General features: G+C 41.2%; 5 protein-coding genes across 8 annotated transcripts; 2 read left to right on the forward strand and 3 right to left on the reverse strand.

Moving 5' to 3' along the window:
- Positions 1 to 12010: 12010 nt before the first annotated feature.
- On the reverse strand, positions 12011 to 47724 carry zzef1 (zinc finger, ZZ-type with EF hand domain 1). The gene is made up of 54 exons (XM_073479117.1): positions 47222 to 47724; positions 46406 to 46550; positions 46083 to 46277; positions 45750 to 45933; positions 45409 to 45608; positions 43142 to 43352; positions 42932 to 43048; positions 41097 to 41275; positions 40755 to 40853; positions 40564 to 40655; positions 40314 to 40459; positions 39966 to 40071; positions 39637 to 39858; positions 38910 to 39001; positions 38596 to 38798; positions 38338 to 38471; positions 38185 to 38255; positions 37987 to 38101; positions 37661 to 37826; positions 37298 to 37419; positions 37087 to 37209; positions 36052 to 36221; positions 35877 to 35958; positions 35579 to 35780; positions 35197 to 35330; positions 34842 to 35082; positions 34640 to 34719; positions 34442 to 34532; positions 33866 to 34352; positions 33611 to 33775; positions 32521 to 32640; positions 32216 to 32377; positions 31848 to 31980; positions 29705 to 29843; positions 29434 to 29599; positions 29083 to 29345; positions 28796 to 28968; positions 28447 to 28642; positions 28174 to 28337; positions 27237 to 27517; positions 26881 to 27055; positions 26659 to 26791; positions 26342 to 26568; positions 25913 to 26221; positions 25731 to 25831; positions 25008 to 25143; positions 24478 to 24837; positions 24237 to 24380; positions 23614 to 23782; positions 23390 to 23488; positions 23066 to 23231; positions 21405 to 21555; positions 18059 to 18130; positions 12011 to 15021 (listed from the first exon to the last, which is right to left on the reverse strand). Exons 1-54 carry the CDS (start codon positions 47627 to 47629, stop codon positions 14941 to 14943), a joined length of 9102 nt encoding a protein of 3033 aa, XP_073335218.1. The 5' UTR covers positions 47630 to 47724; the 3' UTR covers positions 12011 to 14940.
- Positions 47725 to 47880: 156 nt separating this feature from the next.
- On the forward strand, positions 47881 to 50692 carry cyb5d2 (cytochrome b5 domain containing 2). 2 transcript variants are annotated; one of them, XM_073478985.1, is made up of 5 exons: positions 47881 to 48213; positions 48474 to 48614; positions 50053 to 50239; positions 50363 to 50485; positions 50578 to 50692. In XM_073478985.1, the coding sequence occupies exons 1-5, from the start codon at positions 47961 to 47963 to the stop codon at positions 50642 to 50644; spliced, it is 771 nt and encodes a 256-aa protein (XP_073335086.1). In that variant the 5' UTR covers positions 47881 to 47960; the 3' UTR covers positions 50645 to 50692. The 2 variants fall into 2 exon arrangements, with proteins under 2 accessions (XP_073335086.1, XP_073335087.1); XM_073478986.1 differs by having other exon boundaries at positions 50363 to 50692.
- On the reverse strand, positions 50672 to 64473 carry ankfy1 (ankyrin repeat and FYVE domain containing 1). Its single transcript, XM_073478984.1, has 25 exons — positions 64410 to 64473; positions 62253 to 62460; positions 61850 to 61968; positions 61146 to 61281; positions 60878 to 61001; positions 59849 to 59998; positions 59584 to 59749; positions 59190 to 59394; positions 59040 to 59108; positions 58578 to 58780; positions 58385 to 58482; positions 57378 to 57579; positions 57123 to 57221; positions 56860 to 57013; positions 56248 to 56416; positions 55723 to 55841; positions 55307 to 55463; positions 54971 to 55171; positions 54687 to 54863; positions 54432 to 54579; positions 53671 to 53761; positions 53343 to 53467; positions 53101 to 53247; positions 52910 to 53000; positions 50672 to 52405 (listed from the first exon to the last, which is right to left on the reverse strand). Exons 1-25 carry the CDS (start codon positions 64417 to 64419, stop codon positions 52273 to 52275), a joined length of 3501 nt encoding a protein of 1166 aa, XP_073335085.1. The 5' UTR covers positions 64420 to 64473; the 3' UTR covers positions 50672 to 52272.
- A 1726-nt stretch (positions 64474 to 66199) lies between these two features.
- Positions 66200 to 74150, reverse strand: ube2g1a (ubiquitin-conjugating enzyme E2G 1a (UBC7 homolog, yeast)). Its single transcript, XM_073479916.1, has 6 exons — positions 73951 to 74150; positions 71463 to 71565; positions 71210 to 71307; positions 69623 to 69801; positions 69132 to 69251; positions 66200 to 67468 (listed from the first exon to the last, which is right to left on the reverse strand). Exons 1-5 carry the CDS (start codon positions 73994 to 73996, stop codon positions 69165 to 69167), a joined length of 513 nt encoding a protein of 170 aa, XP_073336017.1. The 5' UTR covers positions 73997 to 74150; the 3' UTR covers positions 66200 to 67468; positions 69132 to 69164.
- A 3432-nt stretch (positions 74151 to 77582) lies between these two features.
- On the forward strand, positions 77583 to 85620 carry spns3 (SPNS lysolipid transporter 3, sphingosine-1-phosphate (putative)). Of its 3 annotated transcripts, none has more exons than XM_073479439.1 (13): positions 77583 to 77695; positions 78507 to 78753; positions 78842 to 78907; positions 79162 to 79298; positions 79714 to 79865; positions 81985 to 82051; positions 82146 to 82288; positions 82715 to 82867; positions 82966 to 83155; positions 83616 to 83681; positions 83773 to 83871; positions 83991 to 84159; positions 85062 to 85620. In XM_073479439.1, exons 2-13 carry the CDS (start codon positions 78528 to 78530, stop codon positions 85139 to 85141), a joined length of 1548 nt encoding a protein of 515 aa, XP_073335540.1. In that variant the 5' UTR covers positions 77583 to 77695; positions 78507 to 78527; the 3' UTR covers positions 85142 to 85620. The 3 variants fall into 3 exon arrangements, with proteins under 3 accessions (XP_073335540.1, XP_073335541.1, XP_073335542.1); XM_073479440.1 differs by having other exon boundaries at positions 77613 to 77695; positions 85065 to 85229; XM_073479441.1 differs by lacking the exon at positions 85062 to 85620 and having other exon boundaries at positions 77613 to 77695; positions 83988 to 84075.
- Positions 85621 to 113912: the final 28292 nt, after the last annotated feature.

Here is a 113912-nt window from a genome sequence, read left to right on the forward strand (position 1 = left end):
CATCACAAGGAATCCTCAGCCTGCATTATGTCTTCTGAGGATCTGCTTTGACAAGTCTGAGGAAATGCCCCGTTATGATGTCATCAGGGTTATCTCAGTCTGGGCTTGAAATGAAAAAAAAAGAAAAAGCCCTCATCACAAACTTGGAGGTTGAGAAACATGATGCCCTTCTCACTCTGAGTTCTTGTCTGCACTTGCGCTCCCGGCTTCTTGAGAAATCTTATCGTCAGTGCTGATCTAACCAGAGACCATACTGGGAAGGGATCACAGCAGCCACGACAAGATAGGGTGTTTTTCCGACATTTTCATTAATTACTCAAGGAAAAAGCAGTTGTTGGTATCCATGAGTGAGTATAACAGGGGACTGTTGGGTCTCTGTGGAGGTATGCACTCTACTGACTGCGATTCTAGTTACATTCATTCAGTACTTATGGGTCTGTCCACAACCATCTTCAAACTCAGCCTTCATTTTGATCTCAGCTGCGCACCTGTAGATTTACCAGACTGAATGTGACGCTATCATGTTGAAAAAGTATGCTCAGGACCACAACTGTCGGCCAGAGGTATAAAGTATGGAGGATTATAGTTCAAATGACCGGATGTATAGTTAAAATGAGTTTTTGCTCTGTCCATTTTATTAAAGCCCCCTCGGAGCTGAGTTGGGTTAAGCATTCATTGCACATTAAACTTGGCAATGGAGGAGAATTTGATCCAGGCTCATAACTGTTATAAACTTTCATCCCACAAATGTTATTGTGTCACCATACTTAAACGTTTTTGATATTTTCCTTATAGCAAAGTGACCAGTTTGATTTATTGGAATATGTGGTTTAACAAAACAAAACACATATTTAAATATTTGCATATTTGAAAATCTGATCTGATCGTTTACGTGAGGATCAGTCATGTCAGCAGCCAGCAGACCGGCTCCCAGAGATGACCAGCTGGTCAGCATCCATTATCAACCTGAGGAGAATAGTCATACCATTGAAAGCCCTTTAGTAAATTGCCACTGGCACCGATGTCTCTGCATCACTTTGATGGGTCTCACTCTTGAAATCTAATATTTTATGTTGCCAAATTTATTTGTCAGAAGCTGAGAACAAGGTCCATGCTTTTATTGGGTCCTTATGTACAGATCATGGCACTTTTCAGTAAAAAACAATATATTAAATATATATATATAAACTGACTGAGGCAGTGTGGTATTTAATGCATGCTAATGAAAGCTTTTCTCTCGTTTCTCTTGTCTGAAGAAGCCTTCAGATTATTTTGGACAGTTGTGCAGTTTTGTTAAAATATAATCACTACAGCTCAGCTGAGCTGCTGATGTCAGTAAGACTGCTGATGTCCCATTTGCAAATTGAGCGTACGGTGTCCTCATGTCCTCTGGAGCTGGACTCCTGGGCTGAACTTGCCAAGCTCAAACTCCAGAGGATGCAGTCCGATGTTGGCTTACTCTGTAGAGAGTAAGAGAAGCCAGGCAGAGGGGTCAGCACTGGTGCAATACTACTGCATCAGTGTTGACCAACTTTCTGGGAGTGTCATAACACTGAAGATTACTTATCTTTTCAAACATTTTAAGATGTGCATTTTTGTAACAAAGATAGAAACTGTTAAACATGTTATTCAGTGCACCAATGAGAAGAATGATTATTGACTGTTGTAGAACCTGTGAGAGTCTGTAGGACATTAGGTGAAGGTTGGTCGACCTGAAGCATGTATGTTATTTGCCTAACAAATGATGGCGAGCAGGACTGGACACTGGATGCAAACGAGGATGAGATAATAGAGACTGGGGCTGGTTTCCGTGTGTCACACACACTGCTAGTGTGTGCATTATGGCTGTTATCTAAGAAGATTTTTATAAGAGGGCTGTCATCATTTAGAATAGATATATTCTGTTAGAATCTAAACAGTATTTCAGATGATAAAACAAATCTAAAGGCTCTTTTTCTCTTAGAGGATTTGATGACACCTGTGGGTGACAGTTTCTGGGTCTCTGTTGTGCTTTTGTGCTTCTTCAACCAGCTCTTGAAGATGAGATAAGGGTCTTGTACAGAGAGGTATAGAAACATATTAGGCTCTAACTTATCTTCAGAGTTCTAAGACCCTAATTTAGATGGTAATGAGCAAGTGCAGTGGTTTCATTATATGATCAGTCCTCAGATGAGGCACAGCTATTGATGTGAAGTTGTCTCAGAAGCAGAATTCTTGGCACAAAGCCACCTTTGCAGTCAGGCATAAATTCTCCATCCCTAAACAGGCTGGGGCCCATTGGATTTGACAGTGGTACATTACGTCTAGTGGGAAAAGATCATTTGAAAGATGTGTCAAAGGAAGTTCAGTGTAAAGATGCATCCATGAAAGGAAGTTCCCCATCTGCACTACTTATATCTGGACCCCATTACAGCATGTGTAATGGAAAATTTTTCGGTTTATGTGCCGGCTCACACACACACAGGTGGCTGAGACACCCGACTCTCAAATGCAGTGACAAACCAGCTGCTTCTGACAGATAGCCAGAAAGCTGCTTGTTACAGTGAGAGTAAATTTACTCCATTACTCTCTCTCTCTCTCGCTCTGTCTTCCTTGCGCTCTCAGCGGCAAAAAGCGACGATTTGGAGAAGGGAAATCCCAAGGAAAGCATTATTTTTCCTCTCAGCTTTTTAATGATTTGTTTTCCAGAGTCATTCCCTCTAAAAATGTAATTTCCAATAATTTCCAGCTATTAAAGTAACATTAATTTTCAACCTTTTCCTGTTGTCATCTCCTTCCTAGCAAAAAAGCAAACCATGTTTTTTTTTCACAGGCACATAACCAAGCAGAAATAAACACGCTGGCATATCTGCTCTGCTGCTCCAAGTTCAAGTAATAATGGAGATGGCCATTAACTATTAACCAGCTCCTATTCATGTATGCTGAGGCTTCTTTGTCTGTCAAGGTCATTTGGAGAGAAAGGATACCAAGCCAGGAGAGCTCTATAAAAATGAGCAAATTAAAATATCATCTTTCGCAGCCATGACTCCACTGGAGCGTCGACATGGGACCTGAGTGAGTTCTAGTACAGTGAACACTTAAGAAGATCACATTGTGCAGCAGGGCTGCGAGTTAATGATAGAGTTACAAGTAGACTGCTGCAGCACATTGCTGTGCATCAGCGTGTGACCTGAATCTGGGGTGAGTGGATGTGGAACAAGTGAGGCACGAGTTGCAGCACGCTGGTACATTTTGTCAGGATCCATGGGTTTAAGCTCCATATCAGAGTACAAGTCTGATACATGTATGAGCTGGATATGTACACAGACTGTAGGTTCTGTCTGTATAAACCTGCACACGTGTCTGACCTTTCCATTTAGACCACGAGCAGCTAAAATAAGTCGATGCAGGCAGTGAGTGACACACTTTTCACTCTGGCATGGGCTCTGACTTGTGCACGTGTGGGGCATTTCTATAAAACCTACACTTAAGAGACCAAGGCAAGGTCATGATGATGTGCACAGCTTATTAACGTCTAATCAGGGCTTGCACTTTATCTACTGTGCAATGATAATCACATGGCTCGGGCCATATATCTGAGTTCTGCTGCTCCCATCACCATGAGAGGCTTTAACATCATTGTGTCCCCCCTAGAAGAGGTGGGTCTGAATCCCAATGCAGTAACAGCTATGACCTTACAGAGCAGAGGGTTCCTCTACTGCATAATGTCTTCTCTGTTTCTTAATACCCACCATCCCTTCCTCTCCCTGTCTCTCTGTCTTATCTATCATCTTAATAAACCCCATAGTGTGTTGTGGGGTAGGGTCTACCCTGCCTTTCCCCCTGGGCTCAGTTGAACAAGCTTTATCCCCACAGGATGCAAATCTCTAACAGAACACCCAATATTTTCCCAAAAGCATCTGTTTTGGATTCACAGTGTGCATGTGTGCAGCGTCTGTGTGAACACACTGTAAAAGTTGCCGTATAAGCAGTGGAGGAGAAAGTATTCCGTTATTTGAGTAGTAAAACAAAGACAAAATATTTTTTTTTACGAGGAAAAGACCAGTGGTCACAGTACAGGAGTTTTATTAGCAAGCTGTACTTAAAGTATGAAATGTAACGATTCACTATGACTGCAGATGATAATAATAAAGGTCCCATATTATGCTCATTTTCAGGTTCATGCTCTCCTAGATTTTTCATTTTTACAAGCTTTAATGTTCAAAAAGACATTATGTTCCTCACATGTCCATCGCTGCAGCACCTCTATTCACCCTCTGTCTGAACATTCTTTTTTAGCTCCTCTTGAAGGCCCTCCCTCCTGAAAAGCCTAGTCTGCTCTGATTGGTCAGCTCTCACAGGCCTGAGCAAGCATTACCCACCATGTTTATACATCAGCTCTGTTGGTGTTTTTGCGACCAAGGCTGTGCTGGGGGCGTGGCGTGGCTCAGTGACATCACAACGTTACAGAAGTCCTGACAGTCGTTTAAAGGCACAGTTTCTGACTACAGGGTGTGTGCATTTCTTCTTGAATTGAGCATTTTGATATTTTAACAATATTAAAAAGCACCTACACCTGCCCGATAGTCATTAAAGACAATCTAGCTCACTAAAATATAGCACCATTAATGTGCAGCTGCAGTGTTAAATCTGCAAAAAACCTTGATCATATAAAGACAATACTGTCTGTAGTTGAGTCCTAAAAACCCTCTCTTGCAGTACAGTGAGAATATTTCAACTGAGACAGAACAAGGCAGGTCAGCACTAGAGAAGCTTATTTTAGAAAGTCTAAAAAAAGTTGATTTGCACTGAAAACAGGTTGAAAAATAAAACTTGAAGGAATCATTTCTAGTCTAAAATGACCTGAAAGGGGGGAGACCTTTTCACAGACTGTCAGATAAATGCAGTGGAGTAAAATGTACAATATTCCGCTGGAATAAGTAAAAAAAAAGCACAAAACAGAAATACTAAGCTCCTGACTTAAGTACTTAAGTACAGTACTCCAGTAGACATACTTAGTTACTTTCCATCTGTGTTAGTATGTGTAATGTCACAGATGCAATCCCCATTTCTTACCAGTTAAAGGGGCACTATGTAGGTTTGGAGAAGAAACTCAGAATTTTAATATTTACAATATTAATGAGGTAATAATACAAATATTTATATTTTCCATAAATGAATAAGCGAGCTGTTCTCAGAGAAAAATAAGGTCCCAGAACACTGTTTGAAGCTAGAAAGGTGGCAGGGTCCGCCAAATGTAAACAAAGTAAAACAGTATGAAATTGTGTTGTCCTTTAATGTCAGTTTGTTTATTCAGTTTATCAGTCATGATAATGGGAATAGTCGGTTTATTTAGTTTGTTTAGGCAAAAAACAATCAATCAGTGCACCTTTAAGAATGTATTTAACCTGATAAGGTTAAGAAGCTAAGTAATAGGATCATAGCAGTGATGTTACAGGATCAATGAGTTGACTGTTTTCTCAGGACTTACTGTATAACACCTTCATGTTTGTAGTCGGACTTTTTTGTCGCAGAAGAGCCGATGAGAACGACAGAAAACAAACAAGGGATGAAAGAAGAGGAGAGGAGGACAAAGAGAGAGGGCAGCATGAAGAGAGAACAGAGGAGTGGAGATGATGGAGAGACAGTGCTGTCCTCCAGGCGTGCAGGTGGGTAGGTTCACCTGGCGTGGGCAGGCGGTTCTGCAGCGCCGAGTCACACAACAGGGATTAATGGAGGGTTTATGATTCTCTACCAAAGTTTCAGCTGTCTCTCAGCACCTGACAGCCTCCTACAAGATATGGCATCATAACAAGCCGGCCTCCTGTGTCACAGATGAGCAGCGAAGAGAGGAGCTGGGAGAGGCTGTGCGTCTGATGGCACCGTATCCCGAGGATATCTCTCACTTGATCTCTGCTACGCTCGTTACAAGCCTTGAGATGTTTTTCCACCAGAAAGGAGGAAGCATAATACACAAACTGACATTTGTTTGGAAAACAAAAGGCGAAGCCAGTGACGGCCCACTTGAGGTTTTAAGAGTCACCGATTTCTTCTGGAGCCGTGTTTATGCTGTAGCTGGAGAAAGAATCAGCATGCTGTAGGAGTGAAGCTGGTTAAATAACATTTGGCTGGACTGTGAAAAATGTGAATAAAGCACACACTTATCTCTTGAAATGGGAAAAGAATAGGAAAAAAAATTGGAAAATATGCAAATTTTCTGTCTTGCTGAGAGTTAGATGAGAAGATTGATACCACAAACATGTCCAGGCTTCAACCAGGAGATTAGCACAAACACCGGAAACTGCGTCCAAAGGTAACAAAACCTACCAGCATCCCTAGAGGTCGTCAGGTAACATGATATATCTTGTTTGTTTAAAGATATTTATCTAACATTTCTGCAATAAAACACCTCTGTAACATGTTTTGGTTAGTCGTGTACAGACATTATCCTAAACGTTTCCAGTAATGCTCACACCCAGAGAAATTCCTCCTTTTGTTAAAGGTGAGGAAGTCGTCGAGTCACGTCTGAAAGACTTTCATTGGCAGCTGTGGTCGCTTAAAAATGAAGAAAACAACTCCCACAGTCCCACACTACTCACGTCTTCTGTTTTGTTTTGATTGAGAGTCCCCTAGTGGCAGAAATTACATACTGTGCATTTAATTGTAGGCAATGGGCAAAACTAATTCTGGCTGGGCTGTGGGTGTAAAATAAGAAAGTCACTTAATACATCTGTGGGCTTGGTGCAATAACTTCCTGGAGTCTCTTCTGGTTGCCTGAGAATCTTACGGTGACGACAAGCTTCCAGGAAGTCGCTGCTCCCTGCCAAGAACAGTCTGGCACTAAACCACGTTAAAAAAATTGTTTTTTCATTTTGGTTAGTGTACAGATTTATAACAAGATATGATGTTTTAATTAGTGATTTGTAAGTGCTGGTTGGTGGATTTTTTTCCCCATCTTTGGACAGAGTCCTGCTAGCTGTTCCCCTCTGTTTCCAGACTTTGTGCTAAGCTATGCAAAAAAAAGCAATTATCTCCGAAAAGGTTCTAAAATTTAGAGGTAAAATTGTTTCAATTACTTTTTGCCGGTGTGTAGGATATGAGAGGATTTAGGGACAGAAATTGAATAAACCTGAATATATATATATATGTGTGTATATATATATATATATACATATATATATATATATATATATATATATATATATATATATATATATATATATATATATATATATATATATATATATATATACATATATATAAAACCTGAAACTAAGAATCAGAGCTTTTTTGTTACCCTAGAATGAGTCTCCACCTCCACCGAGTCCGCCATGCTGCGCTGCCTTGTTTCTACAGTGGCCCAGAATAGACAAACCAAACACTCACGCTAGAGAGAGCCTTTAACATTTGTCATGTTTTTAGTGGCCATCGTAGGGGAGAGTGAGACGAGGGGTGTTCAGTTGGTTGCAACCTGCAACCGACATAATGAATATAAGATTCTTGGTACATAAACAGAAAAAGAACAAGCAACAGCAGACATTTTAAGAACTGAACTCACAGCTTGTGTTTGTGTGTGTGTGTGTGTGTGTGTGTGTGTGTGTGTGTTTGAACCTCTCACTCACACCAGCTGCTCTGCAGAGGTATCAGCAATCAAATTCCTCCTCCGGCGATAAAATGCCAAAAGGATTCCAGGACATTTGTGTGACTCTTGAAAGGCCTCGTCATGTTTACCTGTGACAGCCACACCTACAAGACAGAGCTTATTCAGAGGAGAACTCCTGGCCCACAAACACAAAGTGTATGTTGATGGTTTTCCTTTGTCATTCTGACCACAACCATGCAGGTTATCTGTGCACTATTTGTTGCAAGACGTCAGTACATGTACTTAATCATCTAACTAGCTCCCTCCCTGGTGACTGAGAGACCATTATTAGCTCAGCCTCGATAAATGGTACTTCCTGTTTGAAAGCTTATTGAGAGACTATGAAAGCCATCAGCTGTTTCATTCATGCTTCACAATCACTGGCTCCCAGTCATATTCATAACAGCCATTACAACTATTTTCATTTGTGTTGCTTTAACTGAGATTAATGTTCATGTGTGTTTATTAAGAGGGGAATAAATCTCACACAACAGAGCCAAATCTAACTGTTTAACCATTTAAAAGTAAATGCCATGACATACTATAAGTGCCAGACTGACAGCTGGCTCACAAGAATGAATGGGTAAAGATGAAGCAACTAAAGTCTGTTTAGGTACTCTGGTTTCCAAAATAGTGAAGAGTTAAGCTATAAATCATAAGGAGGCAAAACTATTGAAAATCTGAACTTTTCTGTCTCTTACACGCTGGCCCCAACCCAGAGTCAGTCAGTCTGTCTGTCCTTAAGCTAATTTGGCTGTTAGCGTCCAGACCTTGGACATGGCAGGGCAGTCCATCTCCTCTCATCTCCATCGCATTAGAGCCACTACCTCCTTTTAGTCATGCACAGCCCTCGTCCTAATGATCCAGATTAGTTAACAGCCTTGGCACCACGGCTGTCATGTTGGAACCCCCAGCTATCCATTATAGTCCACCTTCTCCTGGTGCCACAGGTGGCCGTTCCAATAACAGCCTGCCTCTAACCCAGATAGGAGACAGGCGAGAAATTAGATCAAAAACAGCAAGCTTCTCTCTCCCAGTGCAATCACACAATAGCATGTGCGGAGATGCTAAATATGGCTGTAGGCCTTCGGTGTGTCTTATTCTCACTGGATTGTTTGAACTACCCAATTATCCCCGAGCCTCAGGAGAGGTGACCCACACTGGCCCCCTGTCCCAGGAGGGTGACAGGAAGTAGGTCTCATTATGACAAGGTGGAGGTGGAGTTTCCTCCAGCGCGGCAGCCGTTTCATCAGCAGGGTTGTGGGTTCAGATGGAGTCAAAGGAGAAGGGTGAGAAATTACTCGTGAGGAGGGGATGGCACAGGCCGAGAACATGACCGGTGAACACAAACACTCTAACACATCGAAAGCCTATTGGGATGAGTTATTTCCTGAGAGAAAATGATGGTGGGGATTTCAGTCTCAGTTCAGTGTACAGCCGTGTTCACTCAAAGGCTACCATATCCAGCTGAGCTGAGCCCCATCGCCTGTGGTGACTCCCCCTGTGATCCAAGGTCTTGGTCCAGGCAAACTCCGGGGCCACTGGCTAACTGAGCAATGAGCTGATGAGCTTACAGTAGCTAGGAAGGGAAACTAGCAAAAAGCAGCACTTGTTGTACTCACTTATACAAACAAATATTTTATATGAGTATGTTTTTTTTTCATTTTGTAATTAATTTATCTCTTTGTACAGATCTGTTTTCACTTTGGCATTAAAGGGCCATTTTCTGGTGATCAGTGTAAAAAAAGGCAGATTAAATCTACTTTGACTCAATGTTGTAACGTGATAAAACACGGAAGCTTCCAAGAGGAGACAAATACTTTTAATGGGCGTGGTATTTTTCATGCCTGACCTGTTGTAATGCTCGCATTATTAGAAAAATGTGAAAGTGACAGTAGGGGCAAACACAGACAAACCCAGACAAAACAATCATTATTACAAAATAATTTTAAAAAGAGATAAACTCCCAGAAAACAGAGTACTGCCAGCCGAGTGGAGCTTTAGCCATGAGTCTCTTCACTGGTGGCTGCATCACGACAGACACAATTTGCAATCAAAACAAGTGACCACAGATGAGGAGGCATTTGATTGCGTGCCTCCGAAATGACGCAAATGACACACTTAGCATATGTCTGGTGACAGCAGAGATCCCTCGACGGGAGGAAGGAGGGGCGCTCCACAGCAGGGGACGGATAAAGGATGCAGATAATTCAAATGGGCAACATGTCCCTCAGCTGACCTTAATAATTAGTGTCACACTGTACTTTCCTAATTCATCTGAGTGGTCTCACAGGAAAATATAATGGATGGAAATGGACAGGAGGGTGCTGTGTTTCTGCTAAAAGCACCATTTTGGAAAAACATTCAGAATCTGATTCATTTGATGCTCACGGTGGTTCGTGATTCATACGCGCAAACAGCTGAAGGAGACGATCATGAAAGGCAAATGAGGGCTGAGACATAATGTTGCTGTCATGCTCAGTGCATATGGGCCCATGAATCAGGCTCTCTGTGAAGTGCTAGTGTCAGCTAGCGCCTGTTAGCTGAAGCTACCACAGAAAGACTGTCTTGATTTTTGCTCTTTACAGGCCTGAGTCTTCTCTGTGGAAGCAAAATGTGGACCCGTGACTCTGAATTAAGCTGCTGTTGTTAACAGCGTCTCTTCACATTGATGCTTTATGACAAACCAAGCTCACAATCCCACCTGAGACAATCAGGTACTGTAGGAAGAATTACAACGTTGCTAAAAGAGCAATATGTAATGTCAGAATTTTAGTTTACACCTTTTTAAAAAAAATGACCTAACATTATCAACAGAGTGTGAAGAAACAGCAGTGTTGACTTTATGTCAAAGATGTCCATGTACTGTGTTGCTGAGATATATACTGAAGTTAGCATGCTAACCAGCTAGCCCCGGCTCGTCCTGTCTCATAGAACCACTTTTCACCCACAGCTGATGCCAACTCTCTGTCTTCTGCCGCTGCAGTGTTTTCTTGTCCCGGGGTCATAGTCCTGGTTTGAGCCGCTGTAAATCACCTCTGTATTGTATCCCTGGTCTTCAAACTGGCCTCTGTCAGTCTCAGAAGCTGTGTCCACTAAAAGCATTGGTGGAATTATAACATTAATGATGGCTGCATCCTATTTAGGAGAAGTGTTGTCAGGGCTCTAGTATTCTGCATGGTCGCTCACTGACATGGCTTGCTGGGGCACTTGACAGCATGGAGCCATGGTGAACTATCAGTCACACCAGTGCTTTCCCGGCTTTGACAAGTCAACGTCTGATTTGAGAAGGGTCAATAGGGCCACTTAGCTACAGCCACAGATAGCTCCAGCAAAGAGTAGCAAGTCCAGCATAGTGAGCAGCAGTAGGCGGTTATGCTGTCCCCTGTAGTTTTGGAGCTAACTTCAAATTCTGGCCCGTTGTTACCTGTGTGTATTTACAGCAGCAGCTAGGGTAGTTGATTCACGAATGACTTTGACATTGCTGCTCTAGCTAACTGGCTAAATGTGGTAGCATTGTGGATTAACAGGCAAATTCATTAAAGAATTGGCTGAAAGATGGGAGGGTGATGACAACACCGCCTTTTTCATTAGCATTTGTCTCAAGCATTAGCATTTGCTGGAACTACTTTATTGTAATGGAAAAGATGCTACGTGGCCAAAATCATGAATTTTTAATCTCAACAAAGCATCTCCCACGTTCACATGGGCATCCCCATATCATGACGCTACAGTTACTGTAGGCCTTTCTGTTTTCTCTCTGCCTTCATGGCAGCTTCTTCTCACTGTGGGTATATTAGAGCTCTTGTGGGATCCTGGCTGAAAAAGAAGCTGGAGACAGAGCGGGGGGAGAGAGGAGCAGGAGGGGGGGAGGAAGGCTGAGTCACTCCGGTGTGGGGGCTTTGGTGGCGCAGAGGGGCACTGAATCATCTGGTGCCTTATTGAATATTTCCTCCATTTGATGTCATTATCGCCCCAGTGATCATCTCTCCCATCATCAGCACTGTCCCTGAGTCTCCAGATTACAGATAGAGGAAGCAAAAAGGCAGACCGGGGGGGCGGGGGCTTTGAGGTAAAACCAAGTGTGTAAGAAGAAACTAATAAACAGAAGGAATACCAACGTTCTGCTTGGACAAATGGCAGAAAAAATGGACTTGCAGAAGGGATTGTAATAAAGAGTAAGAGATGTACTTGTTTTCTTGGAGGTAAAAGGAATAGAAGCAGTGTGAAAGAGAACTATTGATGGTGTTGGATCACTGAGTACAGTATCTGCTGGGAGCAAGTGCGTGGGCTCTAATCGATGCCGACTAAGTGATCAATATATTGTTTGTTGCTGCACAGAAATTCTCCGTTGAGCCCACACAAAGAAAGATGACAAGAGGTCTCGTATTTAAGTCATTTCTATTTTTATTAGAAATGGATCACATTTCAACCCAAGCAGTATTTTCTTTTACCTTCAATGTGCCATGCATACAAAATCAGAATCAAAGTGTCCATCTGTTAGTGCCCGATAAAGTTTATATTTGTAAGGGGTTGATATCAAAGTCTTTCTCCTGTGCAATTAATATTCACAGATATATGTACATTCAAATTAGTCAGCCTCAAATATCAAGCATCCTCGCAAAAGAAACCAACATTAAAAGTAAAAAGTTACAAAAAACTTCAAATTAAACAATATATTTCTCTTTTAAAATATAATTAATAACTATTCGGCTAACATGAGTTAAATTATGATTGCTTCATTTTTAACCATAGGCACGTCGTAGATAGGTGAGGCGTCGTAGAAGCCAAACTGAGGCCGTGTATCTCTTCCTCTCTCCTCACTGCAGCTGATGTTTGTGTAAACAAAACCACCGAGCTAGTCTGCGGTCCTCGTAGGGACCGCTTTGAAAATAAAAAGTAAAAATAATACTAAAACAAAAAACTGAACAATGTCTAAAGGTTTCCTCTGCTCCAGCTTCTCACACGGCATCTATCTGATATGTGATTAACAGAGAAGGAACTCTACCTGGAGCTCTTTCAGAGATGTTTCATGGCTCACAATGATTGGTTTCTTTGGTATAAACCACCATGACTTCCTCCAACTAAAAGATTCTTCTTCATCTGAAATGAACACAGTAATGATTGGAAACCAACCCCCATCTCCTTGCTCTCTTTGAAACTCGTGTTTAGATTTGTCAACACACAAAACTCGACGCCTTCTCTGACATGACTGAACTCTGTGGATGTGGCTTTAAAGGGACAGTTCACTCCCCCAAACAAAAACACTTATTTTTCCTCTTACCTGAAGTGCTTTTTATCCATTTAGATCGTTTCGGTGGGAGCTGCCGAGTTTTGGAGATATCTGCCTTCTGTTGCATATAATGGAAGTAGATGGCACTCGGCATGTGGTCCTCAAAGTGAGGGGAAAAATTGAAAAATCCACAGACCATGTTGTGAGCAGTTTTGTGTAGGAAATATTTTCTTTTTGTCTCAGAAGGAAGCATGCATCTACATGCTAGCTTACTAAGGTAGTTAAGCTACAGTTACAGCTCAGCGAAGAAAGAAAATAGTTCCTTTGCAAAACTGCTCATAATAAGGTCTGTGGATTATCTTGAGTAACAAGGTTTCAAATTGTTTTTCAAATGGTTTTTTTTTTTGGCGCTTTGGCTTTCCTCTTCAGCTGACATCTCCAAAACTCTGAAACTCCCACCAAAACACTACAGATAAGAGGAAAAATGTGTATTTCCATATATATATATTTTTGTTTTTGGAGTGAACTGTCCCTTTAATAAAATGTGGGGTTAGTGTGATGTGATTAAAAGTCACATGAAACAACTAAGTGTCACATCAATGATCTGTGTAATTACAAAAGATGAGGTAATTCAGTATTAAAGAATCCATTCCTTGTGGTACTAGTGAATAAGTGGGATAATGTGTCTATTTTACAGTCACCTTTATGTTTATCATGTTTATCACAATGACAGTAAATTAATTCTTTATAAGTGATGTGAGGGACTCACAGTCCATCTGTGTATCAGTGGGAAACAGCAGCTTTGCTCTGTTTTAGATATTTATGTTACAACACCAGCATTTCTTGCACTTGTTATGGTACACAAGGTATGGGCTCACGACAGTGGGATACACCATCGCCTATGATTCACTGCTTTGACAAGTAAATCAGGACCCTCATGAAGTGTTGAACTTAATTAAACATTAAAATATTGAGTTAATAAATAAATCGTGGCTAAAACTGAAGGCCTTTAAGAGATTCATTGTTTCTCTGATTTTTTTTTTGTTTTGTTTTTTTGCTGTTATTCATTTTCATGAACATCATTTGACATCATAATGGTCTTTCATTCATTCACTAGTGATGGAGTGAAAACACTTCAACATATTGATAGAATAACAAAGAGGAATGCATTGCAATAGTAAAGTATCACAGTTTTCCCTCAGCTGTAATATTAATTCTCATCCTATGCAGACTATGGCTATTGTGAGTATCGTCTTCACCCTGTTCAGTACGATCATCAGTTGTGAAGTGGGTCTTAGTGTGTGTTGCACTTGTCATCGTGTCAACCTGCAGATCAGATATACGTTGAGGATATCTATGATGATATACTGATCCTTCCCTTCAATAAAGAGTCCTAAAAAATACCACGTACTTCTTTTGTCTGAAAAGGTAAGTAAGTAAATAGGAAGAAGGAGATAAGGTGAGTAGGAAGAAAGGAAGTGTGGATTAAATAAAACGAGGAGAAAAGGAAGGAAGAAGGGAGTGGAATGAGCTAGTAGGTCAGTACTTTCTCCCCATGGTGACTAATGAGACTCCACTGTCCTGGACAGTATTTTTAGGATGCTCTACATGTCCACCGAGACACGCGAGTCGCCAAGGTGACCTGTTTTCACCATGATCAACTATGTAACCCAGAGTGGCTGCTGTTTAGGAGGAAGAAAGGCAGGACAAAAAGGAATATACTTCCCCTTGAAAGTCGTGAATTTGGCACACTTCATGTCCTTTAGCACGGCATCTTCAAGTAAAAACTTTATTTAAAAAAACAAACCAAAAAAAAAACAAAAAAACAAAAAAAACGACCCCCGCAATTGTTCCTGTTCGAGTGAATGCACATGCTGATATACTGGATTCACCTAAGGCAAAAAGGATTGTGAGTAAGTGTGGAAAGTGCTCTTTGAGTAGCCCTCCACAGCCCGTGTCCAGAGTACTGCAGAGTTACCGGAGTGGAGGGGGTCCCGGCTCTCCCTCACCTCTCCACTCCTCATTCAAAGTGAACCAGCTGAGTCAGGATGTGTCCCCCCCTTTACGTAGTTCTCCTCCCTTTCTCTCAAGGGGACATGTTGAGTAGCTTGGTAGATTTATTGGGGTAATTGATGGCCAGGCTGATGGCAGCGATGTTCTTCAGAGCCTGCACAATAATAAAAAAAAAAAAAGTATGTGAATGAAATACAGAAGGATAGCTGCAGGGAGAGAAAATCAGCAGAGTGAAAAGAGCGAATGAGACGTGAGAAACCTTGTTTTTCACCTGGGCTGTGCACTGCATGTTTAGTGGTGATAAATAGGAGAATTGGGGGTGACTAAACTGATGATGCAAGGACTTCTGTGCAGTTTAAATCACCTTACTTAATAACCAAAGTGCTAAATTGATTAAAGTGCTTTTTGTCCTCTTCCAGAACAGTCCAGTTACCAGAGGAAACTTCTTGGACTTTAATTTTGTTTTGTTTTTTGCTGTTCATTAATCATAAAAAACAAAAATGGTAAATATGATGGAATTCGGGGATAGATTGACATTTAATTAATTCAATTATATTTAGCATTTTCTTACTAAACCAATCTCTGCATGTGGTGCATATTTGTATTTTACCCAATAAAACTACAGCATTACAGTTAGACTTAATTACACTTTTGTTCATAACATCCTAATAACATAGTAAACCTCATCTCGACAGCACCATACGACAGGTCAGCCAACAATAAGACCGTATAAAAACAGAATAGTTGAGAAGAAATCAATGTAGAGCACAGCGTTGTCACTTATGACAAAACCACACATTTTTTAAAGTGCTGTTGTTGGTTAAAAGCCGCATTTGAACAATATTTTGTTCATGCCAGAGACGCTGTCTGAATCAGACCCAAACCTTCCCGTCACAACAGATCAATAGGCCTGCAGAGGCTTGCTGCAGCACCTTCAGCACCTCTCCATGTGACGGTGACGTGTCTGTGTCGAGTCTCCTCAGGATCAACTGTTGACTCAGTTTTTTTTCTTCTTGTTACTTGAAAATACTTTTTTGAAGGTGGAGGGTACGAGGCCCACCCCACACGGTAAATGTCTTTCTTGACCCTCCAACCTGTCCACTAGTATCACTGTCAGACCTAAAGTACAGACTTGTACACAATTTTAAAATGTGATATTTTAGGAACATACAATAGCCATCAAATCGGCATATTATATGTGTAATGCTACCTCTTTATCGTGGGGTGGGACGTATCACTAAAGCAACAAATATTTCTTTAGGCTATTTGGGAGCAGCAGAACAAGCGTTTCACCATAGTATTGACATATGATCACTTTTCAGAGCAAATATTTGTCTTCTTACACATTCAGCAGACGTGGAGCAAAATTTGCATTCAAGTCACGTTTCTGGCCACCTGATGGATGTTGGTCTGATTCTCACTCTTTTTTTTTGTTAGCTAGTTGCTAACATTGCTGTTTGGTGCAAGTAGCTTACAGTTAGTTAGCTGTATTGATATGAGACTATAAATTGTCTTAGATTTTGGATATCATGATATGTCATTAGTGTTGACTTTCCCTGGTTTTAAACGCTGCATTAAAGTTAAGTGATGTCATTTTTTTCTGAACCTGTTCTACTTGTTCTAATACTTGCCTTTACCAACTTAGTCATCACATCCACAGCACTGATGATTATTTATCAAAAATCTCAGTGTTAATATTTCATGAAAGCACCAGTAGTTCTCCCAACAATATTGTTGCAATGTTGTTGCATTTATGAAGTGAGCCTGAACCAAAACAGTTAAGTTGTGAGCTATAATACTAAAACAAGCAGAAAGATACTAAAAAAAACTCAGTATAGCTGAGCTCAGGTGAGAATTCTCTATGGTATTTTTACTCCATGTGACCCCTTTCACAATACACAGTCATTTGATCCTTCTTCACATTAAAATATTGATTAGTTATTAATTATTGACAGCAGCTGTCTCCTGGTTTCATTGGCACTTAAAATAAAAGATCATCAAGATAAAAGATTCCCTCAGAAAAGAAATTATTTATTTTTAGGTCTTTATGATCTCTTCTGCACCCTAACTCTTTTGGCTTTTCAATGATTTCTAATTTGAATGCTATAAAATTCTTTCTCCTTAAAAATTACCCTTCACCCAGTGATTTCCTCGGAGCTGAGAAGTCCAATACAGCTCCAGGTAGTCAACATGCTCAGATGGTTTAAAGGGCAATTCCTTTGCAAATGTCGCACCGAAAAACAGGCATCTTACACAGTTCTTAGTGTTTAATTGAGTGAACAACAGGATGAATTAAAGCCAGGGAGGGGTGGAGTGAACATGATCGTCTGAACACTGTCCAACCTGTGTAGTGGTATAATAAATCCATCAGAAGATAACAGGCCACAGAAGAGATAAAGACTTGGGGAAAATATAGACCCTGGTGAGTGGAACTTTGGAACATTTTTCCAGCCCTTTGAAAGTGAACCTCCGCCAATTTACTCTTGAACTCTGCATCATTGTTATCATAATAGTTATGACTACTGCCAAGTCACCTATGGTTTTGTTTTCAAGCTGACAGGTATTAGGTAACTGCTCAACAGAACCACCCACAATGTTTTTTTTTCACCACCCCACATCCTCTGCTCCTCTTAACTGCCTTCAGGCTCCTCTGATGTGTTACAAGGTCCACAGAACAGAGAACGCTGTGGCTCGCGCTGCCACAAATGCTAATGGACTGTAATTACCAAATACATTAGTCCCGAGTGTGGCCCACACATATTCAAAACAAGGGGAGGGGGGTGCTGAGGGATCTGCTGGGTGTCAACAGCTCGCTGATTCACTAGCAAAAGAGACTCTGGCCCTGAGCTGACTCACAGTGGCTGAAGACTGTTCAATCAACGGGACTGCGTGTTCAAAAACACACTGGTACATGATAATACAATGCTTAAGGGTGCACGGACAACTTCTTCGGGCTACTATCATCCATGTGAGCCAGAACCCCTGACTATAACATCAAAGATGACCTGAGAGAGCCTGGCAGAAGGCAAGACTTTGAATTCAGAGAAGCAGAGATGTAATTCACAAGTGAGAACATCAAAGGTGACCTGAGAGAGCCGTGCTGACGGCAAGGCTTTCAATTTGAAAAGGCAGAGGTGTCAGAAGTCATCAGTGATTATTATGCAAAAACAAAAAAGGAGTTTAAGTCTTACCATGGCGGTGTGGTTGAGGAGCTGCTCGTCAGTGGTCATGGCTAACAGGTACTCCTGGAGGATGCCCTGTGCCTGGAAAACACATCAAAGGCTGGTGAGAAGGGTGTCTTCTGCCATGTTTCCAAAAGCAGCAGATAACCTCACAGGCCAGATAACTGTCATGAATAAAAGGAAGCTGCCCGAGACAGACTACTCTAAGAGGTTACATAAGGGATGAATTGAGTTATAAATGAGGCCTGGTTCCCTGTTCGCTCTTCATCTCCATCTTAGCATCAAATTGGACTGAGGAATGTTGGACGAGCCATTCAAAATTATAAACAAACTGAGGAGCGCTTCCACTAAAGCTCTACGGGAGAGAAATACCTCGGGTTACATAAGCACACAGAGTTGGGGAACACAGATAAGACTACACAGCGGCTAAATGGGCTGAAACTGGCCAAATGGAGTTTTGTTTTTTACAGCGCTGGAGACACAGTCCAGAGCCACTCGCTGTCATTCATCTCACAGCACCCCGACTGTTTATGCTGGGGAACATCCTAGGACCATTTGTACAGTCAGTGGTGCGTGACATACCCTTTTGATTCCTAAATATAACTTTCACTTCCTGCAGTGGAGAGTTCAGTGAATCTCAGTGGAACTGACTGTGAGCGGCACCGGCCACTGAAGCTCTAAAAATGAGCCGGTTCAAGGCTCAGACCTAATATGGCCACAGAGGACTCCATGATATGGCCAGCCACACTTTAGCTTCCCATGATTTTACACAAGAGTCAACATGTAGCTGTTGAAGTTGTATGTCATCACTGCTGTTAAGCTCAAGTGTCAACACGACACGCGGGCCACCGACCCCAGTCCGCACTAATCCTTACTTTTTAGGAGGGTGGTGCCAGATGGCGAGGTGTGTTGGATGTAGAGCACTGATCCTTACAGCTGATGAAGGTTTTCTAATATTTATGTGACCTTTCCCAGTGTTAAAGTCTAGGCCACGTAAACTGAGACGACCAAATCCAGAGTGTATCGACACCATGACAAGACCAAAACTTTGAGGGGTTGAGACTCAGTCAAGACAAAGACTAAGGCAGGCCAAGACAAGACCAAGACCAGTGCGATCCCACACTCACATGACACACTTAGGATAAAATGTGAAACATGCAAACCACAGACTCGCCTCAAATTAATCTGAAAGATCCACAACCCATAAAAACACCCACAGAAAACTTGATTCTCCTAATTCACCTCTTTTATTGCCATATATGAAGTTTTCTGGGTGACTCTTCTCTTTCAAATCAAACTATCATGATGCGCTGAATGTATCAAACAATTATTCAATACAGAGATATTTAGGGACGGGTCAATGTCAGATTTTATCCTGGATCGCGATGGCAAACACTCAGGATAAGTTGATCAAGGTAAATTTCCATTATTGGGATAATCATGAATCAGAATAATCGTTAATATCCTTATATGAGTGACTTGAAAAATCTGTCAACTAAAACGCCAAAAGATTTGTCTTATTTTTTATACAATAAAAATATTTGTTTCAACAAAATAAAGTCATTCCAGTATGTTTGAGTGGCATATTGCAATGATTATTGAGATAATATCTATTATCGTAAACCGCAATTATTTTGGCCAGGATAATCGTGACATGAAATTTTCATATTGTCCCATGCCTAGTGTTATCTCTGCAGCTGTGGTCTTGACTGTTCTAGAAATAAAATCTAGAGTCCTCTCTTTCTGAGACCGAGACAAGTCCGAGTAAAAATGTGTTCAAATTCCAAGACAAGATCTTTAATAAGTTGTCTTGAGACCAGTCTCAAGTACAAGATCAGACTTGAGTACAACAACACTAACTTTTCCCCTTTGTATTAGCCTCAGAACAGTCGTGCCTTGTTATAAAATCCTCTGTGAGCAAATGCAGATGTGAAATTGTCCAGGAACAGTGAAACAGCAACATATCCAGTTTCACTTAAATCTAATCTAGATGGTGCACAGTCGAGTTGTCGCCTGTGTACAATCACACTCACTGGTTTATTCAGGGTCAAGTGACAGCCACTTTTTGAAATTTCTTGTAATACAACATCCTGAACCAACACCTACAACCACTCACTGTCAAGGCTTCCACAAGAGGTAGCAGGTGCATGTTTTTTTAATGACCGGTGAGGTATCTCATTCTTTTATCTGGAGAACGCTGAAAAAACATAGATGAGGGAACTGAATGGGTCAACAGATCTTTTTCGAAACCTTCCCAGTGAGTGCATGCTTTACCATCAACAAATGCATCCATGCACTTCTTATTTAGCTCCGTTAAAGCCTTCATCTCATACTACTTTAAGCTGTGGATGAGGAGCTGGATGTTAAGAACCACTGCAGCACACATTTGTGTTGTGTCGATAAAAGAGTGGCCATGCTCTGTGATGATGCTCAGCTGGATGGAGGTGCCACACACTAACATGTGTCTATCATTGCTAACACAACATTGGAGAACCCAGAAGGGCATCCCAGGCAAAACTGCTAAGTACTACTACTGCCCCCTGGTGTTTGTCGACAGGCACTGCCCCACCTGGGCGTCTCACATGAAGTAACATTCAGTCGGTGCAGATGGGAGCACAGAATCCATCGTGAATGACATGTCGACTGATGTAATGTTATTGTCAGATCAGCAGCCTTCGGCCTTACCGACCAGAGCTGAAGGGAACAGGAGAGGTGGTGCTTTTCTGGGACTGTCTGGTTCAATTGCATCTACAGATGGGAAACTCCTGGCTGACGGCATGCTCATAATCCTTGAGGCTTCTCTTAATCAATAATTCAAGACAACTGAGAGAGAGAGGAAGAGAGAGGGAGCCCATACGCATCACAAAATGGATAGCATCTCTTCCTCTCCCCAGCAGTCTGCAGGGAGCCAGTGTGGCACTGTGCTGTCTGGCAGATGGCAGGGCCGGGCTTTGGCCCTGAGCCCGGCGGAGAACAGGTGGGTGGAGGAAAAACACGCTCATCATCTCACAGAGGGACCAATATAGACAGAGGGAGGCGAGGAAAGACCGAGGTAAAGAATAAAATGTTAATTTAGTTAATTCTAATCATCATTTCATTCAAATGGCCTCAAACTGAATATGTTATGAAACCAAAGAAGAAGGTTAACTAACTGGTTTCCACACAATCAGCCTTGTTGAATCTATTCTCTAGTTAACCTGCAAAGTCAATAACACTGTAATCACAGCAAAAACAACCAACACAATTAAACAAACACCTCAAACGCCACACCTCCAGCTTTAACAACAACACCTATACAATCCTAGATGTGGCATATGAATGTGTGTGTGTGTGCGTGCGTGCGTGCATCACTCACAATGGCGCGGGCCTCTGCGATGAAGAACAGTTCAGTCAGGGCTCTGTGAAGAGGCAGCAGCACAGTGATACTGGTGGGATCCTGGCTCAGGCTGTTTTCCATGGACATAAAGAGCTGCCACAGAGGTCGCAGCAGAGTCAGCTCACAGGCTCTGGAGTGCAAACAAATCAATAGTTAGACGAACACACACACAACCACAACTACACACACAGAGGCAGAACAGGACCATAAAGAGTTAGATTCGGAGGAAAACAAAGCTGTGGCTGAAAAACAACCAGTGAGAGCCACTTCAGCTTCATGCATTTATCATGACTCAATAATGCATTTTGTAACCTCCAACAGCCATAAATGGATTGTTCAAAATGATGTGGGGATAGATAGAGCTTTCATGTGACTAGATGGGCCCAAACAAAGAGAAGATGATTGTTTGTTGGATGTTCTTAATGCTGAATATTTTATTGACAACAAATCACTACATCTATATGAATGAAGTAGTTTTCTAACTGGAGGTCCCCAGCAAAAGGAGGAATAGAGTATTTTAACTTTTATCACATTTTTGGAAAGATGGCACAACAAGGAAAAAATAAGGGTTGGCCTTTATTGATTGATTGTCATTTATAGCTATCAAAGTTTGATCTTTGAGTGACTGATTTTTGTCTTCAAACCTAAAACTAAAGTACTTAGACGGGATTCCTCAAGACAAAATCCTCACTTACTGAAGGTCTGTGGTCTAATGTGAATCTCACATTAAACAGTGCTCAAAAACTACCAACAATTTTTCCCATAGACAACATTCCATGGCTCACAGCTGAAGCACTTCTACAGCTTAGATCAGCATGAAACTCACCCGGTTAAAGCATCACCATAAAAGATTAGGAACTGCCTGAGAAAATATCTGGTTCTTTGATAAAAAGTGAAAGGTACAAGCTTGTGTACCTAAAAACTTTGAGGTGAAATCCCAAGGAGCATTTTGGCAAGAAATAACTGAGTTTCAAATTATGTGTTACATACTGCTAACGGCAGGTGGAAGGTAAAGATAACAGTGTTGAAAAAACCAAAAGCAAAATCTGCAGCTTAAATAATTCATTTTTAAATCCTGGTTCAACTGTAGGTGAAGTCTGCAACTCTTGTGCTGTCTTTAGCTCTCATCCGACTGCTCTGATTTTGCCGGGGCTCACGGCTATCATAGTGTTTGGATGCTGTGAAACATCTAAGTGAAGTAACAGTAAGCAAAACACATTTTTGAGTGGAGGGGAACTATAGGAAACCTTAATGCCAAGAAATCAGCTTAACAATGTATTACCTGCCTGTGTGAGCACTACCTTGCCATAAAATGTGTGACGTTGTCGCTGCTCGAGTCAGTCTGCACATATGCAAATACATAAACACATCCTTTGCCTCATTTCCGTGGTAGTGACATGAGGGATTCATGAAGGCTTTTATGCAAACTGTGTGTGGTACTATACTGCACCTCAAGGGGAAATACACCGAGGTAAAAATGTGCTCTGGGGCCACTTACTCAAATTAGCATTCCTTAGGCCTTTAAGCCCAAGTTATGTTTGTGCATCTTACTGTGGATGTCAATACATGACAGCAGAAGCCTCTAGTGCCAGGAGAAATTAGTTTTTAGATAGAAATGTTAAAGAAGGCTGAACTCTTACGTCTGAGACGGACACTGAAGCAGGCGGAGCAACAAGTGAATGGCTTTGAGTCGCTGGTTCCCAGTCTGTCGACAGGCCACGCCCACCTGCCACTCCCAGATGTCAGCCAATGGCAGGTGACCGAGCACTTGGTCATCTGCTAACATTTGCTTCAGTATCTCGAAACCTGATGAGAGAGCAAAGGGGAGAAAAGGTGACAACCTGACCAACCTGAGGATTTATTTTGAGGTTAATATACATGTTACTGAGTAGCCTGCAGAGTTGCTCTCTACCAAAGGAAGCAGAAATGTAAAATGAGTGTCTATTTGTTCTAATGTGAAGTACCTGTCTGGAATCGTCCTCTGTGGCCTCCTGTGACTGTGAACTTGTAGCCCCACTCTGTGTTGCTCATGTCTGACATAAATCTGTAGTACAGGGTATCACCTGAAAGAAACCCACAAACAAGACATGTCGATAATCATGATTCAAACATAATAGTGCATAGAAATGCACACATGTAGATAAACAGAGCAGAAAAGGAGTGAATGACTTTTTAAAATATTTCTCACCTGGAATCTCAAAATCGGACCATCTCTGAGGAGAGCCACTAAAGTTGTGGACGTCTTGGAGGAAATCACTGCTGCTGGACATGATGAGCTCATCACAGCCTTCCTCTGTGTAGCAGCGCGAGTCGAATTTTACTGACAGGTAGATGGCCCCTGGAATGTGCACCTTGTCCTGACGAGAGGAAAAGATGGACAAAATAGAGTCTTGTTGTCTCAAACAGGATTGAAAAAGCATACATTGTGTATAGGCTACTTTTCAAATAAGGATCTGTACTAATAGTTACTAATTCTGCAACTAACGATTATTTTAATTGTAATTTAATCTGACAATTATTGTATTATATAATTTATCAGTTTTTTGGCCTATAAATGGCAATCAGTGTTTCCCAAGATTATGTCCTCAAATGTCCTGTTTTGTCCCCAACCCAAAGATATTCAGTTAACTGCCACAGAAGCCAACCAATCAATCGATTATTAGAATAGTTGGTAATTTAACTTAATAGTTGGCCAGTTCAAAGGTTAAAACAGAGAAGTTGGCAGAGAGTGCAACAAGTGAGAAATTAATTAACTTCTTAAAAACAGTTATTGATGCCAAAAAGAGAAGGCAGAAAAGAAAGTTGACCCACCTCAAAGTTGGTGTTGTTGTCATATGGGTGTTTGGACTCTCTGACCTGAACGGCCATACCTGGCTCCTCCATGAACTGACAAGCAGTGAGAGACAGACTGCACAGCATACTCTGGCTGCAGCCCTTCAGCACCCTCTGGAGAATCTGATCAGTAATGGATTGAAGACAGTCACATTAATCCATGAAACACCCATAATGTATCATATGCAAACTCCATCTCCTCCACCTCCCTTCTGCCCACCTTCTCCCAGAGCGGCTTCTCCTCCAGCTGCATTAACATGTCCAGGATGTAGGCCATGTGCGAGGCACCGTTCAGCTCCAGCGCCTCCTCGCTCAGCGCCGCCTCTGCGGGCCAGTCGGCCAGCAGTGAGGCCAGCACGTGGCGGGCGTACAGCGTTGCGATGGCCTGGTTGACCTTCACCAGGTATTGACGAACGGCCCGATTGCTGCGCACATCCAGCTCCTTGTGCAGGAGAGCTGAACTTTTGGTGCGCCTCTGTTTGGCATAACTGAGCTGCAAGTCGCTCTCTGAATTTGTGATGAGCTTCTGCGCCACTACGTTGATCTCCTCAGTGGCCTTTTCACAGTGACTGGGTTTAGACTGGGGGAGGACGGGGATGACAGTGACATATCAGATTATTGACATTTGAAAAACACCAATTCAAACTTTTTCTCAAAGCATCTTATCTCTTCTTGTGATAGTTTGCAATGTTTATACTGCTAATGTGCCAAAAAGCCATTTCTAAGTGCTTGTTGACATCTCAAACTCACCACGCATGACACTACAATCATATCAGTGTCCACAGCCTTGGTGTTCCTCTCCTCAGAGCGAGGCCGCCTGGTAGGCTGCCACTTCTGAGCCAGCGTACGGATTGTCTCATCTGTTTTGATCTCCTCTCCATCAAATCTGAAAATAACACAGAGGAGAGAGGCACTGTTAAATTGTAAATAAGTCCTTCTCCATGGTGGATAACAGAAGTGGGAGCCAGTCACTGTCTTACAAGTCACAAGTAAGTATGAAGTCTTTGCACTCAAGCCCTAAGTCAAGTAACAAGTCAAGACTGACAAGTCCCAATTTCCTTAACTTTGACTTTTGAGTCCTAAACAAGTCATGATGCTCTCTTCACAAAACAAAATGCCATTTCAACAACAGAGCCTCGACTTACTGTTCTTTGTACAACTTCAAATATCAAACAAAGATGGAAGCTGTTGCGTCTCTCTCTGTAATTTCATCCTGCATGTGTTGCATATTGCAATTCTCTCTTTTTTTTTAAACACCATGTTTTTTGTGGTGGCTCAAGTCATGAGTCATTGGTGTTAAAGTCCATGTTGAATTGCATGTCTTTTGTGACTTTGTCAAGTCTGAAGTTGTTAAATACGTTGTGACTCAAGTTCGACTCGAGTCTAAGTCATGTGACTCCAGTCTACACCTCTGGTGATAATATAAAGAAAGCAAAGTGTAAAGAAGTTCTCTGTATGGAAGTTGATGCTGACCTCTTCTGCACCTCCAGGAAGAAAGAGTCTGTTCTCTTCATCTGCAGCTCATACATTGCTCGCAGGATGGGCAGAGGGGCGTTTAAGGCATCGTGGGTGATCTGCATTGAGAAAAAGGCACTTTAGACTTTAACATCACAATATATTTTGCTGCATGTATTATAAATAGATTCCCTGATCACCTGGAAGCAAATCTTTGTCTCCTCGTCGAGACCCTCCAAGGGGTCCGCCTTGTTGACGTCGATGTCGTCAGTGCAACAGCTGGAGTGGTCAGAGTCGTGCTCCTTGTCCTGCTCTCTTTGGTCACGCTCTGGGTCCTGGGCCATGGAATGGATCTCCCTCTTGGAGGAGTACAGCATGATGGAGAGAATCTCGAGATCGCGCAGCAGCCACAGTTTGCTGAAGCCTGTCCCTTTGCTGCACTTCCTCACCAGCAGCTGGGTCAGTCCTGACTGCTGGATGTCCTGCTGAGCTTGCGCTACTCCATGTTTCTGCATGAGAGGGAAAAACAGAATGAGAAACTACTATACCCTCTAAGCCAGTTATTTCTGGCCTATTTCCAGATATCCTAACCGCCTCTCAAATGGACATTCCGAGGTTATGGCAGGTACCTTCAGTGTGTTGTAAAGGCCTTTAAGTGCCAAGGAGAGAACCCAGGATGCCTCCACAGCGTCAGGAGAGCCATTGTCCTGGCAGGTCTGCAGCAGGTGGCTGATGATGGAGGTGAAATTGCTCAGGTAGCGGCTGAGCAGGGTCTTTGGGTGGCCCTGGCTCTCTGACTGCCCCGGGAGACCGGCTGTAGTGGAATCCTGAGACTGGATGAGTTGGTAGTCCTTCACTGGAAAGAAGAGAAAGCACATAGAGGGTTAACTCCATGTTTGTATCTCGACAGAGGCAAAGCCGTTAGGGGCGCTGCGACTGCACTAACCTGTTTTCCTCTTGCGTGTTTTGACATCCACCACCGCAGCATGGTTCTTTTCTGTGAAGTGTTTGAGCAAGATCATGTTGTGCTGTTCGTTGGCGTTGTCGATAAACACTGTCTGGGTGCCCACACACAGCACCTGACAGACAAGCAGAGGAGTCACGACTCAGCTTATAGAGTCAGGGAGCACAGTGTACAGTCCTATACAGCGGGAGGTGTTCTACCTACCTCAGGGAATCCCACCAGCACCAGCAGTGTGAAGAGGTTGGTGCGTTTGAGGGTTTGTGGCAGCTGCTGAATACAATGGTCAGTGAAGGCAGCGATGACTGTGCTCCACTCGGGGCAGGCATTCAGACTGTGTAGGATGTCCGCCACTGTGCACGCCCAATCCAGACCAATACGACTGGGAAATAAGTAAAAGAAAAGACAATTCACATCTCAAATAATATATAACAGCTAATGGATGATAAGGATTCAATTTTAAGTATAGTATACTTTGTCTCCTATTTTTGGCTAAAATTAATGTTAGAATATAGATCTATAAACTACAACAATAATACATTTCTCAGGTATCATCACTTTACCTGTCTAAACAGACGGCCCCCAGGCTGAAAAGCAGCTGGGTGGTCTTCCAGCCCTGGGTGTCTGTACCGACTGCCTCTCCTTGTGACAGCAACTCAAATTTGTCTGCCAGGGCCTCCGTGACGGCAGTGTCGGCCTCCATTGGAGGGATTCGGAGCAGCAGCTGACCCAGCAGACCCAGGGTGAGGTGGAAGGTCTCGTTGAGAGAGCCAGCATTGGAAATGACTGCCCTGAAAAGCTGGGGCAGGATGGAGCTCAGACTGGGCAGAGACAGGGTGTTGCCCTGAGGATACAAGAAAGACGATTACAATGTTATGAGTGGATATTTGAAAAACATGTCAATATTGAGCTTATTAAACATTTCAAGAACAGGAGTGCACATTGGTTATAAAATAATTTATTGTTTTAACTTAGATTTTGGTATATTGTCAAATGTGTACACTGAAGATTGAAACTACTTTCACATCAGTCCATGAAATATAAATCTACAGCTAACAGCCGGACAGCTTAGTTTATTATAGAGACCAGAAACGGCTATCATGGCTCTGACAAAAGGTTTAAAAGTGTAAAAGGGACATGTGATGGTTTATTTGGTGGTTATGTGTGGGTCTTTTTGCTGGCCAGGAGCAGTTATTTCTGTGAGTCTCTGCTGGTTACCCAACAACCTCAAGGCAACGGTAAGACTATAAAAAAAGAAAAAAGAACTATTCTGGTGCTTAACCCCCAATAAAACATTTTTCTATGGATCAAACAAAGGAGACTTAAGTCTGAGCTATGCTAAGTTGCTGCTAGCCGTCCTTAATATTTAATACACAAACATTACCAAACAGCTCCCAAAAAGAAAGCAAATAAGCATAATAAGCATTTCCAAAATGTCAAACAATTCCATCAACAATAAATAGAATCTCAACCCTTAAACTGGTCTTTTGTTTTACGTACTGGTTTGACTGGTGGCAGCATGGCTGCCAGTAGACCCAGGATCCTCTCTCTGGAGCACTCTGAAAACACATGCTCCTGAAGAGGGACCTGGGGCAGCCTCTCATCCGTCTCCTTGACGACGTCAGGTTCTGGAGAGTTGACTGCTCCTGGTCCAGACTCGGAAGCTGAGAATGGTAACAAACATAAAAGGTTGACAGCTAAGGGATAGACTTAACCACAAGTGAACAAAATCAGAGCTGTCATCAGATTAGTGGAGGTCATGTTAGTGCTTACGTCGGGCCACAGGAGAGAGGGGGTCCTCACTGGACACAGAAGGCGTCTGGCTGAGGCTGGGCGAGTCCAGGGTGTCTTGGGAGACCAGCTTCCTTTTCTCCCCCTCGCCAGTGCTTGGGGGGGATGACACCTCTGGAGGAGCAGAGGGAGGAGAGCCCACCTCCTTTACCTTTTTCTCCTTACCTGATGGTTTATTCTGGAGGTGAGAGGATAACAACAATTCAGTAGGTTCACAGAGGTATTTTATAAATAGTCTATTACCTATATAACAGACATAATGGACACATGTATGCATCTCTAGCTATTTCTGTATATCAGGTAACCCACTCCCAGGACTTCTGTTCCTCACCTTGTCCTTGGGAGAGGACGGAGAGCAGATTGCTGCAGTGCTGCCGGGGATGGAGGAGGTGTCAGTGGCTGTGCTGAGCTCCTGAGAGGACTCTGGAGAGACTGGACACAGCTCACTATCAGAACCCGAGTCATTGGACGACAGCAGAGCGAGCAGGGCTGAGGAGCGTAGACCTAAGTGGATGATGGCATCGCAAAGGTTTGTGACCAAAGGACAAAACATAAAAATACAACTTAGGAGAATCTGAGATACCAAGTGACACATGGATGAACAATGACGCAACCTACCTTTGCCCGTCTGCCCCTTGAGCAAGCAGTCAGTGATGAGCTGGGAGCAGCACGTCTGCAGGGCGGAGGCCTGGTTCAATGTGTTACTGCTCAAAGCCTCTCCATCCATCTGCTTCTCACTGCTCAGCTCTGACGTGTGGAGGGCCAAAGCAGCAAACAACAGCCAGGAGTAGTTGTGGATGTAGGGCTGGATCAAGCGGTGACGGTCGCTTATTCGTATGGTCACCATGGGGTACACTGTGATCCGATGGGTGGGCAGGTGACTAGAGATGGGAACGTTAAAAAATCATTTAAAAATACAAAAAAGTAAGTGGGTTTCAAAAGCATAAGATTACACTCAAAATATGTCACCTGTCGGGATACTTCTTTGCATGGTAACAACCGAAGCACAGGTCAAAGTCTTCACACACGTTGCAGTTGATCCTGCTGCCCACAATGAGCCCCTGGCAGTGGTCACAGGCGTATTCCATGTTCACCATCTCATGGTCGTCCTCATGGCCCTCAGGCTTTGCACCACCTGGTTAAAAACAAACACATTCACATTTAGGTTTGCTCTGATCAGACATACGATGTGTCAACAGGTGCGACTGTGTGAGTAGTGTAGTGGAGTCTATGAGCTCACTGAGGAAGCAGGTCTTGCAGAGGTCCATATCCATGCACTGTAGACATCTGTAGCGGTGCCAAGGTGCCATCCTCTCACAGCCATCACAGGAGATCACAACATTGAGCAGGTCACAGTAACGTGCGATGAACATGTGCATCTGTGGATTAAACCAGGTCACGTAAACTAAACAGTATTAATATTGATCATTTGCTGACTCCTCTAAATTAGCACTCGATCATCTACGTCAAAAAACATTTATTTACCTACAGCTTGTTAAACTTCATCAGACACAAACACTTCAAATCAGAGGAGCTTTTGGGGGGGTGATACTTTTGTGTGATGTGTCGCTTACACACTTCACTACGATAGCTAATACCATACACGGTCTCACAGAGCCCCTAGTGTGGCTGTAGACTCTCTTGTTATTACCTTATTGACAGATGTTAGACATCGCTGTTGATATTACACCAACACCACCTTCCACAACGAAACTGCTCTTTTCAGACACGATTGTCGCCATCCAAATCACATAGGATCTTGTCTTTTTACCATGAACATTGAACTTAGGCTGTGCTCTGCCGAGGCATTCAGTGAATGAAGGTATGAGAGCCAGAATGCTCCCTCTCTTTCACTATCAGTATCTGCTCCTGCATCTAATATTCCTATTTTGATCTCAAATGGTCACCGCAAACATCACATGTCTAATTCCTGTACAGATTATAGAGCTAAAAATGTCATTATTGTTAAGTTAAGTTGCATTCTGCCATTAAGCCCTATGGTGACTCAGAGCAAAATATTTTCAACTCACATGATTTTAAATGCAGAAAGGGCTTAGGTTTGATACATTCAAATATCAGAAGTCTGTGTAATCAATCTAAATTAGATTAATTGAAAATTCTCATATCACAGACTGATCCCGATATCTTGGCTCTGACAGAAACCTAGATCAAGCAGAGCCTTCATGATTCAGGTTTCTCTGCTTAACTATAACCTGTACAGAATAGGCAGAGTTGGAAGAGGGGACGGTGTGGCTGTTTATATGAAATCAGGTTTATCTGTCATTGTTTTAAATGCTGTCACTATACCTCATTCCTTTGAATTTATTATTTAAATTTGAAATTAATATATTGTTATGAAAATGAACTTGCTCAGTACCGTAACTCAGAAATGCTGGTTCTAGGTGATTTTAACCTAAACTGGTTAACAAACGATTCAAACCGTCTAAAAGAGATATGTGACAATCTCAATCTGGCACAGGTGATCGATCAGTCGACCAGACCTAAAGGACCTGAAGGATCCCTCAAAGTCAGCATGGATAGATCTGATTCTGTGTAATAGGAGGGAGAAAATGACTGCCTCTGCAGTTTTTGCACTTGGTCTAAGTGACCACTGTCCTGTAGCCTGCATTAGAAGTGCTGGATGGGCAAAATCAACATCATTTTATCAAAAGTAATTTAAAACATTTTAATGAACAGGCTTTTTTAATCGACATTGCTAACAGTAATATCTTCAGGCATAGTTTATTTAAACTTGATAAAGTTATACCTATAGGTCAGTTTAAGACTTCAAACTACTCAGCATTTGAATGTAACCGTTTTTAACTACGTGCTGTCCTGTATGTTTGTCTGCCATTTATCTTTCATGCACCTCAGTTTTATGTGTTTTGTCATGTTCGTTTGCAGTTTCTTATCATTTTCAAGCACTTTTTTCCATTTTATTTGTATTCTGTCATATTGCTTCTCATCTGTTATCATTTTTATGTACCCGTTCTGTTTATTTGCTCTGTTATTATGTTCGTTGTTTCTGTTTCTTATCACATTTTTGCACCTATTCTGTTTTTTATTTGTGCTCTCGACATCATTGAAAATGAGGGCTTGCCCTCAGTGATTTTTCAAGGTTTAAATGAGGAATTTAATCAAGGTTGAATGAATGAATCTTTTCTAAATGGCAGATTTCAACTTGTCTTTTGATGCATTACCAGCAGGACTATATCTGCTCTATTCTTGGGATGCACAGGAAAGTAACAGAGAGCAGAAAAGCACTTGGGGCAGTAGGGTCAAGCTCTAAGTGCTATTTCTTTCCCCAGACAGCTCAGACACCAGACAATTTTCCTCGTTTGCTAATGATTGTTCTTTTATGTCCTTTATGCACTGCAGTGTACCTTTCTCCTGTCCTCCATGGAGTCTTCTTCATCGATTTTGTCGTACCACTTCTCAAACATCCCGTCCATACACTCATCCATCCATTCCTGGTTCTTCTTATAGTCTGCGATTTCATCCTCCTCTGTCCATTGACTGAAGATAAATTAAACCACAAAACTAATCATTACTGCAAATTTAATATGCTGGGACACTGTTTAAATTATGTAAGATTTGAAATAGACTAATTAAGCACAGAGCAGTTTGGACCCTTGCTTTGTAAAAAAAGTTAATAAAAGCTGTGTCTTTTGCTAGCCTTAGGTTATCAATAGGAAATGAATTTTATTTCTACTGAGCTCGGCCTTTATTTCAGGGATGAGTCTGATCCTACCTGATGGCAATGTCATGAACGCTGATGTTCTCCTGGGCCATACTGAGCAGGAGGTCAGGGAGCTTGATATTCAGGAAGAGCGGAAGGTCATGTACCTCCCAGTTCATGTCCAGAAGGTGCAACAGGCAGGTCTGCACACATGACAGGGCTGGTAGCAGGGCTCTGGAGAGCAGATATAAGGTTCAGATTATTACACCACTGCACACACACACTTTAAATTACACTAATCACTGCTGCAAGCACTTCTTAATTTCAGTGAGTCTAGTTATGTGTGAACATGGTGTGTTACATTAATAAGAACTTACTTCTCATTGAGGTTGCTGAAGCCTTGTACTGCTTCCACCAGCATGAGCACCAGCTGATGGTAGGAACGCCTCACCTCCTCTCCTAGCTTCTGCCCACTGTCTGACAACTGAGAGAAATAACTGAAAAAGACAAAGACAAAGAGAATTCTGAGTGAGTCTTTCACGAGCCACGAATTGATGAGGTTAACCACTTTGTGAAACACATGATTGTGTCAAAGATAATATTACTACATAGGCTCAGGAACACTTCCTAAATTGGTAAGCACAGACCTTTTGCAAATGATTGCAGTTTGTTCTGGTTTCTGTTTTACAGTGTCCGTGTTTTTGATATAGTGCGTCTCCACGACCCACAGGTGGTCACTGGAGTGGGTCCCCAATAATTTTTTTTTTTTTTATTTATGGCAAAATATTAAACCAGTGTTTGATGTTATATGGTTCTAATCATGGTTATTTGTTTGATGAAAATGTATCTGAAAATTAAACAAACAAAATCCCAAATCTGAAAACAAAACACTGGCACATCCACAGCTGCTCCCTGAAAGTTGATGAGCCAGTCAGTCAGAGACTGATTGTGTCAGTCAGAGTACATTACAAAAACTGGGTAAAACATAGAACCTTAAAAAATTGCTCAGGAGTAACATCTCAATGAGGAATTATATATAAAGGGAGAAATAAATATACTTTTATATTAGCTGCCGGACACATAAAAAAAAAAAAAAATCCAACTGGCTGAAATCTGTGTGTCAGGCATTGGTCTTGTTGCAGCAGAAAGCATGTCGCCATGATTTAGACAATGCACACATCACGCTGATGGTGGGAAACAGTGACCAGCAGATGTGTTCTGTGTTGACAGTGAGTTTCCTTTTAAAATCATTACAATACAGATTTTTTTGTTCACAACGTAGCATTATTAGGGAAAATATGGTGCAACACATGGACAGTGAGTTCACTGTGTTTCAATATGTCCGAGACACAGGACAAGCACCTGGCAACATCAGTGCAGTGTCCCAACTTTTTGGGAATCTGGGTTGTACGACAGATAAAATTCACTGCTGTTAGACTTGAATGAAAACATTTTCTCCAGTTGTACCTGGTGAAGTCTTTCTGGCACGCGAGCAGCTCTTGTAGAAACAGGATGCAGGGAGCTTGGAAGAGGTGTGGCTTTCCCAAGGAACGTAAACATTGCTGAACCATCTCCAGGACCTTACACACACTCACAGCCTGGGCTTTGCTCAGGGAAAGGGTCTGCAGAATGCTACAGGAGGGGGGATAATTGGATTATTTTACATTGTGTGATAAAATAAACAAATTAAAAATGCAAAATAGAAGACTGTGGGTCAGTCACCTTGCTGTTGTGAGAGCCTGGTCCCTTATAAAATTCAGGATGTGTTTGAGTATTGGGTAGCGATCCTTGACAGAGGGAGTCATGCGGGGCTCTTCTATAGATCGACAGGACAGGAGGCGTAAGCGTGCCCGACTGAACGGTGCTTTGCGGGGGAAGGCGGAGGGCGAGGCTGGTTCCCCTGACTGGGAGGAGAGGCTCTCTGTGGAGCCTCTGTGGCCTGGCCTGCTGTGCACACATGAAGAGGAGTTTTGAGCTTGAGCACTAGAGGGCTGGTTCTGTCCTGCTTTGGCGTCACCTCCCTCCTCAGCCCCCGCAGACTGAGGTACCGGAGATGAGCTGGGCTGGAAGTCCCCTTCAGAGATCGAACTTGAGCGGAGGAGTGGAGCACTACTGCCCTCTGCAGCTTTTGAAGAATCATTGTCCTGACAGGGTACTCCACAAGGGGTAAATCTGAAGAGCAAGAGGCTCTTCTCAATGCACATATCAGCTGGAAAGACAGAAACAAAGTCAGCAATAAATAGAAAGAGATAAAGACCTGATGATGGGATTACATTTTACATTAGCTTGAGTCCTTACCTAATGTATCCATGGTAACCTCATCCTGTCCCCCATCCTTCTCGCCAGGAACGTTCATTTTGCCAACAAGGTATCTCTGCTTCATCTCCAGCTGACAGGAATAAAGACAGCATCAGCATAATAGTTATATAACATGATCATATATAAACACTGCAGCAGACAATCAAAAAAGACATGAATCCTGACAGCAACACTCACCATCCATGTTCTGATGTTGTCTGCCAGAGAATACACCTGCACAAATTCTTCACTTAGACAAGACTTGCAGTCCTGATTCACTACTCGCACAAAGAGAAAACAGAGAGGACCGAGTGAATAAATCATGCAGAATTAACTTGATAAAACACATCAAGAAGAAACATAGTAAATAGAACATCTTTTAATTATAGCCAAACCTTACCGTAGGTCTTCAGGGCATTGTTGAGGGCTGGTGTGTGGTATACCATGGCTGCCCAAATGGCATTCACAGCTTGATCGGTCTTTGGCCCAGCGGCAATCTCGTTCCTCATTGGCTGTTTCCTGCAGGACTGCATGAGGGTCCTCATCAGCTCTGTTCTACTGTCCGCCGGCTCCTGAGAAGGGTTCCAACGGGCGAAGTCCTCCAGGAAGCTCGTTAACTCGTCAACAGTCCATGCATTTGTCTACAACATGGGGAAACACCATAGTATTAAAACAGTACCAAGCTCCTGAGGTCAATCAACACTGGAATAATATAAAGCTGAGAATGGAACTGGATGAAACGGATTCAACCATACCTGGTCAGATGGTCTTTTAGGCCGATTTGTCTCCTTTGTTTCACACAACCCGTGTCGCAGAATGGGTTTCCATAAAGGAGAGGACTGAACATGGGACATTTTCCCTTGTGGAAGCTCCTTGACAGTGCGTATCTCTGGAATAGAAGGTAAAACACAAATATCAGCATTTCAATCTCTCATCAAAGGTCTGAAAAATGTTCCATTATGATAAAATTCTGAAGAAAATTTTTCTTAACCCCAATTAAATTTGACCTACAAGATCTATCCATGTATGCCTCAAACGTACAAGCTCAGAAAGATTTTAACTATCGCCCAACACAGTCACAAAGAATCACTTTAGATCACAGCTTCATTTGATAAAGGTTTCATAAATCAGTCTCACCATGGGGGGATTTCAAGGCGAGGGTTCTGGAAGCAAGACGACCCATCAGGCGAGCCACCAGCAGCTGCAGGTCTGACATCCAAGAAATAGTGATATCTGGGAGGCCCAGAGCTGTCACAGTGAACTTATAACCCCACTCATTATTACTGCTGTCAGAGTGGAAGAGGAACTGGAGCTGAGGGCCAGCGTCAAATGTCACCTTCTGTAGGAGCCAAGAGAAGCAACAGAGATGTGTCAAGGAATTCAGAAACAACAGTGTTGCATATGTAGACTGCTTGAATGGGTTCTCATATCTTACCTTTGGCCACTTCTCAGTTCCAACCTTCATATCATAGCGGACCTTCCCGCCTCTAGAATCTGTGAATTCTAGGTAGTCGTATCTGTGAATATCAAGACCACAGAGAACTGGTTCAAAAAATTCTCACAAGGGATAAAAAAAACCATCTGAATATTTAGTATTTTACAACAGTCACCTCTTCTCTGTCTCACAGCGTTCGTCAAACTCCACCTCAAACGAGGTAGCACCCGGGCAGGCATAGATGGTGGTCTCATGGCGGCTGTTCTCATAGTTGTGAGGAGACTCCATGTTCCAGGTCCTCAGCACCACTGGCTGCTGGGGCTGGTGCCAGCTCTCCTGATCCACCTAACAGCCGCATGGTATACAATCAATCTTTGTTACACTCATGGTGGAATTTATCTACGTACATGTATTCAAGTACTGTTCCCTGAGCACAAATTCAAGCTATTTAATTTTTACTCAAGGATTTCCATTTTATGCTGCTTTTTACTTCTACTCCACCAGGGCTACATTTACCTGACTGCTGTAGTTACTGGTTACTTTACATGTATTAGCATATATTTTTTAGTTAAGCACTGTTTTTGAGTTAACTACACAACAGTGGATAAGATAGTTCATTTTCAATAGTTCATAGCACCGAGTCAATAACATAACATGTATTAGTATAAAACTCACATTGGCCATTTGTACAAGTACTTTTACTTTCAATACATTTAGCTAATATTTCCATAGTTTTACTTCAGTGACATTTTCAAGGAAGACTATTTTTATATTTAAGTTTATAGTAAGTACTTTAGTGTTCCTCAGTGCTGTCTCTCCATATACATTTTCTTCGTTTTCCTCTCGGTTGTTGCCATGATTCACTATAAAGGACCGTTGATCAGCAGGTTCATTTCCATGCATTAACATTCATAAGGCATTTTGCATTGAGTAGTTATGTTGAATGTGGGTGTGTAGATGGTGGCTGTGAGGCTGATCTACATGCAGACAATTCCAAGTTAATTTGGGATTTATACATGTAAACTGCGCACTGGCAGGCATCTGCAAGGTTTTATAATTAGAATATGTTTTGGCAAATGTTAATTTCCTCATTTGTACATGTACAAACAATTAGTGTGGATTCCCCACAGAGTTTTATCAGACTCATACAGTGGATTCAGAGGCTGTATACATTCTGGAATGATAGGCTATGTGATCAGAGTGGACTGACCTTGGAAAAGATGTCTCCAGTATCACTGGACAGGCTTTTGAGAAGCTCGACCAGAGAGGAGAAGCTCTTCAGCAGCACACTGTGAGGGATGTCCAGTGAGCACAGCTCCAGGAGCAAAATCATCTGCCAGGAACATGAAAAACATCACAGTCATTCAACTGTAGAAGTGTGCAAGAAGGCAGCTCAAAATCAGGAGATAAGAGTGTATTACCATTTGTCTGAAGACTGTGGCCAGGATAGAGCTGCCTAGTTTTTCTGTAATTTCAGCACCTGTGTGCCTCTCCAGCAGGGAACCGAGAGTAGCTTTGATACTTCCCAGGAACTGATCCACATCTGTTGAAATAAACCATTACGTCATCCTGAAATCACATCCTCTTGACCACTCTAGGATCAATTCTCCACACTGTCGGTGTCAAGATACAACTAATTAACTTTTTTCCTTTTGATTGGTTGGACTATCACATTTAACTGACCAGTACCAGCTGCGTGCTCTAATACACACAGAATCTAACCCTGAAAATAGGAAGCTGTAATAAGTTAATTTGCGTCATGCAAGTTTGTCACTGTATCTCACATTTCAGCAGGATGTCTCGGGCCAGGTCCATAGCGACACTGGTGGAGGCTCCGCCTTTGAGCTGCAGGTAGCACCAGGAGATCAGACTACCCTGCAGAGCCCAGAACAGGGACAGCAATACTGTCCTACTGGCTCCACCACTTCCATCCACCATCATAACCTCACACTGAGAGAAGGGATACAGTTGAACAGAGAGGAACATCAGAAAAGCTGATAGATTCATGTGATTTTATGTCAAGACATGAGGATGAGGAGGGCTGTTGAGAAATTTTAAATAACATGAACATGAATCAGTTGAGACATTGAGTGTGTGACAGGGGTCTCACCTCTCTTGTTGCCACCAGCAGCAGCGTCTCCATGACTGACAGTATGGGGCTGATGTCAAAGTCTGAGGGCGCTCCTTTAGGTGGGAGCAGGAGAAGGCCACTTGGATCCTGGTCACTGTGTGGAGCAAACACAGCTGTTGCTGATCCACTTGGATCTGAATGTATATCAGTATATGTGTTTGTTTATCTAATGCTTACCTGAAGTAGTTGCAAAGTGACTCAAACGTCACCTTCACTGACTCTGGCTGATCCTCTTCTGTAATATTCTTCTGCAAAAAGTCGTATTGTTATATTATATATCATCATTATTTTTATTCATTTGTTATTATTTTTTAATTTTTTTAAACTCACCATCATGTGGAAGAGTTTGTCCCGCCTGACGTGTTTATCAGGGAAGAAAACAGCTGCTCCGTTAAGAATGGCTCTGACTGCTTCTTTATGCAAAACTTTTTCCACTACTGTCTCACCCTCTGGACTGTCCACAACTGAAACACAAACGTCACAAATATTACTGCTATATATATTTTCACACATTCTTCTGAATCAATCATGACAAGGAATCTCTGATCTTCACTACTCTCAGCTGTATGAGAGCTGACAGAGTCTTACTGTGGCAGAGGTGAGTGTAGAGCTCCAAGACAGCCGTAACAGAGGCAGACGGAGGCTCAGCACTGCTGGATGTGGACGGACAAGGCGCTGCAGTGGCCCCGTCATCTGAGCCCCGGGGCTCCAGTGGGTTGGGCAGCATGGGGAAACAGTTCTGCATCAACTGGAGCAGCAAAACTCTGCTCTTCAACACCTCCTCTCCCTCACTGAGACAAAGACATGTACCAAAGAGCCACATCAAGCCAAATGGTAATTATTGCTATAATGACTGTGGTGAGCATGTAGATACAAAAAACAGCAACAGTGCAACTACTCACATCTGCCTGAGTTTATTGTAGAAGGTCCAGAAGAGGTTCAGGTTGAGACCACTGAAGTCCAGAAGATATTTCTGCTTGAAGTGAGAGGCATCCTGCAGAGATGGAGAGAAAATTAACCGTCTAACAGTCTTCAACAACAACAACAAAAACACAGGAGATATAAATATATAAATATGAAGCACCCCTTCACCCTCAACAGTTGACAATTAAAGGAGATGTTGTAATGTCACCTAATGGCCACAAGTGGGCAGACTGACGCACCATAAATTAATTATGTTATGTTTAATTAAAAATTATGTTTAACCTCATCGACTTCATTGATTTTTGAAAATATAAGCTTATCCTGGATTTGATGCCAGCAACACGTTTGTTGGGACAGGGACAACAAAAGACTGGGAAAGTTGTGGAATGCTCCAAAAACACCTGTTTAGAACATTCCACAGGTAAACAGGTTCATAGGTAACAGGTGATAGTATCATGATTGAGTATCAAAAGGGTATCCTCAAAAGACTCAGTCGTTTGCCACCAACACTTTGTGAAACACAAATTGTTTAACATTTAGTGAAACTGTTGTCAGTAAACGCAGTTTGTTTGCAAATGACTGCATTCTGTTTTCGTTTACGTTTTACACAGCATCGTCGACTCTGTGAAGAGATTGTTAAGTGCCCTTCAGACAAATTTTTGACATTGGGTGATTAAAAAAAACCCATTTGACTTGACTAATTACCATGTCTCGTGTGAGCTGCTGTATGAAGAATAGTGTCTTGTTAAGTAGACAGAGGCCAGGCACAGCATCACGGTCAAAGTTCTCTGCCTCTGGACTGAGGTCGTCCAGGTCTGCGAGCCTCTCAGCCCCGGGGCACAGGTAGCCACTGAAGCTGAGGGACTGCACTCCGAGGCGCTCAGCAACCCAGTCCTGCCTGGTGCAGAGGAACTTCACCATCATGAACTGGAAGACAAGGACACATAAAACATCATTTCTGTTTGACAACAGTGTTCAGGAATAACTGATTGAGGGGTCATATGAAATGTGTCTTAACTGGATGCAGAATGTACCTTTGCAACGCGACACTGCTGCAGCTTGATCTCCGCATCGTTCCAATCGTTCTCCAGCTCAAACCAGCCAATCGGCTCGTCCTCTGACTGTGCCGGAATCCTTACACTGCAGGTCAGGTGACAGCATGGTGTGTCAGCCATTCATGTAAACCATTAAGGCAGACCCCAACACTGCTGAGGGGCTCCATAACTCAGGCAAAATAACCATACTGAGTTTGTATTATCTTATTAGATAGGATTGAAGTGTTCTTATTTACTAATAATATCAGGCTTTTCAAGTTGTAAACACAAAAGCACACTTAAATGTCTCTAATAATAATATTGACACGGCTATAAATGGATCCTTACTTGTCTTGTACAAACTCTTTGTAGTCCTTGTAGTCCCACGTGTCATACTTCTTGAACCTCTTGAAATGTTTCTCTGCATCAAAAGGATCTTCGTCCTTGTATGCAAACACCAAGCCGCATTTTGCTCCGATGGCTCCTTTTCGCACCTTAACCACACACCAGACAGTAAGTGTCATGTACAGTCATGCTCTGTCACTGTCTGCGTTACCAAACTTCTCAAGGAAATGGTGAAATCGAATGGGATGCTCACTTTGATCGTCATCTGAGTGACCTGGAAGTTACTCTGGTCCTCTGTGGACAGGATCACACTGGCTCTCTTCTTGCCACTTTCTGTGAGAAAACCTTTGGAGAACAAACGCATCCAGTTTCACTTGAGAGCATGTTCAAAGTTAAGCTTGAGTATGAACTTAATGTTATTGATCATTGATGAGTCAGTCGTACCGTCTCCAGTGGAGGATTCTGTGAGCATGTTCTCTGGTCCTGATTTCTCCTCTTTACTCTTCACATCACAGGCCTGCAGGTGCAACTGGAGAGGCCTCCCTGTAATGAGACGTAAATCACTGTAAATGCATTTTCTATGACACCACAGTTAATCATTTGATAATTTTCCATTTGGGTTCTAATTTCATTCCTAAAATGAGAGGCAGCAAACAGAATTAGCAATTTTCCATTGCACAGTCCACTAATGCATCTCCTCCTTGTAGGCCAAGCACTTTCTCTCCTAAGACTATGGTTTCAAATGTCCTTGTCTGAATGAGAGTAAAGAAGGGCTGGAAGCGTTACCGTTGCGATTAAGCAGTCGCAGCCTGACGGAGGCCATCGACACGATGAGGGATGAGGCCTTGTACTCTGCCTCTAAATGATCGCTGATGCAGGACAGGGCCTGGAGCACCTTTGCCACACTGCCTCTGGCCAGGGCAAAGGCCAGGAGGGTCAGTTCTGCATCAGGACTCACACAGCAGCTACACAGGAGCAAAGACACAAACGTGTTAGCTTTGAGGTGCTTTCAGGCATATTAAATCATCACTTGTGTCTCTGTTTCAGAGTGTTAAAGGTATTTTTGGCCACATAATTAAACTTTCATGCATGTTCATAACTTTTAATGTTCCCTCACATCTTTAAAGATAGGTTTAAATGTCAACTCAAGTCAGTCTTAAAATTATATTCTTAGATGGCATTATTAGTCACCGGAATTTGTTCCTGCTGTCTATGCTGTCCACAGAGCATTACTTATCTCCCTCAGACTATTGAAGCCAGATATGTCAGCTGAACTTTAGAACGTATAATTTGCACGAAGAAAAGGAGTAGTTCCCCTATCACTGACAAGGAAACTGCTTTAAGAAATTCTGGGAATTTATCTGTGACTACATTTAATTGACTAAAACATCTCTCAGAAACAATCTAGATTACATTAAAGGAACAGCTATTTATGGAGCTTTGCAGCAAAACAATGTTGTAGCACTGAAGTAGATGGGGACTTGTTGTAAAACATAAAAAAAAAACAACAACCATAAAACCATAAAGCTCGTCTGTCGAATCCAAGTCTCTGGAAGCCCTGAGATACCAGATTTATTTGAAAAGATTTATTTACACGTTGTTTTTAAGCAGAAATCTTTACTGTAGCTACCAAGTTAAAGGTTAGCAGAAACCCCATCTGAAGTGGGTACATTACTCTGTTTTTAACCATTTTATGTTTTGTTTTTTTTGTTTACGTCCATCTATTTTATTTTAGGAGAATGCTGAAACTGAACAAAAAATAAAATGCTTTGCTGTGAAGCCCCAGAAATGTTTTGTGGACTACAAAACTTCATCTGACTTTCCATCAGCATGGAGGTGAGTAGATAATGACTGTATTTTCATTTTTGGGTTAACTGTTCCTTGAATTTGTTGAATGTGAAGTCCTGTATTTTCATTGTGGCTGTGAAAGTTCTAATTCCTGCTGTACTTCAAGACTGACCACCATATTTATCCTTCCTCTATGAATTCTCCGTTGGAATTAAACAGTAAGGAAAAGTTGCATTAATATTTAAAAAATATAATAGCAGGAACATTACAATTTAACACTGGGCTAACACAGATTATGCGCAAATACTATTTCCACAAATATTCAGTTCAATAGAGTAGTTATCCATAATCTACTCTTGAAGAGTCTGGTTCAAATAGACCACCTGACAACTCTGGTGTCTCTCCTAAACACAAATTTGAGACTACATTTGAAAAAATAATAATGTGTATCGACACTATTTTCACTTTGTTTCAAATTTAAAACATTAGTGTTTAAAGCAAAATGCTTTTTGTGTGAGGGTTTATGGAATCATCTTCCAACTATAGTAGTAAATGTATTAACTGCAAAAAGCTCCAGTAATGATGCCAAAAATGTATCTCTCTAAACTGATAATAACTGATTATTGCAGCCATATTGTTGCTGCTGTTGTTGATAAAGACCATGACCACCACTGAAGGATTACAGTACACCAATGGACTGGAAACAGTGTGTCATGGGCCCACTAAATCAATACTTTGGTTTTAGTCTGTTTTCATTGTGATGATGTCAACATAATGAGCTCAGTGTGGCAGTGATGGGTGAGTGTGTTGGTGTAATTGCAGCGGGTCATTACTCTGCTATCCTGAGGAGAAATCCATCCACCTCCTCCAGGATGTTCAAAGAGAAGAACTTGGGGAACTCTGTGGATGACGGCGTTAGGGACAACGGTGGCATGTGCCGTAAGGCTTTTCTAGGAGATTAAAAACACACAAAAAAAACCCTTCAGGATCCAAACCACCAGACTTAGCTCAGTGCATTAAGAACTGACACACTATAATCTTACTGTGTGCTCTGAAGGACAGTCTGAGCCAGCGCAGGGTTCGTCTCCATGGATGCAGTGACCAAGGAGGTGAGAAGAGACAGGTACCAGATGGCTGAAGCATCGGAAACAGACACCTCTTTACTCTTAGTAATCTGATAGCCCAGCGTCTTCAAGCCATGAATCCGTGTGTCACATCCATCGCTCAGGCACCGCTTGATGTTGATTTGGATGTCTGGGGTTTGGTGAAGAGATAATGTAGTTAGCCCACTGATGGAATACATGATGCAAAAATGCCATGAATGGCTGCTCGTCCTCTGAGAAGGACATGAAATAGATGCTGATTAAGGGAGACACAAATAAAACTACAATGGCACTCAGTAGAGTGCATACCTCCGCCAAGGCCCTTTAACTCAATCAAGCTTAATCACTGTTTGCACCTTTTTGAATCTCCATTATCGCAGCTGCACATTGGTGGTAGTTGCAAGTTTCTATCCCCATACCGTTACCGTAGAGCAGCTGAAAAAAAAAAAAAGACTTCCTTCTATGAAAGCAAATTTAAATCTGCCAGATCTGATTTTTATTAGGATCAGCATTAAATTGTACTAACTCAAAGATACCAGCCTCCTAAATTGTTTCATCAAGAGCCATGCATTATCCCTTGAGAAATTAATAAAAGTGTTCAAAAACACCATCTATTTATGTTAAACAAAGTGAGAAACATCCCTGGATCCATCCCTTTATCTGGATATACACCAAAAGTATATGGGATCTACTCTGGGCCAAAACACATCCTCCATCCAAGTTTCAAGGAAATCCGTTTAGTGGTTTTTGTGTAATCCTGCTGACAAACCAACCAACCAACCAACAAACGGACACGGGTGAAAACATAACCTCCTTGGCGGCGGTAACATATCACTTCTACTATAAACCATGACTAATGACCATGCAAAGCCAGCCAATGAATTTCAATTTCTTCATTGGGATTGAGCAAATCATTCCCGCCACGAAGCACATTATAATTTACAAAATACAGCACTGTGACTGATTTAGCCTGTAGCTAGAGCTGCAAACCAGAGGGCTGATTTAAAAAAAACATTTAAATCTGAATGTTTGCCACCATTATTTGAACCTCTGCTAATTTTTGACCGTTGCTCTTGATCTCAGCTGCCTGGCTCAATCAATTCTCACTTGATGTTAATCTCCTACAAATATATACATACCTCTTAGCGAAAACAGAGAGTGAAAATGTTTGCTTTTCTGTGTGGCTTGACAACTTCTATCTAACTTCGATCTGCCCCCACCGTCGACTATTTTACATCCAGACTCAAAACTTACTTTAATTCCCTAGTGCTTGAGTCCTCCGGCTGGGCTGATTTTGGACCTGTGCCTTTGCACATGTGCTGTGCATTTGTGTGTATGAGCCATTTCCCTGATGTTTAAGTCTGTATAGCTCTTTGGTCAACATGAGTTGTTTATAAATGAGCTTTATAAATACATTTGACCTGACTTCTGATAGGAAGTGAATGTAGGCCTGCATGACATGAGGAAAATCAGTGGCGTGCGAGAACATTGCACAATATTGCGATGACAATATGATTTGCAATAAATCAACAATTATTTAAATGCCCATATGATATCTTATCTCCTTCCTCAGCCATTGTGCTAGCTAACCTTGCAGTCACAACCAAACTGACACTAATTAATCTGAGGGTAGCGAACAGCTAGCTGGGGATTCATTTTATTGGTAAAATGGTGTGAATGCATAGCCAACGTATCTAGGGCTCCATCTGAGAGGTCAAATGTTAGCATGCTGAGTTAAGTGTGAATGCATGGTGCATGTTAATAGAGTTATTTTTCTTATATATTGCATTTTAGTCTTTTACAATGTGTTCACGCATGTTCACATTGGCATGATGATGAAAATAGGATTTATGGGTCAGCACTGGGTGAATGTGTAACCTGTTGGCTACACAGATGGTCCTTAAGGCAGAAGATGGAAATCCTGAGTTAATTTTCTGCTAAAAAACAAAACAAAAAACTCACACCAGTGCCTGGATTTGATGCCTTGATTCTAGCCAGATGCAATCCTAGGCTCATGGAAGCTTGCAAGTGGATACAAAAGTGAGGCATTTAACCACTCAACTATCTATGAACTCAATGAAGCCGTCTTCACCGGAGGGGTGCAAATGAGAAACAAAGTTTTCTCCTAAAGCATCAGCGAAAGAACACACAAGCCCAAAATAAATGAACAGTCAGCTGAGCAGACAGACTGACAGGTGGTGACTCACAGGGATGTGTGATGTTGGCGTTCTCCAAGAGAGCTACGTAGCCTGTGACATTGCTGGGGATGCGAATATCCCTGATTTCCTGCAGGGAACGCCGGTTCTTCCCAACAGCTACTGAGACGAACTGAGGCATGTAGCTGTGGTCGTTAGAAGCCACTGCAATGGCCAGACGTCTCAGAACCACATCTGGTTTCATTTTCAATCTGGGAACAGAAAAGAGATGACTTAACACCTTAAAATGTATCATATGTAATCAACAAAAAACTCTGCTATTCGAGGATGGGACACTCATGATGATCAATGGCAAAGCAATGAGGCACATTCTACAGAGCAGGTGCCCTTACCTTATCCAGTGTGAACGCGCGCTGCCATCCGACTGCCAGAACGATGAAGTTTCTCCATTTGTCATCTTGTAAATGTCTGCGACATTGGATGAAGCTTCTATTGAGCTGTAGCACTGTGTAACCACCTTTACCTTGTCCACCTCTGGATCCCGGTCCAGCTCCGCTCTGTACTGGATATCTAAATCTGAAAAAGAGAAACAGATTAGGACGACTGTCTGGAAGGTGTGCGGCAGTGAGAGATGGATACTAAATATGTCTTGAGTGTGGTCGTATTCTTCAAATACACCAGAAAACATTCAGAAATGTACAGTTAAACTTATTTGGGGTCTTCACCTTTTTCCTTCTGCAACAGAAATTCCAAGAAGTCCTGGACCACACTGGACCTCATGGTGCAGATACTGTTGTAGCCCTCTAAAATAGGGAAAGGGATGGCACTGCTGGGAATACGATTCCTGTGTAAGAATTTAAGAATCTTAGAGGCGTGTGCCCCTAACCGGTCTTTGGTCTTGGAGAATATGTCAACAAAACCTGTGAGAGAAAACACAAGAAAAAAAGGTGGACACTCAATGAGGGTTAACTCATCTACAGCCTGCTGACAACAGCTATTCAAATAAGGTCGCCCTTGTTGATCCTGATAAACAAATCACATCTCCTACCTGGAGTTAGGGAGCATGCCTGTAGCTGTCTTATCACATGACTCAGCTCTCCCTTTAGATTAGCTCCATTGGAGTTCTTCAGAGCCATCAGCATGCTCTCCACATCCACCACCCCATCCCCCTCGGCATCGAACTGTCCAAAGGCCTGAGACGGGGACAGAGACATTGACACTTCACATACTGACACAATCACTCCCATTCCTGCCCACCATCGCAAACCTATAGGGATATAATTAAAACACAACTGGCCACACAATTGGTATCTACAGGGCACACAGTGAGAACCACCTCTATTGCTTATTATTGAGTTATGAATATTTTATATCTGTTTATGAAGTATAAAGGCAGGTGGTAGCTCCGGATCTCACAGAGGGTGGATTTTTAAAATGGCCCATTGTAGCATGTAGTGTTTAAAGTATAGCTGTGGCATTCCATGTCTGGCCACACAAAGCCAGACGCAGACTAAAGTACACAATCATTAGTTAACCCATTCATCTGCAACAACAGATGTCAGCCAACAAAGCAGGGAGTTATGCTACAGGAGGCCAAAGCTGACAACCCAGCGACATTAGGCTGACATCCACAGGTGACATCGTGATAGCTATATGTCTTAATTAAGATCAGTGTAAAGATTACAGGATACCATACATGCCCTCACTTGGCAATCATGTGTACTCATTAGTCATCATAAATGGGCATGGCCACAGCGATAAACCGTTTTACCTCCATACCAATACAAGAGTTGACACGACAGTCCTGATAATGGCATTTCTCATGATTTGTGAGAGGTTCATTTGCTCTTCTGTGGCTTTATACCTCTTCACACTCATCCCTCGGGGCATCTCTGCTCTCCAACATTTCACAAAATTGTTCCACATTGACGGACTCCTCTCCTCGGTTTAACCGGTCCTCCAGCCACCGCACCAGGACACCCTCGTTCCCGGCCAGGACAGACTCCTGAATGGCGATCCCTGAGTCGCTAATGCGAGCCGCCGCTTCTCTCAGTTTCACTTGCTCTAAGAGCACCCCGGGGCTGGGTGGCCCGCCGGTGGGCACGGGCACGTTATTCGATCCCCTTCCGCTTCTACCAGAACCGGAGCCTCCACCGCCTCCGACGCCAGTGGCCGCAGAGGCCGGACTGTCTTCCGCGAAGCCCGGGCTCTCAGTTTCTATGTCTTCCTCGTCGCCGCTGCCTCCACCGCAGCCACTCTCGGCGTTCCCCATGTTTGTTTCACCGACCTAAGACTCCCCCGGAAATCTCTGCGGCCCTGTGGGTGTCAGGTTTGAAACGTTTGTACCGGTCTGAACACAGACCTCTGTGCTCTAACCTACAGCTAGAGCTGCCGTTCACTACTACCGCATTGACGTACTGTACGTCAACTTGTCGTTACGTTGCGAGTTCGCGCACGCGCTGTGGCGTTCTCGTTCACGGAAGCACCTGCGCTGTTGTCATGGATGTAACGTACACGGCCGTGCTTATTGGGGCTGTTTTTCAGGTAGAAGTAACGTACCGTCGCGTAGAACGTTCACATGTTAAAGCGCTTGAAGTAGCAAGATGCTAAGCTATATATTTGTCGCGTTTTTATCAGTGGCAGCGTTGTTTCTACTTCCCCCCGAGTGGTCCTTTAAATTCAGAAATGAGCCGGCCCCGGGCCCCCCTGCGCGGCTCCTGAGCACCCGTGAACTATCACAGTACGACGGGGAAGAAGGCAGCAAGGGCCTGTACCTGGCTATCCTGGGGCAAGTTTTTGATGTACACAAGGGACACAAGCACTATGGACCTGGTGGTGCTTATCACTTTATGGCAGGTGATTACCTGCTTGTCCTTCATCGCCCTCATTGCGTTAATGTTACACCTGACAGTCTGTAATAAAGCACAGAGGGATCTTTTAATGTTTAATCGTATGCCACTGGGTACATATTGTCTGATGCTCATTAACAACCTAAACCCCTCAACAAACCTAAATCAGGACCATGAATTCCAGTCTAATAATAGCACATAAACAGCTGTAGTACATTAGTATCATATTTACTGTACTGTACTTTGTATGTGTGTCTCTGATTTCAGGCAAAGATGCCTCTCTGGCCTTCATCACAGGGGACTTCAGTGAAGGTGGCCTGTCAGATGATGTGTCCAGTCTGTCCCCACTGCAGGTGATGGCCCTCTATGACTGGCTGGCCTTCTATCAGAGGGACTATAAAGCTGTAGGTATGTGATGATCCTCCCATGGCTCTTTCATTTTAATCTTTTGGTACAGCAGGTGCATTTCTTCCTAAACAATCTTCAGTCAGTGGTGACCTTTCAAGCAGCTTGTAAAATCAGATTCAGTTCAGCTTTATTACACTAATTTGTTTACATGTAGTATATTTACTTTAGTACTGCGCAAAGTGCAATTTGGACATGCTTGGACTTTACTCGAGTATTTCCAATTCATGCTACTTTATACTTCAACTCCACTTATTTTCAGATGGAGGTATAGTACTTTTTACTCCCTTGTATATATTTGATTCTTACCAGTTACTTTTTTCATAAAAATAACAAATGCATATATGATACGATGCACAACTATACTATTAATCTACCCAGCGTTGTATTTAGTAATTAAAAGAGAATAATAGTGCTGCAATGATTAATCGATTAGTTTTCACCTATAAAGTCATTGCCAACTATTTTAATAATTGATTACTCAGTTTGAGTTATTTAAAGAAAACAGTATAAACTCTCTTTCTCTCTGAACTCTTATTTCAGTTTCCTGACTGTGAATATTTTCTGGTTTCTTTACCCCTTTATGACAGTAAACTAAATATTTTTGGGTTGAGGACAAAACAAGACATTTGAGGACATCATCTTGAGTTTTGGGAAACTCAACATTTTTTACCACATTCGGACCTTTTATAGACCGCACAACTAATCAGTTAATCAACTAATCGACAATGAAAATAATCGTTAGTTGCAGCCCTAATATAATCTTCTATAAGGACCTGTAAATGAGCAATTCTGCACAGTGAGTACTTTTGATACCTTAAGTACATTTTCCTGAAGATACTTCTGTACTTTAACTTAAGTAACATTTTGAATTCATGACTTTTACTTGTGATGGAATATTTTTAGACGACTGGATTTCTACTTTAACTGAAGAAAAAAATTACTTCTATGACATTTTTTGCATAAAATTTCCAGTCGTCGATTTAAGATCATTTTCTGATTCCTCAACAGTACTACAGTAGGGACCAGAAATAAATAGCCATGAATGGGTCCTTCAAAAACTAAACATTGAGCTTTTATTACAATTACAGCTGGAAACATTAATTGATGAATCTCCTCTGTGACGGTAAAGTAAATATCTTTGGGTTGTGGACAAAACATTTGAGGACGTCATTTTGGATTCATGGATTAATCAGAAAAATATTTGACAGATTAATAGAAAACGAAATTCATCGTAAGTTGCAGCCCTAATTCCCATGCTTGGACAACTCTAGAAAATACAGTATGAGGCAGTGAAGTGAGTTTCTCTGTATCTGTAGTATTTTGAATAGTAAAATTAATGACTGATGTGTAATTTGGTATTCCAACTCTTTTGTCCTTATTGATGGACATCCATCATCATCTTCTGTAAAACACCAGCCTCTCCTATATTGAATTTCAGGTCTGGCAATAGGCCGGTTCTACAGCGAGACTGGGCAGCCCACACAGGCCCTGCTACAGGCAGAAGCAGCACTGGCAGAGGGCCGGCAAATCAAGGCCCAGACTGAAGCTGAGACGTTACGCTTCCCAGCCTGCAACTCACAGTGGAGTGCTGATAGGGGAGGAAGAGTCTGGTGCTCCACTAAGAGGTATGGAAATAGTTCTGGCTTAATCAAATATTAATATGCTTGAAAACCACATGAAGCAATGGTGATGTACTGCATACCTGTAATAAGGATTTACAGGACTGACATGTTTTTTTCTCTCTCTAGTGGTGGAGTGGAAAGAAGCTGGACGGGTGTCCCACGGAAGCTCTTCTCTCCAGGCTCCAGTGGTGTTCGTTGCATCTGTGTCGAAGATCCATCTGCAGCAGAGGAAGACCCCAACCTGCTGAAGTATGATGGCTGCCCTCCACATGCTGACTCATGCTTTGTTGGAGAGTTCTAGTCTGAATGGACCTATTCATGGCCTACTTTTTTTTTTACAGCATAATACTCAGGAAAACACAGAGACTTCAGCCGGTGAATCACAGCGATCAACTTATGCATAATTAAAAAGGAAGAATAAAGAAAACTCAGTGCTTTGGTTTTTGATGACCTTTATGTAAAGTTGTCCTCCCTTTCTCTAAAAGGATACACCAGGAAGAGACAGGCTAGATATCTGAGCATACAGATACAATATAATGTGCATAAAAGATTAAACAATGTGCATAAAAGATTAACAGAGGCAAGATTTAGGTTTGTCACAATGACAAGCACAAACTGCATTAAAGTACAAAACAGTTGTAGTGGTCAAAAATATCACACATTTATCTGTACAATTTAACAATACTTAAAGAGGCCCCACTACTCGGCCATCCCCCTCTAGCTCCACATTCTCCCCAATGATCTGAAATGCCATGTGATCTTGATAAAGTGCACCTGTTAGGCTTAGAAATCAAGAAGCGTTAAATGTGATGGGTCAAGACAACGACTTGACTTGAGGCAACATTGTGGGGACCATGGTCACAACTTCCTACGCGGACCTCATGGCATATCAAAAATGGAATGTAATCATTTGGTGACTGATTTTGGAAAAATGATTCATGATTATGACAATGACATGTAAAGGCTACAAATTAAATGACATGCATAGGCATAATAGGTGTTTCTGTAACTGAGGCGGAGGATTGTTGAGAGAATTTAATTTTGAGGACCACATTTATATTCCTCGTGTTTTAAAATAGGCTTTCCCAGGTCACATTTTCCAAACATGCCTTGTTAAAAAGTTAGAATCCCATTTAATTTGGCTGATGCATACAAACGATAGACTATGTAGTAGAGAAAAAGTCCCATTTCATGAGGATTTTGTCTTTGTCCACTTGTGCCATCTTTCACTTTAACAGTAATACAATGTCAATGTAATTCTGAATCTAACTAGATTCAATCTCTTTTGGAAATGATGCTCATTTTATTTTTAAATGACTTGAGTTGAGTTACTTTCCCTTTGAATCCTCCTTGTCCGTCCAACTTGATCCAGTCAAAATAGAATTGCGGTAACAGAAGAGTGAAAGATGAAAGACTACAGAGCACATGCTGATAGTTCAGGCTTCGTAGATTGTGTGATCAAGGGGCATTATACAGTTTTACTTTGTTCTTGCTTGATAGCAGCCTCAGCTCTCACATAAATTCATGTTGTAGGATTGAATTTTTGTCTTTGGGCAGGTAACATAGCATGAAGGCTGCTGATGGTGAAATATCCCAACAGAACAGGGAACCCCTCTCCAAAGGTGACTTGATCATTCAAATGTCCATCATTGAACTGAAATGTCTAGTGACAGCAGCTACCTGCCTGTGATAATAAGAGCTAATCATTACAAACATCATTGAACTTGGGAAATTGATTAACAAACTCAGTCCAGCCATCACAGAGCTGGAGAGCTGCATATATCCACTTTAAGATACTTTGATCAAAACAGAAACAAAGAGACAATGTTTCACTTTCTATTTGAAACGTCCCTCTAGAACATTAATAGTTTTTCATAGACTGGAATAGTATAAAGTGATGGTCCATAACTGTCCGGGAATCTCTTGTTAGTATGTCCTGCTACTGATGTCCCTTCTCCTGGTGTGCCTGAATAACTGTGCCAAGTTGGGCCTGGCATGGCCAGTGTCAGAGGTTGGAGGATATCCAGGCCACTGCATTACGATACCCCACCCAGAGTTAGTACATCAAAGCAGATGTCACACACCCTCACCGGCTTGTTCAAGTCAAACTTGATGATGGGTATCTCCTTTATAGAGCACTTGTGGCACAACAGGCGCCCACAGTGGCGGCTAGAATAAACAGTTAAGAAGGAGACACAGAATTAATCATACAATTTAACACAAAATGAAAATACAAGTGAAATTAATTAACAAAAAAAGGTTATGAATTCATTCAATTGCAATTATCCAAATGAAAAGCAGGATCAATGATTCTCCCAGTAATTCTTTTCTCCATCCTTGCCAACTTGCATGTGTCCAAAGAAAAAAACAACACTTGGAGCGTGTGTGCTGCTTCAAACATACACAGATACACACACACACACGCACACACACACACGTACACACTATTCCTGGTATGTTTTTGCAAGTGAGGAAACTCAAGCTGTTGTTGTAAAGCAGCCTTCTGCCATCTAGTCACCCTTCTTTTTGTCGTTGTATTTAACAGTTTGTTTTCAAATGACTGCTGGAATATTATTATTTTTTAAGTAAATTATTATTAAATATGGCAGTTATATCACACTAATCACAGATTTGGAGAATCGTGACACCCCTAATAAAAGCCATACTACTAACCAGTGATGTTTCCTTGTTGTAACACCAAACTTGGCAACACATTCATAGCAGTTGGACCCATCACACCAAGGGGGCTCTTTGGACAGCATATCTAAACAAATACAGGAAAACATTGTATTAGAGTATATCACAAAATGCGGAGCTGTCATTTTAATGCATATGCTGAATGGCTGATAGATAATAAAGTGTACCTAGAAGGCGGAAGAGCAACTGTTTGGTTGCAACTTGGTAGTTGAAAATGTTGATGCCCTGATTATTATTGATGCCCAGTCGAGCCCCAGCCCTCACAATGGCACGGCACAGGTTTGCATTTCCTTTCATATAGGCCAGGAGCAGAACTGCAATAAAATACAGGTTACAGTCAGTCTTTCACAACTATACCGCTGGTATTAATAACAATTAGCAACAATAATAATGAAGCCAGCTACAGTACCTGTGTTCCCTTCATTATCTGGTTTGTCCAGAGGGTATTCAGGCATACACTCTAAGAACAACTCAAAAATGGCAGCAGCGTTCTCTTTCCCATAATGGCCTAGCACATGCATTGGTGACTGACCCCTAAGAAGACATAATACAATGAAAAAGAGACAGAAGTCAACATGACAGTCTACAGAAGTTACATTTAAAAAACTGACACTTTCTACATCATCAATATTCTGTTTCTGCTTTCTATTGTGTAAATGTTGCTGCTGCAATGACCTAAACGTTTGATCTTATTGATCTCAAGCAAACATCCGACTGTGAAAAGAGACTGAGTGCACCTGAGATTGAAGGCCTCAGCATCAATGTTGGACTCTGTGAGAAGGGTTCTGACATTGTTAAGGCGGCCCTGCATCACGGCCAGATGCAGAGCTGGGGAGAAAACAGGAAGGACAAACAAAGGAAATTAAGTGTTATTCGCATGGACTATGCTACGCTGGGGTGGTGGGAGAAAGATGAATAATCAACTGCACAACAGAGAGCAGAGTAACATCAACTGGACTTTTTAAAGCTGAACGCAAACCAGTCCTATTGTGACAACTCTCTATTGTAATCTCTACCACAAAAAAACTAATACCATCTTGTGTGAAAAAAGTGAACTAACCCTTTATGCTGAGGAACATTCTAGTTAAATAACAATCTGGATGTCAGTAAACCTGATTACTGAACACCTTTGCTTCGAACTTAACATGCAATATCCACAGAGAGCAGCATTTATCTCTGGCAGTTGTGCAAATTACTGATATTTGCATGGCAAGGTTAAACACAGCAATACGACAGGTCCCTTGTTGAGTCACTGCACCAAAATATGACACCTGTCGTCTGGAACAAAAGTGGATTCAGAAGGCAACCTACTTTATGATGGCTAAGGACTGAGAACTGCATGAATGAGAGATTCAAACATAGACTGGCTTCTGAGATGATTGCTAATCTGATCTTTGTTTAGATCGGACATTTTTTCAGTTTTGGTGATTTTTGTTTAATAAAAAGCATCTCAGATCACAAATAAACAAAAGCATTACAATAAAAGAATGTAACGTACCATTATTGCCATTCTCATCCTCAGCAGCAAAGTCTACACCATTCTCCAGCAACACAGAACAAATAGTGGCCAGGTCCTGCTGGGCAGCCAAATGTAGTGCTGTCTGCCTGTGTTTGGTCAGCTCATTTACTTTGGCTCCGGCAAGCAACTGGAAGCAGAAAAATGCAAAATAAAAACAGCATCAACTGCACTGCTCTGCCAATAACACTTAAATATGCATGAATAGTAGAGGAAGGGAATATCTGAGGTGTCTACCAGGTTGCGGACTATGATCTCAGATCCGGCCTGGACAGCCAGGTGGAGAGGGGTGAGTTTGGCTGCATCCTGAACCCTGGAGTTGACATTGGCTTGGACACTGATTAGGAACAGGACACTTTCAATGTCTGAATTTTGCACAGCCACATGAAGAAAATTACGGCCTTTGTTGTCCACCTGGACAGAAACAGAGAAACAGAGATGAGGAGAGATTGACACACTAACTGTGCAATACTTTAGTGGGTCAACAGTGAGACAAATTGGTGCAGTTATGTCAGCGCTACCTGTTCAGCAGCACCTGGCTCCCTCTTGAGGATAGCCTCTGCTGCCTTATTGTTCTTGTGCGTCATGGCACAGGCGAAGGGGGTCATCCCTTGACGGTCGCGAATGCTGAGACGAATGTCTGGATGGGAAATGAGGAGCTGTATGATGACATTGTGCTGGCTGCTAATGGCAGCATGGATGGAAGCTCTGCCCTCTGCATCCTGACAGAAATGGACAGACAGGATTAGAAAAAGAAGATGTTTACAGCTCACCCAGTTATCTCTCATAGCTGTATTCTGTAGTGGCAGGAAAAAAGTATCAGACAGAAATCAGCCCACTGATGTGACAGGACTGACCTGTGCATTAACATTAGCTCCAAACTCTAGAAGGCACTGCACCACCTCCTCCAATCCCCAGCTGCTCGCCAGGTGGAGGGGTGTTTGTCCATCTCGGGCTTCTTCGTCTCCTTCCCCGTTAGGACCTGGCCGTCTGCAGCTGTTCACGTCACAACCACTACATGCATACACACAAGGCAGACAGTAAATTAAGACAGCTAGCTACATCCACCTCAAGGGCATCAAGCTTAAGAACAGACAGTTTGATGGTTTAAGTTTGAGTATACTTTCATTTCTACCATCATTGTAATTGGTAAACATGAAAACTGTGATGTTTTCTTAGCATAATGTTTTGCCCACATGCGAAAGATTCACAGTTTAGGCCAATATGTGCATCCCCAGCTAGGCTTAACCTAATGGTAAGGAAACTGGCCAACCTGCGGATGAGGAAGCAAGCAGAGACTTCATTATTCTCATCAACAGCTCTGTGCAGGAGGTTCTGCTGGCAGCCAGAGGGTCCTGTGCTCCAACAAGTCGCATCACAACCATGGCGGACCTATGTGGGACAAACGGGGCTCCAAAGGTCAGTACAAGACAGATAACCCCAATATATACACAACCTACTATATAATAAGTTTTCAATGCAGATTCAGGATAACAGGTGTGAATACAGGTCTTTATGAGCCTTAGTGCAGCCATTTGTTTTCAGAACATCAGCAATTCATAGTTGTTTTGTTTTTTACTTTATTTGTTACCAATCCCTGCCCACCGCCTGAGAAACAAGATTGTGGAGGTTTGTTTCCAACAAGACAGCACAGGCATCTATCCCTGAGGCTTTTTCTTGCTTAGGTTTCATTTTATCTTGAATTAGGTTTCATAACAGTTAATAACTAGCATGGTACCAATGAGGAACTAAAATGTTGCTACCATCTCTAAATTGGTTGTGTATGCAGTTCTCTCACCAACGTGGAGGCAATATCTTCCAGGCCGTTCTCCAGAGCCAGCCACAATGGAGGATCCCCTTTATCGTTCACCACAGACATATCAGCTCCTCTTGTGCAAATGGCATCCACAACCAGTGGCAGCTGGTTACTAATGGCCAACTGTAGTGCCGTTTGTCCCTCCTGGGTCCTGGTAGTTGAGATAAAAAAAAAGATATAGACATAAGACACAAAACACTATAAAACTATTTAAAAACTCTCTTAAATCTCTTAAATGGATACTGGCAGATGGAAATGTATTTGTCTCTGCTAATGGTACAATTAAATGCCATTTTCCTGCCACATAATCTTAGATACATTTTTTGCTCTATAACCACTTAGGTTGTATACACTACTCCTGCAGATTATGTATGAAGTGTCACTGAATCTGGTTCAAATAACAAAAAAATAACAGAAGACAGGGGGCACCCTGTTGCCCGAGGGGTTAAGGCCAGGGACCTTCATCACATGTAGTTCCTGATCCGTCTTCACCTCATTTCTTCTCTTCTCTCTACTTTCATCTAACTAATAAAAGGCAGGAAATGCTGAAAACAATTTTAAGTGCTTTAAACTGCAGTGTAAACCAGGCATTACCTGACATTGATGTCTGCCTGATGCTCGAGCAGGAACAGGGCACTCTTGCTGTCCTGTCTTTGGATGGCCATGTGAAGCAGGGTTTGTCCATTGGACATAGTGTCATTGATAGAAGCACCTGAGCCCAGCAGCTGAGCTGCTATGATGTGCATACCTGACAGGGACAGATTGTACATGTTAGACATCACATACACAGATCACAATGCAGTTTTGTAACAAGGCATTCCAAAGATAATATGAATAATGCGGAATCAACCGTGTACCTGTCCAGAGGGCCAAGCCCAACACTGTCTGGTCCACAGAGTCTTTGAGACTGAAGTCTGGAATGATCTGGAAGTTGTTGGTGGCATGGAGTGCATTGGCTGCAACAGAGCCATCAAAGGAAAAATAAGTGGATCCATTTCAGGACGTTTTAGGACATTCTCTAAATATGTAGTGAGGTAAAGCAGAAATCGCTTAACATTTGCATGCTACGTTTGTAGTTAAGTTACATTAAAATGTATAAAATTCATACTGACCTTTCTGCTCAAGGATGACAGAGACCACATCTGGGTGGTTGTGAGCAATAGCCATGTGGAGAGGGGTCTGGTTAGCCACACCAATGGTGTCATCAGGCAGAGCCTTCTGGGTCTGCAGGTTGGGGTTGGCCCCTTGCTGGAGCAGTTCTGCTGTCAGGTTCGCCAGGCCAGAGCGACATGCTGTATGAAGTGGGCTCTCACCCTGAAGGATGGTAAAGGCATTATTAATATTTTTATTACTAACACATAAAAATCATATATATCTTATGGTTTAAGGATGAGTTATGAAGTTACTTTTTTAAAAGGTTTGCATATTGAAATTACAAAAGACTAGAAAGAAAGATTATCAATGACTGCTGTCTACTGCTTGATATATAGAATGGAGCTGGTGCACTGGTGCATTATCATGCATGTGCCTGTGATGCATTACAGTAACTATAACACAGAGTTCCCTCATCCTCTTAAACATCAAATTCAAGCACCTAACGCAACATAGTTTGAGGCAAGGATCAAGGTTAATTACAGTAACAACAGTGGGACTTGTTATGAGAACCAGCAGGCTTCGGAGAAGCCCACAGACAACAATTAAAAAGAGAACAGCTTGAACGTTTGAACACTCAATTGTGCTGTGTGATGGCAAAAATGGTGGGAGACACACATGCAGACAGCTGAACATAGCTAATAAACTAACGTCAACTAAATAACAATACAAAAAAAAACTTCAAGGACCCATGGGAATCCCGATGAGCTCTCCACAGTAAATTGTCCTAAATGACATCGGGAGTACAATGTAAATGAATAAAATGTAATACTGTATCTGTGTTGGAAAAATGTGGAAAGGATTCATTCTGACTGTATGTTCAGACATCTGCAACATTAAACTGGTTGGCTTAGGGACATTGTAATTAAGGTACACATTTTAAACTGTTAACCTACTTTCACACCAGGTCTGATTATCCAAATTATGTCATTGTTTAGCTGTTATGTGGCTTCATGGTCATACACACCCATTTGTTGACATGGTTGACCTTTGCTCCATGAGTGGCGAGGAAAAGAGCAGCTGCCTCATTGCCTGCCCGAGCTGCTCTCTGCATGAGACAGTTTTCTAAAAGGGATAAAACACAGGGGGATTAAAATGTGTTTAAAGGGGATGCATCGTTCCATTCAAGAAAGAACTGAAGTGAGGTTATGAAACAGTACCTGTGGTAGTGTCAGGTGCATCAGGATTGCTTCCTCTCTGGATAAGCAGGGCTGCAAAGCTATTCTCGTCGAACGAGGTGCCGTTCACTACTGGTGCATCATCTTCAAATGGATTTACTGAAGTGTCTGAAGACACAGTGATATACTGCAGGGCCAGCCACAGAGCTGTGCTACCCTCGTGGTCCTTGAGTTCTAGGTCAAGTCTAACAAGATGGACAGATTATATCAGGTTACACACAGGATTACCTTTAGTGTTGATGACCAGAGTCACATAATCTTAAATATTGGTGCTTTCAAACAGGCTTATGTAGATAACACAGTTTATAATTAATGTTTTCAAAATATTGATACACTGCATATACTTTTCAAAAAGGATTAAAAGGAAACATACATGTTGTGTGTGAGAGTTCCCATGTCAGAAACAGACTCAATCATTCCATTTGAAGGCAGAGTGTAACTTACTGTTTGCACTGCAGTAGCTGGTTGAACACTGGCTCATTCCCTGATGCCACAGCTTCATGCAGTGGAGTCCTAAAAACAACAAAAGACAAAGCTGAAGCACCACCTCTGCAATCCAGTTAAGTTCATAAACCAGGACCCCCTTTGACCTACCTGCCCTTGCTGTTCTGCATGTTGGGGTTGGCTCCGGTCTTGAGCAGAGCCTCTGCAATTTGTGCCATGCCGCTCATCACTTCCGCAGAGTGTTTCTTGGGGCTGAAGGAACAGACCAGGTGAAGTGGTGTTTCCACTGCCCCGACTGTGGCTGCGTTCACTTGAGCCGAGTGGCGAATCAGGAAGATGGAGGCAAATTCATCACCTGGGAGAAGCGGAAGGAAGATTAAAAGCCATGAAGAAAGATCTGCTCTCGTGCATTAACTTCAACATCTAGTGCTCTAATCTAAAGTACAAGAAAAAACCTTATATGAATTTTATTTCACAAAAAGTGTTTGAATAATTTGATAAAGAGTGCATAATGACAGAGTGTGTTATAATGACATCCCCACACCTCTTTGGATTGCCTTGTGCAAGAGGCTCCAGCCACTCTGGTCCACCATGTCCACATCAGCTTTGTTGTTGACCAGGGTGGTAGCAATACTTTCCAATTTACGAGAGAGCGCCAGGTCCAGTGCCAGGTCACCGTTGTTGTCCAGTTCATTCAACTTGCCAGGTAGCTGAAAACAAGAGATAACAACATCAGAAACAAAACATAAAACATGTTTACAACAAAATGGGAAAAAGCCCCAGTTAGTGAGCGGTTAATAAAGACTGACCTGCGAGTCCATCTCGATGAGATAGAGAAAGACCACATCTTCTCGCTCAACTTTGATGGCTTTGTGGAGAGGATACTCTGTTTTAGACTTGATCATCTTGTACAGGAGCTGGGCACTCATGGTGCTGAAATCTTCTTTCCTCAAATCATCCTAATAAAAGACAATCAGTGAAACACAACAAAGTGACAGTGTTAAATATCAGAACTGGCCCAGGATGGAAAAAGAAGTGTCACCCATTTCCTAAAAATAGAAACCTCAAAATAATGTCAACAGGATCTTAAGCAGGAGAATTCCTTGCAGTTACCGGAGTTTGAGCCAATAAAAATATGAAATGAAGGAGACTGAGGCAACAGTCAACAGCCATTTTCTACACAAAAAGTCATAAAAATAACCCTGAAATTGCTGAGCTGTAGCCTTGCTGGATTTATTGTATCATAAACGATGAGACTATAACCACTGGTGAGACATTGTAACTCTGATCTGTCAAAAAGGAGTGACAAGGGGGGATTAAACCCCATTTTTTTAACCAGGAAAATCTGTTGAAGACAGACATATTTAAATCTCTGCAGCTATAACGTCCATCTGAAAAAAATTCCCTCTGAGCACAATTTCAAATTTCATTAAAGGTGGAGTAAACGATTCTGGAAAGGGATTTAACTTTATTGTTGAGACTCATTCTCAGGTCATCAAATACCGACACTTGAGCTTGGTGATACAAGATGAAATGTTTCTAAGCTCAACAAACACAGATAATATTTGACGGAAATTACTCACATTTGTACAGGACATTGAAATTTGTGTCAATGAATTGAATGTGGACTGGCACCTAATTTCGCTTACAGAAAGCCTATTCTGAAAAAAGGCAGATTTTGATGCCTCAGGACTGATGACTATTGCATCATTTGTAGTGCCGAGAGGTCTCACAGTACATGACTAAAAAAAAAAAATCATACAACACATGCACACAAGAATGCCCCCGAAGTTGCCTTTTTGGCAGCATCCAAACACTGTCTGTCTGAATGTACTCACCCAGTGACTGGCGATGATTTCCCCACAGTAGTTCATCAGGGTGGTGGCATTCAGCTCCTCAGCTGTTTGGTAAAAGCGAATGCAATTCCTGACATTCACCGAAGACATCACGCCTTTTTCACATCTGTCCCGGCAGAGAAACAGATGGATTTTTGGGCCGTTAAACCACATATGTTGCTCTATAAAATAGCATTCAACATTAACGCTGCCACTGACAACAACTGAAGTTTAATTGTGGCCTGGAAAGCAAAGTCAGAATTGTGCTGACCTTTCTCTGAGTAGCTGAAGCTGGAAGCGGTTGGCCAGCTTCATCAAGTCAATAAGAAAGGCATCATCCTCGCTGAGCTCCAACTCATCAGTATATGCCCAGCGCAACATTGCCATGGCAACGTCTGGTTTGCAATCTGTAATTAAGTCGAATATGTACACAGTGTGATCAATTACGAACCTGCTGTAATTCTAAAATGATAACAACAATTTTGGACAAATAATGAAAATGAAAATATCATTTTTTCCCTTTATTTTGAAAACCTGCAATGCCATCTACAAAAACATTTGTTTAGAGGAACTTTCACATTTCTTGGCAGTTATTTGATCACATTTATATGAATTGGTTTGCTTACTGAAAAAATAGGCATGAGGGCTCAAACCTACCCAGAGCAAAGCTGTGTCCAACAGTGGACTTTGACAGTCTGCACAGTCCAATCCAAAATAAATATATCCAGCCAACATCTATTAACCCATAAGCATGTTGACTGACAGAGTGGTAAGCAGATAACAACTGGATTTTAATTATGAGCACTTCATTATAATGCTGTTTTGACACGCATTTTACTTTCATTAAAAATCGGCAGCTTCTATGTTTTGGATATGCATTTGAGCCCATTGCAATTTCGATAATATGTATTTACTGTCCAGCCCTAGCTTTAAGTTGCTCCTTTAACACAGTGCCATCACATCAGGGTTGCTCACCAGTTAGATCCAGTTCAGAGGTGGTGGCCAGGTTGGCCAGACTCCAGACATCACTGCGAGCAGCCAACACAAACTTATGGGCACTGAGATTCTCTCCTGCAACTTTCACTTTCAGATCACTGCAAAACCAACACATTCATCTTAGAAACCAAGTATTTTTTACAAATATTTTACATCTTCAATAATGTTTAAACTAACAAAGTGAAAATTTGCTACTGCACTTTTAGAAGTCTCTCAATATGTTGACCAGAACACTCAACAGTACTCAAAACATGACTTGCTTTTATGATGTTATGACAACCGCCCATTAACTGCAACAATGAAGCAGCATAAGCGGGTTGTATCACACACCAGAGCAGACACATAAATGAATAATAACGCAGTTGGATCCCATGTTCCTCACCTGTACTGTTCTTGCTGATAGAGGTCGGCCACGATGTCCAGCAGACGGCTAATGAAGGTGTTTGCAGCCGTGGGGCTGGGGGAACCCTGGCCGGAGGTCTGGGCAGCGAGCACGGCACAGCGCCTTTCTGTGTCGGCCAGCTTCTGCTGCATCTTCACATACTCCTGCCTGAGCAGGGCCAGGTGCTTCTGCAGCTTGGCCACCTCCTCTGTCACACATCAAGGTGAAGGAGACAGACAGAGGACAAAACAAGATGCAGAGATACACAAAGTAGGTGAGGAAGACTGATTTCTGAACACAGGTTAGAACTGGACCCTTTGAGGCATCTTTCCCCTTCGGTCCAAATATTATGGTTTTAATATAAAGGAGCTGTGACTTATGTTTGTTTTCTTGTTTTTTTACAAGTATAGTTTAAAGGTTATTCTTATGTCAGTGATGATGTGGCATTATATGAAGGTGGTGAAATTGATTTGCACCCAAGGGTTTTAGAAATGTGACTTGACCAATTACTGCTTTTCATAATACTGCCCTATTTCTTCTTAAAAGCACTTCCCAGTGTCACCAAAGCTGCACAGAAAAACATTATTAGCAGTTTGTGTCTAAGGCATACAAGACGCAAATTTCCAATTCTTAAAAACAGAATACGGCAGAATCTAAAGACAATATTTTTGTTTCGACAACACTTTCCCTCTTCCTTAAAGTGAAAAACACTTTCTACAGGTCTTCATGTTACAACACTGATTCATGTCTCAGCCAAGAGATTCGCTGAGGCCCACTTCCTTCCTTTAAACCAGTAAAGTTTTAGTGAGGAAAGAGTGCTGAGACAGCACGTTACTCTGTCCTCTGTTGTAAACCGTTACTGGCTCAGCTACTGGTCATGAGGATCAGAAGGGGGGTGTCTCTGAAAACCACCTGATCAGCTCAACGCAGGAAGGGCGATATGGCAGAGCAGCAGCTTAAGACCAACTGACCAGCCGCTGCACAAACTCTTATAATATCCTAAAATCCATCTTTGTTTTGGAGGATTTAGAAGGCATCTATAATGCATTTGCAAATATATACCTGTAGGTTTGGAAAGTCTGTCCTAAGACAACGGTTGATACAACAAACCCTTAATATTGAAAAAAATGCATCATAAGACAACCTTGTGTGAGATGTACTGCATTCTGTCAGGACTTGTGAACATGATCTTGTCTCTTTCAGACTTTGTAAAGCAATGCAAGGCACTAATTATATGTAAATACAAAACACAAGGAAAGTTCTACCAAACTATGCCACTCACAACAGAATAGAAACACTGCAAAGGCCTTTTAAAAAAATAAATAAATTAGTTTTAATGTTAGTGAGGACTCAGACAGTCATTTAACATGTCAAAAAAAGATTATATCTGCTCAGTAGCAGTGAAGCAGCTCCACATACAACCCTAACACCACAGATTGGAGAGTTTATTCTCTGGATTCAGGTTGGTAAGTAGATTCCCCTTATTAAGGAGGAGCACACAGCAGACATTGCCTTATGTCTAGGCCAAATATAGGTGGTGCCCTTGGCACCTCTTGCCAGGTGGTGCAGATGACACCTTCCAGGGAGTGACACACCTGCCCTGTCCTGTGAAGACTCCTGCTCCGTATTTACCTTACATTTAACAGAAGTGACATCGAATTATGCTTTACAAGGGTATACCTACAGGGACATAACAGCGACAGCTAACAGAGCGTTAAGTGTTAATGAAATCATAGCTAATACAGATAATGTAGACAGTTTCATGCGATTCATGACGCTGACGCCGAGTATTAATACCAACATTAAATGCCAATTCTGTAAGTTAACATAAGGTTTTTTCGTACGAAGCAAACCCGTAGTCAGCCTAAATCAAAAAAATGTTCTACGCAGTCCAACCCACCAACATATCTTGCCCGGTTTGGCTAACTCGTAGCTATAAAAATTCAGCTAGCACCATCAACGAGAGCTAACGACACAGCTTGCTCACTGGCAAACCGAGTGTGACAAGACAAGTGTCGCAGTGCTTATTATTTTCAAGCACACACAACGCACGGTTTATTAAACTGCCGAGGCACTAGTTGATTCAGTTCAGCAGACCGACAAGCATACGAGGAAAACAGGGAGTGTACCAAATAGTCAAAAACCCCAATCTCATACCTTCCGCCATGTTGCTCAGCGTTAGCTCCGTGGCCTGATGGTCTCTATCGCGATATGACGAAGGGGCAGATAGTAGGCAGTGGTGCTGCGTTCATGTGGTTACTCAAAACACGTTAATTGATAGTTTATCACATGACCATTACTATTCTTCTTACATGGAAGTAATTATATTATGTGCTAATGTTATACACGTGCTTTGATTCACAATAGGTTAATATCGGCGCTCAAGTTGATGATTTTCTATACTAATGGGTAAAATGTGTTAACTTGAGGATTTTGTTGTTACTTCGAAAAACATGTCCTCCTTGAAGACACAAAAGCTCTTGTGATTACATTGAGAGTGAGAAAATGGGGGGCTGTCTCCACTTGGGAGAGCTGAGAGAAGTTTCTGATCCAAAGCGTTTAAGTGTTATATTTGTTCAAACTGGTGAGTGCTTGTCAATCTTGCGTTGCCTTCAGGTGCTCCTGGTAACTCCTACCTCTAACATGAAAAAATCATACCATTATGCCAGGCTTTGTTCCACAGTAGGGTACAGCGCTGTACAGGGTACAGTAGGGCACATTACAGTGGATTCAATTCAAGTCCCTGTATCCATAATGCTAAAATAATAATTAATGCAAAGATTGACCTATTTATGACAAGACACATCCTATTAAGACCTCTTGAGTATAAAGAAGCTATTGTACAATCAAACAGCTGGGTGTAGTCATGTCTGGTCTGGTGGGGCTCATATGGCACTGTAGTGCATTTCTGTTTCCTAGAAATAAATCAAATGGATTATACTGTACATGCATTATGTGTAAGCTTGACAGCAACCCGTTGATCAAGTCAGTTACCTGCTCACTTAATTCTCTAAACAAAGGGTTGAAAATTTTAAGGATAAGGGAAATAGAATATGACACGATGCTGCAGATGATAAAAACCTGAAATTATTTAAACCTTGTTTTCAAGAGGACTGTCTCCAAAATCGTTAAGATACATTTAGTGAGATACAGTACTGTGTTCTGTGCTGCGCAAATAAGATTCTTGTTACATTTGTTGTATCATGTTCAGTCTTGTTTTACCTATATCATGGGTGAGGCTCATTTTACAGAAGTTTTACATTGGAGGACTAAATATTATTTAATTGATCAGATAATTAATGGGAAACAATCATATGGGAATTTGTTTGTGAGACAATTCAAATCTAAAACTTTTCTGGTTGACAGTGATGTGCTTGTGTAGAGGCAAGATGAACCATTTTCACACCTGCTGGTGTCTGTGAACCTCAACCAACAATATATTATCTATACAGTTAACCTGCCACAATGTTACATTAGCTCTGATATTTCATATATTTGGCAGTGCGGTCTGTCAAAAATAACACTGGATTAATTAAGTGACTCTGATCCAAAAGCAATCTGTGAATAAAAACTTAACTGGCAGAGTTTATAAAAAAAATAGCAAAAGAAGAAACTGCATGCTCTTGACATAATCCCCTAAATCCATGAAAAACTATTCATGTAATTATACCAAAATACATAATCTGAAGCATGATCATGCTGAGAAAGCAGATGAGGGAGTTTAAGTTTAAACTTATGAAATGCTGTCCAGATATCTGCAATATTAAGTGGACATTTTCTTTAAAAAACTGGAAAATAAACCAGGATAAAATGGCCATCCTATAAATAAATGCCAGTTGTGCAATGAAAACACTTTGTGTACATGAAAGGTTTCTGCCGTCTTTGTCATGAGCAATATGTAATTCATGTTGTATCCAAAACACGCCTTGATTAAATACACAAGTAAATATTGAAAAAAAGTCATATTTTAGAAGAACTCACTACAGGTGACAGGTTTCATGACATGAAAAATATACATCAGTATTTTGTCTTTGTACATTAGGCAAAACTGCAATAGTTCAGTGAGCAGAATAATCATGAGATCGTGGATCAGGGAGAAAGAGCGACAAACCAAAAGGGGCACACATACTGTATACACAAACACTCAAACATTCGCAAACAAAATCCCAGAAACATTCAGCAAAAAACAAACCAAAACAAAAAATACGATAAAGCATGCATAACAATTCCTACTGAGGACAACACAGAAGAGGAAAAGAGAGGCTGCTAAAAGAACAGAATATTGGAGAAGAGGACCTCAAAAATTAACATGTGTACACTTGATACTAGGGGAGTTATTGCTACACCAAATTGTTACCAATACCCTAATTATACAGATTCCCTGTGTACTGGCTATTAAATAATTTCACACATTGGTGGTACACAATTTCTCCATCTTTTTCCAACATTTCTTAACACTTGATCAATGCAGGGTGAAGTGGCCAGGCATTTTATTAGGAGGCACTTTTGAAAAAAGATCAACAGAACTTAGCATGCACAAAAATTAAGGGGTATGTTGCCTTTCTTAAGTCAACTGAGCATGATGGTAAGACTTGTAACTGATAAAGAAAACAAAATCATTCGGTACACTGTGTTGAGCTATGAGAATGTTAAAGAACCAACAAAAACAGCTGTGTATTCTAATATGGCGGTATTCCTCCTTCACCGATCATTCACATCTCACTTGAATCAATCAAGCTCTTCACAGGTGACATTCCTCCAACAGCATCACAATTATCTTTCTATTTAAAGACCTCCTGTTAAAACAATCTACAGAGAACTAATGCATGCTGGAGGTGAGAAAGGGAAAGTGAACAAAAATAAATCTATCTGAGCCAGCGCTACTCATTTGGTCTAAGTGTCTCGATGGATGGAAAGGGAGCTTATATATTATCCGGTTTAGTCTGTGCTATATACATGTCTTTACAATATCTTCCTGAATGTTGAAGCAGTTCATAGACTTGAAAAATGTTTTATCATCTTCTGGGTTGTTTGTGTTGGTTTTTTTTTTTAGTTGGCACTTGCTTGGCGGTTTTCTGTCAGCCTTGGTAGTCTCTGTTATGTTCTATTGCAGCCTACAGTAGCCAGTCTGTTCCTGCCAAAATAAAGGAGGACAAGCCTGACGACAGGGTGGAAGAGTGCAGGAAACAGTGCCATGTTGATTTCCAATTGGAGACCTGTGGGAAAACACACATGTAATGACAGGAAAAAATGTTAGGAAGCTGGCGAGACAGATTACACAAGTGATAACGTCAACAACAGGCACGGATATGAAATGATCGAAAAAGGGCAGCGTGTTAGACCAGATGGATGTGTGTGCAATTCAAAGTTTAAGTGTGAAGTGTATATTCCTTGAATTGCATGACTCAGATGACAGTTTTAGATGACTATCTTAACTGACACTAATCCTTTCATCTGAGTGGTTGTTACACTGTGACTAAGTTCAGTTGAATCAACACTTCTCTAAAACAGTTCCAAGAAAAACTAAACAGGAGAACTTTCATGAAGCGAGGATTCATCGCAGGACTGTTGTGTCTGGATTCGTTTTGGTGTGGTGTACCTAATAAAACTGGAAACTAGTACCATTTTTCACATTAATTAGCATGCATATGCAGGTTTTTTTAAGCAAGGGTAAAACTGTCTAAAAATGGCCATTGATTCCATTTCAATTGCGAGCAGACAAGTTTGCCTTTTTGTTTATTTCTTTTTTTTGTTCTTCTTGAGTGTTACATTTGTCATCACGAATGCGCCAGAAAACCGGGAACAGTGAAAGCAGCAGATCATATACTTCTTTAGACTACACCCAGAAGACATTAAACTTATTTTAAAAAGCATTAATCAATACAATTCTGAATTAGACTGTTTTTTTCCAGAGCTGATGATGGAAGATGCTAAGGAGTGACACATCCCACTTCTTTCTCATCTCTGTTCAGAGTTGCAGACATGCAGTAATGATCAGTCAGCTGGCAAGGATCAGGTTCTGACATGGAAGTCACAGACAATGTAAGGGTAGTTAATTTTCAAGTATATTTTACTTAAGTCTCTGTAAAACTCAGTGCTGACCGAGCCCTGTTTGAACAGAGACAAATGGAAAAGTATTAACAGGCCCCTACACGCCAAACTGGCATCAAAGAACTAGCTGGGACAGAGGCTGACTGCTGCATCAACTTAGTCTCCTTTATCTCAGCCAAAAAGCTGCACTTGACACGTTCTACTCCTAAGTGAAAGGAAATACCTCTCTGCTGATATACTGTACAAACAGTTGTTATTATTAAGCAGATCTTTGTTAAACCACTCTTGCTGATGTTACTGCCACTAATGGAGTGTATGCCTGATAAAAAGTTGCAAATGGCCCTTATGAAAAGGCAGAGGAGAAACTGCACTAAAGTGGTGGGACACGCCGCACTGACTACACCCCCGGACACTCACCGACCTCCCTGACAATGCCTGACAGCCGACTGTCGGTCTGGTGTCTGGTGTCTAGAGGATTTTTACTTCAACATACATAATAGCATTGCGCCTGACAAGGGGCGAGAATTAGCATGTCCACCCAGGTGTTGTGTTGTCATCACAGTCGATCAGAGCTGGAGACTACTGCAGAGTCATTTGAGTGAATGCTGATGCTGATGTATCCATTACCATTAATGACAAAAGCTAGATATTAGTTGTTATTTTTTTGTCCAGTGTGAAAGGGGATGTCAGTGTAGTTCACATTTTAACTACAGAACCTTTTTTTCCTTCAATTTACCTGGTGCAACAGGCGTCCATTTCTGAACAGCTGAAGTTAGTTGAGATTCATGAGCAAAAGGTTTTAAAATGGTGTAAGTGGAGAATACTTGCCCTGAAAACATGAAGCTAGATCGTTGCTAAATATCACTCAAACGCAGTCTCTTGGCTTTTTCGTACACAACGGGCAACTTTCCTTTTGAAGGCGCCGTGTCTGTCCTCCCTCCACTCTTTCTGCAGAGGGGAAAAATGTAAAGACAATTTAGTTGCCTAATATATACATACATCTTTTAACTTTACTCCATTCTTTCTCGTAATTTCATCATTACATATAATTTTGAGGTTTATTTAGAGTTTTACTCAAAGTCGTTATAGACTTATTTATACAAAATCAAAATTAAGAATTTTCTGCAACACATTTACTATTTAATACCATCCAAAACATAAACCAATTCTTGGATTTCACTGTAATGTGTGGTTTCAAAAGGACAGACATATAGACATGAGATGACCATTAGACGTTGTTTTAAATAGAAAAGACTTGGAAAAATATTTTATTCAAATAACTATTCTAATCAACTTTTCTAACCTACAAGTACACTTACTGCAGCATCCACATTTGCTGGTGAGTCGCCATTTGGGTCTGCCAGCATAGAGATAACACTAATCATGATGGTTTCCACTGTGTGGATAGGCAGCCAGCGCTCCTCTGGTTTCTCATAGCCATACTTGTCCTCCCCAGGCTCGTGCAAAATAGAAATACATACATCTCCATTCTTGTCAACTGGAAAAAAAACAAACATGTAAAATATAATTTATCCGCTGGAAAATGCTTTTGCTATTTCTGTGGTTTGATATGACATTTAGCCAATAAGCTACCAAACTGATTTATGATATTGTTTGTAGACAGGGCCTATGAAAAGTATCTGCCTCCACTTTGAGTCAATATTTCACAGAGGCACCCTTGAGTCTACAGTATGTCTACAGTATCAGCTTTGCACATCTGAACAGTCCAATCTCGCCCACTGTTCCTCACAAAGCTATCCAAATTCAATAAAACAGCATGGTGACAGTGAGTGAAGAGAAATTATCAAGTCCTACCACATATAGTGCACTGGAGTCACATATACATTTTGACTTAGCCACTCCAGGAAATCAGCACTCTTGTTCCAAGTCCATTCCTGCATCACTTATCCTCATCAATAATTCCTATCATTTATAAAGATTAAAAAAACATTTTCCACTTACTTGTGTTACTACTTGTTTAAAACATAGAATACCAGTGTGAAACAGATTACATTTTTAAAAATTCAAAATGTGCAAAAGGTCAGGGGTGCATCTTTTTCATACAACTGTTCAAACTACATAAAAAACATTAACATACTCTAACACATCTGTAACAGCGTAACATGCTGTAAGGAATAAAATATCATTAATTTCCAACATAAGGCTACTCTATTTTCCTCAAAGTGAAAATTGGGCATGGAGGTAGTTTATTGTATGAACAAAAGTTCTGCTTGAAAATAACTTTGTTACACTCTTCCTGACCTTGCAGCATAAAGGTTTTCTTCTGAATGTTTTACTTTAAAAAAGGCAGGTGAAGATAATGAAGTAAGGCAATAAAGGGCATGATATGAGATTCAAATTGAACCCGTTTAATCAATTACATGTCAATAATCCTTGGTAAGGGTATTGTGATATTCACGATAATTGTGATATTAATATTTGAATATTTATACCGTGTTAATAATACACATATGATGATACTGTCTAATAATCCAAAGATGTAAGGCCTACATCTTTTGTTTATGTGTTTATCTGGTTGCCTTTTCACTTGTAATTGAGCATAATTGTGTTACAAATTATGGTTACAGACTCCCTCCATCTCCTTACACTGAGGGTCTGAGGGTTAGTTATTTGCCAAAAAAGAGACAAAGCACAAAGTAAACAAAATAGGACAGATTTGATTGCAAACATTTTCTTTTTTAAATTTCCATAGATTTTGCAATATCGTTATCTTAAATTCACGATAATCATGTAGTGAAAATATAATATTGTGATAGCCCTAGTATTTAAACAAAAGGTAAAACCCTCATTTCTAAAATGGATCACTAAATTTACATCTTTGTGAAAGACATGCCCTCCACTTCCTCAAACAGGTCTACAAACAAGTGTGTTACACCTGTACCTACCATTAGGATGCCAAATATCTGTGATGAATTTCATTTTAGGTGGCCTGAGAGGGTAGTCTTTGGGAAATGTCAGATGAGCTTTAAACACACCACCTTCACTGTGAAAAAAAAAGGTCAAAGAGAAAAATCAATAGGTGAATATTGTACACGTTTCAAAACAACCAGAGCAGCGCTGACAATAAAAGTTGCTCAGAGCACAACATAATAACACATCTGTACTACCACATCTCATGTATGATAGTGTTAGACTTACTACAGTGTGTCTGGAGGCCCAATGATAAGGACTTCCCATCTGTAGAGATCATTGTCCTCAATCAGGCCTGCTGAGAATCCCTCCACTGGGTTTTTGTTCAGCTCTAGATATAAAAACAAATGCCAAAGTCAAATAAATGGTCAATGGCTCATATCATAGTACCTACAGCATGTTAGCTAAACTGATGTTGTGCTTTTCTGAAGACTGCTGAGGAGACAACATAAGCCTTGTATTAGGAGACCTTGCCTGGGGCTTGAATGAGAACCAGCAGTGTGTTGAAACCACACACCACCCAAATAGTCCAAGGCCTCTTACTCTTACTCAATCACACTACAATTCTCCAGATATGTTTTGCACTTTGCAAATCTTAACACACTATTTATATTTAGCGTCATTATTTATTGAAATACTGCATAAAGAAATATGATAACCACTCATAAAGGTGGTATCAGAATACTGATTCTGAGCAGGGATCCGAAATCTGTGAGAGCTCAGTCTGCGGTTCTTTTAGGTACCATACTGAACTAGAAAGTGTGACAGTCCTATGTGCCTGTTAGTTACAATGACATCTCAAACACTACTAGTACATTTAGTTGAATGGATCACAATGGGTCAACGCTGAGAGCAGATCATGCAGATGATGTGGCCTTTAATAAAGATGTGTATGTCTATTCATAATCTCTGAGCGGTGAGGCATGAAAGAATATTTCCTTCTTTCTTCAATTCAAGAAATCTGAGGAAAACTAATTTTACCAAAACACATATCCAGATAGGTTCCCAACATTTCCCCTTACAAAGTTTTCCTGCCATTTAAAAGACATTCTGGTCACCACTCCTCCTATATTTCATCCAATCTTCATAAAATGTTGTATTTAGCATATTTAAATGACCCATAAAAAAGTTAATTTTGTGACATTCCCAGCCATATATCTTTAGCCTAGGGGCTATCCTTGGCCCTGGGCTCAGATGTTGATAACTTAAAAATTGTTAACCCAGGGTAAAGCCAAGCTGGGGTCAAGCCAGGGTTGAATATCCGTGGAAAATGACAGAAATGTTTACATTCTGGAAAGCCACGTGACTACTTTAGCTACATTTCCCACTAGCAACTTTTAGCCCTGTGTTTTAGTCAATTTCCAAGTGATAACCACACAAATGTAGGGCTATACCTGCTCTGGAACATGGCCAGCGAGTCCTAAGTTAGTACCAGGATTGTGCCAGAGTGAAAGCTTTCTAGGCCCGGGGCTAAATGAAGTGTAAAAAGCCCTTCAGTGCTTTCTAAATGGTTATTGTTTCACAGTTGGCACACTAACCAGCATTTTACCTTCCTGCACTGTGTTAACAGTCATGTTTCAAAATAGATACTTCTGTGCTACACGTGAAGTCTGACACTTTAACATAATTACTTAATGTCAGTCTGATAAAAACCTACAGGAGTTTCAATGCTACTTTAGAACACATTATAAGTGCATGTATAAAACAAAGGACATGCATTTGTCAATGAAAATTTACTTATTCCTTTATATCAATAGCCTCTATAACAAATCCAAGTAAGTATAAGAATATAATGAAATACTAAGGGTAATTTAAATTTCTGACATTAAGCTAGATGTCTTTTTTTCGGTCAAATCCCACATATTCAGGTCCAGGTCCATTACCCATCATTATGTAGATAACATCTGAAAAACTGCAAATGAGCACATTATGTCCCTGACAGGTTGCATATAGAATTTCCAATCTTAAATAAAACCAGAAATGTAACATAAAGCGTTAGCTACATGTTTCTTCAACTCAGCTGCCTTTATACATTGGCTAATATCAGGGTAGCTAAATTTAATTCGCAACTGACTCTGCTAAAACAACGAATAAAGGTAAGTTAGCTTGTTAGCTTGGGCTGCTGAAGCTAACAACAGTGACAGCGGCTAACTTGAGCCGACAGATGTAGCGAGTTGGCTAAATATGTTAACAATTCAATGTGGTTAGCACGGGAAACTGGGTCAACTACTGCAACGCTGCTTAGATTTATGCTTAAATACAGTAACTCGCATCACGTTAATCACATAAGTAGCAGACGTCATGTCATTATAAAGGAAAACACCACTTGTTATGTCAGGTAAAATATATGTAAACACATCGAGCCAGTCGTCCCAGCTAGATGCTAACGTTAGGCTAATTGCTTTTAGCTAGCCCGACACTAGAAAGTCGTTGAGACTTCTGACAGCGGCTTTCAACTGAAATCAGTATGCAACGTCGCAGCACACATCTGAAAGAGTTGGTCTCCCTACAGACTAAAGGCGCTTATTTTTCATGAGACAACTGTGTCTGTCGACTTCCACTGCTACAATCTCCACGCAGTTTATTTGTCATGGGACGTTAACGTTAGTGTGGAAGGTTCAAGAAAACAGTTTGCGCCAGCACCATCGTTTGAATCACAGCTAACGGTAGTGTTTAGCTAGGCATCCAGCATCAATTAACACCAAGGATTGATTACCTGCAAGCTGTCTCTTGAGTAACAGCGCTGACTGAGGCTCTGTCATAGTTTAACGAATGTAATGCAGCTATGTTCAATGGTAATATTTAGAGGTAACGGCTTTAATTTAACGTTCACCAAACACTGCTCCGTCTCCTCTATTTTCCGTTTAGCATTCTCGTCATTCTTCTTCTTCTCCTTCTCCTGCTACTGCTGCTACCTCTTCTTCTTCGTGGAAATGTTGTTTTTTACCGCAGCCGGCTTCCATTTTGATGCGTCACTGCCCTCTTCTGGACGTCCCTACGATCGCAGGCTTCTCTTGCATTTACTGCAATACCCCTGTCCTTCACACAGAAAAAAATTATAAGGAAAATTATATTAATTGTTTTCCAATCAAATGTCGTGCAGTCAGCTTGCTTCTTATAAACTCTAGGGGCTGACACGACCACAGCGTAGAGCGCGGAAAGGACAGAGGGATAAACTCAGTGTAAGTATCGTATTTTCCTCCATCTTCGCTGTGCTACACCTATAATTTCCACATCAAATCACTTAGTTCACGGGATGAGACTCACTGAAAGGTTATAGTCATACAAGAACACTGAGGCCTTTCATCAAACTGATGTGATATTAGAGCTCAGTGTTGGCTGTAGTACTCACAGTGGACACTAGATGACGCCAGCTGACCTGATCTTGACAGCCCTCAACAAAGTGATTTATAATGCAACAAAATTAACTTAGATTGTTCTTACTACAGACAAATGCAACGTGTCGCGTAATCCACCGTAATTTCTAAGGTAATTGATGTATTTATTAGGCCCACACATGTTCTCGATATCTTTTAATGTATGACATTAACTGCTATTCTCATTTAACACTAATATCACAACGTAGCCTACTTCTTCGTGCAAAAGAGAGTTGATCTCAGACCATGACTAGGGTGTGCTTTCATTTTTCTGTTGGAGGAAGTGGCAGATCGTAATCACAAATTCTTGTGAAGATGTGAGCTCAAATGCAGCTGTGTTGGTGAAACTGTAACCGCATGTCTGTCTTTTTGTCACATAGACTGTTAGCCATACATTTTACAAGACAGCTAGCAAGCTACAGAAGTAGTTAGGTGACAATTGACCCTGTGGCAATGATGCAGTGTAGGTTTAACATGTTGCCACACAAAAACAAGTTTTTGTTCGTAAAAGTTCATGAACTTTTTATTTTTTCACTAGCTAATCGGTGGAATGTAAGCTAGCTAGCAAATGTTTGGAATTTAGAGGAATTATAATATTCATAAGATTAAGATTTTCGTAACTATTTACAAAAACTATCACAGCCAACAGTGACATAACCTACATAGCACTCATAATACATACTCGTTTTCCACTTCTAATACATTTGAAAGTAATTAATACGAGAGATAGTACAGTGTTTGACACGTCTGCCAGAGGGTTACATGCTGCCATTAGGACATACCGCCATTACGACATTGTACTATTCAGACATGCGAACGTCCCGGCATTCCGACAAGGCTAACCGTAACCCGCAACCCGTAACCCTAACCCTTTGAAAAGATTTGTCGGAATGGCAACACGTTTAAAAAAGAAATAAATACCACCATTCCGACCTTAGGAGGCAAAAAATGTCGGAATGATGGGACGTTTAATTAAAGGTTTAAGTGTTGCCATTCCGACAATTAGGGCCTAATGTCGGAATGGCGGTTGCCTCCCCTGCCAGAGTATGGCAACACCACTAGGACAAACTACAGAAGTACCCCTTTTCAACCAAAGCGAACCAAGTGCTGGTTCTGGACTGATGCTAGTGCTGATTCAAAGTTAGTTCAACCTGTGAACCTGTAAACTGGTTTGCTTTCCCACAGGCATGATAGCCACCACAGAGGCACATCATTTAGTCACTGTATACGTCTCCAATTTCCCAGCATTGTTAGGAACAACTATTACCCCTTTTCCACTGGTCAAAAATCACACTTTATACTGTTAAGATCGAGCTTTTGTGTGCAATGGGAATGTGTTAACTCGGCATTTACACCCGGGTCAATTAACCCTGCAGCAGACACGAGTTTTTATCACCTCGGCTCGGCTTTGAGCTAAAAGACCTGGGTGAACACGCTAAATTCCGCTGCGTGAAGTGATGACGCGTTATCAACATCCGTTGGTGGCGCGTAAATAAGGAAGGAATTAGGGATGTGGCCTACTCAAGGACATTTTTATTTTTTACTGGACACAGCGTTGGAGGCGGAGCCCCCTTCCTTCCTATGAAAGCCGCTCAGTCGTGTTTTGAAGCCAAAAAAGACTAACTTCCGGTTTAGCGACTTTAATGGGGATAAAATAATTTTATTATTCGGCTCTTCTACACTTTCCAAATGTTATTGGACCGAATGGCTCATGTAGACCCACTAATTTCGGTGGAAAAGCGGTACATGTAACTGTGAAACTCAGAAGAGATATGACTACATTGACTCTTCACAAGTATTGTTTCTGGCTTTGCATGCTTACATTGGCATCCAAATATGACTGGTCCTCGGACCACTGTTGCTTCGATTAGTGTAAATAGTTAAAATCTTTTGTTTATTCTCCCATGGATAGGTCAGAACACGCTTTTTTTTTTCCTTATCTTCAACCTGTTTTTCCCCTTGGTAGTATCAGGGAGAACTGGAGTTAGTAGTTTTTCCTGTTCGGCCATCGTCGGTGTAGGTACCAACACAGCAGGATCTTGCTCTCTGCTGTTCCCCAAACAGACAGGGCCACCTCTGTCCTGATTGGATGAAGTAGGCAGGGATATAGGAGGTCAGTTCTTGAAACAGAGGCGTTCACTTCACTATGTCACAGATAACAAACACCTTCACAGAACCCTCTGTTCTGTTCACTCTCTCAGCTGAAGATGTTCAGAATAAAAGTTCTGCTCAGTTTTTTAAAACTTAGTCTGGACTTAGTCTTTGTGTGCATGAAAACATGTTAGTCGGAAATCTTTCATATAGCTTGTTTGAAGACAAATAATTTTCCTTGCACGAGAAAGCACGAAAGAGCCAATTTTTTCACAGTCACAACCTCATTGACTGCGGCAAAACAAAGGCGCTGGCATTTTAGTACACTTACATTATTATATATATCAGGCCTCCAATTAAACAGCTGTTTCAGACCACAGTTTGGCTGAGAGTTCAGGAAAAACAATTAAAAAATCAGTATCACTTTTCTCAGCTGTCTGCAGCGATGCCCCAATTAGATTTTCTTCAAATGTATTTTAGGGCACATAATTGTTCTAAAGTTCAAGTCACAAGTTAGTTTGGTTGATGGGCTGGACCACTTTTCAGTTATCCATTACCTAATATGACAACAAATGGCACCGATCACCATAATGTATCAGAGGCAGTATCTCTTTTCCAAAATGCTGATGATTAAACAGCAGACAGAGCTGCAACCACTGAAAGTGTTAATTAATCTATAACTCACCACCTGACACCCACATCCCCTTTGTTCTTCTGTTGTGTGAATTGCATGTGAGAATGAAAATGAAAAAAAAAAGCCACATTTGACTTGTTTACAGCGTTGCGTCAGTGAAGATCTGTGTGAAAGCATATGACCAACCCAGAGTGGGCTGTTCCCTTTGCTAACTCAATATCTCCTGAGGCAAGTTAGAGCTGTGGCCTCTGTTAGCTTCTTCAAGCCTCAGGGACACACTGTGAGCCAACGGCCTCTGACTACTGCAAACATGGAGTGAAGTGAGAACATTACAGAAGCAGGACCTCATCGACAAGCACGTGAGACTATTTTTTATCTACATTTTAATTCATAGAGACAGTTTTGACAGAAGGAAACTGAAGGTTTATATCTGTATATGTTTACACCAACAGCTGTATCAGTGTCAGTGGTAAACAGAGCGAGGTTGTAGGTTGTTGCAGACAAAGTTTACAGGGCAACTGAATTGCACTAAGTTGTTTAGAGGAAGTGTTTCATGCACAATAGTGTCATTGTAATCACTGCACTGACTCTCTAACCAGGTCAGAATGCATGCCAGCCTCTTACACCATGCTGGAAATAATGCTTTATTTAATAATCACTATAATAACCCAGAAAAGGTCTGCTGTTCGGTCATTGTGGTATTTTAAGAATTAAAAAGAATTTGACTCATAATCCTCCTTCTCCTTTTCCGTCTCTATTTTGACACAGTTTGTGTGCAACAAACTGTTTTGTAATTGCCTTCTGTGTCATAAGGGCTATTTCTTAAGTGTTTTCACAAACCATGTTAACCAATTTACCCGAACTAGACTATGTGTGCAGCACAGGACTTCAAAAACAACCCTCTTCTCACTGTGTGCCATCAGGCTGATACATGTACAGTGAGGTAGAAACAGTATCTTAATCTTCTGTGATATAATCAGACTTGATCTTCGAGATGAAAGCAAGAAATGCAACCCCCCCTGCTCCTTTACAGACAGTGTCCTTCAGTCCTGTTGCTGAGCTTTATTGAGTTCTCTCATTACACTTGTTGCCAAACTGTGCACAAGCTGAACCACAGAGGGGAAATGATTTCTCTCAAACTAGGACATACTGTACGTGCTCTGTTCCCAGGTGAAGAGAGAGCTGCTCACCATGGAGCCAAACGGATCAGTGTCGCCCCCCCAGGACAGACCTCGATGGAGCCGGTGCTCCAGCTCTGGTCTACGTTATGGCTCTTTTGTAAACAGCCTCTCATCACTCGCACCAGAGGTAGAGGAAGTGGGGAAACCAGCTAAAACACCTCGACGCTCCTATGTAGCTGTAGCTGTGCTCTGCTACATCAACCTGATCAACTACATGGAACGGTACACAATAGCAGGTTGGATGATCACTTGTGCACACAAGACAACACTGCCTGTGAACAGACAGCCTTTAGTTGACTTACACATTGTTTTACTGTCATACAGGTGTGCTCCTCAACATTCAGAAATTCTTTGACATCAGCGACAGCATTGCTGCACTTCTGCAAACAGGTATGATGGTCCATCTCCTCAATAGACACACACACAAACCATCTCTATTTCCTGCACTTCTTAAGATGACCTGTAACGTGCTGCAAATGAATTTCACAGCGCTGTTGGTACGGACAGAAATGTGGAATCAGACACACAAGTGTTTGACACTTTCAGATTCTGAAGGACACATAGATCTATGCTTTGATAGTTAGTTTTACTTTGAGTGATATGAGTGGGTTTTCTTTAAGTCCTTCTCATTCATGTACTTGCAGTCTTCATCTGCAGTTTCTTACTTCTGGCCCCTCTCTTCGGTTACCTTGGGGACCGCTACAACCGCAAGTACATCATGATCGCTGGTTTGAGCATCTGGCTTGTGACTGCAGCCAGCAGCTCTTTTGTCATTGCGACGGTGAGTGCAAAAATAGATGTGTGGACATTTATTAGAGCGAGAAAGAAGAAGCAACAAGATGACACGAAGCTACTTCCTGTGGCGCATCAATTTTTTTCTTCCTCTATTTGACTTCATCATGAATTTACTTTTCAAATAGAAATGACCCTCAAGTTCAGAGAGTGTTTGATGGGAGGTTAGTCATTCTGGATATTTATTGCCATTGCTACAAACAAAAGCCCATTTAAATGGACGTTCAAGCACATGAGTGACTGAACTGTAAATTTTGTTAATTTAATTAGCGTACAGCAAGGACCTCAACATGAAGTACAATAGAGCAAATCCATTGTATTCTACAGTTACTTTTGTAAATAAAAGCAAATTTGTGATAATTGTGCTGTTCCTGGCAGTAACAGTGACATCTTGATCCCTTTAGCAATTCTGGCTCCTGATGCTGTTGCGAGGCCTGGTCGGGGTCGGAGAGGCCAGCTACTCCACCATTGCTCCAACCATCATCGGTGACCTTTTTAGTGGGGGTCAACGGAGCGCCATGATCTGTCTCTTCTACATCTTTATTCCTGTCGGAAGGTTAGAAACCAACACCATTTAGGTCCGCAACAACTATGTGCAGCATTTTTTTAATCATCCATTAACTCACCATCATTTATTGTTGTGTGGGAGTGCATTTGAAAGCACAGTTTGTGCCAACATGTCTTGTGAACGGTGCCTTCACTGCTGATGGAAAACTCCAGTATTTGAGATTTGAGGGTCAACTGGACAACATTTTCCATGTCGTGATAACAGAGCCATGGTCGTGACAACAACATCAAGTTTCGCCCTGCAAGTTAATTTTCACAATCTGCTGAAATAGACATATTGCTTTAACGTTTTAAGTTATGAATTGGTTGAGAAGAGGCAGACAGTAGTGTAAAGGGATATCTTTAGGCAAACCAACTTCCTCCTGAATCACAGACTTTAAACAGTTTGAAGAGAAACCAACACACAAAAAGGGTAGTTTCTTTTCTTGAAATACCACAAGACAACTTCTCTATCCTGGAAAAGAAAGAAACAACTGGATTTTTAAAGAAAACTTAAGAAGGCAAACATCCTGTGCCAAGTTCTGGTTAAAGGTCCCACATACAGCTAATTTTCAGGTTCATACTTTTATTTGGGATGTCTTCCAGCAAATGCTTACATACTTTATTGTTGAAAAATACAAAACATACAGAAAATAATGTTTTTTCTCACACTGTCCATTGTAGCACCTCTGTTCAACCTCTGTCTGAATGATCCAGCTTTGTGCCTGTCTCTTTGCAATGATGTCTGCAATGATCTGCAATGTCTGCAATGATCGGTCAGCTCTCACAGGCCTGAGCAGACACTACCAAATGTATTTCTGCATCAGCTCTGCTGGTGTTTTTGGTCACGACAGAGGGTGGTGACTGTATGACATCAAAACCTTATGGAAGTCTTGTTTAAATGCACAATTTCTGAATGCGGGCCACGTGAATTTCTTAGTGGATTGATGTTTCATACTTTTGCAGTATTTATAAAGCATATGCCCTGTTTCATAATCAACAAATGATGGAAATCTACCTTTCTACTATTTAGGACTATTGATTTTTATAGAGGAGCAATAGAAAGCATCCTGACTGATAACATTACAAAGTGGCAGGGTTTGTGCGAGGCCCAGGACAGGAGGACTTTGCAGTAGGACAGCACTGATACCCATCTAGCAAGCATCAGTAAAGTGAGGTTCACAAAGGATATGAACAAACCACCATAGCCACAGCCTGTTTGTTGTTCCATTTTTAAATATAACACTTGGTGAGAAAGGCCCCAGTTTCACAGTGTCTTGACTTTCAAAAGATATATTCTGACGAGCCAAGGACTCTTTACTTTCATGGAGTTTTTATGCAGAGGAGAATCTTGCTGCCTGTCAGAACATGGTGAAGTTGGTTATCTGTACTTGATATTTGCTTTGCTGTTCCAAGGTAGAGTACAAAGTGATTCAGAGGAGTATGAGTTACACCAGGCTTCCTCTATGCTTACATGAAACAGTTACCGTAACAGTCATGCTGAACTTACATAATATCTACTGGAAACAATAGGATGTGAAATGGTACTGAACGGGTGAAAATGGGCGCGTTGTACACTTAATATAACTTACATCACAGGTTACAGAAGTCACACTATGAATTTAAATAAGTCATTAGTAAAATAATAAGTTCTCATGTAAAACTGTGACCACATGTTCACCTGTCTGGCAAGCAATACAGAAGTATCCAGTGCCGCACCGGCAGACTACAAAGCTGGTTTCTGCAGGCTGTGAGATTCTTGAATTCATCCTCCGCCTCCAACCATAAAATATAGTTTATATTTATGACGTATTGATTGATTGATTGATTGATCGATTGATTTAAATCTTTATTTTGAACATGTACTTTTTTTTTCATAAACAAACGAAACAAAAGAGTAGTGCATATGAAAATGAAAACAGGCAATTCTAATGACGAATGTTCGAAAAGGAGGGGGAAGAAGTGTGAACTTATCTAGGCTTATCAGTAACAACTTGAGTTTCGTTGTACAACCCTGTGTTGTAGAATGATAAATAAATGAACTTTGTGTTTGTACATGTTTAATGTGTTGTTAAGCTTGTTTATGGCATCATGAATACTCAATTTGTTACCATTGGTTTTGTTTTCAGTGGTCTTGGATACATAACAGGGGCAGGGATTGCTAATGTCACAGGGGACTGGCGCTGGGCCCTCAGGGTGAGAACGTTTAAACTATCAGTAAATGTAAATGGTAGCTGAGCACTGACAGATACAGAGTGACAGATATCTTCACAGTCTGCTGTGTTCACAGATCACACCCATCCTGGGCGGAGTGGGACTCATCTTGCTGACCCTCTTATGCCCTAACCCACCCAGAGGTGCTGCTGAAACCCAGGGAGAGGGAGTTGCATTGCAGAGCTCTTACCTGGAGGACGTCAAGTATCTTCTGAAAAAGTAAGATGTGGGAACTAATACTGGATTAATACTATAGCCTGGACGGTCCTGGATTTATTAGGCCAATCCACATATTGATTGAGAGTGTTAAAAAAAAATCATAGTATGATATATCAGTCAATATTCATTTGTTCATTTAAACATGACAAAAACAAATATTTTTGATAAGAATACCTTTAATTTGGTCATTAAAGAATTGTGACCAGGATATAAAATAAACATGTCAGTGCTCTCTGGTGGACAAACTATGTCATGGCATTACTTTTTCTATATGATGTCATTGTTTTGGCATGACTGTTCTACAATTTTTGGTTAATTTATATACCACTATATCTGTAATAAGATGATATCAGTTAATAAATTGGCCTTTGCATTGTTCCTTAAAGTTTACAGAGATATGATTGTTGATTGATACTCTTACCTTAGTAAAAGTTACGTGTGGTCAACGCTGGGAGTGACAGCTACGGCCTTCCTCGTCGGAGCCCTGGGTTTCTGGACGCCTACTTTTCTGTCCAGAGCTCAGGTCTTTCAGAAACTCCGAGACCAATGCGACGAAGAGCCCTGCGACCCCACAGACAGGTGCAGCATGCCCTCTGACCTGCATCATCTTTCATTTATTTAATATCCTTTAAAGTCGCAACAAAGTTTTAACAATGCTGCTTCTGCTCCCTGTACAGTTACATCTTCGGGGCTGTGACGGTGGTGACGGGCATTATGGGAGGGTGTCTCGGCACGATTTTATCTCGGTGGTTTAGCAAAAAGAGGTCGAATGCGGACCCACTCATCTGTGCAGTAGGCCTGCTGGGATCAGCCCCCTGCCTCTTTATCGCCATCTTTGTGGCGTCAGCAAGCATTCCCACCACTTATGTAAGAGTCAAACTTATTCCTTTGCTGTCATCCTGTAGCTAAATGATAGTTTTTTATGCACCACTTTAGACTGGACTGATATCTCAACTGTTGGATGGATTGTCGTGACATTCTATATAGACATCCATGGTCCTTTCTGACTTTAACTTTTACCAAATCAAACCTGCCAAATGCAACTTATTCCACTCACAGTAGTATTGTTCTGAACAGAGGAAGAGATTATCTATTATGTACCACTCAACATGTCCAGATGAGCTAGACATGCTGTCGTCAGGATAGCTGTCACAGTGAGATCAAAGAAGGTGGACCCAAATGCACAAGACACAGGCAGGAATAAAAGTTGCGATAAAATCAAAAGAGGGAAGAACGAGAGACATTTTCAGGAAAATATCAGATATAATATCAATATCAGACATTATTAATGTCTAGACTGATCAGTTGCTTGAATGTCTCATTTCAGGTATTCATTTTCATAGGTGAAGTACTGATATCACTGAACTGGGCTGTCATGGCCGATATACTGCTGGTGAGTTTGAATGGTGCATGTTGTAACAAAAATAAGAAACAGTCTGCTGAAACTTGAAGCCAACCCGTTTTGTGTTATTTTTTTACATCAGTACGTTGTTATACCAACCAGACGGGCCACAGCCGAGGCTCTCCAGATTTCAGTTTGTCATCTCCTGGGTGACGCTGGGAGTCCTTACCTCGTAGGAGTGGTGAGATATACTTCTACTTTCCCCCCTTACATTTAACAGCACTGTTTCATCGGGCTTGAGTAAACCACTTTTCTGTGTATCATTAAGGAATAATGCTGTCTTTACACCTGTATCAGTAGATATCTGATGCCATACGCAAACAAAAATCTGAGACTGATTGGAGCTTCCACAGTCTGAAGTACAGCCTGCTGGTCTGCGTATTTGTCGGGTTCCTGGGTGGACTGTTTTTCCTCATGACTGCCCTCTTCATCGCTGATGACAGGAAGGCCGCTCAGAGACTGGTTGAAGGTATGTGTAGGTCTGCTGTTCTTCTGAGGTTTGGGTGCTAAAATCAACATATTCTGAGAGTTTTCAGTTTTGTATTTTGGCGCAGGGCGTATGTGTAGAAGTCTATTAAGTCCTCACCATTGTGTATTGTTGTTACTCTCTCAGTCTCTGGCCCTTCCTGAACAAAAGCCCTCTATTCATCTCGCTTACTACAAGATAGCACCCATCCTTATTCAGTTAAGAACAAATTCTCCTTATCTGCACACATGCCCCAAGAACACAACTGGCAGTCTAGTGTTTTTGGCGTAAGGGGAGAATATGGGCCAAATTTGATATAGACAACATTGTGTCTCTCGTTTGGATGTGAGTTGACCTCATTCCCTCCATTCTGTTGGACTGTTAATTGTTGTGTGAGGCAGCTGCACCAACAGGGCGACTTAGCTGGCATCACCGTAGCAGATAAGAGCTAACAGGGTCTGACATGAACTTCTCTGATCCTGCACCAACTACTGTGTGTTAGTGTGTGTGTGTGTGTGTGTGTGTGTGTGTGTGTGTGTGTGTGTGTGTGTGTGTGTGTGTGTGTGTGTGAACCCTATTGCCAGAATAATGTAATGTAATGTTGCCAGGTAATGTACGTTTCTGTGAGGCCCGGAGGTGTTGAAACTTAACAATTTCTTATGCCGCAACTTTCTGTTTCTTTGGGTTCACCTCACTGTGCTCACAGTCTGGTTAGGTTTAGGCACAAAAAAACACTCCTTCAGGGTTAGGAAAAGGTTCAGAATACCTGCTTCCGTTGCCACAAACACGGTTGGAAAATGTCCCCACGTCTCTTTTAAAAACAGGCTTACAAATGTTACAAATCTGTGTGTGTGTGTGTGTGTGTGTGTGTGTGTGTGTGTGTTTGTGCGTGTGTGTGTTAACAGAAGATCCTTCAACTCAGCCTGGCCCTGCCGCACCTGAGCCCTCTGAGCCCCCCCTGGAACTGAGCAGCAAGGAGAAATGAGCACTGCTGGACCAAAGCAGCCATGCCGTTAATTTATCTGTAAATATTAGAAGTGAAGTTAAAATCAACTGATGTCATAGACAGCAGGATTTTGGAGACGACTTGAAGAGATCCGTTTTTATCACCTTGCTGCCACACGCCACACCGTCAGACTCTTTAAAAAATATGTTCGTCCATTCACTTAAGTTTGAATTGTATTTCATATAGTTGAAGTCAGTATTATTGTGTACATCCCAAAATATTGAATCACAAAGTTCACAGAGCTTTACAACTGTTGGATCACTGGGCCCTTGATTCAGATAAGAGAAAACTCATTCAAACAGAGGAGCAAAGGAAGAAACTGTGGAATCATTTTGACAGAATCAAATTATTACTTATGGCAGTATTACCTCACCTTCAGGTGCACTGTGCAGTGTTCAAAAGTAAATGCTTATATTTTCAGAAAGAAAATGTTTTTAACTTCTAAATAAATTTTCAAGCAAAAACGTGACTGATCATTCTCTTCTTTCCAACCGTGGAGAACTTTTTGTCTTACAATGATGAAACAAAATAAACGTTGTTTTAATGCAGCTTCTACCTTCAGGCTGTGAGACCCCTTAATTTATACTCCACCATGAAAAATTGTTTTAATTTTTCGAATTAAGTAAGAAGTCTGAGCACTTCTTCCTCCACTGCTTTTAAAGGTACAAAAAGCGATTCTGGATAAAGATAGTTGACTGTTGAGTCTCATTCCCAGGTCATCAAATACTGTTGCTTAGTCTTGATAGGTTGACCTGGGAGTGAAACTCAACAGTCAACTATCTTACGAATTGCACCTTTAATGTTATCAGTACACCCAACACACATGGCATAGTTGGAAAAGTGCATGTCTTATACAGTGTCTCTGTATAATTAATCCTGTGGTTATGTCAGGGAGAATACATTTATTTTACACACCAAATAAAGCTGAAAAACACTGGGTGATGTATATTAACACAAATATTTATATTGTTCATTCAATTGTAAATAATTTGTGTACGGGTATATTGTCATTTTTATGATAGCAATAAAAAATACCATGAAACTGAAAAAATATTCTTAGAGAAGATCCAATGAATAGATATTATAATATTAAAAAAATATTCTATTGTTTATTTGAGTGATAGCAGTTACTGTTTTGGGAGAGAAGCATGATAATGTGAGGTGAGCCTCAGCAAAATCACTTTTAAATCAACTCTCGCAGTCTGTTACCACGATCACCCTGGTTACCATCACCGTGGCCACCGAGAACAATTGGGCCAACACAGAGACACTGATTTATCAATGAGTCAGTTTAATACACACAGTGACACACACACACACACACACACACGCATACACAGCAAAAAATGCATGCGTAAGCGGGCATATTTGACCACACATGTACACACACACACACGCATACACAGCAAAAAATGCATGTGTAAGCGTGCACTCACGTGTACACACACGCACACACAGTATATTTCCCAACATTTTAACTTTATTTAACTATTATCTTTTCATTCATTCAAGCCAGAAACTCCATTTCAATATTTACATGTCCCTAATCACTGATACATTGAGATTTATTGAACTTGTCAGTCCCATTCAGAGTATTTGATTCATTCTCACTGTAACATCTCCTCATACTTCATCAGCTGCCTCTCAAAACAAATTCAAGCCAGCGTTGCAGTTTGGCTCACAGCTTATATTCTATTTTTAATCCTTCATTCTCACCCAACTATTAGGAAGCTTCATTGTCTTCAGACGAGACTTCAAATAAATTAAAGCCACCAATTCAGTTTGGCCTTAGCTTTTCAACAAACCCTAAATTATTTCACAGTTTTTAGATATTCTGGACATTAATGATGACAAACATGACATTTCCACCTTGTCAATGTAAACATTTCCTAAGCTGTTTTACCGCTGGATTGGGGGCCAACTCAGGGCCGAGTGGAACCAAGTGGAGACAAGGGGTCTCTTCAGGTTATCACCGCTGGTTGGCTGCTTTTTTTTCAGAATTTGTAGCGTAAACAAACTGAATTCACGGTGACGACCGGGTCTTAAGGATAAATATAAAGTGCACTGGGACGAGTGACAAGTAGAACAATGGGAGGTAAATCCAGCAAAAACCAGGAAGCTGGCGTAGGAAAGATTTCTTAACTTGTTTTAATGTTTTGTTTTAATGTATTTTAAATGCTTTTAATGTAATTTTTATGCGCCTGTAAAGCACTTTGAGTTGCCTTGTGTCTGAATTGTGCTATATAAATAAACTTGCCTTGCCTTACATTTTTGTGGAATTGAAAAGGTTAGTGTGCCACCTAGAGGGGGTGATCTTGACCTGTTTTTAAAGAAACATGAGGCTTATTGGATCTTCACCTTAGAGACCTTGTTGTTTCCCAGTTTTTTTTTTGTGTGTGTGTGTGTGTGTTTGCCTAATTCTAATTCTATGTCCTTTTCATTAGTCCAGGGACCGGCTCTAGAAGATAGATTCAGTTCTGTAAATTCTGCACGAGGAAATTCCTGTTGTATTGTGATTTTTTATTGTGAAGATGTTTCCTTTGAAATATTAGACCATGCTTCCTAGTGGTCTAGATGACTTACTTCTTAATGTGACGTCATGAGTTGGCCTGTTCTGTAATCTTTAAAGAGATTTACCTTTTTGTCTAGACAGTTCCCACAGTGCATTTCTTTGATAATTTTTCCCCATAAGTAATTTTTTGTCATATGGTTGTCTCAAGTTATAGTTTGCTGTAGTCAGCTTCTTCATAGCCTAGAGCTGTGTATGTGGGTAAGTGTGTGTATGTATGTGTATATATATATATAATACATATATATATATATGTATTATATATATACTTTTTTTGGTCAAGGACAGGCTCTTGAAGACACATCAAGCTCTAACCTACTTTTGTATTACATTTTTGTATTTTTGTATTACATTTATACATTTATTTCATTCAGTGGCGTAGATTTGTTGGTTCGGGTGTTGGTCCAGACTCCAGGAAACAAGGATCAACAGTCATGTTAAATATCTAGCTGCTAAGAAACAACCCTACTGTTCTGATGGTTTGTAACAGAAAGCACGTGAGTATCATACACTAAAATGGGGAAATGTCTCATTTCTCATTTCATTCACTTTCATTCTCCACTTTCATTTCCAACTGGAACAAGGTCGTATCAGGTCACCTTCAGAGCTTATAATTCAAAGCTTAAATCACTGAAAGAAAAGGGCAAACTCTGTCTCCTTTGTGTTTGTAAGGCCTGTGAAGTGGGCTGTCCTCCATCACAATATCTGGGGCCTGTCTCATAAAGCAGGATTAATGAAGTTGAGTGGGTAACAGTGCTGAGGACAAACACAAAACTCCACCAGATCTGCAATTGAAAAACAACCTGACCCTGAACTGAAAGAACAGGGAAACAGAACTGTTCAATGCTGTATTATACAGGGAGGTCCCCGGAGAGTCGACCTCCTGTCAGGCAGTGGTGGCCACAAAAGAAAATACAGAAGAGCTGTCAGAATGGCTGTTGTTAATATGCAGCGGTCCTTGGGTAATGAAACCCTTTGGGAGATCAACACTATGTATGGCTCCTAACTTAAAGGAATAGTTCAATAGTTTGGGAAATATGGTAATATCCTGTTTTGCAGGGAGTAAGATTCTCAATTCTCATGTTTGTACATGAACAACCTAGCATAAAACCACAACTTTTGCATACATTTGCTGATGAAAATCTATCTACATGACTGACTCAGGCAAATTTCCATAGACGACGTAATGTATCAGAGTTTCAGTCATGTTGGGTTTTGTTACGTTCTCTGACTTCCTTCCTCAGCCCGACTGTTTCCCTGAAGTTATAGTGGCACACGAACAAATGAAAGACACTGCTACCTTGAGTGAATTATCTGGTTTGAAGATTGCTGGAAACTTTTAGGATAATTTAAGTACATAACTCAACAAAATCTATTAACAAAGCCCTAGTTGTTTTAGATATTTTAATGCAGAAATGTTACATGTTATGTTTTTAAATCACATTTTTTCATATCCCTGCACATTGGCAATCTTTCCCACTTTTCAAAAGGACCTCTTTAAGCTGTATTAATAAGTAATTGCTCCTATTTAAAAAAAAATTACAGTAGAAATTTTGACCTATCATGGTGAGAAAAGGTTTTACTGATAACATTAGTATGCCCAATACCAGTGCTGTGCCCCATTCATGACTCCAAAAATAGTTGACACTCAGTATTTTACTCTACAGTGAGCAGTAAATTGAGATTTTAGGCACCCATGAAACAGTCACTGACAGGTGAACTGTGTACGCTTCAGCACCTGCTGAAACACCAGACTCACTGGTGTTGATCAACTACTCTGTCAAACCCTCACAGACATGAACAGGTACCTGTCATTTTGTGGCATATCGCAAAATGGTGGAATATTCAACTCACCTTTAAAGTCCAGCTCTGCCAGTGAACCAAGTGTAGAGTCACTTCTCTACAGGGATCTTCACAGCCATAAATGCAATATACTGCATTGTCTACTAGTGCATACATTTCACATTGAAGCTATGTCTCATATGCACAGTAAACAGTAACTCTATGAAGTGTTTGAGTATGTAGCGGGCTCACAGAAAAGTGACAACAGTTGGTATGCAGTTGGTAAATTTCATTTGATTTAAGTGTAATTGATAATGACATTTTAAGTCACAGTCGCAGACATTTTGCGTCATCTCTTGGTAGGCCTATGACAGTAGAGTATGTTGATTTCTTGTACAGAAACTGCAAAAAAAAACACATGTACTACTGTATACCAGTATATCGTATAGTATATACTGCATACAAAGACTACAGGGTATCACATAGAATAGCAGAGGGTTAATATTTCACCATATAGTGAAGTGAGGACCCTGAAACTGAAGCAGCTGAATGGCATTCAGCTCATTTATTTTACTGTTTACACCTGTGCCTGCCCCACAGTGACAGGTCAAAATGTCTGCAGTGGAAGAGACATTTCACCTGCTTCACGTTTGGTTTTCTGTGTGACTCTCTTAATGGCTGATATTTGTAGCGTATTATTAAGTGTCCTTCACTCTTTCTTTTTATGATGATGATAATGATGATGTAATTTGTGCTCTTACGTTGTTGATATGTGAAACATGACTCCTGCTATGTAAAATATGTTTTTATACCTGATGAAGACATTACAATGGCAAATAGCTGACCAAAGTTTTTGCGGACGAAAATAGATTGACATCTCCCTCCTGTAAGAGGGAAAAAAGGGAGAGGGAAAAGAAAGGAGTAAAAAAAAAAAAAATCTCATCAACTACAATGACTAAAATCACATAACTGTGCTGATATGCAGGGCCTATTCACATGTTCTCTCAATCCATGCCACCTATTTACCAATAAAGACAGTAGGATAATCTCTTCTAGTGTTATTGTTATATTATTATTATATTATATTGTATAAACTCTTTGGTTAGAATACTGTTAACTATTGTTTGGTTTCCGCTCTATCCATTTGTGTAAAAATGATTAATGTGCACATACACCGTTCGCCAAACAGATGGAGCCAAAGTCACGTGTTATTTGCACAGGATATATTAGACGCTGACAGATTGACATGTTTCACTGGATTTTTTTTATTATTAGAGTTATGTGATACCTCATAATGAGTTTGGTCCCCTATGTTAAAACAACAAGAAGGACTGACTTTCTAGAACCTGATGTTTGAGCTAATTAGGGCTGAAATTCTGCACAGATGACTTGTCAAAAGGCAAAATGTTACTTTGCAGAATCCATCCTTTCTCCTTTTGGCTTGACAATGAAGCTTCATGTCCTTCACAGCTGAGGGGTCTTGTGATTTCAGCGGTACACATTCACACTCTGAAATCTTCTCAGAGCCTGCTGAAACAAACAACGGACCCACTGGTGTTGATCAACTGCTCTGTCAAACCCTCACAGACGTGGTATTTGTCATTCTGTGGTATGTTGCAGAAAAAATGGTCACTTTATAAATCCAGCTCTGACAGTGAACCAGTGGCAGAGAATAAAGTTACACCAGGTGCTTTATACTGCAACTGAAACAAACTGTTTGTTCATTACTCTGCACCACTGATAACAAATAAAAGTGACCTACTGCATGCTTCATAGGTCATTTCAATGTATTCACTGATGATATTTGTTGCTTATCAATACTGTACTTTAGGATGAAAGTAACATCAGGTTTCAGTTCACCTAAAATGATGTTTCATTAAAACCCCTTCAGTCCCAGGCCAAAATTTTTGTTTTTTTCCCCCTTTCCAGTAATGTCCATCCCAAAGTCTCCTTTTAGCTTCAAACATGGATGCATCACACAGGACTTTCTTGAAAATGATTTGCGGTGAATGGTTGCAGTGAAGATTGATATTTGATTTATTCAATATATATACTGTGCATTTAGAGTTTGGATTCACCTTGACAAATGCAGATGCAGCTGGGAAGGTTCATTACAAAATGCAGCTAAATCACAGTTACAGCAACTTTGAGCAACAACAGCCTCAAAACTAATCCATCACACAGGCGAAAAGACAACAACAAAGATTTGTAATTTTTGTACAGGTTTTACTCAATTCAAACCGTGTCACTGCCCTATAGGGGTCAATGCTCAACACTTTCTGTATACCCTAAATTTCTCATTAGAATGAATAGGAAATAACCAAAAGTGATGCTAAAATAAAGGTAAGGGTAAAGTTTCATTTATTTGTCATTGTACAGCACCAGGAGTGTAAAACTAACTGAGTTCAGTCCCTTTATGCTTCATAACAATCTGGAGTCTGTTGGTACAGCAGCAGATACCTGTGAATGTTTTGCCAGAGGGCAGCAGGGTGAACAGACTGTGGCTGGGCTGTGTGTTGTCTTCTAGTATCCTCTGGGCTCTGTGCAGACATCTCACTTCACTGATGTCACTGCACTGCTGTAACAATACATACAGAGTGGTTATTACCAGTTCATTATGTTGTAAGGAGCGGGGCTATTAGTATTATCGTTGTTGCTGCATCATATATTTGATCTATTACTGTAAATATTAATACTGTTTACTCTTCCTTCTCTACTCCACAGCCTGTCCAGTCTTACACATAATAACACATTATTTTACCAATGAAAAGATAAATAAGATGGACACCTGCGTTCTGTAGGGACATGTTGGATCTAAGAACGTAATATCACATGCCACCAAAAGGTCCAGCTCTACAGATCAGCTACGTCTCAGGAGACACGTGGAGCAATGATGAATCAGATTTAACCCTTCGGTCAGCCTGATAAATTATTCAGCATATCTCACCAAGTGCTTCTCTGATATGGTTTTCCATTTTTAGAACACCCTCAAATACATTTTTTGTGGAGTTGTGCTGGATATTAGCTCAGCTCAGACTATTATTATCATATGTTATGAGCCGGGATCAGTAGCTTCCAAAACCTGGTCTGCTGAATTAAGAAACATAATTGGAGCAGTGTCGGTGGGTGTGGACAGGAGGAGATGGGGATAAAACTGCAAACCCCCGCAATGAGTGGACAACCCTCCTGAGCACAGCCGCCCCAAAAGATCCACAGATAGCTCATATTTATAAAATGTTTTAATGCAGCACAAAACTACACTTTAAAACCCTTAAATCTCAATATGATTCACAGCTTTAGAGCAAATATCTCTTGTAAAAATAGATATGCATACCAATAGATATGTACTGCTAAAGGCTAAGCTGAGAACATGACAGAGAACATGATCGACCCTACATTATTCCCCCTTCGAGAAAGAATGATGTTGGGTCAGATCATTCTATAATTGTGCAAAAATCCCAGCATGCAAAGCTGAAAGAGCAGATTTAAAGATATGTTAAATTGTATATGCGACTTTAAAATTGTTCTATAAGTTCCCAAAACTCTCCACTTTTCCACTCACATTTCTTTTCATATGTTCCTTTCAAAGTTATGTATTGTTAATGTGATTGAGGGGACCAGGCTCAAGGATCTTAAAGGTTCAATATGTAACAATTTTAGCTGAAAACATTTAAAAATGATCAACAGAAAGTAAGGAAATAACAGGTTTGATGTTATGACGTTGATATATTGTGTTGCATAGATATTTACTAAAGTCAGCATGCTAAACAGCTAGCCCTCTCCCGTCGCGGTCCACAGCACCTGTGCCAGCGGTATAAACAACACTCCTCTGGTGCTCAGAGCTCCCAGTCTGGACCACTACATGCACGGCTTAAAGAGGTAAATAACTAATGGTAGCTATAGTTAGCAGCAGTTAGCTGTTACTCTGGTGACATGCTGACTCCTATTTGTTTTTAATGACTTAAGTGGTCAATTATTCGATATTGCGACTTTAATGTTTCAGGTGTTGTATACTGATATGTTGTTTTGCTGGGTGTGAAGGTAGCACAGCTTCTCTAACACTGACATGCTGACAATCAAAACATGTACATGTAAGAACTTTATTGATGTATTTGAGATAGGATGCATACAATGCAATTACCAATATTTTGACCTACATTGTCCATGTCAGTTTTCACTCTGAGATAAAGACAGCACTGTCTCTTTTCTAAAAGACACTGGACAATCCCCTTTTCACTTGTCTCTGTGCTCTGTAAACTGCAGACTGGTAGCACTGATTATTGGAGAGAGTGACAGGCTGCAGTGTTGTGTCGCACTGCAACACAAACACTCTTTAGAATAAACAGTACATACACAATTTACATGCTAGTCAACAGGGAGGTAACTACTATAGAGTGTGAACACTATTCCAATGACGCAACCTACATACCTCAACCTGCTTTTAAATTATTTAAGACCGGGTTTCATAACTGTATTGTGGAATGAATTAAAGATCTGTTCGCTCCCAAATGACAGAGGGAGCGCTTGTATTTAAAGGAAACTGTTCCAATAATGTGTGTTTGTGTGTCTCTGTGTGTGTTTGTTGTACTTGGCTTATGGGGGACAGTCGGAGCTGTGGGCATCATTTTGAAGTAGGAGGGATTCTAGCAAACCAAACTTTGAAAATAGTTTATTTGGTGACATTGCAGCGAGGTTCAATTGTTTATTGCAAAGTTATAGAGTTGTCAATATGAGACATCCATCCATCCATTCATCCATCCATCCATCCATCTTGGTCTGTCCATCCATCGGTTTTGATGATTCTGCTTATATCTGGTTCAAATCACCTGTCTCTGATAGCGTTCAGACTGTTGGAGCCAATGATGTGAATGGTAAGGTTGTCCCACAAGGATCATGATTAGGCCCCTCGTTTACTTAATACATAAATTATTTCTATTTTCCAATTGAATATTTCAGTGTCCACCTTCTTGTTTAATTTAACCCCCTAAATGCATACCTCAGGTATTTAATGATCTAGGACTATATTATACCCTGTCTTATTGATTTATTTCATTCAAGTGTTCCTTAAACTATTGGTTATGTCTCTGCGTTGGTGACAGTCGTGGCCGGAGGCATTATGTTTTCGGGTTGCACAATCATATGTCTGTACGTCTGTTTGTATCTCCCTCCGTACATTTGTCTGTATTTACGTCCATACGTCTCAATATCTCAAGAACGCCTTTAGGGAATTTCTCCAACTCTCAGATCTTAAACTGATTTTGGTGGCCAAAGGTCAGAGGTCACTGTGACCTCATGGTGTCCCATTATCGTTAACCCCATATCTCAAGAACGCACTGAGGGTGTTTCTTCATATTTGGTACAAGTGTCGACTGTGACTCAAGGATGAACTGATTGATTTGGTGGCCAAAGGTCAGAGGTCGAGGTCACTGTGACCTCACAAAACACATTTTTTTGCCATAACTCAAGAATGATACAAATATCTAATAGGAAAAAATTATGAACTTATGACATTTACTATACAAAAAGTCAGAGGTTAAATGCCCTGGGACATCATGATGTTCTGCTAAAAATGTTGTGTCCATTTTTCAATGCCAGAGCTCAGAAAGGGCAACTTGACTGGTGTGTGGAGGCATACTGCAGCTGCAATGCTAATTCTAGTTTTTAACAATGTTCTGGTGTCGAAAATTTAAAAAAATGCATTGTTTATTCTCTAAAATGTTCATTGGGTCCCCAGAGACATGTTTCATTCATGATGGATGCAAAGCGATGGTGAGTAATGTTGTGTTTTCACTTCACAGCATCATCAAAGTACAGCTTGGGTCTGACTGTGAGACCCCTGGTGTGTGTGTGTGTGTGTGTGTGTGTGTGTGATGAAGTAGAAGAGATATTAACAAGAGAAAAGAGATATTGATCTCAATGAGGCTTCCTTAATTAACTAACGACGTGTCAGCACATAAAGGAAAATAAATAATGCATCTTGGATCATTGCACCTGTCCAGATGAGCCACAAAGGGAAGAGGAAAAGTTCCCTGGCTTGCTCAGTTGACAGTCGACTTCTTACCAACAGCAGTCACACTTTCACAGCAGGAGAGACGGGCCACAGTGCAGGAATTAGCTTCTCAACCCAATTAATGCATCAAACTCCTCCGGCGGCTGAAGGCTTGGCAGGGCCATTACAGCTCCCCGTCCTTCCCTTTCTCCCTGTTTTGGATGAGGAGCTGCCCCCTAGGGTTACATGTATTTCCTGCAGATCCAATTTTACCTGAGTGCATCGCTGTGTCAGTCAAGGAAATGTCTCTTATTCTCACCTTTCTTCTTACAATTAATTGATTCAATTTCATCATGTTTTGGGAATGAGAGTCGATGCAGTCCTCACAGAGTCATATTAAAATATACATCGGTACGAGGGGAAAATACACAATGCTCTCCTATATGCAAAAGTGAATGTGTATGTATGTGTCCAGGGGTGATTGTTAGGTTGAGAGCATTTATTTTAAAAACTGCAAAAAACAAAAAAAGATCTGTATTTATGCAATATTTACGAAAAGTTAAGCTTTTTCTTTTAGGCAGATGGACTCTCAACGCAGTGGACACCGCATGAGGTTTATCTCTACACTTACCCACCTAATGCTGTGGGGCAGAGACCAACAGGAGGGGAGAGAGCTGATCACAGGTGCAGAGGCAAAAAGAAAAAAAAACCACACAAGTGAAGATGGAAATTTAATAAAAATGTAAATTTCTCTCAAGAGTTATAAGAAAGCAATTTGAGGATCTGCGCGGCAACGTTTGGATGATTGGATGGTATAATCACGATGATGGGCTTTGTTGATTGTTTATTGAATGGAGGCAGCAGGTCATGGGATTAGGTTCCTGAGCTATTAAACCCCGGTGTGTTGGTTGTGAACATTTAATTACAAACCAACAGAAGCAGTGATGACATGTCGATGGACGGTCATATCAGTGTAGTACTGTAAGAGAGTGTGACCATGCATTGAGTGAGATATTAGATATAGCAGTCGGTCACGATCAAAGCCTGTTCTGATCTGACATGTGCTGGACTGTCGCTAAGTCACTTCTATCCATGCAAACTGTAATCCATGATCAACAGGAAACACAGTCATGATTAGATGGCAATCACTGGATAGTTGCGCCATCTTAAATGAGCCAACCATTGTTAAATTATGTAGAAACATCACAGGCTGGCACAAGCGTTATGTAAATTGTAACAGAATAAATTAATGAGAACATTTATCAGAGTGGACGGAGTGGGAGTGAATGATATCACAGAATGGCAATGCCAGAGAGAGAGAGAGAGAGAGAGAGAGAGAGAGAGAGAGAGAGAGCGGTAGACTGCAATAGCTGTCTCTCAATTTCCATTCGTCTACACATACAGACCCACTTTTTCACACCCTCACAAAGCATAATTCATAATCATCTCTCATATAATTTCAAGCTGCCAAAAATGCACTCTGTAGTTCACATTTATGAGGCAATCAATCTCAGTGAAATGCATACTGGAGCTCTTTCTCATTTGAAACTCATAAAGTCCTGAATCACTGGGTGGAGGGAGGCCTTATATTGTCTTATAATTACCATGTAAAGTCAGAGCGGGTCCCCATTACACTGATCAAACACGGAGGTTAGTTTAAATGTCAGCCGGGAGCGCAGACCAACATGGTATGCACTGCTTCTTACTGTTGTGTATGTATACAGTAATATGTACGCAGTGCAGAGTGAATGTCACATGGACTCCGTTCCTGTCAGACTAACAAATTAAACCTGTCGCTCTCCATCCAGCAGCAGTGAGCTGACATTTATAGAGGCTGCTACACAAGAGGAAAAAGATTTCCCTCCTACAGTGTCACGCTTTGAAAAATGTATCTGAAAAGTAGGTTAGATTTGAAATTTGTATTCAAACCTGGCACGGTCTCTCTCTGAACAAGACTGCACAGCCAGGCCAGCCGCTCTGAGAGACTGTACTTACAGGCACAGTGCTGCTTTGAGCTAAATGCTAACATTGACAGTGCTAACATGTTTGTGCAGGTTTTATAAGAATAAGAAAACATTTCATTGGTCACACACAATCATACTGAATATAATGCATTGAAACTTGCAGATAGGTTTTCATTTAACCCATCCCTAAGGAGCAGTGGGCAGCCACTGTACAACGCCAAGCCATTGCACTGACAATAGAATAAACCTTAATATATAAAATAAATATAAAATAATAATATACATCTTTTGATGATGGGGGAAACCAGAGCAAGAAACCCACAAAAGCATTGGGAGAACATGTGACACAGAAAAGCCCTTCCCCAGCTACAAATCAGACCCTAGACCTCCTCGCTGTGAGGCAGCAGTGCTTATCACTGAGCCACAGAACCGGCACCAGAATATTACAAACCAAAGTATTAGAGTAAAAGTCAGAGGATCACCACAGTTATTATAAGCTTTCTGGACACCATCAAAGTTTGTACCAATTTTTAATGCAATTCATCCAATAACTGTTGAAATAACACATTTTATCGCTTTTCATTAATCACCACAAAAAATGAAGTGGTAAGACTGGTGCTTGAATTTACATTCGCAGTTGACTCATTGGTGTACTGGGAATTTTTCTTCACAAACGACTGGTATTACTTTTTTTCTCTCCCTCTCCATATCGTGCCAGGGAGCCATAGGAAGCAAAAGCACCACAAAGGACTGCCCACCTCCATCAGCTCCCCGGTCAGCTCGCAATCTGCAGCGATAGATCGGCATCTGTTCTATTTTCTCCACATGCTGCAGACTACCACACAGGTGTATGAGGTTATTATAAAGATGTGTGATTAGAAAAGAGCAGAGGAGCAGAATTGACCAGTGCAGGTCCCCAACCAACATGTGAATAAGGGGAGTACTCTTTTCCACCTGAGCACTGGATAAGACAAGGACTTACGTGCATTTGAGGTAACGAGTCAGGACTCTGGGGAGACAATAATGACTATAAATGATGAATTAATTGATGAGATTTAAAGGTGCTGGTTGGCAGATTTTTTTTTTTTTTTAACCACTGGAGGGACCCAGACTAGACAGACTTCACTCCTACTTCCACTCTTTATGCTATGCTAAGATAACTGTCTCCTGGCTCATATATAAGGAACCGATAAGAGAGTGGTATTGATCTTCTCAGCTAACCCTCAGCAAGAACATACATAAGTACATTTGCCCAAATTGCAAATCATTTCTTTAAGCTTATTGAATCTTTTTTACTAATAAGAGATACGTGACTCAGATGTGTCTCTTTCATGTGTTGCAGGGGCAAAATGATGTTCGCCACAACTATGTGTTTAAAATACATAAATAAAGAGCCTCTTCTCTAATGGGACATGTTTTGCTTCCATTGCCCCATTTCTTTCAAGACAATGGATACACAAGTTAAAGATGTTTTAAATGATTTAAATTATTAATATAATCTCAGCTAATCTCACAAAGTAGAGTCTAATGTGAGTGTAATGAATATTAAGGATGCTCTTATGTATTGGGCTTCGGGTACTACAGTCTCCATATCGTGATGAACTAATGAAGATGACTTAAAGATAGAACTGTATCCCAGCCCAGAGAACGGCGCAAGGCTTCGTGAGTCTAAGACAAAGAAAGAAAGAAAGATCAACCCTTTTTTTATCAATCTGAGAGACCAACAAGAAATACGTCAACAGTTTTACCATCAGGCACAGTGGGCAAATTGTAAATGAAGTCAATCATTCACTTTCCTCCTCCTTATGTGTTGGTAGTTTTGTGTCGAGGGAACTGTGTAACAGATGTTCACATGCCACCTGGAAAAAGGAAGACAGAGTGGTGTACCATGAAACATTATCACTGGCTGAGGCAAATATAATTTACAAAGGGAGAATGACAATCATTAACAGTCTCTGATTATTCAACAGATTCCCACAAATATATGTACATATAAATGTATTAATAAGGGCCAGTTGGCTGCCTTTTACCTAAACTGAATGCTGCTGTTGATGCCGCAGGTTCTGCTGTTACAGGTCTGACTGAGTCAAATGTGGAAATGTGTCCTTGCACTGTATAATTGAGCTATCATTTCAATTCAAGCAGTTCTCCCTTGGATGGATGTGAGAAGTTGAGAACTAATAAGAATTTGACACCCACTCAGATGACTGCGTGTTGAATATGTATGAGATACAAATTCTGTGGGTAAGTTCAAGGTGTGTGTGTGTTTCATGGCTCCACAAGGACACCTTTGTGCATTCTCTGGATATTCATGCTTACTTTCGAGGGTGGCTGTGAAGGTAGAGTGGCGCATCAAAATACAGGGTTGACGGTTCAATCCTACCTCCACATGTCGAAGGATCCTTGGGCAAGACGCTGCACCCCCAGCTCCCCGATGGCCAGTCCTGCACCTTGCAGGGTAGCATGCTGCCATCAATGTGAGTGTGTATGACTGGTTAGATGAGAGGCAGATTGAAAAAGTGCCATGAAAATGCACCCTTTCGTTATTATTAAGTTATTTTTACAGTGCAACGGGAATAACTCCATAAACTCGGCAATAAGTTAACTTTTTTGCACTTCCAGTTCCCTCGTCTAGAAGTCACTTTTCTAAATGGGTTTTCGGTTAAATGCCTTAAATAAGGGAGATAAGAGATTTTTACGTTTTGCTCAACGACAAAAAACACATCAGTAAATACATCTTATTTGAATATAAAGCGTTTATGTGGAGCATGCTTAAACATTAAATGAGACTGACGGTAAACATCATCACACAGAACACTGAGCCTCATATACTTGCTAGTCCGTCTTTATAGGTGGACTTCAGTAGCAGACTGTCTAAACTTTATCTTTACAACTTGTAGATTGATTTATTTATGAAGTGTGTATATTTTAGTGTAGTAAAATGCTTAGTGGAGGTGACCATGATGAACATTAGTTTGTTTATAGCCTTATGTTAGCTTTTTACTTCTGCTTATTGCATTTACACTTAAAAAAATCATAAAAGTGATGTTCATCTGTGAAGATTATCTTGCTGAACAAAACATGTAAGTATCATAGACTTGTGTCGCCACAAAGCTTATTTTATTTTTACTTTCTGCAAAATTCTAAATCCAGCTAGCTCGCTGGATTAATAAGGTGCATCCATAACTCATTTTTAACTCTGGTTTGAACTGGAATGCTAATTTTGGCTTGCAAAAACAGTCTTAGCGTTGGGGGAGGACGTGCTTTACACTTGAGCCACCAAAACATTAACATCCAGTGCATCACCTACAAAAGCTTTAGTGTGACATCTCTCTGAAAATGATAAATAATTATAAAGTAACTGCTAACTGTCAACTGCCCGGTTATCTGAGTTAACAGATTCAACTCACATTTCTCCCACGCAGGCAGTTCGTTAAGACATATTTTGTATCACTTATATACTGATTCGTGACAGAAAATGAATCTGAGTCTCAGGAATAGAGTAAGAGTAAGAGCACCCTCAACTCTGGGTGCAAAAAGACAAAGAAAGTAAAAGTGAACCACCCTGTTCTAAACTGATTTATATGCATAGAGAATCCAGCCTGCTTTGTTGATTGTTTTCTGCATTAAAGAAGCAGATGAACATAAACTTTATACTCAGCTAGCGCTAAAATGTGTGTGTGTCTCTCTGTTGTAGCTTTCATGAACTCAGCTGTGGATTTAACCAAAAAACGTATAGCGCATGAAATCAAATAGAAGTTCACATTACAAACTATTGTAAATCTGCATACTGTGAAATTTTGCTTTGATTTATTGAATAAAGCAAAGATGGAATGAAAAGTAGAAATATAAACCAAAAGTCCTGCGTTTCTGAGCACAACACATGAAGTGAATAGTGCGGTCACATTGGATAAACTGGATTATGCAGATTTTCTTGAAGGAAATGTGAGAGTGCTTGTATGTGTGTGTGCAGGCACATCGTGTGTGTACGTCTGTTTAGCAAAGTGCAGGTGATCACAGCAGTTAATGACATGAACCACTCGTTGTGATTTCATCATTAGGGTTTGTTGTTAAATAAAGCACTGACATGCAAATTACAAAAAAAAAAAGAAAATGGGCAAGTTCTTTGCAATAGAGTTTAAACAGGCACAGAGAAGTAGTAGGCTACAGGACTGATCTGAGACATTTTATTTATCATTTTATTTTTATTTAACATTACGTTCATCACAGTCAATGAGCTCATATTGAAACAACCAACTTGTAATCTACTAATATAACCAACAATGTGGCCATACTGTGTGTGTCTGCGTAAGACAATACTGTTCCCATTGTCATCATTCTTTGTTGCCCACATCCTCCAGCACAAGCCTTTATATGTTCCTCCATCTCCATAAAGGTTCATTTCTATTAATAAAGGATACACACAGTTTGTATCTCCTCATTCAATCATGGCCACTGCATTCAGAAATGGAACAGCCGAATAAGTCCAGAGGCGGATGTTCTCATTTATTTTCCCTTCAACAACTGCTGATGGAGAGCAGCTAAATCTGGTACAGCGCACCTGTTCCTAATGTGTTTATAACATGGTCCTTGAAAAATAAATGTGATTAAGAAAAAAACAGAGAAAGCATTTATGATGTACATGAACGAGATGATCAATGCTATTTATTTCATTTGTTAGTCTCTGTGTGGATGGTCAGTGTATATATCATGTGCGTGTATTCCTGCACAAAACGGAGGAAACAGACAGATTCTACATGAATGACAGCCGGGGAAGTGAAGTCATATCAGATCATCTGTATCATAGATTATTTCCTGGTCACCCGTCAGTGAGAAAAGCATTTTGGTTAAAGCTTTCACAGAGGGACCTAGTTTGCTGTCAAGAGCTTTTTCAACATAAATTGTCACCTCCTGTCGATAGCGTCTCTGTAATACATATGACCTCCTGTGAAACAGCCTGCTGAGATAGTCTTTGTATCAGCATAACCGATCTCAGAAACATCTTTTCCTGGTCGTATAGAGTACCGGCCCTCTGAACCAATTCTGCTCCCACCGTACACAAACATCTAATCATCTCCCACTGCTGTGCTCTTCAAGGCCGGAGGAACATTATCAACCATACTGTGCTCCCTTAAGAAAAGAAAAATGGCATTCAACCACGAGGAGGTTTTGCATAATATTCTTTCTGTGAATAATGTATTGACATGTTGGTATGTTTTGTCCCAAAGCAGCTCCACAATTCTATTTATGCTTCTCTTTAAGCAACTCCCTTTAGCAAGACCAGCTCTTCTGAATTGTGCACATCCATATAATGGCATGAATGTTGGCGTTACTTCATGACAATTAACTTTCTAAGGATAAAAGCAGCTTTACTTTATAAACTGACAAGCAAAGTCAGCCTGCGCATGATAAAACAGGCGAGTCAATTTAAAATCTTATCCCCATCCTTTGTTTCTATACAAATAAAGGCCAGTGCATGCATGAAAAGTACAATGTAGTAGTTTGCAGGATGTGTTGTCCTTTTCCAGTTGACCACTCTCAAGGGATGCAGAGCATGCTGTCAAAGAAAGGGGCAAGACACAACAATTTTCTGAATATAGGGATACCAGCACACAGGTTCAGACAGGCAAAGTGTTGCACATGAAAAGTGACACAAATGGTTGTGTGAATAATGAAAAAGAGTGTCATGATTAGGACTTTGTGTGTGGATTTTTCTATGCTTTGTGCTCTGCAGAGGCTGGGCGTGACTTCCCTGGATGGCTGGAGCTCCTGCCTCTCACATACCTCAGCTTATCTAATCATCAGTGCCAGCTCAGATACCCTGGTCTTCTCTCCACTCGCTGCCAGATTATTTCCACTCGTCACCGTGGTATATATAGCTATGTTGCTAGTGCTACCTGTTGTGACTTTTGGTTCTTGTGGAATTTTGCACTTCCTCGTGACTAAACATTGTGTTTCCTCCACATTTTTCAGAGCCAGTACAACTCTGAGCTCCAGCTCCACAGCCATCCTGCCGTCCAGCCTCCTGCACCTCTGCCTCCTACCAAGATCCCTCTGCGGATCCTCCGTGTCTTGATCACCTGCGTCTCCACCCAAGTCTCAGCCTCCCATTATCGTGAGCCCCAGCTCCTCCACCTGCTGAGCCACCAGCCTGAGCACAAGCCTTTCCTCCACTGCCCATCCACCTGAGCACCTACATAAATCCCTTTAACCTTAGCCCTGTCTTGGTGTCCACTTTTGGGTCCAACATACAACAACCTACAAATTGTAACAAAAAGAGCTTAATAGAGACCCTGCTTACTACTCTGCACACACTGAGTCACTGTATAAAGTGGGTATAGGTGGTGGATCGCCTGTTTTGAATTTGTACTTCACATCCGTCACATTCATTATTAACCTTTAGTTACTTGTGACTGTGCAGTTTCATATTGACAAAATCAACAAATAAATGACTCACAGGGTTTCACATGTCAGCAATTGCAAGACAATTAATTAATTCATGTTTCACAGTATTTAAATGTGCACTTGGACTTAACTTGATTTGCCAACAAGGCCTTTTGATAGATGACATAACACTGAACCATTGTGCCAACTTGTTTTGCTGGACAGCCCTGAGCTTTATGACAGAGCCTCTCTATCGCCATAAATTGACTGGTCTCTTTCAAGATGAATAAGGGGCCTGTGTTTTTCCTGTACTGAAGTCTGTATGAATGCAGCCATACGAATATTGCTGGCCTGGAGACGGCCCCCCATCCGCCATCACATTTTTAACAGTCGTAGCTTTTTACATTTGTTGTGCACCAAGAACATTTGTAAGAGAGGAGCAGCAGACATCAAGGGGAGGGTGTTTGTGTGCTTTTGTTCAGTTTTGACTCTGACAAAAGTCAGCACCCACCAGTGACTCCAGTTCTTTCTGTTATCCTCCTCTTCTCTGTCTGTTCATGAAGTAAAGTACATTTCCCTCCCTTCAGCAGTCAAATTAGAGAGAATGACAGGATGAATACACTTTTCAATCCACCCATCGTCTGTAACACTTATCCTCCTCAGGGTCTGGAGCCGATCCCAGCTGACATTGGGTGAGCGGCGGGGTACGCCCTGGATACGTCGCCAGTTCATCACAGGGCTGACATATAGGGACAAACAACCATTCAATTAGAGCTTAGATCGGGCCCAAAAAATCAAGCCCGACCCTACCCGAACCCGTGCACGTTGTGTCCGAGCCCGGTCCGGCCCGCCACATTAAGTGTAATTATGAGCCCGAGCCCGATTTAAACCCGACAATTTTTTAATACGTGGTGTAACAGTCAGAGTTATTATTATAGAGTTATTATTATTCAATGTAGCGCCACCTAGTGGCGCTACATTGAATAATAATGTATAATAATGTAACCTGTACAATGAAGAAGAGCAGGTGTACTTCCGCTCCCCATGAGAAAGGATACCACCGACAGAGCGAAGACTCCCCATTTTATTTTGTCTTTATTTTGTAAAGTGTTGGTGCAAGAACCTCGGCCTGTGTTCGTTTGCGTGTATGCCTGTAACATCTAGTGCCGTAGAGACCTGGCATGATATGGTCAGTATTATGAATAAAAGTGCCGTGTGGAAACCCCCACATGTTGCCTGCCGTCTCTTGATTAACCGGAGCTACTCGCACTAAAGTGGACCATCACCTTCCCCTTCATCAGCTGTTATAACTGACGTTCTCAACTACAATTCCGAGTTGTTTGAACAGAAATCTGTTTAGAATTATCTTAATGAATAAAGTAAAACAAAACACAAATGCTTGATCGGGCTCGGGCTCGGGCTCGGGCAGAGAATCTAAACTCTACATTCAATTGAAAGAAACCGATTTTTTTTCCGCATGTCTTTGGATTGTGTGAGGAAGCTGGAGTACCCGGAGAGAACCCACGCAGACTCGGGGAGAACATGCGAACTCCGCACAGAAAGGCCCTGCCTCAGCCTCTCAAACCTTCTTGCTGTGGGGCAACAGCACTAACCACTGCGCCATCGTGCTGCCACTTTTCAATTCCAAATGTTCAAAACATCAACTCTGTGCTCTCCTCAACTCCAGGTGTTTATTCCTTCAGAAGCCCTGGGCTCTGTCCACAGTTTTCCCCTACAGAGCTAGCACCAGCTCCAGCAGCTGTCTGCCGGTTAACACTAACAGGGTGGCTTGTTAATCCAAAACACAGACTTCTGCTGCTCCGTTGTGATCTGTTACCACATTTAACTCGATAATTGCAAGAAAAATTCTCCAAAAGACATTAATGCAAACACGGCCGAGAGGTCAAGTTCAGTGACTGAAAAGCTGAAAATACCTTTATAGAGACCAAAACTGTTTTTTGTACCAGACTGCAAACATGTTAATATCTTTTCAAAGGTTATAAGGCATTTTAACATGGGGGCTTGACTCCCTTTTGGAGCCAGCCTCATATGGCAATTCAAGGAACTGCACCACCGCCTTGGCATCATTTTTCAGCCCCGAGGTTGCTGCTTGGTGTCACATTCAGTATGTAACTGAGTCTGTCTGCTCCGGCAAAAAATTATTTAGTGAAGTTATGGATGAACAGAGAGGCTGCCTGGCAGTACTTAAGTGTTAGCTTGGCCCTACAGGTGCTGGCATTGCATGTGTATATCAATATGCTCACGTAAAGTTCACATGTAAAGTGCACACATCATGTTAATGCTGCCACCAGTAGTAACAGGGAACTCCCACCTTGCGTAACATCTTAATGGGCAGTCTGTCTGTGTAACATTTGAAAGCCCAGGCATGATTTCCACCACAGTCAGGACTACAGGATGAATCATGTTGACAGTGGGCCAGCATCACTGTCGTGTAGGAATGAATCCCACACACCTGTTACCAAACCAGTTTGTGTTGAAAGATGTGTTTTCACGTTTCCTCTGAGCCCAGCGCTCTCTAAGTTTGCCCTGATTTGTCAAGCCGGCATGGCCGACAGTCAGATGGAGAAGAATAAATCACATGTGTGAAGCTTGCAAATAATCAGTTGTCCGCAAATACATGGAGATATGAGCTGTATGTTTAGATGGATGACAGCAGCTCAGGAGGCAGAGATTGGCTTTGCTTGGCCTCGTGTATTCTAAAAAACATCTCACAGGATTAAGATTCACACTGTATTGAAACTGTATCGTGAGACTGTGTTGGTTCTGTACAGTCTGAGTACACAATAAAACTTAGAATGCAGTCCAAAGAGCAGAGGAAGTCCAGGTCTCAACTGTTATTTGAACACTTTTCCTGCAAAGTAACAACTCTGTCATTTTCCTCCTGTGTGATCTCCTGAGGACAAAAAAGAAAAGTTGGAACAATCATACCTGACACCTGCTGTCTGTTCAAGCCTGTGATGTGAGGATTGTCAGGAGAGCTTGTCTGGCTGAGATCTTCTTCCACCTTTGACTGATTACACTTCAGTTGGAAGTCGTGTCAGGAGGACGGTTGCTGTCACAGCATCAAACAGTCAAGTTTTAGTGAGGAGTGACAGACAGACATTAGAGCTTGAATGCTTCAGGGATATTTTTTCTCATTTTAAAAGAGGCTTACTGCAAATGCTGACAGCATGAGCTGCATAAAAGCTGTTATAACAAAAATACTGTAGGTTGAAACATGCTAATTGATTGAGTCAAGGGATGCTATTGAATGGCAATTACAATGCAAGCTGTGAGGCTCAACAGTGCCAACAATTTTCAGGAAGCCCAACAGGAGAGAGTCGAGGTGATGATAATGCAAAATAGTGGCTGAGAAACGTGTTCCACATGCTGTAGGAGGAAAATGTCAAGTTGATTTTCTTGAACCTGTTTTCATCAGTGATAGCGGAGCCATTTCCAAAAGAGCAGGGTCTGTTTGTCCTGTCAAAAATAACCTGCTTCTCAATAGATGATTTCAAACCAGCCTTCAAGCGAAATTGCAAGAAGCTTCTGAGGTTTCAAGCTGCTCGTTTGTGAATCACCATCACCACAATGCAAGGTTTATCACAATTTCCTATCTGTGGATTTTTGACATTCGGTTACTCACAAGAAGGAAATACAATGAATACTCAGCCTAGTTGCTTCAGTGTTTGTACAAATAGCCAGTCGCCTGCAGGAAGGCAAAGTCCACATTTCCAGGCTGTTGACGCACAGATCCCTCCTAATAAGTTTTGTGGAAAAAAAAGATGCATCCAAAACTATTTATAAAAATGTCAGGTGATGTAGTGTAAAGAGTGAAAGATTCTCGGTAGAGTGGAGGTTGGGGTTAATGGATGGGTTAGACAAACACAGGACTTTCACCCTTAACTTATTTTAACTTGCACCCGTATGTTAAGCGGAACAGACAACTTTGCAACTTCCCCCCCTCCTAGTGTTTCTAGCTAGCAGCCTGGCTACTGTCCAAAGCAAAAAACAACCATTAAGAAGCGCATTTTGACCTAGAAACCCTGATCTCAGTGCTGTGAAAAGGCAGAGAACAACACTTGGTTGCAGTAATAAGTAGGCAGGTTTTGTTACTTACTGACCTAGAAAGATGCTGGTTTTGTACCGTGGTCAGGGGAAACACATATCAGCGAGGGAACAGACTTTCACTCTCCCTCTTTTTCTTCTTTGCCTCCTCCATCAGAGGGGTTCTTTTTCTGATGCAGTGTAGAGCTTCTGCAGTTATCCCAGTTTTTCCACAGTTATCTGGGAACAGAGACCGGGGAAGACAATGCCTCTTCCTGGTTTGGTTGCGTAATGGCAGAGGTGCTTCCTTTGTGCTATTATTCAACTTTCTAATTTCCAGGAAAAATCCAGCCTGGGTGCTGAAGAATAGCATTGATGATGATGATGATGGTGTCAGTACATTGTGCAATCAGCTTTCCCTACAGAATGAAAGGTTGAAGCAAAAAAGTGGTTTATTGTCAGTTTAACGGACATAATGTATGTATTGATATTCTGACATAACACTGTCCTACTGCTTTTCCTGGACCTAACCAAATAGTTTTGTCGCCTCTAACCAATCTGTGACCATTATGTGTATATTTTTGTTACCACGACAACGGTCAATGATCATGTATCTGTTTTTCCACAGAACTAAATAAAAAGGATTGTAGTATCAGCTGCACACAAAATATGCACGACACGCAAATTTAAAGTCTAAGGTTGGGTATTTGTACCCAAATTGAGACCCAGCTGGATTATTACATCCTCATGCCATGATCTTATGCTCTTTATATGGACATAAAGGCCAAAAGTGGGAAAATACAGTCCTATCTTCCTCACCGAAAGGTCCTGCAGCTGTGCACTGCAATTCGTCATGGCAAAGGGTCTAGATGCAGGTATTAACCTGGCTGATCTAATATATGTGCTGTGGATAGTGGCTGTGTGAGCTGTCAAAGCGTAATGATCGTGCCTCTCTTTTTGCTCGTATTCATAAATTATCAAGTCGTAGTGATTTATTGCAGGTTTCCACAGCGGCGCCAAGTGTGCTGCAGCACCCCCTGGAACATATGCTCTTCATGCAGATTAACATCTCACACACTCACAGCACTAAATGAACAGTTAGGTGTAAGGTTACGATTCCACAGTGGTGACCAATTTATACTGATAAATTCAGTTTTGTATTGTGAGGGACTTCCTGGAGCAGCTCTATATTTGTTACTGAGACAGACAGTGAAGTAAATTAGTAAATGGCATGAAAGAAAATATTGACATTCAGCTGTAGCACTGATCCAGTTCTGCATTAAGAGCAGTACAGTCCCTGCTCTGGGCAATAAAATGGTTCCCTGTTCACGGCTTTGAACACAGGCACTGTTGTGAGCGAGCATGTCAAACTAGACAGCAGTGTCAATTTAGGCAGAGGAGGAGGTGGCACAGTGAGGGCTGGAATGACTGTGGGGGTTCTCAGGAGGTCTTGCTAAGGAGTAACACTCAGTTAATTACTGCCATTATTTCCCAAGTCTCCTCCCGAGATAAAGGTCTTCTTGCTCAAGCTCTCATTATTAAACACAAGGTTGTTTGTCTCCTTATGTCGTGGGAGGACGTGGAAATAAAGGCTGAGGGTCTGATTTTAATGCAGTGCTTCTTCATGTCGGGTATGTGCGGAACTTTAGACAGTTAAGGAGCCAGATGACTTCAGATAGGCGCTCCTAGGGATTGTATGTTTTTGTTGTGTGTTAATAAAGGGTGGCGTGAGGCTGCCGCAGCAGCGTTTAAAAAATGCTATGCAAGCAGTTTTAAACCCTAGTGTACAATGTCATTAATTGCACTTCCTTGGAGTAGGTACTGCAAACAAATGAGACAATGATGAAGACATACTAATGCTGCTTCCTCCCACTGCTCGCTGGTGTTTGCTTTACAGAGCAACATAAAGGATAAAATCAGCTTTTGATAAGAGCCAAAACTTCCATTAAAGTAAGTTTATATGAACTTGAAATGGTTAAACTAGAAGTGTGGTGGAGGTGTACTTTCGATTTGGTGCATTAGAGCTCTCTCCCTAAATGTCATAAAGAATTGTTAGAAGGAAACATTCAGACAGGTTCCTATTCACACAATATAATGAAGGTGGATGTGGACAATGAGTTATCTAGAATTAGTTATGATAAATAACTTTCTTTAAGGTGAAGTTTGTAGGAAAAGGCCAGAATTCGAAGGTATTGCCAAAACTACAGGGAGCAGCCTGATCGCTAACTGCTGCACATTATACTCTTTGCTGTAGCTGTCTTTAGTTGTAGCTAAAGTTATAGCTGTGGAGCTAAGTGGCCCTATTAGCTAACAGGAGTCTGCCTGGACTGCAGCCTCAGATCTCGTTGGGAGTCACTGGTCACCTCTCAGTGAACACATGACTTGACAGGGTGTGTGCGGTTGAAATTTTCTGTTTAAAAAGGAAAATAGGTGTAAGAATATTTACTTTCTTGACATTTATTTGGTTTATTTTGTTCATTTATTGGACTAATGAGTGAATGTCTTCTTCTACATCTATCAGCTGAAATTGTGCGGGCTAACATCGCCTGTTGCGGTACAAAGCAGTATTAAGAGATGGGTTGGGCCGGGGCTAGCTGGTTAGCATGCTAACTTCAGTAGACATCTCTGCAGCACAGTACATAGACATCTTTGACATAACATCAACAGTGTTATTTCACACTCAGACAGTTTATAATCACCGGCGGTGGGAGGGAGGGGCAAGCAGGGTCTTAAGACCCTCCTGTAAACGGCTGGGAAACCCCTTATGCCCCCCCTTCCCTCGAAATATGAATTTATATACATACAAAAAATAAATACATCTCTCTGGTTTAGACTGTATGTAACAATCATAGGTAACAATTATGACAAGAAATTAAATTGTTTATAACGTTTTTAAATGATGATGACCCTTGAATTTTGCTGCTCTTGTGTCACGCGATTTGATTGGCTGGTTTGCACGCAGACGGCACGTTACATGTGACCTTTTGACGTTGTTTGGCGTAGGCTATTAGCCGCTAGCTTGCGAGTTAGCATCATGGACCGATTTACTTTTGTTATCCCAAAAAAACGAGTGAGAGTGGATGATGGCGGTTGCAGCAATTCACACACACATTCCAGCGCTAGCGTGGCCGATAGAGTGATGGTGCCAAACGTGGAGAATGAGAATAAAAGGGAGGATGAAGATGAGGAAGAGGCATTAATGGGGACGGCGTTAACGGGACGGCGTTAACGGAATCAGCGGCGACTGCTGCATCCGCAAGAGGATTTATTTCCGACAACAACAGACTCGGACTCGGAGACTGGAGGTAATGCTAACAGACACGAAAATGAGAATGGTAGCCTGTAACAGTTTATTTTGTTCGATGGCTTTGTATATTTAACTATATACTGTGCTACATTTGTTGCTGCTCACAGTTGCACTATTTTGTAAATCCACAGATGTTCTCTGTGGTGGTTATGATGTTACATGTTACAGCCTGAAACATAAGTCGGACAAGATCTGGAACCCTTTCTATTTAGTTTTGGAGTGATGGTGATCAGCTGCTGTTTGTTTTTGTTTTGTGCCGTCATGTTATTTGGTTAGGGGACATAAATACTGTGTTGATTGTATGATTGTTTTGATGATTTAAGTAAAGCAAAACACAAAACCCTTATGTACAGTATATTAGCCTGGGATCAATAAATCTTCTAATCTATTGCGGTATTATTTGTTGGCGTTTGTTGTGTCAGAATTCACTAGCACCTCCTATAAACAATCCGGCCCCCCCCATGGACCCCCCAGTAATAAATCTCTGGAGCCGCCACTGTTTATAATGTTACTTCATTTTTATTGTTTAAAATTCTGGCCCTATCTTACAAAAAACCCCTTTAAGGGGCCTTGATATCACAAATCATGTGGAATGCTGTACATACAGCAGATTCAAGTGTTATCCTGTGGAGAGGGAATTATTGGGCCTTTCATGCAGGTACCCTCACTCCAATCTGGGAAAGGTGGGAGAAGAAATGTGGGGAATTGATGCAAGTGTAGTCAATTTGTGTCATCGGCCCGAAATCACAAATTAGAAATGTGCTTCGAGGGGTTTTACAATCTGGACACCATATGGCGTAATCTACTGTTGCACCTGTGGTTTGAAAATAAGAATTTTTTTCACAGGGATAAAAAGGAACAAACTTCAGAAGGAACAGAGGACAGTCAGACATGAATAGTCATGTGGACAGAGCGTAAACATGAATGAATAATATGGACAAGAGAAGGTCTCGAGCAGCCTCCTCTCTACCATGAAGACCTAAGAAGAGGATTAACAATGCACACATATGCGGTCAAGATGACTGCAATTCATATACATACAGTACATACTGAATCCATAACACAGTTCTTCTTCTTGCTGCTCCATTTTACCTGCAGTCTTTCTATCTCTCCTACTTTAAGGATGACCAGAGCTCATTCATTTCATTTCCTTTGCTAAATACAGAAGAGTGAACTTAAAATATCCCCTCATCCATTTGCTATTTAAGGTGCTTAATCTTCTTTTAAAATCTTCTCTGCCTCATTTGATCACTGTAATTCAGTGCAATCTTCTTCTGCACAATTAGCTGTGAAATCCTCGAGCTTAGCCTCAAGTCCTCATTCTGACAGTGTTTGTGATACGTGCCACCATGTATTATGCTAATTGTGCTACCCTTAATACTCCTTGTGACAGAGACCAAACTTTGCCTACATACAAATAGAATGTGGTTAATTTTGCACAAATCATCTATTGCGTGTCTGTTTACAGCCGATTATACCATTTGGATTGAGCCAAAGAGTTTGATGTGTGTATGATAGTATTACGTAAATAACAACCAACCCAATGCCAGCAAACACTCTTTTCATCTGCAACTGCATGAAAGTATCTGATGTCTTGTATAGCTGGAAATGTAACCGGTTATGTGATGAACTTGTGTGTAATTGTGGCAAAAGAAACTGCTCTCCTGCTCCTTCCCTGAACCGTGTTTTCTAGATTGAGACGTCATCCACTATAATCCGGCTATGAACACAGCATTAACGAGTTTTGTTTGCTCGGAGGCTTTGTTTGCTCATGTATGAGATTATATTTCCTGAATCCTGCGCCAAACACGAACCATTAACATATGTTTTATTCATGAGTGTCTAAAAGTTAAATCCGCACAAAGTTCCTGTGTCTACAGCAAAAGGAAATTAAAACTTGTGTTTACAGTGGACTTGTATTACACTTCTGGGCACACACTTACTGACAGAAAGTAGTACTAATGTGTGAAAACTGCAGAGTTACGCTTTACCCAAATGAATTATTAAAAAGGTAGCTCCAGTAGCTGCAGTTTGCCGGGTCACCGCTCTTTCAGGACTGTATAATCCGATTTAAAATTACACTGCAATAACAGTAGCAGCTTTATTAACCAAACATCCATCATCCGTCATCATTTTTTTGGGACAGAACCTGCATTGGTTCTGTTGATTTCACAGCACCTCTGCAGTTTGCTGAAACAGCATTTAATAGAAGAGTGACCAACAACTGGGAGATTAAGGGGAAGAAAGTGAAGCAACAATGAAAGAGCCTGCAAAACATCAAGTATTTATGACCTTCAGTGACAAAACTTCTCTTAAGAATTCTTTATGTTTAAATCCTGTCCACTTTGCATGTATTATTAAAGTTCAAACCATGAAGAGGTAGAACCCAGTTGAGTTTGTTGCAGTTTTTGCCGTGAGCTGGAATGAGATGGAGATATTAAACTTGGCGAAATAATGTCAGGCCTGGACTAAAAGGAGGACTCAGATGCAGAGGAATATGCAGATCAAGCAGGTTTTATTTCTATGAATTGCTTCACGGCTCTTAAGAACGAGTGATAAACAAACCAGCTATAAACTCTAACTTCTCTGGGTAAATGACAGGGAGAACAAGCAAAAAGAAAAACAGAAAATCACTCCGAAGAGGAAACAAAAAAGGCTGACAAAACTGATCTACTCTGACGAGGATTCTTAGCTATGAAAATTTAAAC

This window comes from Pagrus major, chromosome 13 (assembly GCF_040436345.1).
Source record: "Pagrus major chromosome 13, Pma_NU_1.0".
Classification (NCBI taxonomy): Eukaryota; Metazoa; Chordata; class Actinopteri; order Spariformes; family Sparidae; genus Pagrus; species Pagrus major.

What these genes read in the sequence shown, in the direction of transcription:
- zzef1 (XM_073479117.1), bottom strand. Translation starts at nt 47,629, where the DNA reads ATGGGGAACGCCGAGAGTGGCTGCGGTGGAGGCAGCGGCGACGAGGAA. An exon ending in TCACTCAGATGACGATCAAA is followed by an intron (nt 40,460 to 40,563) that starts GTGAGCATCCCA and finishes TGTGTGGTTAAG; the next exon opens with GTGCGAAAAGGAGCCATCGG. An exon ending in CAGGCTCTCACAACAGCAAG is followed by an intron (nt 33,776 to 33,865) that starts GTGACTGACCCA and finishes CCCCTCCTGTAG; the next exon opens with CATTCTGCAGACCCTTTCCC.
- cyb5d2 (XM_073478985.1), top strand. Translation starts at nt 47,961, where the DNA reads ATGCTAAGCTATATATTTGTCGCGTTTTTATCAGTGGCAGCGTTGTTT. An exon ending in TGCTTATCACTTTATGGCAG is followed by an intron (nt 48,214 to 48,473) that starts GTGATTACCTGC and finishes CTCTGATTTCAG; the next exon opens with GCAAAGATGCCTCTCTGGCC. An exon ending in GAGGGACTATAAAGCTGTAG is followed by an intron (nt 48,615 to 50,052) that starts GTATGTGATGAT and finishes ATTGAATTTCAG; the next exon opens with GTCTGGCAATAGGCCGGTTC.
- ankfy1 (XM_073478984.1), bottom strand. An exon ending in AGCCAGGTGCTGCTGAACAG is followed by an intron (nt 54,864 to 54,970) that starts GTAGCGCTGACA and finishes GTTTCTGTCCAG; the next exon opens with GTGGACAACAAAGGCCGTAA. An exon ending in GCTGAGGCCTTCAATCTCAG is followed by an intron (nt 53,468 to 53,670) that starts GTGCACTCAGTC and finishes ATGTCTTCTTAG; the next exon opens with GGGTCAGTCACCAATGCATG.
- ube2g1a (XM_073479916.1), bottom strand. Translation starts at nt 73,996, where the DNA reads ATGACAGAGCCTCAGTCAGCGCTGTTACTCAAGAGACAGCTTGCAG. An exon ending in ACTCAAGAGACAGCTTGCAG is followed by an intron (nt 71,566 to 73,950) that starts GTAATCAATCCT and finishes TTTTATATCTAG; the next exon opens with AGCTGAACAAAAACCCAGTG. An exon ending in AGATATTTGGCATCCTAATG is followed by an intron (nt 69,802 to 71,209) that starts GTAGGTACAGGT and finishes TTTTTTTTCCAG; the next exon opens with TTGACAAGAATGGAGATGTA.
- spns3 (XM_073479439.1), top strand. Translation starts at nt 78,528, where the DNA reads ATGGAGCCAAACGGATCAGTGTCGCCCCCCCAGGACAGACCTCGATGG. An exon ending in ATCTTTATTCCTGTCGGAAG is followed by an intron (nt 79,866 to 81,984) that starts GTTAGAAACCAA and finishes TTTTGTTTTCAG; the next exon opens with TGGTCTTGGATACATAACAG. An exon ending in GTCAAGTATCTTCTGAAAAA is followed by an intron (nt 82,289 to 82,714) that starts GTAAGATGTGGG and finishes CTCTTACCTTAG; the next exon opens with TAAAAGTTACGTGTGGTCAA.